Raw genomic sequence first — 134,277 nt, forward strand, 5'->3', positions numbered from 1 at the left:
AGAGGGACTCGTTGAGCCGACTCATAAACCTGGTTGACTCAATGTGACTCGCAATGACTTGGCTGAGTCACCTTGTGAAGCATCATTTAAAAAAAAAAAAAAAATACTAAGGTGAAGGGAGAGATTTGAACACCAAGCCTCTCCTAAGAGAACCAACTTTTTAATCAGGTGCACAAAACGTGATGTTAGTTCCTTCTGCTGTTTTACATCTTTTACCGTATGGTAAATATTTATTAAATATCCTTAAATGTTTTAATTTTATTATTAATAGCCAGTTGAGTCATGTAAAGACTCAGTTGAGCCATCGAGTGGACCCGGACCAAGTTGAGTTTTTGGTTTTTTTTTAAACTTCGGTTTAAATGTGTTATGTAGCCACATTCAACTAGTAGTGGCTCGGTGTGGACTGTCACCCTGATTATTCAGTGAGCAATCATGACCTTTGATCAAGGGTGGTGAACACACACACCCCTCTTGCTCGAGGCATGGACGCCAGATGTGACTTTGATAAGATGTGGGCCACATGAAAAAGTGCTCTCACAATGTCAGGCTGCACCATGGACCGGGGTGATTTTCTGGTTTGTTTCAAGCCATTGTGGGTTTGGGACTCGTGCTAGCTCCGGGCATTCCTCTCCATTGTTTTACACCATTTTTCTGAATCGGAAATAACCAGCCTCCCCTCATTGTACCATAAATCTCAGGTACTGAAGGCTATTGAATTAAAGATTGTATTTTAGTAATTCGGAGGTGGATGGCTGATTAGCAACCTATCTACAATTCAGAGTTTACTGCTTAAGTCTCAAATGGCATACATTTCACCTCTCCCTAACATAGCCTGTCATTATCTCTCTAATGAAATCTTGCTGGAATTGTTCATATCCAGCATGAGTCTTTCGATTTTGAATTTGTTCATTTGCACTGAGTTGTACCTGTCTTCTCTTTTGACAATTTGAGTTGTACTTATTTGGGTCTCTCTCCTTCCTATTAGCTTCTCTTTCTAACTGTGGCCATCTCGTCTTACTGCATGTTGCCGCACCTATTCTATCTCATGCTTGTATGAATGGTACAAGTGTCTAGAATCTAGAATCCAATGATAGTAAAGCATTTGGAAAATGGTCACCTGCAAGACATTCTGCACGAGTATCCAAACCATCCAGCTTGTGTGCTCCAATGTGGATAAAGTGTTTCCCCAAAATCATCCTGATAAAGCAATCCTAACCAACCAAATGATGGCCATCAAATAAATGATTAATGGCCAAATAGCACGTCATCCAAATTACAAGGTAAAAAATCAAATGGGTAACATGATATAGATGTGAATTGCCTACATGACTTAATATGTCACAATAAAAAAGCACACTATATATATGACACACATCATATATGCATGTGTGCGTATAAGATGTGAAGCCTATAAAACAATTTTATTATTTGCCACAATCACTTTGAGAGCCATAGTTAATGTGCCCTTTTCACTGCAGATCATGCACACCACATGGCACCTTTTTCATTAGGCCACCTTGGAATTACAAGAATCTCCAATGCTACAAATAATGCCAAGCGTACGGTTGAAGAATCTATTATAGTAGTCTAGCCCCACCAATGAGCAACCAACGATCAGCACACCATGACAGCCCCAAACAACAAGTCCCGCAGACAAGACATCAGTTTTGGTTATGGTGGACCCTCGTCTTCAGCCAACATGCTTGTTTATAGATGAAGACATCCAGGTCCTGCCAAAGCAAAACTATCACACCCAGTCAACATGTTTGTATAGACGAAGACATCCAAGTCCTGCCAAAGCAAAGCTATCACACCCAGACTATCAACGTGCGTACTTCCATCCCCCCATGCAACGTGGCCCTTCTAACAGTAAATGAAACCCCATCAGATATGGTGGGCCACCACATGGATAAGCCAATGCTATATACGCCTGGCAAGTGTACAATAATTGGAGTCCATCCAAGCCGTAGATCAGCTACCACCTCAATCAGCTCTCCCAAGGCCAAATCCAATACCAAAGCAATAAAACACGCATAATTGCACCGACTACAAGCAGCCACGTGCACGCACAGCAACAGTAATCAAGTTCATGCATCAGGTGGGCCTCAACATGAATGGGGCAGCATCGAAATTGCACCAACTAGGTGATCTTAGCATAGGGAATTGACAACCAAGTTCCCAAACTACCTACCTCTACTTGCTGTCAGTTTCCAGTCTCTGAAGAAACTTGATATTTCTCAGTGCAGACTTGTGCAGAACTGCAAAAGTGGGTTTATAGACAAGAGAAGAAATCAGGATTTACAAGAACAGTTCTCTTCCAGGAACTGATCTTTTTTACATTTGGATAGGAAGAGCTAAGAGAAAATAACCGGAACAAACATTTCAGCTAATTGCCAGTGGCTGCTGCTTCACTAATCTTTTCTTCACCGCCTCGATAGCTTCCTGCCTCCTCTTTGATATCTCCTCCATTGCTCGCTGATATTGCAAGTCGATCAGCTCCAACTCCCGTCGCAGCTCATCACTGTCTTCCACTTCAGCCAAAACCAGAGAGGAAGCATTGCTTGGGATGCTGGAAAGGGTTTGCAAATCATTGCTATTGTTGCTGATAGCCATGCCTTTCTGATCAAGGCATGCTCCAGTTCCAACTCCAGAGAGAGTTCCTCTGTTCTCTCCTTTCATCTCGCATTCATTGTAATCCATGTAATCTGTCCTAGAACACAACTTACAGCTTTCTGCAGTAGAGATAGCAGAAAGGAATGATAGTTCAGAAACCTGATCGTCTGGAGTGGCCATGATGTGGGGATCATAATCGCCATGAGACATAACGTCATCGGGCTTTGCGTAGATGGCAGCTTCACAGATTGGCTGAATGGAGTCTTCAACTGAACTACAGTCGAGGCAAGGTGGGGGACTTGATATGTCGGCAGCTTCTAAAACGTTCTGTAAAGACCCAACTGAGCTTCTTCCGTATTCAAGCTGAGAGCTCTTCAGTGAGACTTTTGGAGATTGGGTTCCATGCAGAGCAACAAGATGATCGATACGGACACAGGGTTTCCACCCTTGTATTAAGTTTGTCAGCAGTAAGTCGATCAATTCAGCTATGAACATTACATTCTGATCGGCAAGTTCGAGCTGCTCAACCATTTCACTTGCAACTGAAAGAGCGGTATCGCTATGAAGATAAAATAAGAAATGGATGTTCCTTGCATGATCTGCATGTATGCACAAAAAAAGGAAAATTAAAAGACACTCGGCACAAAAGGAAAGTTATAATGGGTAAATAATCTTAAATCTCGATGAGAAACACGTGGATGAAGAATTTGGTTACCATGTTGACTTGCAATACGTAGAACAAGCGATATCGAGTTTTCATCATTCCTCGCCCCTTTTAACCTGAACTCGTCTTCTTTCTTCAATGTCCGAACCTCCACACTCAACAAGTGGGGCCCACCACCACCAGAATTCTTAATTACTGTGATGACAGGAGGCCCATAGACAGCAGTATCGATATCCATAGAGTGGGGTATCTGCTTCGCACTTGAAGGCTCCTCAGAGAGAACACAACGGTCTCCAAAGGCGCCCGTTTTGGGTGTAACAATATCAGGTAAAGGAAATGGATGATTTATGGCCAATCCATTGACACCATTTATTTGGAGAAAAGGGTCCTTCAAAAGCTCCTTTGCAGGCAATCTTTGAGCAGCTGGGGCTAGACATTTCTCGATTAAAATCTTCACTTCTGGATCCTTTACCTTACCAAGGGCAGCAGGCTTTATACCCTGGAAAGGCAGACAAATATCAGGCCATCAAAAGACTTAAGTAGAACAAAATAAACTAATAAATAAAGGGCTATTGTTCACTGAATGACTTACAGACGAAACCTTCCTGTATATTTGAGCTGGATTTTGACATTCGCTATAAGGGTATTCGAAAGTCACCATCTCTAGCATGCACATTCCAAACGAGTATATATCAGCCAACTCATTGTATTCCTCCTCATAGAGTTCAGGTGCCATAAACTCAGGGGTGCCTACACAATGCAACTTTCATCAATACTTGCTTATTGACAAGACCCATATAGGGATAAAATTATGCTTACACTTCTGCACCTCCCAAAAAATGAGGACATGTTAAAGAAAGATATGCTAGTGTAAAGGCATGTTAATAAGGATTAAAATCTCGGTTTTCCACAACAGATTGTCACACCTAAAAAACAAGCATTTCCCAATACGAACTGATATGAGTCTCAATAAAACGGACAATTTAAGGGTGTCAATGAATCAGGCTAGCTTGTCAGGTATTCAGGCCTGGCGTATCATGGAGACTAAGACTCCTCGGCCACTCACAAGTGGGGTCTAAGAAGTTCAAGCATGATTAGTAAGTAGGCTGGACTTGACTCAAGCTCACCAGTCCATCAAGTTATGATGATGGGGAGGGCGATGATGATGGTAATGACAATGATGTACATTAGTCACGCTTATGAATTACACAGCGCTACTATGGAGGCAGAAATTGCATGTTGGGCTTGGGCTTGACAAACTGTTACTCAGGTTGGGCTCAGACCTTCTAATATTGGGTTGAGCAGACACTAATCAGGCTCAGGCTCAGGCTCGGTGTGTTGACAGCTCTAAAAACAACGTGGCCACTGAATGATACACATGTGGTATTTTTTAGTACCAACAGTCTATAGTGTGATGCATATTGAAATCCCTTTTTAAGGAACATGTATTGGATAAAAGGATAGTTGAGGCAAGTTGATGATGATGATGACAGCGACTATATTGGATCAAATGATTCTTAATCACTGATGCAAGATGTGGGTGCAGATGTACCATTACATACCAATCCGGCATGCATTTGCACAAATAGATTGGCCGAATGCAACTATCTAAATACCACACAACATAAACAATCAGAGAAGCTGAAGAAAGAAAAATACCAATCACGCTTCGGGCATTAGCCTGTTGCATAACAGTTGCCAGCCCAAGGTCACCAATCTTGACCTCTCCATGGTTCCCATTGATGAATATGTTATCACATTTCAGGTCCCTATGTATGATCGGCGGATTGTGGCCATGAAGGTAGCTCAACCCCAACAAAATCTGCCTCGCCCATCCCTTCACAGCCTTCAGGTCGACCTTCTTGTGCTTCTTACGATACCTAAAATGAACCAAAGGCAACCTTTCACTAATCATCCACAATGCTAACCTCGCAGTATCAAAAAATAAGAAAGGCCACAAACTTACTGTCTAAGCGAGCCTGACGTGAACAATTCGGTGATGATATTTATAGTCTTGTTTTGATCATCAATCCATGAATTATAGAACTTCACAATCTGCTCGTGCTTCAAAGACTTCAACAGGTGCACTTCCGAGTACAGCCTTTCCAAGTCTTGTGACGACTGTAACACATCATCGATCTGAACTTGGTTCCAAGCAACTTCTATTCCATCAACTTCATCAAATGCCCTATAACTATATAAAGGAAACAAAAGTTTTAGGAAAAAAAAAAAAAACCCAAACCCAAACCCAAACCCAAATAATAAATCATTAGAAAAATAGAGGGGAAAAAAGAATACACTGTCTTGAAAGCGCCTTTGCCCAATATTTCTTTATACTGTTTTAGACACAGAATCGATGGGATTAAGAGGAGATCTCAAGCAAAGAACGGATTGGTGAATTCAGAAGAACGAAGAGACTCACGCGGATGTATCGACGGGTGGGATCGATTTCGAGGACGTCAGGGTCTGGCGGCTCGCTCTGAGAGGAGCTGTCCTCAGCAGCGCCGGCGCAACCGGCGGGGCCGTCGTTCCCGCTCCAATTCATCGATTTTGGGAGAGGCAGCGAGGGCCAAATTGCAGCAAAGACAATTGCAGGATTTGTTCAAATCCACAGACAAAAACCTAGCGAAAGAGAAAACCCTAGCCAAAAAGAAAACCCTAGTTTCAAAGGAAATGGAGAGAAAAGGAGAAGCTTCCTTCTGAGCAGATAAATAGATAGAGAAAAGGAACCCTAACCCTAATCAAGCGGCGCCGGAGAAGGCCGGAGGTGATACGTGTCGGCCTCTGGTTGAATGCGCGTTCTTCCAGCGGTGCTGCAGCGCCTCTCTCTCTCTCTCTCTCTCTCTCTCCCTGTTCTGCTCTGGCGATTTCTTTCTTTGGAGGGAAAGTGGCAGCTCTGCTACTGTTATTTATAGGTATCTCTCGAAGCAGTGACTTGTTTTCCTTTTATATTCTATCTCTATCCTGCATTTTTAGGACTGGCAATCCTCCTGTCCACCATCCGTCGCTCCGTGGACCCACATGCTCGGATGATCGAGACCGTCCATCCTTCGATAGCTACTTGTTTCTGATGCTGCCAACTAATCAAACTGAAAGAAGGATTCTAAATTACCCATTAACGGTTTTGAATGTGAAATGTTAGCAATTATCTCATTAACGGCCTGTACTCATTTTTAGCTGAACCCTGTTCGCAACTTGCATCGGTATGCAGGGAGCGTACCTACCGCCACGTGGGTATAATTTTCATGTAATCCAATCCGTTCATCAGGTACCCCGCCTCTCTTTCACTTTCGACAAAAGAAATCATGAAGATTCAAAACTCAGATAGGCCACAACATGGGAATGTTTTCGGAATGGAACTACCACAATTGGTTGTGTAGGGCCCACTGGGACGTCTACATTTCATCCAATCCGTTCATCTCAACTTGCCTCATCAGGATGAAAGCATTCTTCAAAAAATGACGCTATTGCAAAAATCAGGTGCACCATAACAAGTAAATTAATAAATATTAGATATAATTTCCAATGGTGTGGCTCATCTAAGTCTTTAATCAGCCTAATTTTTGGGATTGAGAATAAAAATTGGGTTTTGTGCCATATGGACGGGATGGATCTCATGATCGTACAGTCATTCCCCTCACGGAAGCGGTAGGCGCGCACCCCGCGAGCCTAGGCAAGTAACGCAAGATGCGGATTACTACGCTTGAGTTGTTTTTTCGCATCCACCGTACGACCGAGATGATGAACGGTTGTGATGGTTTTGTCCCCTACTAATGTGGGCCCTATGACCAGCCTATTGTGGATGAGTCTGAACTGCAACTCATGGAAAGGTAAATGCTGCTGAAAATAACGTGTGGTGGGTGAGAAACACGCCTCCCGCAATTAAGCAGAATCCTTTCATATTTAGTACCTAATTAAGGGAGTGGATCTGGGACCCCTTTAGGCACCAATTTTCGTGCGTCCATTTAATTTATGCACACATGTGGCATATGAACGAGATCGAAGCCGTTCATTTGGTGTTTACAGTAGTGGATGGGCCTTAATCCGAAAACTAAAATCTTTGGATGATAGTATCTCATTTAATAGATGGCTTACAAATGAACATTGTGAGACGAATCCAGGAACGGCTCACATTCAGTGAAAAAAGGTTCATTCGTTAAATGTTTAAGGCAATCTAGTCATAGAAAATCTTGGTCATGGAACAATCAACGGCGGAAAACGCAGGATTACTGGCTCGGATCATCATATACATGTGCCACGTGTATGGCAGACAATATGGAGGTACGGAAAATCCTTGCCAGCGGAGGCATGGAATCCGCTCCCTGTAGTTAATAGGAAGTTTTCCGTTTGGTGCCTTGCGCTGTGACTCGACTAGTGGATTGTGACTCGACGTGCATGACCGGTGAGTGGGCCTCACCATGTATTGGCCGAGGTAGATACTTTGTCTGATCGGACGGTTAAGACCACCAGATCATGACCTAGAAATGGGTGGTTGATATGAATATTGACAGTGGTCAGTAATGAATGGGAGAAGTCTAGTGATCGAAAGGGTAGAATTGTCTATTCGCTGTGCAGTTTGTGGTCCACCAGGTGTTCGACCAACTGAATGGCTGTTGTGCCGCATGTCCAATTTAAGTGGCAACGGCTGGATCCACTACAAAGCCATGTGTGGGCCCCACATTGATGTGTGCATGACATTTCATTCGTTCATCTAAGTATTCAAGTGCGCCTCCTCATGTTCTTCTTGGCGCCCAAAAATCAGGCCGGTCCAAAGCTTGGGTGGGCTGCATAATGTAAAATCATGTAGCGTGGCCCGCCTGAGTTTTGGAACAGAATCTTTTGAATGGATTGGATGGAAAGTGTAAAGCATGATGGCACAACTTAATCCGAAAGATTTTCCATGTTGAGAATCCCCATCCCAGCTGTTATATGCTGTATGGTCCACCCGATTTTGGCTCTGGCGTTATTTTCAGGCGCCAAAAGAGAAATGAGGTGGTCCGTGGACTGATTGGATGTCATGTAAACATTAAGACGGGTGATGACATTACAGACTCGTCATGAATTGTTCACTTCAATTGGACACTTCATAATCTGGACCGTTCATTTCCATGATTTCGGCAGTGGATTGGTCATATCACAGAGCAGCGATGATCAGTCAACAAAGTAGCAACGAGGTATGCTCGTCCCGTGATGCATTTTGGGTTATGGCTAACCGGTGATGTGCCCCACTGGAAGGATGGTTTAGATCAAGACTCACGTGTTAGACCAGCGGCATCAATTTTCTCAGAATATTAACGGGTTAGAATAATTCCCCAGAGATTCGAGGCGGATTCTTAAAAGGTCAAATGGATTCAAATTCACCGGTGATTCCTTTGATACCGCGCTCGGTACTGGTAGAAACTTTGTGGGCCATCATGATTTATTTATTTTACCCACGCGATGTATTCATTTTGCGAGCTCAAAATATGAGATAGATACAAATCTCAAGTGGACCACATCACATAAAGCTATCGGGATTAGATGCCTGGGTTGAAAACTTCTTGTGGGCCACAAGTTTTGTATCATGCTTAAAATTTTTTTTTTTAAAAATTAAATTCTAATTTTCTCCTTCATCTAGGTTCATACGACTTTAAAAACATATCAATGTTAAACAAGCATTGTGGCGGGCCCTGAGAAGGTTTCAACAGTGGGCATCACCATCTGCAGTACTTCAGCTTTTGATACGCTCATTTGTTGAAGGCGGATTAGCTAATATCCGGTAGTATCTTAGTGGGTGTTGCTCTAACATTTGTAGCCCAACTTTAAGTATTTGTTGTATATCTATGCCTTCGTATGTTTTTCCATCTCATTTTAGAAAATGATCTAAAACCTTTAAAAGATCCGAATCTCATGTGGACCTTACCAGTAGAAAAAGCTATGAATAACTATTAAAAGCTTTTGTGGCCTATAAAAGTTTTCGATCAAGCTGATCCTTGTATTTTGCTTTCATCCAGGTATTATTGACATTATCAACATGCTGGATGGCAAGTAAAATTAAGAAAACCTTGCAATGGGCCATTTAGAATTTTAAATGGTAACTCAATCACCACTTTTTCCTGTGGTGTGGTCCACTTATTAATATTTGGATATACTTAATTTTTGTGATCATGTCCTAAAATGGATTGGAGAAACGGTTGGACGGTGTGGATATACAACACATCATCAAGGTAGGCCCAATGATAAGTGTAGCACCCATTAAGCTGTTACCCGGGTAACACCTAATCCGCTCCCCATTTTTGGTCTAGTAGCCTAAAATGAGCTTAAAAAATGAATGTACGGCATAGAAATAATGTGGCTATATCTTTTGATACATCATCGGCTATCTATTCATTTCAATGGTCTGGCCCACTTGATGAGTGGATCGGCCTGATTTGACATTTGCAAGCCCCGATGTCCTACAACACCCCAGCTCTTTCGAGACAGCATGTTGTTTGTGTAACATCCAGTCCGTCCATCTGGCGCGCCTTGGAGGGAATCCCTGCGATCAAAACCTGGTCTGATCCACTATTCAGGCGGGCCATGTCAACAATTGGGAGGGGACACGGACACCAGCCATAGGTTTGTGTGGGGACCCCCATGGCGTGTATAATCCATCCAAGTCGTTCATCAGGTGCGCCTCAACGAGATGAAAGGGCAGTCGTCGATTGAAGCCGTGAACTTAAGCAGTTTTAGGAGCGAGTTTACATTGTTCACTATGACCTGGCCCACCTGAGTTTTGGATTGGGTTGATTTTTGCTCGAGGGGGCGCACCTGATGGACGGAGAGGATGCAAACCACAGAATGTGGTGGGTTCCACAGAGCTCAGTATTATACCCGATGCGTCAATAGGTGGTACATGATTTCGGTCCCTCGGCCATCGTTAGTATCTCCCCTGTACAAGTGGCAAATGAAGTGATCGGAACCGTTGATTTTGTGGGCCATACCAGTGCATGGGCTTCTAGCCTAAAATTGGTGTAATTGCACGATCCTGCCATTTGATAGCGGTGAACTTCTCCGGGCACGTAAATGTAAACGGCCGAAACGATGACTACATTGCGGATTTAGCGTACGTACAAACACAGCTATCTGATTGGTAACTATCAACGAACGAAATCGGTTGCTAAGATCGCCTGATTAGTGCTACTTTTGGGTATGGTTGTCCACGGCCCATGTTTTGGGCAGTCTGGATTGAAATGCATGTGTGAGCAGGACTCGTGTTGAAGAGTACTTGTAGCAGACCTGTGGATGAGGCACACGTCAGAGAGTGATCCAAGCCACTCGACAAGTTGGTTGGTCCACCTGTAAGATGACACCTCATGCGTAATGCAGATCATTGGTCATTTTTTTTTCTTAACGTCCATTTTCTCACACGTGTGGCTTGGGCTGATTTTAGACCAGGGCACGTCACCATCCACTGCCCTCCGCCTGATGAATAGACCGGATCTTGCACACGTGTGCCATGCAGGAAGCTCATGGAGCCACGTATTACTCGAGATTATTAGGTCCTTGCTATTGGGCCTTTAAGTTCGCAGCATGCTGGAGCCCCTTGTCTCTGTAGATGCTAGGCCTACGGTTGGGTAAATCTCAAACCGTTGATCTGATCACCTCTATCTGTGACTTTATACGCATTAGATCCTGATCACGTATGCGTGACTTTGCTTTATCTTCCACTTACGAATGCCCCATGTTTTAACGCGTGCAAAATTCTCATTCTAGACATCATAAAAGAATAGTATTAGCATTTAATGTATTCGGTGCATGGTTAAGGACGAGATTAAGTCTTTTCTCGACAGAGCTTCTTCATGCATAAGAAGCCGAAAAAATCTTTAAAAATAAAGGATAAAAAACAATATTATCGATAAAAAAGTGTTACTTTCAATGTATATAATCTGCTTATATAAGTAAAATAAATCCCTATTCACTATGTTAACTCAAGATAGAAATTAGTGTTTTGAGTAGCGCCATTAATGGAATGGGGCCTAACTATGCCACTATATAATATTGGCAAATAATGTAAATCCCTTATAGCGTACGTTCATACCCAAAGTCATAGCATATGCTATGTGTCACAGTGCATGTGACGTATGTTACAGCTTTTTTTTTAAATTTTTTTTCTATAAATGGTAAATATATTTTTTATTTTTTAAAGTAGTTATATTTCGTATTTGTACTTAATACTCTTAACATGCAGAATTTTAATTTATTTTCATATATGTGACTTGTGGTTTTAATTAGATATTATTAATTATAATTTACTTAAAATGTTATTGATGTAATAATAATTTAATTTGGTTTCTATATGTGAATTGGCTTTTGATAAATGATGATTAATAACTTCTTTGAATATGTTTATACTTGAAAAAATAAATAATTTTTTAAACATTTTTATATTTTATAATTTTTTACTATTTTTTATTACTTTTTATTTTTATATTTAAAAATAAAAATATTGTGTAGTTTATGCTATGTTATTTATGTTACACATTACATAGGGTTGAACACCATACAACACGCTGCGACTATTTAAAATAATAATAGAACATTTCCCCAAATAATAAAATCTACCAAAAAGAGTAAAATGACATTCAATTTTACAAAAACTCATAAATAACTCTTAAATATTTAAGATAAGGATTTTTGATGTAGAGAGGGTCATGGACAGTTACATGGCCAAGATGGATCAGAAAAAGGCCCGGTCGACGACTGAAGTGATACAGATCGTCGGACCTTAAATCAGGCATATCTCGCAATCTAAAATGAGTTATCAGACATAAAATATATGATTTTGGGGTTGAACGAGTTACTTTAGCCAACTAACCATGCTATGTCAGGTTACCCAAGTCGAATTTGCGAAATACCACTAAATCGATGGTCATTTCCTTAATTTAATTCCATTTTTACTATAAGCCATGTAAGGGCTATAGGCTTCCATCAACCACATGGCAGATCTCTTGGCGGAAACCCTAGGTCAATTTCGTGTTCCTGGTTTTGATCGCAGGATAGTACTGGCAGTGCATCCAAAGGTCATTCGTGAACAAGGGGGATCCAGCAAGGAGGAGATCGACGACATAATTTTTCAACACCCCAGACAAGGCAACAATTGAGTAGATCGAACAGATCTGGAATTCAAGATGCTGGTTAATATTCCTAGCTTCAATGACCAACTATACATTGGGCATTTCCTCGATTGACCTTTTGAAGTTGAGCGATTCTTCGACTATATAAACATCCCTAAAACAAAGAAAGTCAAACTTGTGGCCTACAAGTTGAAGGGCGGAGCTTCAGCTTGGTGGGAACAACTACAACTCGCACGAACCAGGCAAATGAAAGCACCAATATACACATGGCAACGGATGAAGTAACTACTACGTACTCGATTCCTCCCTACCAATTACGATCAGGTATTATTCCAACAATACTAAAATTGTCGACATGGTAGTTGATCGGTGAGAGAATACGCAAAAGAATTTTATCGCCTGGCGGCAGGTAACGATTTGGTTGAGATTGAATCACAGCAAGTCGTCCGATTCAATGGTGGATTGTGTACAACGATCCAGGATCGGGTCCAGATACAGTCCGTCTGAACGATGAATGATGCAATCAAGTTGGCTACATGGATGAAAGCGCAACTTGAATGTTCTAATACACAGACTTATCCTACCTAAAGGTCGCTGCGGCAGGTCCGCCTTAGGGAGCTCCACAGCTCAAGGGGAATGAGCCCATAGGAGCACGTGCTCAACCTCCTATGTCTGAGAGCTGAGATCAGGGAAGTGGGCAAGCTAGACCTCAAAGGGACATATCGACTGCTGTTGGTCTAAGTAGAATCTCGAACCCTTATACTCGGACAAGGCCCGACTACTGCTATCGCTGTGGCCAACCAGGCTACCTATTAAATACTTGTACCCAGCGAAAAGTGACGAACCTCACTATCAATAATGGTAGTGCTGATAATGCCTATGAAGATCCAAATGTTGAAGAACAAGAGCACACAACTGAGGACAAGGCAGATGATTCAGGTTGGGTTCCGCAAGATCGTCGCTCTTCGTAAGGCGGCTATTATATACAGCAAGAAAAGAAGTGCATTCACAGTGGCATAACATCTTTCAAACTAGGTGTAAGGTGAATCAAAAGGTTTGTGATATGATCATTGATAGTGAGAGTAATGAGAACATCGCCTCTAAAGTCATGGTGGAAAAATTACAATTGAAAACGGAGCGTCATCCCTCCCCATATACAATCGATTGGATCAAGAAAGTCAGAGAAACAAAGGTAACTAAATAGTGCATCATATCCTTTTCAATTGGTAAACATTATAAGGATGAAGTAGTATGCGATGTGGTTGACATGAAAGCATGTTACATACTACTCGGTTAACCCTAGCAATCTGACCGTGACGCCACTCATAAGGGGCGAGATAACATATATATTTTCGTCAAGCACGGTCGAAAGACCATATTGGCCCCTATGGATCTAGAGGGACTACCTGAAAGTTTTAAAGTGGAGGGCCGTTTTCTCTTAACCATACGAGACTTCGTGAAAGAATCCAAAGAAACATGACAGGCTTATGCATTAATTGTAGAAGGGAAAGAACTCGAGTCTACCATCATCCCTAAAAAACTAAGTTGTTACATGAATTCAAAGAAATTTGGCTCGATGACCTTTTCGATAGGTTACCCCTCATGCGGGATATCTAACACTATATCAACTTTGTCCCTAGGTCCAGTTTACCTAATCGTCCTCACTATCTGATGAGTCCGAATGAGTGCGAGATTCTGCAGGAGCAAGTGGAGGAACTGATCTATAAAGGTCTTATTCGAGAAAGCATGAGCCCATGTGCTGTACCAGCTCTATTAACTCTAAAGAAAGATGAAAGTTGGTGCATGTGTGTTGACAGTTAGGTCATTAACAAAATTACCATAAAATAGATATTTTCCATACCACGGCTGAACGATATGTTGGACATGCTCGAATGCGTGAAATTATTCTCTAAGTTAGATTTGAGAAGCGGCTACCATCAGATTCGAATACGGCCGAGTGATGAGTGGAATATGACCTTTAAGTCCAATGAAGGATTGTACGAATAGATGATCATGCCCTTCGGTCTTTCGAATGCGCCTAGCACATTTATGAGATTGATGAACCAAGTTCTGAAACCTTTCATTGGGCGGTTCATTGTGGTTTATTTCAATGATATTTTGATATACGGTCAAGACGAAACCATTCATATGGAACACCTCAAGAAGGTTCTTTAAGTGCTTGCTGAAAATAAATTGTGTCTCAATTTAAAAAAGCGCAGCTTCATGAGTGATAGCCCGTTGTTTCTAGGTTTTGTCGTAACATCCACGGGCATTTGGGTGGATGAGGAGAAGATGAAGGCAATTAGAGAGTGGCCGGTTCCCACAAATATTCACGAAGTGTGAAGTTTTTATGGACTAGCGACATTCTATCGTCGATTCATAAAAAATTTTAGTACCATTGTGTCACCAATCACAAATTACATGAAAGAAGGACAGTTTCAGTGGACTGACAAAGCCAACAGGATGCCGAAATTAAACGTAGGTTATCTACGACCCCGGTTCTTGTATTTTCCAAATTCGACAAACTATTTGAAGTTGAATGTGATGCCTCATATGTTGGGATTGGGGGAGTTTTGTCTCAAGAAGGTAAGCTGATAGCCTTTACAGTAAGAAACTTAGCGATGCACGCAAGAAGTGGTCTACATATAAGATCGAATTGTACGCAGTGGTCCATGCACTGCGATACTGGCGACATTATTTGATTAAAAGAGAATTCACACTTTGCACAGACTATCAAGTTTTCAAATTCATTAATAGTCAGGCTATATTAACCGTGTGTATGCTAGATGGATCTCGTTTTTGCAGGAATTCACGTTCATGCTAAAACATACGTCTGAGCAACAAAACAAAGTAGCTGATGTACTAAGTCATCGTGCAACTTTGTTAGTCACTATGGGCAATAAGGTTGTCAGGTTCAAGCGCCTTAAGGACATATATGCCGACGACGATGACTTCAAGGACGCATGAGTTAGATGTCAAGAAGGTTACCCCAGCGACTTACATATGCAAGATAGGTTCCTTTTCAAGGGGAACAGACTGTGCATCCCCAAAAGGTCGTTAAGGGAGCAGATAATCCAAGAGCTACATGGAGGTGATCTCAGTGGACACCTTAGGCAAGACAAGATGCGAGCTATTGTAGAAGAGCAGTATTACTGGCCACAATTGGTACGTGATGTGGGAAAGACAATCTAACATTGTTATATTTGTCAGACCTCCAAGGGACAATCTCATAATACGGGCCTCTGCACCCCGTTACCCTTGTCTGATGGCCCTTGGGAGGATTTATTTATGGACTTCATGCTTGGTCTCTCACAATCACAACGCGGCATGGATTTGGTGTTTGTGGTAGTAGATCGTTTCTCCAAGATGACACACTTTATTCCATACAAAAAGACTCTCAATGCAACACACTTGGCGAATCTATTCTTCAGAGAAGTCGTGCGGCTACATGGGGTTCCCAAGACTATTATTTCTAATCGTGACACAAAGTTCATTAGCCACTTTTGGCGAACTTTGTGCACTCGATTCAATTCACGACTTTAGTTCAGCAACACCTACCACCCAAAAACTGAAGGGCAAACCGAGGTTGTGAATCGCACGTTGGGAAACCTCCTTTGATGTATTTCATGAGAAAAACCGAAGCAGTGGGATTTAGCCTTGTCTTAAGCGGAGTTTACATTTAACAATATAGTGAACTGGTCAACAGGGAAATCCCCGTTCCAGGTTATTTACGGACAAATACTTCGCCACATACTTGACTTTGTCTCTCTGCCCAAGCTCCCTGGCATGAGCATTGTAGCAGAACATATGGCAGACATGATCATGAGCATTTATGCGGAGGTATAGACTAAACTACATGCCTTAAACGAAAAGTACAAAGAGCAAGCGAATAAGCATCGACAACAAAAAATGTTCGAGGTGGGCGACCAAGTAATGTTCTATTTGCGCAAAGAAAGATTTTCGACCGAAACGTACAACAAGTTGAAAAATAAAAAGATTGGACCGGTACCAATCATTCGAAAGATCAATGACAACGCTTACGTTGTTGATCTTTTAGATGACATGACGATCTCACGGACTTTCAACGTCGCGGATCTGACCGAGTATCATGAACCAGGGTGAGACGAGAACTCGAGGACGAGTTCTTTTGAAGTGGAGGAGATTGATGTAGAGAGGGTCGCGGACAGTTACATGGCCAAGATGGATCAAAAAAGGCCCAGTTGACGACAGAAGTGATCTGGACCATCGGACCTTAAATTAGGTGTATCTCGCAATCTGGAATGAGTTATCAGACGTAAAATATATGATTTTGGGGTAGAACGAGCTACTTTAACGAACCAACCCCACTATGCCGGGTTGCCCAAGCCAGATTTGTAAAATACCACTAGATCGACGGTCGTTTCCTTATTTTAATTCTGTTTTTACTATAAATAATAAGTTTTAGTTTGATTATAACTCTTCTCCCGTTGGGCTTTAGGAGTTGTGTCCAACGTGAAAAGAGCTTAGAAAAATTAGGAGAGCAGCTTGGTGAAGCCAAATAGGACACTTACTATTTTTGGCCGAAAACCTTGTGTACTAGTAGACATCACAACCATCTATAAATAGTAAGTTTACTATTTATAGTAAGCTGCGAATTCTAGGAGTATTAGTTGTAGTTTGATTTCGATTTCTTTTTCATTGCTTGGTATCCCTATTTAAAGGGTTGTGAACTCGTTTTTATTATTCATCAATTAATTTTGAATTTTATAGAATTTATTTTCTATTTTGCTTGCTTTCCTTCTCGTGAATTTGAGAAGTCTCTGTGAGAAGTCCAGAGAAGTTCCATGGATTCGGAACAATTATCCTCTTGAGGAAGATGGTGCTCAATCTCACATCTTTTCCTGTGTCAATTTTGGACTGTAGTTGTACTTTTTAAACCCTAACAATAGTAAAAAATGGAACTCATTAAAAAATAGTAAGTTTTGAACTAAAAATACGATTTGAACCCATATGATGAACATTTCTTTTAAAATTTTATTGGTGAAAACCAACTTTACCAATTTCTATATTAAAGAGCCCCTGGGTAGCTTTTCAATAACATATATTGTGTAAAACGAACAACAAGTCACAATCTTTAGGCTCAGGTTTTAGTTTTCCAACTCGTTTCTTTCAATCCGGACCATGCATGAAGTCACTTGCCACCTATTCTACATCATCATCTTTGCCACCAATATTTGAAGGTTCTTACTCATGCGTTGGACTCACAAGAGTTTCAACATGAGGTCATGGGTTCCGGTACCCACTGTGGTGAAAAACTACGTGGAGTGTGAATGCATGTAAAAAAGGAAAGAAAAAGAGCAGCCAATATTTGATAGTTGGTAACAACAAATGCATAAATACAGTAATCTCTTGTCTAATGATTTGGATCAAAGTTGATGCAAGTATTGACATCTTTACGCTCCTTTCTTTTTTACTTATTAACTAATTTTGGGGAAAAAGTATTGTGATGTCGAGTTGTGTGGGCCCCACAACGATCTATGTCGGATATCCACCCCATCAATCAGATGCACCCTTCTATGGTGGGCCATGAGCCTAAAACTCAAGCCAATCCATCACTTGGATGGGCCAAATCACATACAACAGTTTAAAGTGGATACTCACCCATTGAAACCTCATGATAATTTATAGGGCCCACTGAGATGTGGTTTAGACATCCAGTTCATCCATTGTGTGTGTCCCACTTGGATGAGGGGTCACACTAAGTTTCAACCATATCCAAAACTTAGGTGGGCCCCATCAAGTGTTGAGTTCAGTATATGACCGATTTTTGGTATATCCCATCACCTAGAGGGGGCCCACCAAATGCATGGTGTCAATGTCCAAATTATGGTGGAGCCCACAGAGCTCAACCTCATGAGAGGCTTCCCATGAGGTCGATCTCATAGTTCCGTTTCCCCTAAGTTTGTGAATATAAAAGGATGTGACATCCAACTACCACTAGAGATCAAGAGTGATAAAAATTTCATTGGATCATTCTCCTAATTCTATTCATTCGACTTGTCACTTACTCATGTTTTGTTGATTCTCTGTCTCCCACTTATATGCCATGCCCACTAACTATACTGGTACAGTATAAATCCAGCAGTCAAACTCCTGTGCTCGTACCTCTTCCTAACATTCTCTCTCCCCATTGACAACATTGTCACCAAGGACAACATATACGCCCCTAACCAGCAACTGAGTAAACCATTTCTACTGCCGCCCATACCACCATATGTTGGGAAAGGGCAGACAATGACCAAGAACACTGATATCCAAGGGGTTGCCCTGCTACAAAGCCGACAATAGCTTTTCTTTTTTATGATTATGCTTGCATGACTTTCACTTGTTTCAAAGATGCTTGAAAGTGGAATCAATGGAGATGATGGAGTCTCAAAATGAGGCATGCGGCATGATTGATTTACTTGTGAAAGCACTTTCCTTTCTATTGTGGGGAAAGCTGAATTGGTCCTTCACACGGAAAATGCAAGTTTTCTATAAGTGATATGCCTCCAAGCTGAGGAAGTTTTCCTGAGCTAGGGTGACCAAGGCCCGAGCAGAAGGGCCATCGTCATGAGATGAGTAGTTCCTTTAGTTCAGAGACGAGTCGTCGAGCTGAGGTCAGAGGACAAAGCTTGGTAGGAGAGGACTCGCCTCGCCAGAAATGTCTACAACACGGGTAAGGAACCTGCAAGGAAGGAGCATAATGGGATATGGATGTCCGAAGCCTTCTCCCACACCTTATACATACGACCACAAATTCTGAACTAGGGAGAAAAAAGAAGAGAGGTATTGCATCTAAGATCTAATATACTTGCGATAATCTTCTACAAACCTGACTTAGGCATCGAAAGGTCCATAGTCGGACATCGGCAATCCCGCTGCTCACATTTTTTTTTAGTTTTTGCAAATCTATCGGAGGACAATAACGAGGCCACAAGCCATCTTGGCTCTACATCAACCTCATCTGTTGACCAAATTCTGACAACATCAATTTCATTGTGGACTGAAGCTTTAGTTGGGTCAAGAATTTTTGTATTTTTGAGAGCAAGTATGTAATCAGAATAGCCAAACCTCAGATACCTGAGGAGCACAATTCATTAATTAGAATTCCAGTCTATGCAAGTAATTACTGTCCAATTAGAATTTCTTCATTTCAAATAGAAGCGTGTATTTCTTTTGTAGGTTAAGGTTGCTAGCCATTTCACCACACGTACTAAATGGCAGATTCTATGTATCTGGAGATAGATCTGCACTGCCCAATCATTGGATCACCTCCTGTATGAGCCCGATCGTATAAGTTCATAGCCACCCGAAGAAGCACTTGTTTAGATGGCTGAGAAACGACTTGCAACAGTGGTCAAGAAAGAACTCCATTTTGTTCTGATTTTTGGACACTGCCCCTCCAAAAGAAGGTATATCCATTGGATGGTTTGATTCATCATCATGATGCCAATCCAAATAAGACATCAGCCTTTAAATTCCACATTCTACTTGGGGGTGGGAACGGGCCCAGTTTAAGCCTGACCAAACCAGACTTGCGTACAAGGCTTAATGCTTGAACCTGGCTAAGATTGTCTAAATAGCTGATCTACGCGTGGATGGCAATAGATATACTAATCATTACAAAGAAATTTGGTCAGAGGACCCAAGTAAGGATAGTGCAGCCTAGGAATCTAATTCAATAATGCAACATGCTTCTCTACAAGGTTATTATTATTGTTTTGTCCTTTGTATCATTTTCTTTTGTACTCCTTTTTGTTTTTTGTTTTAAAATTTTTTTATCATTAATGTTGTACTTATCCACGACCTTTTATAAATATGAATAAGATTTAAATCCTCCACTCGTTAAGATTGAGTGGAATAGATCAGTATAAACGTGAAACTAGAGTTTTTTTATTTTATTTTATTTTAAATGCTCAGCTATCCTTTTGAGTTGTAAGTTGTTCTGCTTAAGCTATTTGAAAGCTATGTATGCCTCAAGTAATTTATCTTGATTTCTACTTGTCCAAAAGATAAGTCTGTCGGGTAAATGGTATATTTATCAGCCAAAATGTATTAAAAAAAAGATTTTTTTTAAAAATATCATATAGGTAATTTTTAAATCTTTTCTATTGATCTCACTTTTTTCTTTCTCCCTTTTCAATTTTATTTTAAAAAAAAATATTTTTCACTAAAATTTCTTATAATCTTCACTTATTTTTGTGGAGTCCACCTTTAATATACATTGTCGATCACATGGGGCCAACCTTTGATGCGGACCATTCATTATGTTGGGCCCACTTTAATCTTGTCTTCAAGGTGAACCATGCATTGTGTGGGACTTACCTTTAATATAATATTGACCATCCACCTTATAAGGCCCGATGTGGGCATCCATCATGCAAGGCTCGCCTTGGATGTAAGCCATTCATCACAAGGGATTGACCTCATAATGTGGACCATCCGTTACACGGGGCCCACCTTGATTGGGTCATCCTGTACGTGGGGCCACCATCAATGTTAATAGTATATCATGTGTAACCCACCTTCAATGTTCACCGCCCATCATTGTAGAGCCCAACTTTGATGTGGACTGTCCATTGTCTGGGCCCCACTTTGCAATGGGTTGTCTATCAATGGGGGCCCACCTTGGATGTGGATTGTTCATCATTAGGGGCTGTCCACATATGTGGGGCCCACCTTGATGTGGGTTATCCATCATGTGGAGCCCACCTTCAATGTCCACTGCCCATCATGTGGAGCTCACCTTTGATGTGAATTGTCCATCCTATGGATCTACCTTCAAAGTGGGTTGCCCATTACATTGATTAGCTTTGGATGTGGGCCATTCATCATTAAGAGCTAACCTTTGATGTGGACAATCCATTAGGCAGGACCACCTTGATATGGGTCATCCATCATATAGGGCGCACCTTTAATGTGGATTGTCTGTTGTGTGGGCCTAGCCTTCATGTGGAAGCAGAGTCACCTTTGATATAGACCATCCATCACTCAAAGAGATGAGACAGAGTGAGAGAGAGAGAGAGGGAGTGTAAAAAGTAAATAATAAAAAATCAAATTATTATTTCTACTTACATAAGTAAGCTTAGGCTAATAAGCCATTTTAAAGGTGATTATAAGATTAAATTTTATTTTTTTGAAAAAAATGAACTTATTTACCGCCATAGCAAAAAACAAAAAGCTACTTAGGAGAAACAATCCCTTATATTTCCATGATCACTTCTCTTGCTTCTTCCACTTCATCCGTAGTGGCTTCCTCCGATGTCCCCATTCCCAATGCCCCCAATTTCCCCTAATTCCATTTTCTTCGATGTCACTCATCTTGCATAATCCAATTGGACAACAGCTTTTATTGCGGCACACTCAATTTCTCACGATCCTCCGGACTCATGACGTGATTGGCTATGTTAATAGTAGCTATCAGTACATTCCTGAAAATTTTGAAGATGACAATGGCAAACTCTCCACTACCGTCAATCCTAACTACATTCAGTGGCATAAACAAGATTTGTTTCTGCCTACATCCACTAAGGGATACATTCATGATTTTTACATGCATGATCCGTCAATGAAAGGGTTCTACATTTTTGGATGATTTGGATAGTTTTAGATTGGTGCCACGTCTTAGAGCATGAGTTGCCATCATTAAAAAAAAAATGCAACATAACAGAGGAGCCTAAGCCTATCTTCTTTTGAACTCATTTGAAGTGAGAAAATGGAGGGACACGTTGGAGTGATAATAAATTCCTTTGATATACATTGATACACCACACTTTGATAGCTTAAGCTTTTAGAGTAAATAATTATTTGACATGGCATCAAAGTGGAAAGTCTAATGTTTGAATCTTAAGAGCAGTAAATATGCCTCCATAATATATTATTTTCCCACGAGGGTGAGAAAAAAAAAAGGTCCAATTATTTTTGTTTTTGCTTATAAATCATTTAGTTGTAAATGATTTACAACATTTGTCCCCATCTTATTTGTAGACAAAAAGTTTGGGTTTCATTTACACTTTTAACGTAATGGCTATAAATGAAATATTTGGCAAGCAAAATAGGTTGTAAATGATTTACACCAACTTGAACCATTTATAGGCACCGAAACGACCCCTTTGATTTATGGACTTGTTTGGTTGCCCAATAATTCATTCCCTCCATCTTATTTTTAGGCAAGATGTTATAGTTTTGCCCAAATTTTTAGTTCCCAAGTAAAAGTTGAGAATGTCAAAATTGACCTGAGAGTGTAAGCTAAACTTTATTTTTACTGGATCTTTAACCAAGGATGAACTATGTGTAGAGCTTGACACGAATTGAGTTAGCTTAGTCAGCTTGCTTGACTTGGATCGATATTGGGTTCGGGCTAAGTTGAGCTGATTTTTGGAGCTTGAAAATTTTTGAAGCTAAGTCCAAGCTTGCTCAAGCTCAACTCAACTCGGCTCGGACCCTGACTCGAACTCGACTCAGTGAGTTGGTCACTTGCTCTCCTCTCTGATTGTCCATCGAAAGCACGAGCTTGAACTCAGCTCTAGTTTGAGTTGCTAACCAAATCGAGTCAAGACTAAGCCATCTCAGTCGCTTGTGGTCACAACCCCGGTGAGTCGCTCAAAATATGCTTGATGCAACATCCTACTTATAACTAACTGAGCACCATGAGAGACACCGTGGATCTCATCCACACCAACCATCAAGTGCATTGCATCATGTTCACCTTGGAAACCAAAAATTAGATCCCTACAAAACTTAGGGAGGCTATCTCATGAGTCAAAGTTAGGATGGGGTGCCCATTGTTGGTTGTGTACGGGCCATCCATCGTGGTTTATATGCCATCCAATCCATTCATGTGACTCTTTTCACAAGGACGAAGGTACTCTCCAAAACTCATCAAATTTCAAGACAAGGACGAAGGTACTCTCCAAAACTCATCAAATTTCAAGACTGGGTGGACCGTACCACGTGAATTTAGAAGTTTTAGGCAGATTTTATACTCTTCATGGATTAGTGTAATGTTCACGGATCAAGGCCTAAGATGTGTTGGTGCACTCACATCGTCCATCCTTGGTAATGAATAATCATGTTCTCATACGCATGGTTGTCCCACGTGGCCCATGAATAGGCCAATAAGAACAACAAGAAAAGAACAGTCCGGATTAAGGGTGGGCATGGGCTGTCCAATTTCCAAGTTGGGCTTGGGCTTTACATGTACATGATATCTTCTAAAAAAATATCATTCTAATCTTCGACTAAGCTACCGATCAATCTTGAATGTATGGTCAGTTTTCTTTAAAATGTCTGCTACTTTGTGCATGCGTGGTCAAATGGACCTGCCTTCGTGGCATTATAAGCACATGTCACACAAGGATGTGATCGAAAAGGTTTACTCCGTTCTTTCAAAAATTGAATAGGCAATGGACCAAAATCACAAAATTTGGATGATTCTAGATAGGGCTGAAAGTTGTACGGGTTCAACCCGACCAACCTGTGATTGACCCGGCATTGGGCTGGGCTTGGGCTTAATGTATCGGGTTCAGTTTTAGGCTTAGGCCATTCAAACACTAACCTAATAAAACTTGGGTTGGGCTCCGGTTGAAGTCTCAGGCTGCCCGGCCCAACCCAACTCAAACCTAATGGATGTATAAGTTATAAATTATAATGGAATGTATATCATCTTTGTTGAAGGCACAAAAAAGTCCGGTGCCATTGGCACTCATTGGCCCATGTCATTTTCGATGACTCGAGCTAACAAAATACGCTAGATTTTTCTATCCCAAATAGATTGTGTGCTATACAACACAAGTAGTTGTCCTATATTTTAGCTTCTCGTCTAGAAAAAATGAAAATTTTATGATAAATAATTATATATGTAATTAATTAAATCATAGGTATAAAAAATAGACATATTAAAATCTAACAGGCTAATGTAATAAAGAAAATATTAGTATGTATTACCCGAGACTACTTGGATCGGGCTTGAGTCGAAAATTCTCAACCCAACAATTCTCAACCCAAGGTGGGTTGGGTTGAGAATTCCTAACGGAATCTGAGCCCTATTTCTAGCCCTCTACCTAGTGGCATATATATGGACGAATCAAAAAACCAGCAGTGGCTTTCTTTAAATGAAGAAAGATCTATATGTTAGATTATATGTTAAATGGTCGCGAGAGGCCTTAGGAAATAAAATTTTAGTAATGGGCAATCGACTGCTGAGACCACAGGATATATGGTTTGGATATGTAGTGCAACGCATCAGTTGCCTGGATTATTGAATCTTGGAACGGACGTCCCAGAATTGAAAACCCTGAGTATAACGTGAAAAATGATATGAAAAATTGGATGAAGGGTGTGGATAAAAGCAATGCATAACGGAGGTCCCTCAGAGCCCAGCCTGTACCGAGCTCGGAACAGGTGGCCGTAGTACCTAATCCCGTCGTTCGAGGAGTGATGTATCTGTACATCTAAAGCGTCTATCCCTTTTCTCATATTATTTTAGGGTATAACTACAACATGAGGTAGATCCAATGATCAAAATGAACCACACCACATATGACTCTCGCATTTAATGCTTTATGTATTTTACCGTAACCAAGCTTATTATTTGGTGTGGTCCACTTGATCTGCCTCATTTCTGTGTTAATGCCTTAAAATAATCTGAAAAAAAGGATAGACGGTTTGGATGGGCCCCCCACAGAACTGCCCGTTCAGAGCTAGGGACGGGCGGAGGTAGTACGCAATCCGCGTCCGCCGTTCGAGGGAAGCGGAGCTAGGAAACGGATTGGCTACTCCCTCTGCCACCAGCGAATGGCTGGTGGTCGGTGCTATGTGGGCCCCACCATGATGTACGTGTTTCATCCATGCCGTTTATCTAGTTTTCTAGATCATTTTATGGTATGAGACCAAAAAAGAGTTACATCAAAATCTCAAATAGGCCACGTTACAGGAAACAGTGTTGAATGAGCGTAGACTATTAAAAACCTTTCGGGGGTCCATGAAAGTTTTGGATCAAACTGATATATATTTTTTTACCTTCATCTGTGCCTATATGACCTAATCAACAGATTGGATGTCAAATAAACAGTACAATGTGCATTAGGAGGATTTTAATGGTGGATATCCAATAAATATTGTTTTCCTGTGGTGTAGTCCACCTGAGATCTATACCCGTCTAAATTTTGGCTTAAAGGCCTAAAATTATATTTAAAAATATATGAACGGAATGGATAAAACACATACATCATAGTGGGGTCACAGAGCACTGACCATGAGCCACGGGGTCGGTGGCAGGGAGAGTAGCCAATCCGTTTCCGATTAGCTACTGACACGTTGAGTAGCGAGACTTGCAACTCATGTAACGTCACCAAGTTATGTGGCCCCACCGTGATGTATATTTTGTATCCACACCGTCCATTTATTTGGAAATATCATTTTATGGCAGGAGACAAAGAATTAGTCAGATCCAAAGCTCGAGTGGATCCCACCACAAAAAACAATGGGAAGAGTGACGCCCACCATTAAAAAATTCCAAAGCCACAAATGTTTTAGATCAAGTTGATATTTGTGTTTTTCCTTCTTTCATGTCTGCGTTAACTTATGAACAGGTTAGATCTCAGATAAATATCATGATGAACCTTAGGAAGGTCTCAATGGTGGGCGTCACTCTCCCCACTGTTTTCTATGGTGAGTTTCACTCCAGCTTTAGATCTGTCTCATTCTTTGAATCATACCTTAAAATGATCTATCCAAATGCATGGACGGTGTGGATAAATACATACACCATAGTGGGGCCCACAGAACTTGGTGACGTCACTTCAGTAGCGAGTCCCGCTACTCTACTGAGACGCGGATTTCCAGCTAAATCATTTCGCAGAAAGTTCCTGCGTTGGGATCTCATGTGGGCATAATGTAATGTTTGTAAGAAATCCATCCCCTTCATCCGTTTTGTGAGTTCATTTTAGAGCATGATTCTAAAAAAGTAATTGGATCTAATGCTCAAGTGAGCCGAAAACATGAGAATTAAACATTCACACTTGAAATATTCGTGGGCCACGGAAGTTTTGAATCATATTGATATCTGTGTTTCCAGTACATCCCGTAAGAATGACGTTATGAATGGTACGGATGACATGTAAACATCATTGTCTACCGAGGGAAGTTTCAACTGTAGGAATTTCCCTACCTACATTTTCCTTTAGAACGGTACACTTTAGTATTGGATCCGGCTCCTTTTAGGCGTAATGTGCTAAAATGAACTCGAAAAACGGATGGACGTGTTGGATTTCTTACAAAAATCACAGTGGGCCCCACCGGTTCGCAGGCAGGAACTTCTTTCGCAGGAAATCCGCGTCTGTCGTTCCAGCATCCCTTTTACACGTGTAGACGTACTATTGGCACTCAACCACCGGCCTATAAAAGGACTCTCCTCCTCTCCTATAAATACCCTTTTCTGTTCCTATATTGCTACAGGAGCTTCTTTCTTTTGTTTTGAGATTTTCTTCTCTCTTCAGATTATCGATCGCTGCAAGAGCTTCTTTCTTTTGTTTTGAGATTTTCTTCTCTCTTCACATTACATATTCAAGGTAAGGTATGTTATTTTCCTGAGCGCGATTTCGACATCCTGATTGCTAATTATTCGATCTCTGTAGACGTTACGTTGTTGTACTAATTTTGGTTTTTCTCGTTCGATCTCTCTCTCTCTCTCTCTCTCTCTCTCTCTCTCTCTCTCTCTCTATATATATATATATATATATATATATATATATATATATATATGGTACATATCTAGGAATTTTTTATGCAAGGTCCTTTTTGCTTTGGATTTCTTGAGATTGTTTGAGAAGCCATCTATCATGCTTTGCATTTTTCGCTATCTAGTATCTGTTCTACGGTTTTTTCACAGAATCTTTTTCTTTTAAGGTTTTCTAGTCATCGTTTGAGGTCTTTGACAAGGGTTATCTTAATACGTTTTGTTTTTAGGTTATGGATTTGCGATTTGTGGCAATTGTTGCTATCTGGATCAGATCTAGGGTTTATTTGTTAAATCCTTTTGTGTTATGGATGTTTTGCGATTGCTTATGGTCCCTCTTGACATGTATTTCATGTGATAATATGAGGTTTCTGTATATGTTATCTTAGTACGGTTTTTGTTTTGCACTTTCTGGACAAAATTTAGGGTTTCTTTGCAAAATCTCTTTTCTTGTTGATTTCTTGTTGTCAGTTCAGGTTTCTCTCTTAATCTTAATAAGACAACACACACACACACATATTATGAGCACCTTTGTACACGTGTCATGGGCACGGAATCTGAATGGTCCAGGTGATGCGGCACCCCTTGAAACTCTATGGGCCCAATTTTCAGCCTGATCCAGAACTCTGGTGGGCCATAGCAAAGAGAAATGCCAAAGCAAGGGAGGAAACTGTTTCCTTTTGCCATGGCCCACCAGAGATTTGTATCGGGCTGAAAGTTGGGCTCGTGGGGTTTCAAGTTGGACCATTCAGATTCCGTGCCCATGACACGTGTGCAAAAGTGCTCACCGGTGCTCAATTAAGAAGGTGTGCAAGTGAGCATCTCTCTCTCTCTCTCTCTCTCTCTCTCTCTCTATATATATATATATATATATATATATATATATATATAGGCTTTCTTGCAATACGGTCTTGTTTTAATCTTTTCAGTTGTTTACATCTTATGCTCATAGTTGCTTTCAGCTGTTTACATTTATGCTTGTGGTTTAATCACCTACACTTGCATCAAATCCACAATCACAATCAATCCTAACACCTCAAATGATAACTCATATGAGAAATAGAACCATCTGATTTGATTTGTTCTCAAAAGCCATGAGATGATCATTTAAGGGTGATCCTTTTTGTTGACGGATGCTCTTATTACACTCGTAGTATTGTGGGTAGATTAGAGTAGTCATGGCATATTAGTTACCATGTGAGGTGTTATGATTGTGGGTAGATTAGATTAGTTAAGTTGCTTTAGTTCTGCTAGTTCTAAATATCACTTGAGTAAATTTTTATTAACAAATGAGCAATATTTATGAGTTTTGATCTACTTGGAGGGTATTCATTTTCCCTTTAGTAACCAATGATTCCTTCAATCTTTGGCAACTAGCAAAATGAATCCAACCAAAATAGGTAACTCGTCTAATCTACTCAAGATCACACCCAATACATTAACTCATGTGCCATATATCATGTTCATAATAGGGCTTATCCAAAATCATAACATCTAATTCCCATCCACCTTTTTTTTTTTTGGGGGGGGGGGGGGGGTTTATCAAACAGCCGCACAAAAGGCACACGACAAACAAAACAAAAAGTTACTGGCCCAAAAGAGCCGTCCAAATCCTTATAACTAGACGCCCATTCTAAAACCTAAGAAACCGCTGAATGATCAATCTGGCCTTCTGAATCAGATTTGTTTTCAAGATAGGACACCAACAAGGAGGAAATAGAGGCCGATATAACCCAAGAACAGTTAAGAGTCAAAGGGAGTCCCAAAATTTCCTCACAAAATGACAGTGCAAAAAAAGATCATCCACTGATTCTACATCTTGCTTATGCGTAATGCAAATATTCAGAAGCACCATTCCTTTCTTTCGAAGATAATCCACCGTAAACACCCTATTTTTGCTCATCAATGACACAAAAGCTGCCACTTTAGGAGGTGCTCCATATTTCCAAAAGCAAAAAGTTGTGACTAGAGGGCAAAGGAGAAGTGATAATGAGGGAATGCAAGGAGCATACTGAAAATTTGCTCGATTTTGATCATTTTCAGACCTCCTAGTCCACCTCTGTCTCCTTGAGCATCTTAAGGACTCTCGAGAAGAGAGATAAAACATCTCCACTTCCTCATTAGAGAGGCCTCTACGACAAGGAGGCGCCCACACTGTCATCTCTGGACCTAGAAAAACATCTAGCAACCGGAATGGTTCTTGTTTGGTGCTAGATTCAGGAACCATCATCTACCACAAAAGGAACTCCTTTAAAACTTTGGAACCATTGAAACTATCTCTTTCCACACCCCTGAACCCTTGTAGTATCTTGAAGAAGTCTTTAATCCATCAATCCTTGGTCCAATACCATATTTTGAGACCAACACCTCTCTCCAAAGACTATTGGCCTCATAAGCGAACCACCATAGCTACTTCCACAAGAGAGCTTGGTTCATATACCCCAAAACCTGCATGCCCAGCCCCTTCTTCCGACAACAGCTTACCTTAGCATTTCAAGCTTGTCCAACACCAATTTGGGGCATTTAAACATTGGCATAAAGTGGCATATTAGAAAAAGCTGCTTTTATTAATTGACCTCCTAAGGATAGGTGCTTGCTCTTCTAAGAAAAGAGTTTTCTCTCAATTCTTCCTACAATTGGGGTACCAGAGATGTCTAGCTAGCTTACCAATTTAAAGAGGCAACCCCAAATACGAGGAAGGAAACGATCCATCACCTCATTCAAACAAAGCTGTGATCCAACCAACCCCCTCCCAAGACATATGGATACTGGACATTTTACTCTTCAAGGTATTCACTTTTAAATTGGAAACAACTTCAAAGCATGTGATAATTTTCCACAATTTTTCAACCATTTAATCCTCCACTTTGCAAAAGAGAGTGGTGTTATCTTCAAACTGAAGAAGCATAACCAAAGGATTCGACTCTGGCAATTTGAATCCTTGGATTAGCCCCGTGTCCTAACCTTTTAACAACATCCTACTGAGAACCTCAGATATCTCCCCGAACAAGAAAGATATGGGGATTGCCTTGACGTACACCTCTAGAAAGCCTTGAAGTAATCTTTAGGTGACTCATTAACCAGTACGGAAAAAGGGCAAAGCTTCAGGCATTTTACTTCATCCAAAATATGCATTTCCTTCCACAGCCTATTCGACTCAACATATAATCTAGGAAAAACCCCAATCCACATGATCGTATGCCTCTTTGTTGTCTAACTTGCGAACCACCCCAGCTTTACCTTCTTTAAATTTGGAGTTGACACATTCATGAGCTAGCAAAACTCAGTCCAGAATTTCACGGCCTGCCACAAACTCATTTTGATTCTTTGAAATTATAGATTCAAGAACATCTTGGAATCCAGAAGCTAAAAACTTCGAGAGGATTTTGTATGGACCCTCCTAAAGGCATTAGGCCTAAAATCTTTCAAATTTTCTGCACCTTTGATTTTAGGAATAATCGCAATGAATGAAGTTCCCAACTCCTTAGACAACCTTACCCTTTCGAAGAATTCTTTCACGAATGCAACCACATCACATTTAACCTCGTTCCAAAGGACCCGAAGAAAGGCTGGACACCCTCTCCCATCAGCAACTTCTTGAAAAACTAAACAATGGAAGAACATATTCGGTCCTTTTCAGTCACCTTCCACCAACAAACTACTAACCCTGATATTTCTTGCTCTATCACTGGCCATGTTGTGAAAGAACTATGCTTTCTTGTACCCTTCTTGGAGCCAAGTCATGTGAGATCTCTGTCTCTACTTGATCTCCTCTTCCTTAACGCTTTTCGCATATTCCAAGGACAGGTCTGATCTTCTTTTTTATCTCATTTGGCTAACAGCTGGCCACCGTCTTTAATATCGAAATTGTGAATTTTTCATAGAATCAAATCAGATTCTTCCTTCTTATTATCTCATTGGCTGACAGCTGGCCACCCTCTTTAATATCAAAATTGTGAATTTCTGATAGAATCAAATCAGATTCTTCCTCCTAGCATCATTTTCCCAAGCATTAAGTTTCCCTTTGAGCAATCTGAGCTTTTTGCTTAAAATGAATCCTGCAAAACCCTCCACTTCGAAGGACGCCCACCAATACCTAACAGTCTTGTGGAAGCCTTCCACTTCTAACCAGGTCAATTCAAAACAGAATAATGGCCTTGGGCCCCAATTCTCTTCCTTTGCGTCGTGAAGGATAGGTTATGATCTGATAGCAACCATGCTGTACCCCCCTGCTTGGATATTGAAACTCTTTCAACCCAATCCCCACTGAGACATTTTTTAAAAAAAATAAAAAAATCTGAGACATCGCCGGGGCTGCCTGACCAGTATACCAGGTATAAAGGGCCCCCTCCAATGGCAGGTCCAACATATCATGCTGCTGAACCCAACTGGAGAATCTCCTCATGCTAGCCACAATCCCATGGCTTTCAGTCTTTCGAATGAAAACCGAGTGGCGTTGATATCCCCTTCAACCCACCAGGGGTGGGGCCACTTGTCGCGAATGGTATTGAGCTCATCCCACATCATCAACTGTCTACGGGGGGCCTGGCATGGGCTGTAGACTGATGTGAAAACCCAAAAGAAAGAAGAAGCCTTGTCCTCAAGAAGAAAATATACTGAGAATGAACTCACCCATGAATCCACTGTGTGCCAATGAACCTTATTCCAGTTCCAGGTCACAACGATGCCCCCAGCTGATCCACATACATCCAGCCCTTCTGCTTCACACCCCAAATCGAGTCTAGCAGCTTATCATTGAACACTTGCAACTTCATTTCTTAGAGAGCAATCACCTGACAATTCCCATCTAACTAGTTTTCTATTTTTGAATCGTATTAGATATGGAGCATCATGCCTTATATTATCACTGCATGATACTTATGGCTGTCAAAGCATTCCTGGTCTCAACTTGATTTTTTACAGTCTTGGGATTTTGGACCAGTTTACAGGTCGGGTAGGTTTCTGTTAATTTTATCAGTAAATGAGGTTGGCTAAGCCACGCACGCGTAATAGAGCCTGTGTGTGGCTAAGCCACACATGCATAATGAGGTTGACTCAAGATTAGGCTTGAGCCCGACCTGGCTGGAAAACCAAGTTCCAAAGATCATCTAATGGGCACCTGGACTAGACGACCTGAATCTGAACAGCCCAGTTACGGGAATTGTGCCCCCCCAACACACACACACACACACACACACACACACACTTACACTGTTAATCCATTTTGCGAGATCATTTTAGGTCATGGGCCCAAAAATAAGGCAAATCCAAAGCTCAAGTGGGCCAACGCCACATATGTAGTGGAGATTGAATGCCTACCATTGGAAACTTCTTGGGGCCACTGAAGTTTTGGATCAAGCTGGTATTTGTTTTTTCCCTTCATCCAGGTCTGTTTTACCTTATGAACAGGTTGAATGGCAAATAAACATCATGGTGGGCCCTAGGAAGGTTTCAGCAGTGGATGTCACTGTCCCCATTGGTTTCTGTGATGTGGTCCACATGAGTTTTGGATCTAAATCATTTTCTGGCCCATGCCCTAAAATGGATTGATGGTGTGGATTTAACACATACATCATGGTGGAGTCCACAAAACTTTGTGACATCAACACATCATCAAGGTTGATGGTGTGTGGCACACGATGCAATCCGCTTTTGGTTTCCTGGCTTGGCCCATTTAGGTGGGCGCCACCGCAATATTGATGTGAAATCCACCCCAACCACCAAGTGTGTCATCTCATGTTAGGTCCAAGGCCCACATACCAGCCCTATTTGTGATTCAGGTGGACCATACTAAGGGAAATATTTTTGAGGGTGAGTGTTGTCTGTGCACTGTTTCCAAACCTACCATCTACCTGAATCACAGATGGAGCTGATTTTTCATCCGTAGGTCTTAAAGTTGGGTCACTGACGTACTGGTTGGAGTGGGTGGGTGTGTGGCTGAAAACACCATCACACATCCACCAAAGGACTTTGCCAAGGTGAAGGTTCCACTAAATATACACCATACACATTCGTGATCACACTAAAATCCATTTTCAGGAAGTCCACAAAACCTTGTGTTAAAAACATCATTGGTGAAAACAATTATGACTTAAGTCAAAGGCGCTAATGCGCAGGGCCTTCAAAAAAGCTCCCTCTTTATTCTGCTATAATTATATGTATTGGATTTACCTGTTAGAAGACTCAGTATCTTAAAGAGCCACCATTTCCATTTGTGTAAATTTAACTAAATTTTGAAGACAAACTTTCCATAGTTTTCTACTATGTGGGAAGGCAATGCTAATGAAACTTGTCACTGCCTAAGATTGTGAGGAGGAATGAAAATAAAAATCTTCCATCAAAATGCTACTTGCTATTAAGTTTCTTATAAATAAGTGTTGGTTCTGCTGATCCACTCATGCTTTGCTTTCATTTTTTTTCCCCCTCCTTTCTGCCTAGTCTCTCTTGTTTCTTCTTATTATTATTATTTTTCTTATTTTCTTATTTATTTTTTTCTTTTTCTTTTTTTTTTTTGCTCAGAACCTGATTTATTTTTTAGCACATTTGGAAACTCTCTAGCTATGATTCATTTTCTGAGATCTATTGAAAGAACTTGGGTTCCTCTACAGATGTTTGATGTTCTGCCTTTTATGGTATCATCACTATAACATGCCTGTGTGTGTACACACTTTATATACTGCACCACTCCATGCAGTTCCATATCGAAGTTCATCTTAGGCTTTTTTATTTTATTTTTGTTCTAATGTTTGATGTTTGGGCATGTATGCATGTTTGATTATTGGAAGTGTGAGAGTGCCTATTTGCCTATGTTTCTTGTGTATCATAGAGTTTGCACTCTATTCACAGTTTGATGTTGTTGTTGTTGTCGTCGTCTAACTGGGGACTTTGTTTTGCTTCCTTGGCTGTTTTTTATTTTTATTTTTTTTAGTTGTTAGAACTTATGAATAAGAATGATGAATTGCCCAGCCAATTCTTTGCTTCCTTGGTTGACTTCATTGAATAACTTTTGACTAGGAGCGAGCAACTAACAGTCATGAGAATTCCTTGCTCACTTTCTTTCCTTTTTGTTTGCAGATGCAGATCTTTGTTAAGACCCTCACTGGCAAGACCATCACTCTTGAGGTCGAGAGCTCTGATACTATCGACAATGTCAAGGCCAAGATCCAAGACAAGGAGGGCATTCCCCCAGACCAGCAGAGGCTCATCTTTGCTGGTAAGCAGCTGGAAGATGGTCGTACTTTGGCTGACTACAACATCCAAAAAGAATCCACCCTCCATCTGGTTCTCCGTCTGAGGGGTGGTATGCAGATTTTCGTTAAGACGCTCACTGGGAAGACCATCACCCTCGAAGTGGAGCCCAGTGACACCATTGAGAATGTCAAGGCAAAGATCCAAGACAAGGAAGGCATCCCTCCTGACCAGCAGAGGTTGATCTTTGCTGGGAAACAGCTGGAAGATGGACGCACCCTGTCTGACTACAACATCCAGAAAGAGTCCACCCTGCACCTGGTGCTCCGTCTCAGAGGTGGGATGCAGATCTTCGTGAAGACCCTGACCGGCAAGACCATCACCTTGGAGGTGGAGCCCAGTGACACTATTGACAATGTCAAGGCCAAGATCCAGGATAAAGAGGGCATCCCCCCTGACCAGCAGAGGCTGATCTTTGCCGGCAAGCAGCTAGAAGATGGCCGCACTCTCTCTGATTACAACATCCAGAAAGAGTCGACCCTGCACCTGGTCCTTCGCCTCAGAGGTGGCATGCAGATCTTTGTGAAGACCCTGACAGGCAAGACCATCACTCTGGAGGTCGAAAGCTCTGACACCATTGACAATGTCAAGGCCAAGATCCAAGACAAGGAGGGCATCCCACCTGACCAGCAGAGGCTCATTTTTGCTGGTAAGCAGCTCGAGGATGGCCGCACCCTGGCTGATTACAATATTCAGAAAGAATCTACCCTCCATCTGGTTCTGCGTCTGAGGGGTGGGATGCAGATCTTTGTGAAGACGCTAACTGGAAAAACTATCACACTTGAGGTTGAGAGCTCTGACACCATTGACAATGTCAAAGCCAAGATTCAGGACAAGGAAGGCATCCCACTGACCAGCAGAGGCTCATTTTTGCCGGAAAACAGCTCAAGGACAGCCGCACCTTGGCTGATTACAACATTCAGAAAGAATCTACCCTCCATCTGGTTCTCCGTCTGAGGGGTGGGATGCAGATCTTTGTGAAGACCCTCACAGGGAAAACTATCACACTCGAAGTTGAGAGCTCTGACACCATTGATAACGTCAAGTCCAAGATTCAGGACAAGGAGGGTATCCCGCCTGACCAGCAGAGGCTCATCTTTGCTGGAAAGCAGCTTGAGGACGGCCACACACTGGCTGATTACAACATTCAGAAGGAGTCCACCCTTCATCTGGTTCTCCGTCTCCGTGGTGGGATGCAAATTTTCGTGAAGACACTTACTGGCAAAACAATCACCTTGGAAGTGGAGAGCTCCGATACCATTGATAATGTCAAGGCCAAGATTCAGGACAAGGAGGGAATCCCGCCTGACCAGCAGAGGCTCATCTTTGCTGGGAAGCAGCTTGAGGATGGCAGGACACTGGCTGATTACAACATTCAGAAGGAGTCCACCCTTCACCTGGTTCTCCGTCTCCGCGGTGGCATGCAAATTTTTGTGAAGACCCTCACTGGGAAGACTATCACCCTTGAGGTGGAGAGCTCGGACACCATTGACAATGTGAAGGCCAAGATTCAGGATAAGGAGGGAATCCCACCTGACCAGCAGAGGCTTATCTTTGCTGGGAAGCAGCTCGAGGATGGTCGCACTCTGGCAGATTATAATATTCAGAAAGAATCCACGCTACACCTTGTCCTGCGCCTTCGTGGTGGTGATGATGAGTAGTTATGAAATGCTGCTGGTGCTTGTCGTAATAGGATTCAGTGTTTGTGCTTATGCTAGTCTGCTTTTGTGAACTCTTGGTTTTCGTGGTGTTTAATCTCTTTGGGTCTTTTTCAATGTTGTCTTTCTGTCAGTTGGCATGCATCGGATGTTGTTTGAGAATAGTGGTAAATAATATCTTGGTGTCCAAGACTAATTTTACTTTTACTAGTGTTCATCTGTTTCCTGCTGCCATATGGCTTTTTTATTATTTTCGAGTTCCTAATTGTTTCCTGAAGACTTAATATAATGTTCTATTGATGGCCATTCTGATTTTATGTGAATGCCTTATTGTGTGGCTGCTGGAGATGATATGTAATGCATGTGATGCGGTCTGTTAGAATTGAGTGTGTTGGCTTAGGTGACGTGTTTTTATTTTTTTTAAAAAAATCCTTCTGAGGTGTGGGATTATGAGTGAAATGGGTTCTCTATGTGGTTGGCGTGCATTTGGTTTAGGTTAGCCGAGGATGATCTGGTGGAGAGTTGCCCTGTAAACCCTGTGGTGTTGATTGTTCTTTGGTGCACCTGTTTGGATTTGGATAAAGGTACCTGTGGTTCATCTGTTTCGGTTAGAATTTTGAACCATGTTTGAAAGTATCATCTAACTGGCATGCATCGTCCATGCAACTTGGTAAGGTGTGGCAGCGAAGTTATCATTGCAGCTATTGAGGCTTGTTTTGTGTGGTACAGATGGGGTGGACGAAGATGGTTGGAAACCACCCGCTGCATCTGACAGAGATGGGGCCATGTAAAGGATGTTTGAAAGGGGCCATGCAAAGCATTGTGGACCTAGGAAGGTTTCAGTGGGCAACAATCATCATTGCCCCCTCTGTTTTCTGTGGTGTGGTCCAATTGAGGTTTGGATGGTGCTCTAAAATGATCTCGATGGACGGTGTGGCACATACATCATAGTGGGGTACATAGAACTTTGCCAGAAACTACATGCCATGCAGACAAAAACGTGGACAATATAGAGATTCTGCACGGCCGCTTGGACCTTCAAGGGCACTCTAGGTATTAGATATGCCAGCCTGTGGATACTTTTGGCCTGTCCTAGGTTATAAGTACCGTCTGCGTGACATCTTGTAAAAATAAGCCCAATCCAAAGTTTGTGTGGGCCACCCCCGGCAAAGAATGTTCATGCGGTATGGCCTCCCTTAGTTCTGGATTTTCAAAATGCGAATGATTAACGGTTTGGATAGCAGATTGCACAGCATGGGTGACCTGACTGTGGGGCCCACCGAGATGTTTGTGAGAAACACATTCTGTCCATCCATTTTGCTAGCTCATATTAACTGCTAAGACCCAAAAGTGAGGTAGATACAAAATCAAGTGGGCCACACCATAGGAAACAATGTGGATTGAGCATCTACCGTTGAAACATTCACGAGGCCACAGAAGTTTTGGATCAGACCTGGAAAGTTTGGATGGCATATAAACATCACGGTGGATCCCGCAAGATTTCAAGGTTAGGGTCTTATTTTTGGGCTTATATAATGGGTTGGGGATTTCTCACAAACAGCACAGTGGGCCATGTGTAGCCTCGAATGGCCGTAAAGAATGGTAGCTTTCTGTTGTGTGGACCACTTAGCTTTGGATACGCTTCAACTATGGTCACATGCCCTAAGATGAGCTGGAAAAACGGAAGGGAAGATAAAACACAGATCACGGTGGGGCCTACAAAATCCACACTACACCGTGGCGGCAGTTATTAGGACGCGGGTTATGCAGTGAGACTCATGACAAGTGTTTTATCCGCATGGTCCATCCGTTTTTTAAAGCTCATTTTAGGGCAGTGATGTTCATGACAAGGTCACACAGACTAATGAAGAATGGCAAACGTCCAATCCCCACTGCTTCCTGTGTTGAGGTCCACTTGAGCGTTGGATATGCTTTAATTTTGGGCTCATGCCTTAAGAGGGGCATAAAGGATGGACGGTGTGGATAAAACACAACCATCACGGTGGACCCCACAGTCCTTACTCGACGTAGCTAATCGGTGTCAGGTTCACCACGCAATCGGCGTACGAAAATGGGACATCCGTTTGTGCCACCGATCAGGTGGGACCGACATGAAGGGTCCACACATCAAGTGCCCCACACGAGCGATTTCACTATAGACTGATGTTCATGGGGATCCTGATGGTTGGTCCCAGTACTACACACGTACCCAGACGCAGATCGCTCTTGAGGTGGGACATCAGTCCAGGCTCGTGCGGGAAAATGGACGGTTAGAAAGCAAATCACCAACTGCTTATATCCACATACAAGTGTGGGTCCTTGTGAAAACACCTGCCAACCTTTCGGAAGTTGGTAGCCTAGATATCACGTGCGCAGTCCGAGTTGGCACGTCTGACTCAAGGAATCGCAGATTGGAAGTAAGATGCTTTTGCTTTTTTCGCGGTTCTTTTGCATTCTCAAAGAAACGAATTCGAATTCTGAGGACGAAAGACAAAACTACGGTATTAGATACCCCCATCTCCTCCTCCTCCTCCTCATCCTCTCTCTCTCTCTCTCTCTCTCTCTCTCTCTCTCTCTCCTCAATCGCTGGTATGTTCTCTGCTCAGTTTTTTGTTTTTGGTTTTCTCATTCCTTTCTTCGATATTTTCTCTTCTATTTTTCCATTTTATAGAAAAATCTACCACAAGCGATGCGATTTCCGTCGCATGCTCCCATATGTTATGCCTTTTCTTTAATTTCACAAACGCCTCGTTTGGATGCACAAACGAATTGGATTGCAAACGTCCAGTTTGATTGAGAAGAAATGAAAAGGAAAGAAGAAGCAAAATTAATGATTCTTCGTGGTATTCAAAATGAAGAAGTAATCTCAAATTGCACCTCTGTTTCTTTCGAGGACGACTCGTAAGGGACTCTATTGCAATTTGGAGTGATAGTAAAATCAGGACAAAAACTCGACTTGGCGTTTATTAATTAAATCAAATATTTATAATATTTATGAATTTTTGGAAGTAATTCAAGTATTTAGAAGACGCAAATAAGTTGCTTATGCCATGACGGATAGGGTGTTTGCTTTGAGAGTAGTGGTCACAGAGTCGATTTGCATGACTCAGTTCGAGTCTCTACGAGTTGAATTGAGTCAATTTGCTTTGAAAATAAAGGTCGCAGGGTCGATTTGCATGACTCAATTCAAGTTTATAGGAGTTGAATTGAGTTATTTTTTATGGAAGCTTATCGTAGCAGCATCTAAAAACTTAGCTTGGGTACTTGACTCGAAAAATTTGCTAAATTGATCATTGTGGATCAATATCCGGGTCAGGTGGGTGATTGAGTTTTCTTTAAATGGCTAGAACCCAATTGGGTACTTAAATCAAACCAGTGCTCAAAAACTTGCCAAATTGACTTGAGCTGGTCAGTAGTCGAGTCAACCGATCAAATACTCGACCTAGTTTCAAGTTGGCTTGGACTCAGGGTCCATTGATCTGAGTCTGAGTCGAGTGTCGTGTTTTTAAACCTTGCATTGGACGGAACCATGCCGCAGACATTCTTATTTGGCCATTGTTTGTAGTAGATTATGGAAAAAACTTGCAATATTCACCAACTTAAGCAAGACTTTTGCTCAATCCTCTACCTATCATCTCCATCGTGCATATGGTCCACTTTTAGGGTGATCAGAACCATAGTCTGGTGGACAACCATGCCAATTGAACAAACCCATCTGTCCAATCTGTCCACATTTTACCTGTTGTAATAGGATGCTCATATTTCTGGTACACTTTCCTCAACCTTCCATCTGTGGGCCACTGATTCAAACTAAGATAGTTCAATTGCCATTGATTTTGGGCTATGGTTTATATATTTGTGGCAGAAATGGAAGTGAGGGAGAGCAAAATGCTTGGTTTAGGATGGCAACTTGCTTTTTCATGAGTTGTAGCACAAAGTTCACTGCGTTGAGCCATTAGATCAGTTGGCGGTGTTCTCTGTCGCAACCTTGAACTCACAGGTTGTATCCCTGCTTATTTTCCAATAAGGAAAACCACATGATTTCTGCAGTTTCAGCCTTGGAGACTGGAAGAGGGACATATGCCTCCATCAAAGGGAAGTGTGAATGAATCAGTAGCAACAACAGGATCTGGAATTGGAAGTGATCATGGCCAATCCTTATCTAAGAAAGGAAAGGCTAATCCGCGCGATGTACCCATTGAAGAACATTTTCATTTTCCTGTAGTAGAAAAAAAGCAGTCTTCTTTGAGAAAGTTAAGCTTCAAATCTATGAGGAACTCACTGAAGAAGTTTGGAAGAAGTAAGGCAATGCAAAAGATTTATGGAGGCCCCCACAACCCAAGAGATGAACAGATGGTTCAGGATTTCCGCAATTTGCTTTTAAAAGAAGGTCAACTTCCTGAGAAACATGATGATTATCATACCCTTCTACGGTAAAGTTTGATCCTCCCTTCCCCCCACCCCCCCTTCTTTAAATAGCTATTTATTTCTTCATTTCAGCCTTTTCCTTTCTAAGCATGCGATGGACTTCTAGCTTGTGTAGTGATTGGAACAGACTAATCAAGATCTTACGGTTGGCAATCAACCGGGTCTGGCCAAGATCAGTGTTGGGCTGACCCCAAACCATTTAATTACTAGGCCTGATATTCAGGCTCAGCTCATTTAGTACTTGGACCTAACCATAAATGGGCCTTGACCTGGGCAATCCATTGATTAGGTGGTCCCCATCGAAATAAATTTAAAGCACCGTTGTTGGGGATCGAACCCAGTTGCCTGCCTGACGGGTGGAAAATACGCACCACTGTACCATTACAACCTTTAGTGTTGTTCTCACAAGAAAATTAGTGGTGTTGTATGCAATTCTCTGAACTATTTTTCTATCTAAAAACCAACAGTTTTCTTCGAATGAGGGCTTTCGACATGCAAAAAGCAAAGGATATGTATTTAAAGATGCTGAAGTGGCGTAGTGACTTCAACATTGATACAATTGATAAGGTGTGCCCCATACCAAGCTTTACAATGATTTCTGCACAAATGAGAGGTTCTAATGAAATTTCAGTTTGAAAATTGACATTATATGATCCTTCTCTTGTCTATCATGTTGTATCAAAGCTTCAAGGTGATTGTAATAGCTTTAGTATTTGTTGTGCCAAAAAAAAAGCCTATTGCAACCTTTTATGATCTTTTTCATGCTTGGTTTCTTGTGCAAGTTATTAGTTTTCATTGACATTGGAGATAAAAAAAAAAACTTTAATACTTTGGCAGAGTGATGGGTGATATTGATGAACTTAGAAATTACTTAGAAATTGCACACATGACATACAAGTAGTTAAATTAAACCATCCAAATTATGGTAAATGGTATAGATCCATGATGAACAAAAAATTAAGCCTACTTGATTATCCGACTGTCAGATTAGTGGACATTTATTAGATGGTTAAAAATGAAAAACATCGAATGGCCCGATCTCCACAAACAAGTGTCCATGCATTTGAGGTCAGGATTGTTCAACTAACCTGATCTTGGGATTGTGACTTGGCGACAGTTGGTTGCACAATCTAGTCGTTTTATTTGAGTTAATATATGCCACGTGTACAATATCTGAGTGCCTGCGTACCAAGCATCACACAACCTGAGTATCATATAACTCTTGAAATTATTCCTTGTCTTCTGGTTGATGAAATTGTGCACAAGTTGTGCTATCATACTCGTAGATTTCAGCTATTTATGTCCTGCTTCGTACGAATGAAGTATTTGGTTTACTTCCTATAATGGCGAAATCTATGCTGTTCTTGTATTTAATAGTATAGTTCCCTCTAACATTCCATGGTACTATTGTTTAAACTAGTTTGTATTTGGCATCATTTGATTAATCACACAAATATGAACCTTTTGCTACTATCAATTCCATTTCAATTCACTTCGAGAGTCATTCAGCAACACTGTCTTGCAGGATTTTATTTTTGATGAGTATGCAGATGTTAAGAAATTCTATCCACATGGATTTCATGAAGTTGATAGATATGGTAGGCCATTATACATTGAAAGGCTGGGGCTGCTAGATCTCAATTCGCTGCTGACTGTAACAACAATTGAACGTTTCCTGAAATATCACATCATCGAGCAAGAGAAAACATTATACTCAAGATATCCTGCATGTTCAGTTGCTGTGAAGAAGCATATAGCATCCACCACAGCTATCCTGGATGTGAAGGGATTGGTTGGTATCCATGGGGCAATTTTGTTTTTGTTGTATGAGTTTTCAGTGTTTTTGTATACAATTACATTGACATGTATCATGTGGTTGCCAGTTGGATGCTTCATTGAACTGAATTGCTTCATCAACTCATTATAGAGAAAAGAGCAAAGTGGGGATTGCTCCATTCTAATCATAGCGACAATCAAACTCCCAATCTCAACTCCACACATTTCAAGTTGTTGATGGTTATTGCAATCTGGGGCTCGTCCTTCATCATGAACGCAAGCAACATTTGGGCACTCGCTCTTTTTGAATTGAATGATTGTCGTTCATTTTGATTGACCATCCAAATGCAGCCTAGCCTTTCCAATATTGGGCATAAAACATCTTATAAGAGAAAGGTCACATTCCTTCTAGTACTTGAGCCAAACCAAAGATAATTTTACCAGTCCGAACTAATTTTGGTTTCATTGACAAATTCGGTCTTCTTCTGTAGGGTAGAAACAACTTCTCAAAGCCTGCTAGAGATCTTTTCATGGAAATTCAAAAGATCGATTCCAACTACTACCCTGAGGTATCTACAATACTGACAATTTGATTTCTCTTTACGTTTCTTTGGCAATTTTGAGTGTCTATTTTTTGTGGGTCAATATAAAAATATCCATACTATGTGTAGAAACAGCCGCTCTCTAGGATGGCACATTCTTTTGCAAAAGAAAAATTGAAATAAGAGATGATATCATCATATCTTCATAGGCTTGTCCCAGCTATTTGCTGTTGGCTTTACAAAATCCTGTTTTGCCAATCGTCCCTATCCGAGGCTCTATCCTCGGTAACTGAACAAGCCTTCATTCCTTCTCATTCTTAGTTGTATCCTTCACAGTCTTCCATTCACAACGCCAATTATATAGTGAAAATCCCTTTCCATGGAGTCGAAATTTATGAGAAGGTTCTCTTTCTCCAAATCAAACATCTGTCTGATGATTTGTGTAGTTTTGTTTAACGTGTTTTTTTTTCCTCATTCAAAATGAACATTCCTGTCTGATGATTCATCTATGTTTTTTGGTCACTGATAATCTCACAGACACTACATCAATTATTTATTGTCAATGCCGGATCTGGATTTAGGGCCTTGTGGCAAGTGCTAAAAGCTTTTCTGGAGCCACGGACAGTAGCTAAGATCCATGTAATGTTTCTTCTCCTCTGTTTCATCATTATCATTATGCTTTCTTTTGAGGGTAGGATGGGAATAGATGAGATCTCATCCTCTTTTCCTCTAACTGAACAGTTTTAAGTTTCTTGGCTTAATTTCAATGACTGCATTTTCAGGTGTTGGGAAGCACATATCAAAGCGAACTGGTCAAAGCTATTGATCCAAGGTATTGTATGCAGTACATATGTTCACTATGGAACTTTCAGATACATTTTAAATTCTCATGATTGGAATTCAATCACTTCTGCAGAAACTTGCCAAATTTTCTTGGTGGAACTTGCACATGTTCCGAATACGGAGGTTGCCTTTTGAAAGACAGAGGACCCTGGACTAATACAGAAATATTAGACCTTTTGCAGGTAAAAGTCTCGGTTCGTCGTAGATTTTTATTTTTAAATTTTTTATTAATAGTTTTAACTATTCTCCAGTTGCTGTGAACATGACACAAAATTTCTACCTACTTTTTGTGATCTTGATATTTCTGGGATGGGTGTTTGCTTTCTTTTCTACAGGCGGTTGTTGATAAAGAACCGACCTTAGGCATTGAAGAAACTAGTAATATGGCTTTTGATGAAGCTTTGGTACCTTGTGTTTTGAGACATCATCAGTTTTTCATAGCAATTTTTTGCTTAACTGTTATCTAGAGAGGTATTATATAATGCTCGATTGAATCAAACAGCAAATTTTCTTGGACCCAGCAATGGTAAAGGTGAAGATCAACTTTCAGCTATAGAAGCCATTTATCTGGTCGGATCTATATCATGGGAGGGATCATTCTTGCATATCTCCTCTGTCAGATGATCCTGGCCATCAGATGAAAAAGGACTTAAAACCAATGGTCCTGATTTAACAGGACCCAATTGGATCATTATCCTCATCCAATGAGGGAGCACTTTCGTATCTTCCATCCATCATGGGGCCTGCCACATGATTTTCCCAAAAGGTGGGCCCTATGTGTGAGATTGTTGGGCCAAGCAAATATGATCGGACATTGTATATTTCCTCATTTTTGAGAAGCTTTTGATCACATAAATTACCTTTGATCATCCTGCAACAGGTATTTGGTTTCTTTTTTCGCAGGAAGACTTTGACAGGGAACAGAAATTTGGGGGTGATGCAACCAGTAGTATGGTGCCTGATAGTGTAAACATCCATCTCTAACACTCATGGGTTTCTATCTTCGGCAAGATATTCTAATTGAAAAAAGGAGATGCACGAACATGGATCTATTTGATGTATAATGCTTTCTGTCAGAGTTCCAGAGTTTTGGTCACTGGATGGTTGCTTGGTTTCATGTTGTTATTCCTGATATGCTACCTAACTCGACATGCCTAATTAATGCAGAATTTCCAACATGTCTATGCTAGATTTTGGCAAGGACTAAAAAATATAGAACTTCCAACATGTCTGTGCTAGATTTTGGCAAGGATTAAAAAAAATATAGAACTTCCAACATGTCTGTGCTGGATTTTGGTAAGGATTAGAAAATATATAACTTCCAACATGTCTGTGCTGGATTTCAGTTAACATTAATTATGTATTACTGTTTACAAATAGCGTAGTACCAATAGGTAACAAGATGGGGGAGAGTAGACTTAGATTGTTTTGGTCATGTGCAACGGAGACCAAGAACTGCACCGGTTAGGAGTGAATTTGTACAAGCAAATGCTCTAAAGGGGCAAGGGCAAGGCCCAAAAGGACGTGGGTGGAGCTAGAGTTGGGCATCGAGTCGAGTCGGACCGAGTTAGGGCTGACTCGACTCAATCTGGTTTTGAAATAGGCCTCACCCGAACTCGATCCAACTCGATACCGAGTCCAGCATGCCTGACTCGATCTGAGTTCGGTCTGGCTTGGATTGATCCGGACTGAGTCTAATCCGTTCAGAAGTATCAAGTCGGGTCGAGTTGGCACCGAGTTGGATTGAGAGATGAGGGAGGGAGGGAGGGAGTGGAGAGGAGAGAGAGGAGGAGGAGGAGGAGGGTGATGGTGGTGGGTAGTTGCCGGGCTTGGAAGAGGGAGGGAGGGAGGGAGGAAGGGAGTAGAGGAGGGTGATGGTGGTGGGTGGTTGCTGGACTTGGAAGAGGAGGATGAGGGAGGGAGAGAGAAAGAGAGGTTGGGATCGGGTTGGGGTAGGGTTAGAGAGTCGGGTCGAGTCGGGTTTCAGATCAAGTCAAGTCTAACCGGATCGAGTTACTGGGTAACTCGAACTTGACTAGGTTTGAGTTCGGATTGGGCGATGCTTACTCGGTTCGGATCAACCCACCCATTCGGTTCAGGTCGAGTCGGATCGGACCGGGTCGAGTTCGCTGGATCGGGTCGTCCCACGCCCACCTCTAGGTGGAGGTAGTTAGAAAAACTTGATGACATAACTGAAGTTACGACCCTTGATAGAGTGGAATGACAGAAAAGGATTCATATAGCTGAACCCAATTAGTTTGGGAGAGGGCTTAGATGATGATGATGGTGTCTATTAACTAGAATGAGATGAAATTGTTTTTTGAAGTGGCAACCAAACAGAGCGTAAGACTTTAAGAATAACCATATTAAAAAGAAAAAGAAAAGAACTTCCATGTATCCCAATGCATGCAACAATGGAACGAAAAAAAATCATAAAATTCCTCCGTATGACCTCATGTGGCCAATACATTAGGGGTATAGCAAGTGATGTTCTTTATTTCTACGTAGTTGTCATTCATATACATTTGTCTTATATTCATGTCCTGGGATGTTTGTGGAAAACCCCGAATACAAATATTTCAATACATGAAAGGAATAGATCAAAGTTACAATTTCCTAATTAGCATTAGAGCTACGGACTACAGGAACAGATTTTCTTGAGAGTGAATAATTGGTTGCTTCATAACAGAACGATAACAAATACAATACTATAAGAAAACAATGGATAAAATCTGTTCGTATATACCACATCAGAAGACCACCCATCATTCTCCAAAAAGGATGTGAATCATGGATCGGTGTTTGCACTCATGACTTTCAGTTACCTTTGCTTTTGTGTTTCAATAATCCAATCTTTTGTTACTGAACAGTCCCTTATTTTGGAGAAAAAGGAAAAGATAAAAAAAAGTCATACATTTGATAAATTCGGTGGACTGTTCCTTTACCATTGGGAATTAGGAAAATATGCTGTGACAGGAGTCAGTTTTCATACCTTTTCTCTTTCAAAAATCAGTTTCCACATTAGTGAAGTAATGAAGAAGGCACACCCTTCTTTTGACAACCATGGAGATTTATCCAGGTCCCATTCAATCTAGGGTGTTTTTCTATATTTTCTTTAATTACAATATAGTCCGTATGTTATTGATGTGATCCTATACATTTACAGTATGTGTTTGATATTCTCTTCAATGAGGATATTTTGGCTCATGAGAGCAATTTTTCAGAACCCAAAGCAGGAAACAAAATTGAAACAATTTAATGCAGGGTGATGCATATAGTCCTGCACGCCAGACGTGGGATAAAGAGCATGGAGGCTTAGAGCAACATGCACAAACAGATTATGTTACCAATATTTTACCTCATAAAGTTCTAGCATTGGAAGTTGGATACAAAGAAATGAAGGCAGTGAGTAATTGGAAGATGTTTTTTTATTTCATCCTTGGCAGGAGCTAGCAGTTGAGAAACTAATCGATCACTTGGTTTTCATTGCAGATCTTGCAAAGACTTCTTGTGAAACAGGAAGACCTTGTGAGGCAAATACAACAGCTGAAGGAACTTGCTTTCCCGGTACATGCATCTTGTGCTATATTGATTCATGAGAAATGCTAAGGAGATTCCCGTTAAGGTAGATTGAAGAGGAGATTCACGGTTCACACGTCAACTTGGAACATGCATGAATGATCTGAGCCATTCGTTGGGTGGGTCCAATCATGAACATGTCTTGATGCAAATCATGCTGTTCCTCTTATCAGGTGAGGCACACATGTGACGATACACAAGTGGACATTAGAAAAAAAGATCAACGGTCTATATTCAAGTGCACGTGTGGTGGACCAGCACAACTCTTGGGCCATGGTATGGTCACATGGGGCCCACCTGCTGACTGGATCTCCTGTCAATCTGCTTTTGGTGATCTCCTCAATGTTTGTCTTGATTACTTGATGCATATCTGAAAACTTCTTATCTAATTTACCAAGTTCTGATAATTTCATCACAGAGGTGAACTCATCTTTTCAGATGACAGAGCAATTTATGGAGGTTAAAGTGCAATACAGGGATTCCATCGTTTGGCAGACATGAACTGGGTGAAGCATTTTTCTTGTAGCTTGGATTGGAGTCTTTTACTGATAGTAAATTGTTCTAGATTCAACTCATATAAAGTATCGTTTTCAATTTCAGCCAAAAATGTGTTGTTTGTGGCTTTGTGTGTCCATATCCACAATGTACCGAATTGAATTCTAAATTGTGGGAGTAATTTAGTCCAGAAAATGCAGAGTATGATGCAATAAAGTTATTTTTTCTTGGGTAATAAGACATCTCGCAAGTCCTGATGCATTGATCCCTTTGCCTTTTTTCTCTCTTCAAATCCCAATGAATGGAGTTCGTCTTGGCCATGAATATAGGGACTGATGACTTGTCCAAGTCAACTCGGAATTGGTCGAGTCCAATCCAGTTCAACACCAAGAATGATCATTGAAAATATGGGGTGACTCAGCCCAGTTTGGCAGAGTCATGACTCAGCACGGGACCAAACAAGTCAGTCCGTGTCCCTGAATCTTAAAACCTTGCATGAACCTGAAACATCTATGAACTAGGCCCATCTAATGGTTTCTTTGATTTTCAACAATGCCGACCCCATTAATTGGGATGAGGCTTGGATGATGATGATGATGATTTTCAAAAATGGAAACACCAGATGGCATGCAAAATACAAGACCATTGAATGGTCGAGTTTCTACTATTTGTAGCTTTTGTCATTTTCAAATCTAGCCAATGTTTTATAAATTTGGGTCTTTTTATATCTTATTAAATGTATCTGCATTTTAAATTCTTTGATATTCACATATCTACTCTCAATCTGTATAAACTGTACTACTTTTACCAGTTAATTGAAGCAGATCATAAGCTGATGTAAGTAGATCAGAAAAGACATCGAATTCGGTACCCCGTTGCAACTGCCACAAAGGCAGTTTGCCATTTCATGGTGTATCTGCTCATGATTTTCATCACAAACAATTCCATACAAGCACATGAACTATCACAGCAATGAAATTGCATCCACAAGGATAAGATAACATGATGAGGTAGACTGTAAACTATCATCGGGTGGCATTCGGTTTGCCTTTTACTCGACTTGAGATGACACTTTAGGACTTCAGGTGGGCCAGTTTCTATACCAACCAGCCCATGCAGAGACGAGCCCACTAATCCCCAACGTAACCGTATGGTTACACAGCGGATTGGGTTCGATGTCTGCCACTGCTATCACTAGATCAGCGACATTGGCAGCCACCGCCATCAACCTCATAATCCTGTCAGCCCTGATCTTCTTCACGGTTTCCATCCTCTCCGCAGCTTTCTCAGTCGAAGACTCCTCTACCAAGATGCACTTTTGGAGGTTCCTTTGTTCCAACAACCCCTCATTAATGATAATAAAGTCTGATATAAGGAAGAAAACATACCCAAGAGCCTCACCAAAGGCAGATATGAAGCTCATCTTCCTGGCTAGACCAGTGTCGATCACCCCAATTCTCGATAGCCACAGAAAATGGTCGAAGAAGAAGTAGACCATCTCGCCAGCATTGGCGAAAATGGCAAGGAAGCGGAAGAATGGGGTTGAGCCAGGATTCCGTCTGAGGGCATTGAAGCCTGTTAGGAACCGGCCGGATCGAAAAGCTTTGCGGCTGAGGCCTGAGGCCACCTCCCATTGCTTCGCTCTTTGGGCAGCTGCAGGATTGGTGGCTTCTATATGCCAGTGGACAAGCTTGGAAACATATTGGAAGGTCTTGACCAGCTTGTCTATGCCATCTCTCTTTGCTAGGAAGATGACTAGCTTGTCCACTGTGTCATTCATGGTTCTTGATAATGATGAGCTTGGTTTGCTATTATGGGAGATTTATATCAATGAAATTCATTTGCACCACAGAAATGGGTTCTGGATAGAGGCGTTACACAATGCTTGGCCAAAAAAATTCAACCGTCGGATTGCGTTTTCGGTCTCTACAAGTGGGCCGCGGTTCAATGATCCAAAACTGTTGATATGATAAGCCCATGCCATGGATGGACCTTATAACAGATTGGATATTCGTGGCCATAAAAACACCTTGCCCTTTTTTACATTCTATATGGACTGTTGCTCTGTTTTCTTTGTTAACCGTCTATTCCCTGGACACAGATCGAAGGGTTAGGACTTCCTGATATGGGAAATTTTCAGTGCATGGTCTATCCAAAGTGGGGCCAACCACAACAACAGTTTGGATCACTGAATGATGGTCCTTGCATGTGCAAACTGAAACTGTGGGCATATAGTTGAAAAAAAACTGGTGGAGCACCATATGTTACCTCTCTTCTGGATAATGGTCTGGTTATCCACTTCTGGTGAGAGAGGGAAGCCTTCAGTTTCTGTTACTGATAGGTTTGTCATGCACAAGGAGTGGTAGAGATGAAACCTTCTCTCATATAAGAATTACACAATGAATTACCACCATGCACTAGTCCTTGTTTGTTTGTTGGTTTTTAATTTTTCAGTGGCCCTGTCCAAAGGGGGCGGGCGGGAATACAACACATCTTTCAAAATGGGATTTTGAAATCTCTTTGAAATTTGTGTTGGGATTCTCCACAACAGTCTTTGGACTGTTTGGGACGGTTTGTGGTGCAAACCATGCACACAATCTCTTCACATAATCATGTAGGAAAATGATCACCTAGTGTTTGACTCTGTGGGACCAACGTTATCCCTGCATCAAATCCAACCCATCCATGATGTGTGCCCTTCGATGTTAGACCATACTCAAGTCGGCCACACCAATAGGAACAGTTGGGAGGGGACGGCCAACCTATAAAACCTTCCAAACTGTTTTGTGGAGCCGACCGTGTTGGGATGAAGGGAGACACCAAAAAAGGTAGGCCATTCCAAGACTCAGGTGAGCCATCCCAAATTAATTTAGGTGTTAGAAATGGTTTAAGTTCTCCCTCACGTGTGGCCCATTTGACTTTCTGATCGGGCTGATTTTTGAGATCCAAAGTGAACTTGAGGTGGTTTAACAGATGGATGGAACAGATGTCATGCACGCATCACAGCAGGCCCCACAGGTCGACACTACCGTGTATGGGATCAGGACACAATCATATATTGTGGATAAGATCCGGATTCTTCTGATTTGATTCTCTCCAGTCAAAAAAACGCGGAACATGAGCCACAAGATTTCCCACGCTGAGGGAAGTTCGTTGTTCCATGGCCACCACAGCATGCGTGCCATGATAACCATGGGTCGTTCACATGATGGCCCACCAAAGCAATGGCCCATATCTATGATGGGGCTTCCAGCTGGAACTCCCTGAAGCACCCACGTCAAAGTTAGTTATAATTCTCTACTAACTTCAATCCATTTTTGTACAGCAAGAAAACCACTTTTCACTTGAACGGTCTGAAATGTAATCTATTCATTCTATTCAATCCCAATCAAAGCTGTGAAATTGTATGCATCGACATATGGTTCAAAAGACACTGGCCCACTACAGGAATCATCAATCACAGAACCAAATATCACACCATCATCGGTTGGGAAACATCGTTTGAATCAATGGACTGAGTTAAAATACAGGTATGGCCCACCTAACACCCAGATCCATAGCTCAAGTGGTAGACTGAGTGAAAGATACCTCGTTTCAACATTGAGGTCTTGGCATCGATTCCCTAGTGGGGGTGGCTAACAGTGAAGTGTGATCTGACAGTGGGTGTACTAACAAGCTAACAAAAAAAAGAAGGTATGGCCCACCTAGTGAGGATCAGGCTGATTTTCAATAAGGGTGATCTTCATGGTGGGCCGGGCCTGTCGCTTTTATGGTAGTAATTTACAAAACAAGTGGCATGTTGGTGAGAAAGATGCTAGTGTACCACAAGCTGTGGTACCGTTGCCTGTTAGTAATCATTTTCTTCACCAGCAAGGTTTTAAAATAGAAGTCTAACATGAAACTTCATGTTAGCGTTTGAAATTAAATATATAACATTGTGAAAAATGCTCAAACACCAGTAGATGTAGTTCAACTAGTTTGTGTGAGGCCTAACATACTGATTGTACAACATCCAACCCGTGAAATCTGGTCAATCCAACTAGGTGGGACACAACACAGAAAATAATGAATCACCCAAAACTTCGAAAATAATAAAAATTAATTGAAAAAACATGGTATCTAAACACCAATTAAAGCTGTACAAAATAAATTAAGTTCATAGTTCCACTTGCACACTTGAGAGCAAAAGCTCTCCTCTTGGTCACTCCATGACCATTCTCCTACTCTCGGTAATCCTCTCAGACCTCCATTTTTGCAATTAGGATCAATGCATGTCGATTCCCGCCGAGGGATGATGGCATTGATCCAAATTTCACGAAGTATCTTTTTAGTTCTCGTCTGACATCTGTGTGCTTCAGTGTTTTTCATGTTCTCCAGCTTTTTTAGAAGTTTCATTCCTACAGACGTTGATGTTTGGCCACTAATCAGTATGATTCCCAGTACATAATTGGCTTCTAAATGGCCACAATCAGCAGCCTTTTTCAAAAGATCAACTCCGAATTCAATATGGACCTTAGAGAAGTACTCAATCTGATCGAACAAAAAAAAAAAAAACAATAAACTCATTATAGATACATATAACTAAAATTAATCTGATTACCAACTATAATAATATCAATTTATCATATAAATATACATGGTAGTTAGTCGAGTGATAAGTCTGCTTGATAGTGTAGCAGTATATTTCTGATTATCTCAGGGTTATGTATGACTGGTGTTGTAAATGTTTGACTGTTGGAATCAGTTTTTACTGTAGAGGAATCTCAACTAGCAAGCTAAGGAATCATTCTCAGGCTGGCTAGCTAAGATCCACTATCAAATATACTAAGTCCATCCGATCAGTTCAGTCATCTAATGGGCCACACATGAGCAGGAAAAAGAGGCAATGAGCCAAAATAACCAACTTTCCATATGACGTGACAGTATACCTGGCATGACATTAATATCAGCTTAATCAGAGACCTCTGTAGGCTCAGAAGGTTTTCAACGTAGGCATCCAATTCCCACGGTTTCCTGTAGCGTAGCCCACTTGAGACTGGTATCTGCCTTTCTCTCGTGCCCTCAAATAATAATGGAACATGGATGGACGGTGTGGATCTGACACATATATTACAATGGCCCGTGTTCAACACTTTCGGTTTTCTTCTCTCTTCCCGCACCTCATAGAAGCAACGGAATTCATTGACGGTTGAAATTTAGTGTGCACATCGTAACCTATTTCTAAGGTTCACACCTTCCATCCTTTTTTCATATAATTTTAAAGATATGAGCCTAAAAATAAGATAGATCTATAACTCAAATAGACTACACGGTAGGAAATAGTACGAGTTGGACGTAGTCTTGGGAACTTCTTGGGGCTGGACGCGGATTTCCTGTGAAAGGCTTTGGTGGGAATTTTTTGGGCTGGCATGTTAGGTTGACATGAGGTTTTTGAGAAATCCACTGTCCATCCCTTTTTCATGTTTATTTTAGGACAAGAAACTAAAATTCAGGTGAACCGAAAACTAAGGCGGCCATATGAGAGGAAAAAGTGAGGATACCATCCATGTTTCATTATTATCCAAAGGTGAAGCCTAGGAAGATTTTAACAGCAGGCAGCTCCTTTCCCAGTTTCACCTCTTGTGCAGCGCCTTGAGTTTTGGATCTGCTTGATTTTTGGTGTAATGTCATGGAATGATCAGGAAAACGGTTGGACGGAGTAGATTTCTCACAAACATCAGGTGGACCCTACCTAGCATCCCACACAGTAACTTCCTGCAAAAGGCTTTCCCATGTAATCCGAGTAGGTGATGTTTGTGTTTTCCCTTTATTCAGTTCTATGTGACCATGTGTGATCTTATGAACAGGTTAGATGGTAAACAAACCTCATGGTTAGCCCTAAGAAGGTTTCAACGAAAGTTTGTTCAATCTCCATTGTGGTCCAATTGAGCATTGAATATGCCTTATTTTTAGGCAGTTAATCTACAATGATTTGGAAAAATTGATGGATGGTCTGGATCTAACACATAAATCATGGTGGGCCCAAAGTGGCTGCACACGTTAAAAGTTGTACAGTGTAACATGCAAACTACTCATCAGAGAGAAAATTAGCGTGTTTTGTGAGCTCTTTTTTTAATGGCAATGACGTGTACCAATGAGAAGCGACTGTGCACGAATCGCTGTGCCTTCCACACAAACAGTCCACACTCGACATGTCTAAGGCACCGACCTGAATTTACGCTAAATCACGTATATGGATTGGGTCAATGTGGTCACCTGACCATAAAACGCATGCACGTGCCATGTGATGTTAGAGCATGATTCTGAAATTCTATACTCTCAAGAACCTAGCTTTCGCTGGGCTTTTGCATGAATGTGCGCATCATGTATATACGAATTAAAAATAGAAAAAGAAAAGAAAATTACCATCCCTCGCCTGAAAAGTGCATCTGGATTCCCACTGGCTTCGCACTGCTTTAAGAATGAGGAAGCTTGGGAAGATATTCTCCATTCAATTGTGAGCAGTGCTTCAATCGAAGCATGCCGAAATACATAATTATCTGTGGCAGCTTCATGCATATCCTTGCAACTAAGGAGATATTTAAAAAAAAAATCAAATCCAACGTCAGATATGTAATTATGAGAAAAAGTAAAATTACTACATAGATATATGTTTTTTTTTATTTAAAAAAAAAAAAAAACCAAGAAATAGTAGAAACATACAGCAACTTCATGTTAGAAAGATCAGATAATGAAGAAGCGGATACAGAAGCCACAATCTCCACAACTAGATCTTGTGGAAGTGATTTGAAGAATGAGCACTGTTGTTGCCTTCTTTTCATCACTTTGGAAAGACCCATCGAGAAAAGAGAGATAAAAAACGGTTTTCTTATGGAACTTTCGCAAGGATGCTGGGTAGGGCCCGCTCAAATGTTTTTGAGAAGTACACAGAATGAATTACCACCCTGCATTAGTCGTTTATATATATATATATAAACGCTCACCTGCGAACTACGTACTACATACAAACTTTTTTGAGAACTCATCATATCTGATGAGTCTCAAAATCTGAACAGTCCACATGAAGCAGAACCTCATGAAACCCCCTGATACGAAATTTTACTTTGATCCAAAACTTTGGTGGGCCATGAAAAATGCAAACAGTTTCTTTCCTTGATTTGAATTTCTCTTTTCTATAGCCCATCAGAACCTTAGATTAGGGTGAAACTTCACCCCTTAAGGTTTCATGGGATTCCGCATCTTATGGACCGTTCGGATTTGACACCCATGACACGTGTGTAAAGGTGTGTAGGTGAGCATGCCTCCCCTGTACAAGGATGCGGATTTCTGCCCAAAGCTTTCCCAGAAGTTCCTGCGCGAGGATTCTAGGTGCGGTCTATTGTGACGTTTGTTAGAAATCCAACCCGTCCATCCTTTTTTCGATCTCATATTAGGAAATGAGACGAAAAATGAGGTAGATCAAAAACTCGAATGGGCCACACAAGAGGAAACGGTGGGGAAAGGAATTCCTACCATTGAAACCTTCCTAGGTTTTATATGCCATCCAAACCGTTTATAAGGTAGTTTTAACTGGGATGGAGTGAAAAATACCAAAAACTTAGACCTATGCAAAACTTTTGTGGCCATATAAATATTTCAATGGTACTCTCGTGTGTCCATATAAACTTTTGTAGTCACTAAATCCCCACTGGTTACTCTCGTGTGCCCGTTTAAGTTTTGTATCCACCTTATTTTTGGTCGCATTCCCTATGATGAGATCGAAAAACGGATGGACGGATTGTATTTCTCACAAATGTCGCAGTGGGCCCTACCAGAATCCTTGCGTAGGAAATCCGTGTACCCAGTCCAAAGGAGGCGGATTGCGTCCTACCCCGCCCAGACGGTAATCAGAAGCTATGTGGGGCTTACCTTGATGTAAGTGTTTTATCCAAGCCGTTCATAGCTTTTCTCATATCATTTGAAGGTAGTTTAATAAAATTGAATTGGGTATACAGCTCCACTGGATCACACCAACGGAAGCTGCAGTGATAATCACACTCACTGTTGAAACCTTTCTAAGGACAACCGTGATGTTTTTTTTTACCATACAACCTATTCATAAGGTCATGTAGGTCATGTAGACCTGGATGAAGTGAAAAAACAAATATGCTTGATCTGAAACTTCTCCATCTCTCAAGAAGTTTTTAATAGTGAGCGTTCAATCCTCACTTGTGGCTCACGTTAAGACCTTTGCCTGCTAATTTTTTGGCTAATACATTAAAATGATCTTAGAAAAATAATGAACGGCATGGATAAAGCACTTACATCACGATGGGCCCCACAGAGCCGTGCCTGGACGGATTACCTTCCGGGCGGAGTAGAACGCAATCCGCATCCCTGTCCAAATGAAGCGGATTGGCTGGTGTACCGCACACCATCGATATGGCTGTTTTCTTCACGTCACCAAGTAATATGGGTTCCATCATTAGATATGTGCTACATCACAACCGTCCTTTCATTTGCCAAGCCGTCCTAAGGCTTGAACCGGACAATAAGACAGATCCAAAGATCAAGTGGATCGTATTGTTAAAAGCTGTAGGTATTGAACGTCTACATTGAAACCCTTTTAGGGCCTGTTTGGTTTTCCATGATACATGAAAATCATGGTAAATAAGTTATTATTACTTTTTCACCTTGATTGAAAATAGGAGAGTATATTTCACCTCGAAAATCAAAACAAAAGTGTTGACTTAAATATTTGAACCCCACCCTAATGTATATGGTATATCCACCGTCCATCTATTTTATTAGAACATTTTGGACGATGAACAGAAAAATGAGGTAGATCCAACCCTCAAATGGTCCACACGAAAGGAAACAGTACCCTTAATTCGTTCACCATTGAAAGTTATTTTCTTCACTAGGCCCACATTAAGGTTTTTTCATCATCTAACCCGTTCATAGGGTCACACGTACATGGATAAGGGGAAAACACATATATCAGCTTGATCCAAAACTTTTAAGGGACCTAAGAAGTTTTTAATGGTAGGTGTTTGATTCCTGTTATTTCCTGTGGTGTGGTCCACTTGACCTTTGGATCTACCTCATTTTTTTGCTCATGTCATTAATTTGGTTGGCATAACAAATGAGCGGTGTGGATAAGTAACATACATCACAATGGGCCCCACAGTGATGTCGTAAATTTCTCGATTTAAGTGTTAAAAAAGTAAGTTGTCACATCTGTATTGAGAAAGATGTGATAATTACCTAGGTAAATAATTATTACTCATTTAAATGGCAATTACACTTGAGCCAAAAAATCAAATTTACGTGAATGGGTAAATAATTATTACCCATTCACATAAGTTTGGACCATATTGTAAAAAGCTGTGGTAATTAAATGTCTACCATTGAAACCCTTTTGGGTTCATAGAAGTTTTGGATCATATGATATTTGTTTATCCTCTTTCATCCAAGTCTATTGTACCTGCCAATGTTTTATCGGTGAGAATCATTGTCCCGCTGCTATTTCTGGTATGGTCCACTTAAGCTTTGGATATGAATCATTTTTAGTATCTTGCTCTAAAATTATCTCATAAAATGGATGAACTGTGTGGATATAATAAACACATCATTTTGGGATTGATATAACTTTGATCTACTTTGAACCGTCCATGTAACCCGGCGCTCGAGTTGCTGCAACAGTCGTCTTCGCACTGTGCGTTTGAAGCCGATCCGCTTCGGACGCGGATTTACTGCTAAACCCTTTCCCATAAAGTTACTGCGTAATTATTCTGGCTGGGGCCCACTAACATGTTTTTAGGAAATCTAACCCATCCATCCGTTTTTAGAGATCAGTTTAGGACATTCAACCAAAACTAAAGTGGATCCAAAACTGAAGTGAGCCACATGAGAGGAAACTGTGGGTATTCAGTGAGAACCGTTGAAACATTCTTGTGGCCATAAAAGTTTTGTTTGAACCTAAATTTGGTGTATTTTCACTTTATCCTAGTGGTAATGACCTTATAAACGGTTCGAATGGTATATAAATATCAATGTGAGCCCATAAAATTTTCAACGGTAGGCATTTCTTTTCCCAATTTTGTGTTCCACTTAAGTTTTGCATTCACCTCGCATTTGGTCTCATTTGTGCTCCACCCCGCAACTTCCTGCGAGAGGCTTTACCAGGGAAATCCGGAGCGGGCGGGAATACAACACATCTTTCAGAATGGTATTTTGAACCATGCACACAATCTCTTCACCTAATCATGTAGGAAAATGATCATATAGTGTTTGACTCTGATCCCTGCATCAAATCCAACCCATCCATGATGTGTGCCCTTTAATGTTAGACCATACTCAAGTGGGCCATTCCAATGGGAACAGTTGGGAGGGGACGGCCAACCTATAAAACCTTCCAAACTGTTTCGTGGGGCTGACCGTGTTGGGATGAAGGGACACACCGGAAAAGTAGACCATTCCAAGACTCAGGTGGGCCATTCCAAATGAATTTAGGTGTTAGAGATGGTTTAGGTTCTCCCTCAGGTGTGGCCCACTCGAGTTTCTGATCGGGCTGATTTCTGAGATCAACGTGAACTTGAGGTGGTTTAACATATGGATGGAATAGATGTCATGCACGCATCCCAGCGGGCCCCACAGGTCCACACTACCGTGTATGGGATCAGGACACAATCGTATATTGTGTCTAAGATCCAGATCCTTCTGATTTGATTCTCCAGTAAAAAAAACGTGGAACATGACCCACAAGATTTCCAACGGTGAGGGAAGTTCGTGTTCCTTGGCCACTATAGCCTGCGTGCCTTGATAACCATGTCTCGATTCATGTGACAACAATGGCCCATATCTATGATGGTGCTTCCAGGAAGTCCCTGAAGCACCCACTCCACATTATCTTCAATTCAACGGTCTGAAATGTAATCTATTCAATCCCAATCAAAGCTGTGAAATTGTATGGCATCGACATATGGTTCGAAAGTAGTGGCCCACTACAGGAATCATCAATCACAGAACCAAATCACAACATCATCAGTTGGATCACATCGTTTGAATCAATGGATCACCGAGGTAACATACAGGTGGCCCACCTAGTGAGCAACAGGCTGATTTTCAATAAGGCCAAATCCACCGATCTGACAGTCTTAACATCTGATCTTTAGCATCTTGTATTGACGGTTAGGATCATTTACACAAAGTATCATTTTTTTTTTTTTTTTCAAATCCTAACCATCCAATCTATGGCTTAGAAAAAAAAAAGAAGAATGGCTAGAAATAATAATTCCACATTTAGGATGGATAGGATAATCTGATCCATGTGATTTGTGCATGATAAGAACTTATGAAGTGCTTTGGACCTAATGGACAACTCAGACTGATTGAGGCACCAAAACTTACAGTGCTACTATGAGAGCACTAGACCATTCTCATCATTGTTCATACAAGTCACATCAAAATGTGTGGAATAATTAATAAAATTATTGTATTTCATATGGGCGCTTGAAATTAAATATATAACATTCTCATTCAACTCTCAATTGCAATGCTAGTGTTAAAAAACAATAATAATAATAATAAAATTTAAAAAAATCCATTGAAACTGAAATAAACAGGAAAAATGCTCAAACACCAGTAGCTGTACGTTCAACTAGTTTGTGTGAGGCCTTATATAATGTTTGTACAACATCCAACCCGTCTAGTAAGGTAGTCCTACCTTGAAATCTGGTCAATCCAACTAGGTGGGCCACAACACAGAAAATAATGAATCACCCAAATTTTTGAAAAAATAAAAATAAAAATTTAACTGCAAAAAATGGCATCTAAACTCCAATCAAAACATTACAAAATAAATTAAGTTCATAGTTCCACTTGCATCCTTGAGAGCAAAAGCTCTCCTCTTGGTCACTCCATGACCATTCTCCCACCTTCGGCAATCCTCTCAAACCTCCATTTCTGCACTTAGGATCAATGCATGTTGATTCCTGCCGAGGGATGATGGTGTTGATCCAAATTTCACGAAGTATTTTTGTCGTTCTTGTGCGGCATCTGTCTATTCCACTGTTTTTCATATTCTCCATATTTTTTATCAGTTTCATTCTTTCGGACGATGATGTTTGGCCACTAATCAGTATGATTCCCAATACATAGTTGGCTTCTAAATTGCCTGAATCAGCAGCTCTTTTCAAAAGATCAACCCCGACTTGAATATGCACCTTAGAGAAATACTCGATCTGAGAAAAAAGAAAACAATAAACACATTGTAGATACATATAATTAAATTTAATCTGATTACCAATGATAATTAATATCAATTTATTTTATATATATATATGGTAGTCGGGTTATGTTTGACCGTTGGAACCAGTGTTTTTTTATTTTCTTCTGTGGAGGGATCTTAACTAGCGAGCTAAGGAATCACTCTCAGGCTGGCTAAGATTCACTATCAAATATACTAAGTCCATCAGATCAGTCCAGTCATCTAGTGGGTCACACATGAGCAGGAAAATGAGGCAACGATCCAAAATAACCGATTTAATTTCCATATGACGTGACAGTACATGAATGCGAATCCTCTCAGTTGAAGGGGAAATTCAGTGCCGTGGTTTCTCATTAGTACATGTGCCTTCTTTTTGGGCTGGTATTATACAATGATCTGAAAAAAATTGATGGACGGTGTGGATCTAACAGATAAGTCATGATGGGCTCGAACTGGTTGCACACGTTAAAAGTTGTACAGTGTAACGTGCACGTGTTTTGTGAGCTCGTTTTTCAATGGCAATGACGTGTACCAATCAGAAGCGACGGCTCAGGAAATCGCTGTGCCTCCAACACAGAAAATCCACCCTCGACATGTCGAAGGCACCAGCCTGATTTTTCGCTATCGCACGTATATGGATCAGAACTCGGATTGCGTACTGAGTAAACTCTGTTGGGCCCACTGTGAATTCACGTGGTTTATCCACGCCGTCCATTCGTTTTTCCAGATGTTGAACTCAAAATTGAAGTATAAAAAAAGCTCAAGTAGACCATACCACAAGAAACAGTGGAAGTATCGATTTCCACTGTTGAAACCTTTCTAAGGCCCCGGTGATGTTTATTTGTCATCCAAACTTATCATAAGATCACACGGACATGGATGAAGGGAAATCACAAATATCAGCTTGATCTAAAACTTCTGTAGGCCCCCAAGAGCTTTTCAACGGTAGACTTCAATTCACACCATTTCCGGTGGTGTGGTCTACTTGAGACTTTGATATGCTTAATATTTGGGTTAAAGCCATAAATTTATATGATAAAACAGATGGACGGAGTTGATACAATGCATGAATGACGGTGGGCCCCACAGTGTTTACTCACTACGCAATCCCCTTCCTATGGAGAAGGTCAATGTGGGCGCTGACCATAAAAAGCACGCACGCGCCATGTGCTGTTAGAGCATGATTATGAAATTCTATACTCTCAAGAACATAGTTTTGGCTGGGCTCTTGCATAAACGTGTGCAGCGGGTCTAAAGAAATTTAAAAGAGATAAAGAAAAGAAAATTACCATCCCTCGCCTGAAAAGTGCATCTGGATTCCCACTGGCTTCGCACTGCTTTAAGAATGAGGAAGCTTGGGAAGATCTCCATTCAATTCTGGGCAGTGCTTCAATCGAAGCGTGCCGAAATACATAATTATCTCTGGCAGCTTCATGCATATCCTTGCAACTGAGGAGATATTAAAAAAATCAAATCCAATGTCAGATATGTAATTATGAAAAAAGAAAAATTCATAGCATAGATGTATTGTTAAAAAAAAAAAAAAACAGTAGTAATAGAAACATACACCAACTTCATGTTAGAAAGATCAGATAATGAAGAAGCGGCTACAGAAGCCGCAATCTCCACAACTAGATCTTGTGGAAGTGATTCGAAGAATGAGCAGTGCTGTTGCTTTCTTTTCATCACCTTGGAAAGACCCATTGAGAAAATAGAGATAAAAAGAGGGAGATGAAAAGAGAGAGCTGACGATAGAATGTGTTAATAGAGATGAAGAGAGAGATGAAAAGAGAGAGCTGATGATAGAATGTATTAATAGAGATGAAAAGTGAGAGCTGACGATAGAATGTATTTATAGAGATGAAGATATAAAAACGCGTATGTCGAAGACGTGGGTTTTTTAAGTAATTAATAAGTTCATGTGCGTAGAAGCCCATACAAAGGAAGAGTTTCTCACGGGAACTTTCCTTTTCAAAACAGGAAACTAGCTACGAAGTAAACTTGAAAATAGAAATTGGTAGTTATATCAGTTGCATGGTTTCGCAGCTTTATCTGACATCTATCAGATTCTCAATTAGAAAGCTTGGGAGTGGATTCGGTGAGACCCCAGACTCACCGGACGCGGATTTGCTGCGAAAGCTTCTCGCAGAAGTTTCTGCGCAAGATGCTAGGTAGGGCTCACTGCGATGTTTTTGAGAAATCCACCCCGTTCATCCATTTTGTGAGCTCATTTCAGTAGATGCGACGAATTATTAGATGGATCCAACACTCAAGTGAGCCATAAGATAGGAAAGAGTGGGGAGTTAGTGAGCACCGTTGAAATAATTTTATGGGCATAAAAGTTTTTTTATCAGGTTATATTTTTGGTGTTTTCACTTCATCCCATTGGGAGTGACCTTGTAAACGGTTTGGATGACATATAATCATCAAGGTGGTTCTCAGGAAGGTTTCAAAGGAAAGAAATTTCCTTCCCCAATTTCCCCTCTCGCGTGACCTACTTGAGTTTGGGATCCACAAAATTTTTAGTCTTTGAGTGATGAAGTGATCTCGAACGGTTTGGATAGCATAAAAACATCATGGTTAGCTCCCGGAAGGTTTCAAAGGTGGACGATTTTGTTCCTACTGTTTTGTTGGTGTGGCCCACCTGAGTTTTGGATATGCATGTCCATTATAATACTACCTTGTTTTTTTCTTTCAAAACATATGGACGGAGTAGATTTGCCACCTACATCTTTTTGGACCTAACACAGCCCCGGGCACAGGTATATCTCAGTGCGGGTCGCAGCCACAGGCAATCCGTTCCCCTTTTCATAAGAGCGCGACTTGGCTGGGATGAGGGACGTGGGTTCGAACCTGACCGTAGGGCACACCTTATGTATAAATTGTATATCCATGCCGTCCATTGGTCTTCCCAGCCTTACTTTAGACCATGTTCATAAAAAAGAGTTATAATCAAATTTCAGGTATACCACCTCACAAGAAACAGTGGATAACCTTTGGTGGGCCACAAAATCTTTGGATAAACCTTATATTTGTTTTTTCCCTTTCATCCAGTGTGACTTTATTAACAGGTTGGATGTTCAACAAACATTACAGTGGTCCCTAGAAATTTTTTAATGATGGATGTTCAATGACACCTGTTTCCTATGGTGTGGTCCACCTGAAATTTGTATTTGCTTCGCTTTTTTGGATCATGCCCTAAAATAAACTGGGAAGACCAAATGGACGCCGTGGATATACAATTGATACATCGAGGTGGGCCCTACAGTAGAGTCGCACACTTGCAGCTCTGTTCATATGCATGCACTCAGATATTGTACACGTGGAGCATTTTAAGCCGTATAGATAATCTGCCCCTCTTTAGATGGGTACTAACTAGGAGCAATGTGCTAACTCCCAGTTGATATTCATTCAATGGACGGCCACTATATCAATGGTCAACGGTCCAGATTCAACATACAGACCTTTTTCTAGAGGCTAGGGATCTTTCAGTTAATCTGATTCTAGGTTTATCATCCAGCTACAGCCGGCCCCACGGTTTAGTCACTTTATTTTGAGATGAATTGTACCACGTATGCAATTTCTGAGTGTAAGAGCATGAATGTTCACACTCAGCAGGAGTATCAAACAACACGCGTTTTATTTTACCAAGCACCTGATTTGGAGAGAGATTTGGAAATTGCCTTTTTCTTTCTAAAGCCGGGTTTCTCTACGAACGGCGTGGGGCCCACAGTGATGGATGGCCAAGAAATCAGGCCTACAGAAAACGCAGGTGGATCATGTTCCAGGGATCAATTGGCTGAGAACGCGCACCATTAAAACCTTTCAGATTGTGTGTGGTCAAACTCAAGTGAGCCATATGCCACATGTTTTTAACGGTTTTAGGCACGATTTTACGTGGTGTGTCCCACCTGAGTTGTGGATCGGAAATATATTTCATTACCGAGAATAACATGTGAGGGAACACATGATGCACGGATTGGATGTAATGCATGTGCCCTGAACACCATGTTGTATAATTAGCTTACTCTCCGGAGGTTGTAAGGGACCCGATCTCTTTTCATTTTTTATTTATTTGGATAAGAACTCCGTCGCAATTAGTTTTTAACCGTTATAAATTAATGATGTCCATTAATCCCACGTGTACAGTTAGCCTGCCCATCTTACACGTGGTAAGATGGCACACTTGTGTCTACGAACATTGTCTAAATTTCTTTTAGAAGCCCGGCAAAATGGCTCGCCAGCCATTGGTTTTGTACATTTTATTCACTCTACGAATCAACCTGTTTGTCTGGAATTCGGCCATATGCTACGAGTATAAGATCCGTCAGCACACTAGAATTTATTAGGTATGATTCAAACTGAAACCACTGACACTCGGTGTCAAGATAGATTGGTCGAATAGTCAAAAGACCAATTGTTTATTCAGTCAACTATCAAGTGCGCTATCACGTGATTTGTAGAAGTTAGAAATATTCCCTTGATGAGTTCTTTTTTACCTTAAAAATAAAAAACTTTTAAATATGCAACCGTTATACAATTGAGTGGAAATAAGTCGAAGCTAGATGCATAAAAACAAAACTTACCATTAAAGCGAGATCACCAACCTAGCTAAGAGCAATGAAGTGCTTCATCAACCAGCGTATTGATGAACAAGCTAGGATTGGGTAATGCCGAAATTACAACCTATTGTCGACTTAGCATATGAGTGTAGGTGGACTATTCCCAAAGCTAAGGTTTTTCTTCAGATCCGACGTACAGGCACATATGAAAGTGAATTACAACTATTATCTCCCATTAAGTCAATTCAACTTAAGGCAATGGCAAATTGAGCTAATCTTATAGACTAAGGGTTCCACAGCTACTAACCAGTGGAGAAAGTTAAATGTCCTGGAAGACTAGATAAACTGCTTTGCGCTGATTTATAGACTTTCTGATGAAGTTGTGAAAATAACTGCTACCTAAATGTCAACTTCGCATTCTATCAACCATAAGATGACAATTTACCTCCATTTGATCGTACCCGTGCTTGCCGAATGCATTCTTATCCTGCCACTAGTCTTTCATACAAGCTTCAGTGCTAACATAGCCCTAATGGTTACAGACCCTTACTTACGAATCACGTGAAAGTCACAACCCCTAAAACTGCTAGATCTTGTCCAAACGCTCCCCCATGTTTCTCTATATTTGACTGAGATTGGAGAGAAATGTAAATGATGTTTTTTCCTTCCAACAATGCCTTTGTCGGTTCATTCCTTTTCAGGTTTTGGCCACAAATAAGGCATTATCGTATCACTACCAGAGCCTTTGTCTCAAAAATCTCCGCACCATATTTATTCAGTAATTAATGCTATGCGTACCGTGTATCTATGTACAAAACAATACACATGCATGGTCTAGATAGCGTGATGAGTGATATGAGGTTCAGAACTGACAAACAGTACACATGCATGGTCCATATAGCATGATTGACAGCATGGACGGTCCACATCTAATAAACAATCACATTTACTGCTAGCATATTTAATATCAAACGAATAGATCTAAAAGGGTTTATGCTCACATGTTTCTAAGATCATCAAATGACATGTGCATTCCCAGAAGTTACTATTGCTGAGATCATCTACAAATCCCCTTTGATATCATGTGTAGAGATCTGACACACATAACTGAGTACTTGTCGAGAACTCTAGCAATAAATATTTTGAATGATTTTGGCTTGATAGGCATAGCCTAGTTGGACCAATGACAGGACCATGCGTCAATCTATATCTTAGATCTCTTCCCAGAGAAACCCCCTCTCTAATTTTCTTCTTCTCAAGTATGCATACGTGGGTAAGAAAAACTTTTTAGAGTTCTCTATATACTATTAGTGATTGCTTAGATAAAAATAAGTTTGGAAAGAACTCTCATTTTACCTAAAAGACTAATAGGATTTGAAACTATTTTAGCTATAGGATAAGAGAGTGATTTATTAAGAATACAAATAATTAAAGTAAACACTCTTACATACATGCGTATGGTCAAATCGTAAGGAAGTAACTCTAAAACCATCTATACAATCATACATATTTTATGGCTGATGCATATGTTTTGTGTGATTTTGACATATGTTTTGTGTGGTTTACATATGTTTTGTGCGGTTTTTATTGAGTTAATCTCTTAGTTAAAGATGTAGTTATAAATTTTCTGTTGTAAAGTGATTGTTGCTTCGTATGAAAGTCATGAAGGCGAAGTTCTTAACTCTCTCTATAAAAAAAATCATATTTAATTTATATATTTTATGTTAGATTTATTAATGGAGACAAATATTTTTATATTCAATTAATTAATTTAACATTTTTTTTTTAATATCATAGGATGTATACACTAAAAATCTATAAAAAGTTATTGACATATGGGAGGAAATTGACACTCATGGAAAGAACATGCACTACAGGTACATATATATAACATACGCATACAATACGATGATCCTTAACTATCCTGCTGACGCTTTAGCCAGACCCATTTTGTGCATATCTTCAGCGAGGCCAACTATCTGGCTGACGCTTTGGCCCGGGTAGGTTCCGACTCCCCGTCCTCTTCTTCTTTCTCATCGCCGGCTGACATTTCACTTGAGGTCAAGGGGTTGCTATTCCTTGATAAGGTGGGGCTGGGTACTATTAGGGAGTGTTAGTTTTTCTCCTTCTGGTAGGAGGTTTTTGTAAGTAGTTTTTTTGTTCTCTCCTTTTTTGGGAGCTATGATAGGTTTGCCTAGTTCTTATTTCTTGGGCATACCCGAATGTATATTTTCAGGCAGATTGAAATGAAATCAAGGCCCTGGCGACCTTTTTCCAAATAAAAATAAAAGTAAAAAAAATACGATGATCCTTAACGAGTCTTATTACCATTTTAACTTAAATTTTAAAAGAATAAATTATAAAATTGTTTTAACTTGTAGCTTTTTCAAGTAATTAAGATCACTGGATATTTTTCATAATACATCTAAAATAAGATATATACAAGTGAAGTCTGGTTGGTATAAAGGCGGTATAAAGGCTAACCTGGAAATTTATTGGGCCATGCATGCCATACCAAAAGGTCACCCCACCCATAACCACCATTATTCTAAACACTGTTTTGTTTAGTAGTTTGATAGTGGACATGGACCAGCTTGAGACTATTTCATTATAGATAGCATGGGTTGTGCTGGGCTTTAGATTGGCCCCAAAAATCCAATTTGTCATTTTACGTTTAATTAGATTACTTTTAATTATTTATAGTGAGTTCATTTATTTTTCTTTTTCAAGAGTATAATGGTTCTCTAGGTCTCAAATCCAATTGCACCTCCTCTATCTTTTAAAGAGAGTTGGCTATATGGATCATTTTAAATACACGAATCATCTTAAATAAGGTGAAAGTAAAAAAAGATGGTTGAATCAATAAATGCTACATGAGATCCAAAAAGGTCCTCCGTGAAATGTGAATAAACAACATCATCCATTTGGAGAAATTCACATTCATCAATATAAAGTGTAAAAATGAACGGATGTGATTATTTCCAAATATTAAAGAGAGATGGTAGGTTGATCCATCCAAATATTCGAGCTTTTGTTCTGAAGCATTCAACTGGGATTATAAGTCCAATTAATTTTGCAAAGTTTTAAGGGGTGTTTAGATACAATTGCATGTAATTTTGTATTCATTTGCACATACAATTTTTTAAGGTTTGAATTAGTGACGCAGGGATAAACGTGATGAAGATAATTACTCCGAATCCACGGAGCTTCTCTGGACTCATCACAGAGACTTTTCGAATCCACGAGGAAAGAAATAAAAAAATAGAAATAAATTCTAATAAATTTGAAATTGATTAATTGATGAATAAAAACGAGTTCACAACCATTTAAATAGGGGTACCAAGCAATGGGAAAGAAATTAGAATTAAACTACAACTCAAACTCCTAGAATCCGCGACTTACTATAAATAGTAAACTTACTATTTATAGACGGTCGTGATGTCTACTAGTGCGCAAGGTTTTCGGCCAAAAATAGTAAGTGTTCTATTTGGCTTCACAAACTGTTCTCCTAATTATTCTAAGCTCTTTTCATGTTGGGCGCAATTCCTAAAGCCCGACGGATGAAGAGTTATTATCAAACTAAAACTTACTATTTATAGTAAAAATGAAATTAAAACAGGAAAACGACCGTCGATCCAGGGGTTTTTCACAATTCCGGGCTGCGCAACCCGGCGTAGCAGGGTTGGTTGGCTAAAGTAGTTCGTTCTACTCCAAAATCATATATTTTACGTCAGATAACTCATTCCGGATTGTGAGATACACCCGATCTAAGGTCCGATGGTCCGGATCACCTCTGTCGTCGACCAGGCCTTTTCTGATCCATCTTGGCCATGAAACTGTCCGTGACTAGCTCTACATCAATTAGAGTTTGGTATGCTATTTAACAACTTTAAAATTGAAAGTTAATTGAAAATGGAATGTATTTAATTTCAAGAGCTAAAATCACGTTGCAGACTTTTATGTGGACAACCTATGAGAAAGAATGAGCTAGGCTTTGGCTTGGCATACAACGAGCTCTCCTACACATGTGTGGTTTAGGAGACTAAATTAATTTGGTTGGTAGAATCATCAACACACACACACACACACACACACACACACACACACACATATATATATTAAGTATATTTGGTTCTAACTATTTTCTCCAGACCCAATGCAAATCTAACATGTCCATCTCATGTATCCAATTTAAACTTTATTAGACTCGATTTTTAAGTGAGATCAAAAGGTGAGACTCAAATTCAACCAAATTTCTTAATGGGTCCACATTATGTGATGGGATGCACGGTGAATAACCTTTATCTCAAAGATGACTTGGAATTGGAAGATCCTGTACATCCAATTAGTGGACTTTTTCACATAGAATATTGTGTTGGTTATTTTACTTTTCATAATTATTAATTTGAAGACCATTGATAGAATGGTCGGGATTGCCCATAGGGTGTAAAGACATAAAATATGGCATCTAAGTATTCAACTTCACAAATTGAGAACTTGACGAGTAGCACACCATAAAACTCATACAAATTACAAGCACCAACGTTGATGGCGCATAGCCTAAGAATCACATTTATTTTTGAACCATTCAACCAAGCATAAGAATATAACATCCATTTCGGAACCATTCCACCAAAGATCTTTAATGGTCTTTGGTTCCTTTTTCAATTCAAAATTAGATTGTGAATTATGAGATTGAAACCCATTTTCTAGTATGAAATTTTATGTATTTGGAAATTGTGAATTAAGCATCTTAATAAAAAAAAAAAAACAGTACGTCCAAGCAGCTACTTGATTGTTCCACCATAAAATTATAATTTCATTGTTACAAAACAATGATATTTTTTCTTAGGAACAGATGTAAACTCTTCCAACTAAGTAAGAATTAAATCCTTCCTAAAGAAGAAGGGGAAAAAAAAAAAAAACATTCCCAGTTAGTAGGTGCAGAAGTTTTTTAACGGTGGCTGTTTAATTACCATTGTTTCTGTGGTGTGGTCCAACCGAGATTTGGATCTACCCCATTTTAAGGTTAATGCCCTAAAATGATCTCATAAAATTAATGGATGGAGTGGATGAGACATATAGATTATTTTGGGCCCCTAGGGCTTTTCCAGTTTTTAATGGCGGGTGTTTAATTACCGCTGCTCATTTGGGGTGGTCCACCTAACATTTGGATCTACCTAATTTTTTGGATGATGCCCTAAAACGATCCCATAAAGTGGATGGACGGAGTGGATGAGACATATACATCATGGTGGGGCTTACAAGCCTTTTGCAGCACCTACCCGTGTTGAATTACGTACCTGAGATCATTTATTTGATGAGATTAATGGAGATGGAGGGAGTATTGGAAAAGAGTCCTTAATTACTAGCATTCTGATCCTTTGATTTTGTTACTTAGTTGCAAAGTGCTTCAACCTTTGATTGTGCTACTTTTATGGCTACCTAGGGGGCTGGCCCTATAGGACTAGGGCCAATGGAGACCTTTTTAGGGCCAACTAGGCCAGGGCTTAGGGACGAATATGCGGAGTGGGTACCACCACACCCGTACCTAGTTAGATACGGACGGTCCTGTCGGGGGCTCTGTGGTGCCCACCATGATGTATGTGTTTTATCCATGCCGTCTATCCATTTTGACAAATCATTTTAGTATGGTTGATCAGTTTCTCCGCCAACAAGGCTGTCCATGTTGTCCCCACCTTTTGGTGATCTCAACCGTTCATATGGTGGGCCTGGTCTTGGACGGGAGAAATCCCAGTAGTTTCTTCTGATTGGGCCACTGTTAAAAGTAGACGTTTGGATGTAATTTTACATTTGTGATCTGCCAACTGGATGATTATGATCATTTGGTGGGGGAGATATTAGGCCATGGCCCATCATGATGGCATGGACGGTTTAGATTACTAGCAGAAGGGCTCCAAGTTTACTATTGCTGATTCAAAGAAAAAACGGTCTTATTTTCGATGTGTTATTTTAGTTTTATTTCGAAGAAATATACAATGCTCAATCCAAACACGTCATCGGCCTGTTGGTTTTGAGTTAGCAGTTTGTGTTGGTGGGGGCCCGACCTATTGAAATTAGAGTATTATCCAATGTTCCGAATGAAATGGAAATTCTTTGGTGGAGGTGCTTTTGGCTCATTGCATGTACGTACCCTTCTTGGGGCCACCAGATGAACGGTTTGAATCACTCGGTAAATAACTCAAAAAAACTTTCACTATCAGTTTATTCAAGCTGTCCCACTGGGCCCCATTAAATGTGGGCCATTGGTTTTAACTGTCCATTTGGAAGCCACCCCATCTGCTAGCATCATCTGATACGGGAGATGGAGGTGGTATATCCCATGAGCCCCATCTAATCCCACACACACTTCTCTACTAGAACCTGCACAAGCATATGTGAGGATCTCAAAAATCAGTCTAGTCCCCTTATCAGGTGGCCCCATGTGTTCATGGATCAATGGTCATTCCCTTTTTAAGCCCATTTTTCATTGATGGAGGCCAGCCTGATGAGTAGAGGCTCCTGTTTTTAAGCCGGGTTATCTTCTTTTTTTTTTTTAATTGATACAGTAGTTAGAATTACTTTGTGGAGAAGTGATCTTAGCCAATCATCTAAGTTCATGTAGATTGGCCTTAGCCGAGAAATTACTCAAATTGGACTTCTGCCTATTGCACAGGGCCACTTCACTGCATTTTCAACCGTCAGTTGATGGTTAGGTTTGATCGATTGGAGCAATTTTTGGTGCTTTGGCCAAAATGTATGTTTTCTTGTGACTGCCGAGGTATTAGAGAGCTTTCACTTTGCTTTGTAGGCCCAATTATTGCAATAACAAAAGGGGTGTCTGAGCATAGATTGATTTGTTTCGGCAATTCTTTCCTTTTGTTTTAACGCCTTTTTTTTATCTTCTTTAATGGAAAATTTGATTATCATTTAGAAATAAAACAGGTATCGTTATCTTATTGTTTGTATATTATGTTGGGATTTGTGCTGCGGAATGACACGTATATGGATCTAGGATAGTAATCCAAGAGCACTAAACAAACACAAGAAGACATAAAGATTTAATGTGGAAAATCCTTTCAGAAAAAAACCACAGCATAAAGCAATAGAAATCCACTATGAAAACATAAATTACAAAGAGAGAAGACTTACCGATTCAAACAAAGCTTGAATCTCGCCCTTTCTACACCCTTTGAAAACCTAGAACTCCTTCTAGAAATCCTTTGAAATCCTTTAGAAAGCCTTAGTATGTTTTAGAAAGGCCTTAGAGACTCCTATTTATAGTTTAAGAAACTCCACTTTCGCACCGACTTGGAATAGTCTGGAAACCACCTCAAATTTACACAGTCTGCCTAACTTTCGGCTAGTTGAGTCATTCCCTCGACTGGTCAAGGATCTCAGACTCCAAAATTGAAGACATCTTTTTAACAATAATCTCCACCATGTCTTCAATCTTTAATCGTATAGTTTCTTGACCTCTTCTCTTATCTTTGCATCACATCATAGCTTCAATCTACGCTTCTCGTGCACACTCCGTCCTTCTTTTATGTCATCGCTAAGCCCAGAAAAGTTGCACAGAACTTAAACTTCTCTATAGGAACGACCTTAGTGAGCATGTTTACTGGATTCACGCTGGTGTGCATATTCTCTAGTGTTACACCTTCTTCCTCAAGCACCTATCGGATAAAGTGGTAAAGAACATCAATGTGTTTGGTATGAGAGTGATAAATGGAATTTTTAGCCAAATTTATAGCGTTTTCGCTGTCACAATTAACTGGCACAAATTCCTGCTGAAGCTTCAACTGATTTATCATGCCTCTCAACCAAACACCTTCCTTAAATGCTTTTGTCACTATCATATACTCTACTTTGGTCATGGAAAGAGCCACCACGGACTAAAGCTTTAATATTCAACTGATTGCTCCACCCGCTAATACAAATGAGTAACCTAAAGTTGACCTTTTGGAATCCACATTGCCTGCGTAATTAGAATCCATATACCCTACCAACTTTGTCTGTCTTCTCAAAAGTTAAGACGTAGTGTTTTGCACCTTGAATGTATCGAAGTAGCCATTTCACCGCTTCCCAATGATGCTTGCCGGGGTTTGACATGTATTTGCTCACAACACTGACTGTCTGTAAAATATCTGGTCTCATACAAACCATGACATACATTAAACTACCAACTACATTCGAATAAGGCACATGAGACATAACATGTTTTTCCTTATTTGATTTAGGACATTGTTTTAAGAAAAACTTGAAGTGAGCCGCGTGAGGAACGCTCACTGGTGTTGCCTTGTCCATCCTATACTTGATTAGTACTTTTTAAAGGTAATCTACCTATGATAACCAAAGTCTGCTCTTCTTCCTGTCTCTATGAATATCTATGCCAAAAACCTACTTTGCAGCACTCAGATCTTTCATCTCGAATGTCCCTAATAACTGAGTCTTCAGTACGTTGATTTCAGACATATCATGACTGGCGATCAACATATCATCAACATATAATACTAGGATGATGAATTTTTCATCACTTAGTGTTTTATAATAGACATAGTGATCGTATTCCCCCCGAGTAAATTTCTGACTCAATATGAAATAATTAAATTTTTTATACCACTGCCTAAGCAACTGTTTCAAGCCGTACAACGACCTCATTAACTTGCAAACTTTTTTCTCTTCCCCTTTAACTTCGTAGTACTCTGGTTGCTTCATGTAGATCTGCTCTTCCAACTCCCCGTACAAAAATGTTGTCTTGGCATCCATCTGTTCCAGGTCGAGAACGTATTGAGCAATTAACGCCAACACGAATCTAATAGACACCTGCTTAACCATCAAGGCGAGTATCTCTATGAACTTGATTCCATCTCTTTGAGCATAACCCTTCGCTACCAATCTTGCTTTATATTTATCATATTTTTTCTTAAATAACCACTCACATTAGATTGCTTTTCGACCCACTAGAAGCTCCACCAGCTCCCATGTGTGGTTTTTATGTAACAAGTCCATCTCATCGTCCATAGTCGCCTTCCACTTTTCTTCATCAGGTTCATCAAAAGTCTCTTGAATAGTAGACGAGTCCCCCTCATCTATAATAAGGGCATATGCAATATTAGAGTCACCCATGTACCTTTCCGGTAACCTGCGATCATGCGGTGAGTTTCTTCTCATAGGTGGCTGCTCCACCTGATCTTGTACCTTTGTCTGTGCATCTGTCTCTACTTAAGTATCATCCATGTCAATCTGGATATTTACAGTCAACCTTTCTAGTTCCTCTTGCTCTTTTTAATCATTCTTGTGGAATAGGGAGCTTTCATCGAATCTGACGTCATGAATAGTGATGACCTTGCGTGTGACATTGTCCTATAACCTGTAACCTTTCACACCAATATCATAGCCAACAAAAATATACTTTTTGACTCTATGATCTAACTCATCTCTTTTAACTGACGGTACATGAGAGTAAGTCTCACAACCAAATATGCGTAGATCTGAGTAGTCGATCTTATGACCACTTCATATTTTCTCTGGGATTTTACATTCAATTGCCATATAATGAGACCGGTTCACCAAATAGCAAGTCGTGCTAATGGTCTCAGTCCATAAGTTCTTACCTAACATAACATTACTTAACATGCATCGAGCCATCTACAAGAGAGGTCGATTAATTCGCTCAACCACACTGTTTTCTTCAGGCCTACAGTGCACTGTGTTATGCCTAATGATCCCTTCATCCTTGCAATATTCATTAAACTCAGTGGAAGTGAATTCTCCACCATTGTCAGTCCTTAAAACTTTTATTTTTCGACTTAACTGTTTTTCTACCATTGCCTTCCATTGTTTGAATATGGTGAAAACTTCGAATTTACGTTTCATGAAGTAAACCCAAACTTTCCTGAAGTAGTCATCAATGAATGAAACAAACTATGACAACCCCCAATGGAAACTTCTAGTGATGGCCCCCATACATCAGAGTGCACATAATCAAGTACTCCCTTATATATATGTTTTTCAGATTTAAAAGACAATCTATATTGTTTACCATATATACAATACTCGCATATATCTAAATCAGAATTTTTAAAAGCTGGAATCAAACATTGATAAAAAAGTAACTTTATGCTCCGCTCGCTCATGTGGCCCAGACGAGCATGCCACATGCGTAGAGACATGAAATTTGTAATAGTTGCTGCCGCTCCACCTGCAGAAGTGCTCCCGATCAACCTGTAAAGGTTTCCGTACCTTTACGCTCTCATAACCACGAGTGCCCTTTTTAAAACTTTAAAGACACTATCAATACCAGTGAACTTGCACCCTATAGCTTCGAGTGCACCAAGAGAAATTAAATTTTTCTTTATATGAGGAATTTGTTTGACATCAGTTAAGGTACGCTCTATCCCATCAAAAATCTTAATATTCACCATACCAATAGATACAACATTACAGGCATTGTCATTGCTCATAAAAACCTATCCACCATTGCATTCCTTGTAACTGGCGAACCAACTCTAATGAAGAGTTGGGTGATATGATGCTCCTATGTCAAATATCCAATCGTAATTATGATTGTAGTGTAAGTGACCAATCATGGAAACAGACAGAACATCATCACCACTTGTTTTTTAATCAGATGTGATAACATTGGCCTCCTTGGAAGAAGCCACTAAATTTTCTTTCTTCGCTTTAGGATTTTTACAATCATACTTCATGTGTCCAGACATCCCACAGTTCTAGCACTTTAATTTTTCTTCGCCCTTACCTTTGGATTTAGATCTAGGCCTTAAAGCTCCTGTATCTCACTTAGAATTTCTATCCCTCGTAATCAGTGTATCGGAAGATGTCTCCATGTCACCATTTAGCTTTCTCATGGCCTTCCCTTGAAAGGCTGAGACAACGGTGTCGACATTCAGGATTTTATTTGCGGTATATATTGTGTCTTCGAATGACTCATACAATGTAAAAGGAGAATTCAACAATATACATGCACGTTTCTCATCTTTAACCGCTTCCTCCATATCTAGCAATTTACACATCAATTTATTAAAGTTGTTGATGTGAGCCTCCATATCTCCACTCTTCGCCATCTTGAAGGTATAGCACTATAGCTTCAAGTGTAGGCTATTTTCAGAGGACTTCTTGGTATAGATGTTCTCTAACTTCGCCCACAAACTAGCCGCAGTTTTCTCCCTCAAAACATTATAGAGAACTTCATCCATGAGACATAAACGGATAGAAGCTAAAGCATTACCATCAAGGTTTTCTCATTCTTCATCTTTCATAGTAGATTTTCACTCCTCAAGATCCTTAGCTTCGCCTTACTTGGTTAATAGACCAATCATCTTAATATTTCATAACTCAATTATTTTTGCTTGAATACTTCTGATCAATATCAAGCTTGGTGTTTCCCATTATTGTTAATTCTTTAGATTCAGATCTGTGCCCTAATGATTTCTCTGATACCACTTGTTGAGATTTGTGCTGCGAAATCACACAAATATGGATCTATGATAGCAATCTAAGACCACCAAGCAAACACAAGAAGATACAAAGATTTAACGTAAAAAACCCTTTCAGAAAAAATCACGGCACAAAGTGATGAAAATCCACTATGAAAGCATAAATTACAAAGAGAGAAGACTTACCCGATTCAAACAAGCTTGAATCTCACCCTTTTTACACCCTTTGAAACCCTTTAGAAAGCCCTAGAATGTTTTAGAAAGATCCTATGAGCTCCTATTTATAATTTAGAAAACTTCACTTTCGCATCGACTTAGAATAGTTTGGAAACCGCCTCAAAGTTACGCAGTCTGGGTAACCTTCGACTGGTCGAAGCATCACTTCGATCAGTCGAAGGGACCTTCGACTAGTTCGACTAGTCGAGGATCTCAAACTCCAAAATTGGAGACATCTGTTTAACAACATATTACACCCCTAGTCAAGGTTTGAAATCATTTTGTTGCATGACGTATTGTTCACCACTGATACCATTATGTATTTCCCCATATTGAGTTATTTTGGTCCGATATAAAGCCGATACATTAAGATCTTTCATGAGGTACATTTTGGTATATGTATTAGTTTTGGATGGTACTAAAAACTTTGCCCCTAATTCTTTGTGGAATGTATTATGAGCTCCATGCTTATCTTTCTCATAAAACCAACAAAAGAGTGCATTTTGTTTGAAGTATTATTGAGGAAGTTGTTGGATTTGCTCTCTATGAGAAAAACAATTACTGAACTTGAAAACTGTAAAGTAAATGCGTGCACTAAAATTGGCAAAGAGAAAGCTGGTTACCTACAAAACAACAAGGAAAAAGCATGAGGAAATGTAAATGTCCTTGGAAGGAGGTGAATTTTTTTCTGTTTATATTCAATATATAGGTTTTAAAATATGCAAGTAATTCCGGGAGGTATTATACTATTTGGAGTCATCTATCCATATTGCACATTATTCCACTGCACCTAAAAGTTATTTCTTGAAAAAAAGTAGCTAGTTATACTAATGTCTTCGTAGAGCTCTTTTGACCCTACAAGTACCTCTACATGTATCATTCACGTGACATCACACGTTTCATTAAATTATAATGGCGAACAACTCTTTTAATGATTTCCCAACTACAGGAGATGATACAGGAGATCACCCGGTACCTGAGTCTAGTAGCACTCCTGTAGACAATATCTTATCCTAGATGTTGGGATAGCTAGGATCATTTCGGTCGGATCCCCATGATGGAGTTAAGTCTCATAACTTTCATAGTATAGGATACGAAATTCACAGTTTTAACAAATTGTAGAGGGAGATTGAGGAGTTGAGATGTCAGGTGAACGAGCAGGTAGAGCATATAATAGAAGAGCTACTGATGGAGCATGTGATTGAGCATTTGGAACAGCAGATTACAGAGCAGACTATAGCACGGATGAGCGACATTGTGTGCTCATTGACGATATCCCTAACTTCGGGCAATATCTTCAATTAGAGATCATCATATGTGAATTAACAGCTACATTTGCACAAGCTGTCTTATCATATAGAAACACACCGGAGGTTGAGGACTGCGGTTGTCGAGAAGAATAATTAATAGGTGGTTTCTTTCTTGTTATTTTTTCATAATTATATAGTGAAGCTCATACATAAGATTTTATTATTTTGTAATAATTTAATTAAAATATTATATTTAGTAAATTGTGTTTTTATAATTTGTTTTCTGTTTCGGTGAATGATTGGATTAAATGAATAAATGAATGATTATGCAGGTTGGACAATTAAACATGCACAATTTTATTTAAACAAATATTTTTAAAAAATTAAACACTTTTAACCTCAGTTTGTAATCGAGGCTAAAATATATTGTTAGCAATTGTGAATTAAAATTATAAAAATATTAAAGAAGTAATATAATTTATGATTGTATAGAAATCTTAGGCTACATAATACGTTATCTTTCTCTCTAATCTTAGGTTTTATCTGTGTGTAAAAAGGTAATAAAAATAAAATTTTCTAAACTGAAAATTAAAAGCAAGCAATTACCCAACTCATTTCTTTTAATGAAATATATTCAAATTCCAATACACATATATACTTTAGAGTCGTTGTATTGAAGAACAAAGTTTATCAGTAATTTATTTATAGAGTTGAAATATACTCGTGCAGTAAAGAAGTAATTTAAGAAGTTAAATTAATAATGACATGTCTCTAGATAAATTGTTAAGATTCTTCTTGAAATTATTGGAAGGAAATAAGAGTTAGGTGCGGGTAGTAGTTGCATTGAAATTGAAAGTTGGCAAGAAAAATAGAGTTAATTAGGGACAACAGAGGTATTTAAATGATTGGAAGTACTAAAGGAAGGTAAAATTAGGTAAATATAGAGACACGTGCCGAAGTGTTTTACCATTTTATTAGGGTTGGTAATGGGCTGGGCTTAGGTTCCTTTGGCCCGACTCTTGAACTGTTTGGGCCTAGCATACCAGGCTGGGCCTATTTAATTTTTTATTTTGCCCAACTCAAGCCCGGCCCATTGACAGCCCTATGCTCTAATAAAAAATGTAAGGGCTTGTTTGGTAGACACTAATATTGTGTTGGGGAGTCAGATTGGGAGTCCAGGGCCTCTTTTACTTATATAAAGCCATCATAATGTTGGAGATATCACTAATAAAAAGGACCATATACCATGCTACCAACCTAATCTGGTAACATTGTTTTATAAAATTGTGTAAAAAGGGAAATGGTCCAGTGGGCTAAGTTTCGTTGTACTACTACCATGCACATAGAACGATAGTCATTGGATTAAAAGCATAAATCCAATGACTATTAATAACAAGCATATATATAATGTAGTATTAATTAGTATTTAAATGTTAACACAAGTTTTTTCTTCTTTAATATCCTTAACATAGTTTGTGGACCAGGTAAGTCGACATGTACTGCTCAATAACCTGGTCACTAGGTTGAGAGAACTAGGTATGTATAGGAGTAGGGCATGATTTCTCGAGTCACATATCGACTATGGCCGAGTCCTGACAGGTCGGGTTACGGTTGACCGTTGAAGTTGTTGTTGGAGAGGCTTGTTAAATGTGCGTTCCCGTTACCAATTTTCTCGGGTTTATTCAGACATACCCGGTTTCTGGATTGTACCTCTGTCCATTTCCAATGTTCCCGGGTTCGCTCTATCACGCCTTGTTTTTGGATTGTAATCAAATATATTCAGTCTATCAGATCAGTCCAGTCATCAGGTGGGCCGCACATGGGCAGAAAAAGTGACAAGGAGCCAAAAGGAATTCCATGCAACAGGACAATATACCTCACATAACTATTTGACCGGCCTGATTTTTTGCTATGGCTACATATGGTTGATAAAGTGTTAAGGTGGATATACATGAAGCGCAGTCAAGTTGTTTAAGATACAGAAGGCAACCAATGATAATTAAAACAAAACCTTAGCCGATGAAAGGGAAGTAAGCGGCCGAGAGGTGTTTAGAAGTGAAATTGCCGTAAAGAGAAACATAACCAAAGAAGATTCTAAATAAGAGAAAAATCTTTTAAAAAAAGTTTATCAACTACTGTAATCGTCGTAATAATGAAAGAAAAATTTGTATAACTCTATAAATAATAGATGAAATTAATAGAGAAATGAGTTTCACACCAACCAAACTAAACAAACAAAACTATCAATTTATTTCCATTCATCCTAAGAGTAGCTATAATTTTTAGTGTAATCCAAGCCTACACTCATAAGCTGGATTTATTCTTTATCCAATACCATGCAGTTCTTTTAAGAGACATATTTTTGTTGCTGCTTCTAATGACTGATTGTGAGTTTTTCCTTTTACTTGATTTGCACTGGTATTTTAAAAGTCTGTTCTGATGGAAGGCACAAAGTAACTCATCTTCAAGAGGAAGAATCCTACAAGTTGACTATTGTCTAATCATTATCAAATTTTACAAGTGACTGAATAAGCAATTGATTTTCTCAAAAGCTAGTCATATGCATTCATATTAGATGTATCTAATTATTTTAGTGCATGATGTCAAAGTTGATCAATTTGAATCGAGCCACTATATCAATTTTGGCACACTTACATAATTGAAAACAAACCAAGCAGCCAACACAATCGACCCAATCTTTTAGGCTAGAGGATATATAAGAGGATCGATAGCGCACCTGATGGACAACTCAAATCATGAATAATTGGGCCATAGCAACACATGTTCTTCTGGTTAATAGGTGGACAGCGGCATGATGATATACACATGTTCGGGTTCTCTCCTCCCTTACAAGAATAATAGATCATCTAGATCGTTCATTGGCACAAATGGTTATGATGATGAAGCACCCATATGACAAGTTCTACATTGCTCCATGTGATATGTCCTACCTTAGTTTTTTTAAATATAAAAATGGTAGTTAAGATCACCTATGCTCATTAAAATGGGTGGGTAATTCTACCTCGAAAACCAATCTAAAAGGGTTGACTTAAATCTATGGAGCCCATCATAATGTATAAGATACATCTGCACTATCCATTTGTTTTATCCATACATTTTGGATCATGATCCAAAGAATGAGGTAGATCCAACGCTCAAATTAACATTTTGAAACATGAGCCAAAAAATGAGGTAGATCTCAAATTACCCACATGAATGGAAACAGTGGCCTTACTTCATCCGCTATTGAAAATTATATTTCCTTCAGAGGGCCCATATTGAGGTTTATTCATCATCTAACCCGTTCATAGGGTAACACATATATGGAATAGGGGAAAACACAAATATCATCTTGATCCACAACTTCTAGGCCCAAGAAATTTTTAATGGTAGGCATTTGGTTCCCACTGTTTCCTTTCCTGTGGTGTGGTCCACTTGATCTTTGTATCTATATGCTCATGCCCTAAATTCAGCTGGCATAATGAATGGGTAGTGTGGATAAGCCACACATCGTGGTGGGCCTCATCTTTATTTAACAATTTTTTTTGATTTAACTGTTAAAAAAATAAGCCGTCTATCCATTTACAAGATAATTACAGTTGAGCCAAAATATCAAACAGGCCCTTAGTTAAGACCCATCTAAACTGGGGCACCTATTTGGACAGTACAACGTATGTGTCATATGTGCCACGTGGACAATATACGACGGCATGCATATGGACCATCATAATTGCCAGAGTATCGGAAGTTTCTCTAAAATCGGAATCTGTCCAAGTCGGTCAAATCCACATGCATAAAATAGAAATAATTACCGAACTTCTATTTTCAGCTACCATCCTTCCCTGGTTTATTCAGTTCTTATATGGAAAGGAAAGGGCAAAGACGACGATCCTCCCGATTATGATGGTTCACATATATGTACTCAACATTGTACACGTAGCCATCTTTAAGCCAGATCTAACCGTTGAAATAATAGACCCCACTTTAAAAATGAACAACAAATAAATATAATGCTTAAAACTGCACTAAATAGCCGATTTTGGACATAAATATGGTTCAATAGTAAAATAGACAGCGTTCCAAATTTAACAAAACGTGTCAGTTAATCAGCGGTTGTGATGTCCCGATTAGTCCAATTTTCATAATTCAAGCAATCTAGTGTAGGTTACATTATTTGTACGGTTTAAATTTGATATATTATATTCTATGTGTACAATATTCAAGTGCATGTGTATAAACCATCTTACTTTGGTACAGAATTAAATGACAGAAGTTGTGGTTACAAATTGAGAATGGATTACCTAGGAGGCACGGCATTTTTCGTGCCTGCACATTGTTTTAGTGCACAAGTGGCACGTATGTATGATGATCTGAACCATACATCATGTGGGATCCTATTTAGACTGATGGATAATCAAAGGTTACTTTCAATTATACTTCCTATTCCATCTAATAAATTGGAATTTCAAGCTTAATAGAAACCGTTGATTTTTTTATTTTTTAATTTTGTCTTTAGTGTTAATTTATATTCCACCAAGTAAAAGGTTATGACTTTATAAACGTTTGATTTTCATGATGCCCCGAATCACCTTTGGAATCACGAAATGTGCGGTTTAGGTCTGATACATGTGTGCGATGTATTCAGAATGACACGGAGACAACGGAAAATTCCGTGCCTCTGTCGTAACCAACGTGGAAAAACACTTGGTACTTCGCGCTACGTAACTACCGGGGTTACTCTCACTAACTTGGGAGAAAATAGTTAACTTTCTTGAAATCCACACCGTCCATCACTTGATCCACACATTTTAACCTTTGAAGCCAAAAATAAGAATGATTCAATATCAGATGGGCCCAAGATAAAACTTTATACCAAAAAATTATAAATTCACGTGTTATGGTCTACCTGAGTTTTAGAGTATGATAATATTTAACTAATCCTTTCCTCCTAGTGATAAAGATCAGATTAATGGATTGGATGGCATATAAACACCATGGTGGTTCGTACACAAAACAAATGCTGTCCGTTCCATCTCAACCCTTTCCTGTGGTATAGATTACACGAGTTTTGGATGATTATTATTTTTAGCTTCAATGGTTAAAATTAGAAAGTGTAGTTGATGAACGGAATGGATCTTATGAAATTTTCATATACGTGGCTCTCTTTTTGGGAAAGTAACCCGGTGGCCACGTGGCGCGAGTTATCGCACCGCGGTCAAAGAAAACCGTGTCTCCACGTAAGCTATTTCAAACTTGGGAAGGATAACATGCCAATTCTAACTTGACAAGGATAACATGCTCTTTCCTATGTAAATTCCAAACCCATGTTCTTTTCTCTTCAAAATAATCTGTGAATACCGGTTTTGTTGTTGGAAAAATCCTCCTACCGGCTCTCTCTCTCATAATGAACCTTTGTAAGGTGATGAAAAGAAGGCAACAGCAGGTTCCAGTCATCAATTCACTTCCACAAGAGCTGGTTGTGGATATTATTGCTTCTGTTGCTGCTTCTTCATTATCTGATCTTTGTAATGTGAAATTAACGTACGTTTCTTTCTTTTCTTTTCTTTTTCTTTTTTTTCTTTTTTTCCTTTTTGGGGAGAGGGCCGTATATCTATATATACTCTGAGTTTTTCTTATTCATCATTATATATCCGATGTTGGATTTGATTGGTTTTCTTTTCTTTTTAATATCTCTTTAGTTGCAAGGAATTCCATGAAGCTGCAAGGGATGATTATGTTTTTCAGCGGGCGTCGATCGAAGCACTGCCCACAATCGAATGGAGAACATCTTCCCAAGCTTCCTTATTCTTAAAGCAATGCGAAGCTAGCGGGAATCCAGATGCTGTTTACAAGCGAGGGATGGTAAGTGTTTTTTCTTTTTCTTTTTCTTTTTCTTTTTCCTCTTAGACGTTCTACACACATACATACATGAGCCTAGCAAAACGTTACGTTATTATTGGGAGGGTAGGATTTTAGATTGCACGTGCATGCAACTTGCAGTCCGTTGGTGAGACGAACCACCTCACCTTACACGTGCCATTGCAGAACATCAGGATGGTTGAATTTTCACGTGGGGTGCAGTTCTACGCTAGTAGAATGTTGGTCTTTTTTTTATTCACATGTTCCTTTTTCCTGTGCATGTGTGGCCCACCTTATGACTGGACTGATCTGGTTTTGGTAACACGTGATGAGGCTAACCTGATGAACGTCCTGGTCTCCCGCCTTTTGGTTTAAAATACAAAATACAACTGGCGATCGACCCGGAATATTTCGTACAAACCCAAGCGCTGTGGGGCCCACTGTGATGTTTGGGTTATATCCAATCCGTCCATCCATTTGGCCAGCTCATTACAGTTTAGGAACCTAAGCACGAGGGACAGTGTTTTAGGCCCACTGACTAATTGGGCTGAACATGGGCATGTAACTCAATGAGGCCCATCCTAACCTGCCGTCTTAACTAGGGATGGCAATGGGGCGGGCCAGGCTAGGCCCGTCCAGCCGGGCATGATGACACTTAGGTCCAAGGCCTGAGCCCAGCCCATGCTTCCATGGGCCTATCACAACAAACCCAAGCTAATGTGTATGGGCCAGTGCCTGAAAAATGATAAGACCCTATTTCCCACTTGAATGTTCTGAATTATCCGTTGATCAAGTCGGCCACACGTATAAAAGAAATTCTCACCTGTAGGAACAAAATCACGGTCTACATTGAAGATGCATGTGATGCTTACTCAAGGATTATAGTAGCATATTTATAAGATATAAGACATACATGTGAAGTTAGGTAAGTCGGGGCTTAAAAAAAAGAAGAAGAAGAAGTCGGACTAAAATGACATGAATCTAGACTGGCTTGAAAATTTATTGGGCCATGCAAGCGCGAGCTAAAGCCTGTTCGAGCTCACCGGGTTGGTCAGGTCACATGGCCCATTGCCACCCTCATTCTAAACACTGCTTGACTGAGTATTTTGATGGTGGACAGGGACCGCATGAGACTATTCCTTAGCTCGTGGGCTGGGCTGTACTTTGTTTTGGATTGGCCGGACCAGGGCAATTTGCCACTCTAATCTACTCTATATTTAATTGGATTCTTTTTTTTTTCAATTATTTATAATGTTCTTTTTATTTTCTTTAATTTGTTAGATAGAGTATTTCTCTAGAGCCCACATCCAACTGGGCATCAATTTTTTGAAGAGAGCGGCAAATTCAGGCCATTTGGAATCGACATATGTGTTGGGAATTATTTTGTACAGTAATGAATCCTCACAAGAAGAAGGAATGGAACTCTTGAAAAAGGTGAAGAGTACCAATGATGGTGGGATTGATAAATGCCTGATGAGATCCATGAAGGTTCTACGGGAAATGTGGATTAACAATACCATTCCTTTGCCAGAATCAAAATGTGTTGATCCGACTTGTAGAAATAGAAGGATGCATGTTGTTCCCAATGTTATAGATCACTCATGGGGCAATCAATGCAAAGAGCCGAGTTTTTGTTCCCAAACATGCAACTGGGATCACGAGCTCAATAAATTTTGTAATTTTTTAAGAGGTGTTTAGTTACAACTGTATTGGTTTATACATATATAATGTTGTATTCGAGTTTTGTATGTTATTTGACAAATTCATAATTCAAAGTTGAAAGTTTATTGATAATGGAATGTATCTAATTTCAAGAGTTAAATAGAGTGCAAAATTTGCAGATTTCTATGTGGATGACATCTATAAAAGAAATAATGTGTTGGGCTGTGTATTTGGCCATCATTCCCATTCATCATGAATGTTTATTTCAAGATGTTTATGGGTCTTTATCATGTTTTGGAAATCATGTATTGGGTCTACCTTGATATATGTATTTTGTATCCATGCCGTCCATCCATTTTTCCAAATCATTTTAAGATTATTATCCCATAAATAAAGTTGATCCAATTATCAGGTGGATCATATCATAGGAAACAGTGGTAATCGAGCATTAATGGGCCACAAAATTTTGGATAAGCTTATATTTGTTTTTGTTTTTTTATTTTATTTTTTTCTCATCCAAGGTTATGTGACTTTATTAACAAATTGGATGGCAAACAAACACTATGGAAACATTAAATTGCGTTTAAAAAGTTTTTAATTGTAAGGAGTTCAATCACCACTGTTTCCTATGCCATGGTACACCTGATAATTGTATCTGCTTCATTTTCGGGATATATAATGCCCTAAAATCATATGGAAAAATGGCTAGACGGAACAATGTGGGCCTCATGGTAAGGGCGGCTTCATCTTGGTTGACGCTGCATCCTCACGTAAGTTTTTGAGTGCCAGCTTATCAAGCCTCGTACTCTGTCAGAGTATCAAACAACTTTCCTTTTGAGTGACCGCCACCTCAGAGAAAATACGAAAATACGAGTGTACTCGGTAATTAACTTGCCAAACAATGTACTACTTTTTATTTTTCTTTTTCTTCCGTACCAGTACTCACAATGGGATTTCACACAATGAGTACTCTAACCCGTGTACTTGTGTCCAAACTCTTGTGGAATCTGCCATTGAGTCATGAGTAAGGACTCAAACAAACTACTATTCACCTCAGCCAAGTGGAGAAAATATGCCCGACGTTCAATCACTCTAAAGTCATGCAAAACTAGGAACGGTGAAATAGATTTTGAACCTTTGGTCAATTTCTCTTAGACAGTTTATATGATATGGTCCACTAAATGATGCCTATCAACTCTGATTTTTTATTTTTTTTTCAAAGAATGTTGCTAGAATGCATCTCCACGTATTAAAATTTTCAAAGCATTTATACGGCCTCACTTGTACAGGGCGTATCTAACTAAAAATATTTTAAAATCTGAATATTTCAACCCTCCTTTAAATATGGATGGACTCTTCCATTTTTAATAGTCATCTTAGTGTTCTTATGAGTATCTCAATCCATGGTACGGCCCACCATATAAATTACTTGGTTCATTGAAAAGGACAACTTTATCCTAATAATTGGTGACTTCGTACAATAGAAATCAATGAAAAACCACCAAAAAACTTCCAAGTTCACATGAAGCGCCGGATCCTAATTTGGGGTCTCTAATTAAATCTTTATTCTAAGTCATGAGTTGATTCTAACCTAGGCTTAATCTAATCATTAGCATAACATACATCTAAGGTCCTCGTGAAAATCTAAAACCTAGGCTCTGATATCAATCTGTCACGCCCCGAAATTCGGTGCCCGAGTTGGCTAGGTTTGAACCCAAATTCCAGGACTGTGAGTTATACTTAAACAAAATATACATCGCAATCCACATTATTTTCAAGCATTTTCAATGCAATCAGAGCAACTAAAAAGGGTCAAAATAATTATCATTAAATAACATCCACAAATCAATTATCGAATATTTAGTTACATTGATATTCAAAAATAATTAATAACAACATATATTGATCTTTAATTAACTTCTAAATAAATAAGGGAAAAAGTTTTCAATCTTGGCCAACTAATTCTTCATATATAAACCCTGTAAAATAATATATATGGGTGTGAGCGCGACAGCTCGTAGGGTCACATCCTTTCCAAAATTGAAAATTCTACGTTAACACAAATATGATTAATTACGAGTATTGAGTCGTCATTTTATATGACAACAATAACAATTTATTTTTTTTATAACAACAAAATAAGACAATGCAATCATTTAAAATCCTTCTTGGTTCAATTCAGGGCAGAGCACCCGTACGTGCTGATTCTTTTAGGGAATGACCCTCGGCAGAGCACCGGTGTTGATCCTTTTAGGGAATGACCATTGGCAGAGCATTTGGTAAATAGACTTTTAGAGTAAATACCCAGGGCAAAGCACCCGTGTGTGTTGATCGTTTTAGGAAATTGCCTAGGGCAGAGCACCTGTGCCAATCCTTTCGGGAATGACCCTGAACAGAACACCCGTACCATGCTGATCCTTTCAGAAATTACCCTGGGCAGAGCACCCCATAAAAATAACATAATGGTCCTTTCAGAGCAGAGTACACATAATATAATTAAAAGCATTTAACAATAATCAAATGAATTTATTCCACATATTATAAATCAAATAAATGCATTCTACATCACGTAAAACCAAAATCAAATGATTTAAATCAGCAATACGAAATAAATAGTTAATGAAATGAAAGTATATAATAATGTAGTCTTTTCAATCAAGAAAATCACCTACCTGGTGTGTTGAGTGGAGGCTGAATGGCGTAGTTTGGACGTTGCAGATTGGAGATGGATCCAATGGACAGTCAAGATTTCCCGATTTATATGTTGGCTCAAAAACAGAAAGAGAAATGAGGAAAAATTGGAGAGGTTTTAATCTGCATGGATTGCATTGTGGAAGCCTTCCAAATCCCTTACTGCAATGGAAGCTAGGTGTCCAACGAGATGTTTGTGACAAATCCATTCCGTCCAGCTACTTTGTCGGGTCATAATAATACATTATTCTAAAGGTAAGGCAGATTTAGAATTTATGTGGGCCATAAGACTGGAAACAGTAGGGTTGAACATTTGCTATTAAAATCTTCTTGGGTTAATAGTGAGTGGTCTGGATTGTTTGGTGGGTTCCGTCGATGAAGAATGGTGGAAGAAGAAAGAGGAGAGTTTGAATGGGAGAGAAAATTGGAGAGAGAGGTTAGGTCGTGTGGTGACGTGCACTAGCACGTCACTGCATTGTTTTTTTTTCTTTTTTTTTAAATGACGGTGGGCCCTACAAAGAAGGCAATATAAATCCACTCCATCCATTATTTTTGCTCGATCATACTAGGGCATGGGCTCAAAAATGAGGTCAATCCGAAGTTCTAATGGGCCACAACATAAGAAATAGTGGGGAGTGAGATGACCACCATTAAAAGAAATGGGTTGTTACAAATAGACGTCCAGCACACGGAAGGTGACATACCATATCATAGTTTTGAGTTCGAAATTGTGAACTCCATCGCCAACCCATACCCACTCGCTGTCGAATACTCATCCCCCTGGCTGAACGGCTAGTTCTGAACTATAATACTGAATTCCATGAGAGAGGTTGGTAGCAAAGCAAGCTCATGCCAATGAGCAAAGACAGAGACTGAGATATCAACGACACCAAAAGATTAGGCCGCAAGGCCTAGAAAGAGGCAACCGTTCAAGTGTACACCCATCGAGTTTGTAAAATCCGGGACAATTTGTGGTGACACGATAACCTTTCTCGAGGATCACTTCCAGCGTCTCAAGCTGACAGAACACTCCAGCCAAGAGTCCATTTGTCCGCCAATACGATGGGACAAGATCCTTAGAGCTTCAGAAGCACACCCAATGCCAGGGGCAAAACCCCCGGACCCATCAAACGAAGCTAGGGGCACAAAAGCAGGGCCATCCACGGAGGACCCAGGACCAAAGGTGCCCATTACAAGACAAACAGATAAGAGCAGGGAGGCACCCATCCCCACCAATAGCTCAACAGCACAAGGGGCAAAAGCAGCCCCTCCATTCGATCGAAAAAGGAAAGTGGTCTTCCCTTGACTGGACAGACATCAGGATCCTACCATAGTGTGGACCTGAGGAGCCTGAAGAGCTTCAACTTCTGAGCGAAGAGATTGGGTCAGACACAGACTCTGAACCCGGTCCAGCGGACATCATGGTCATCGGGACGGATGACCCACAGGTACAAATGGATCAGGGCAACATGGTTGAAATAGGGAAAGAACCGAGCTGGTCGGCCATCCCCTTAACGATTGAATCAACCGATAAGCCATCCACGGATACCAGTCTTTTAAAAAAATATCAATGTAAATAGCAGTTGGCATCCCGAATCAGGATAGGATCAATCCTAGTTTGCAACACCGTCCTGTTCGGGATCCCTTGGTGACAAAAAAAAAATTTTAAAAAAAAACTTCTCAAAATATAAAAACAATAGATATTCAAAAAAATCACAAAAACATCAAATATTTCTCAAAATCACAAAACATCAGAAAATCTTCCAAAACAAAAAATAATAGAAAACTTCAATGTGCCAAGCATACCACACACAGCATTAGAGTTCGAGGTCGACTCTTATGATTTCGAACTCATGAGTTTGGATGAAGCCCCGGATGATACAGCTCTTGAACTTGAGGATTCCCTCAAAAGGTTTGAAACAAAGGCCAACGTTGTGGCAGATGATTTGGAAGTTGTGAACTTGGAATCACTGGAACTCCCTAGGGAAGTGCGCATCGGTAGATCACTGCCTCTGGAATACAAGCAGAGGATGATGGAATTCTTGAAGCCAAGGTTATCCAACTTTACTTTCTCTTATGAAGACATGTCAGGGCTCAATGAAGAATTGGTGGTACACCACTTGCCAACAAAGCCGGACATGAAGCCTGTCAAGCAAAAGTTCCGAAGAATGAAATCAGAATCAAGCAATACAATGCGGGATTCTTGGTAGTCTCCAACTACCCGGAATGGCTTGCAAATATCATACCAGTTCCAAAGAAGGACGGCAGATTCAGGATGTGCATCGACTTTAGGGACCTCAACAAAACAAGTCTTAAAGAGGATTTCCTTTTGCCTCACATCGATACACTGGTAGACAATACTGCTGGACACAAGATCTTCTCATTCATGGACGGCTTCTCTGGTTACAATCAGATCAAGATGGTCATCGAAGATCGTGAGAAGACATCTTTCATCACACTATGGGGAACTTTCTGCTATCGGCTTATGCCCTTCGAGCTGAAGAATGCGGGATCTACATATCAGCGAGCCATGATTGCCTTATTCCATGACATGATAAACAAGGAAATGGAAGTCTATGTGGACAACATGATCATCAAATCTCGCACGATCGAATGACATTTTGAAGACCTCAAGAAGTACTTCGACAGGCTAGAAAAGTTCAAGCTCTGCCTCAACCCGCAAAAGTGCGTCTTCGGCGCAATCGGAGGTAAATTGCTAGGCTTCATCATCAGCGAAGATGGCATCTGGGTGGACAAGATCAAGACCAAAGCAATCATCGAGATGCCGTGTAACACCTTATACCACTGGTACACGGGTGTTACCTTTTAAATCCACATCAACTTAAATCAGACTGGATTAATCAATTGGCTTGAACACGAAATATGCAGGATGGGGATTCTGGTCGAAATTAAGGCCATCCATCCAGGTCTCCAGGAGCCAGAACGCGCCCTACAACATTCAAGAGGGTGAGGTTATCTGAACACTCTAAATTGAAACCCCTATGTCAATGGATACTGTTATAACACACTTGTCGCCAACACTTGAGAGTTAGTTGATAACAAATTAAGCTTTCATCATAACCAGTACCTTATATTAACCATTCAAAACAAGTATCAGGCCCACCCGATCGACAAATCACATCATATGGGCCGATAATAGCCCAAAGAAGAGTGTAACGGCCCACCTGGGCCTCACCATTGGCCCAAAGTGGGCTAGGATCCCCGTGGAGTGTCCCCAAATGCGAATGGACGGAATGGATTTGTCATAGCCATCATGATGGGCAGGGAGTGCGTGTGCACTCCATGTACGTGCACAGGGCATACACAGGGACGTTGGGCTCGGTCAAATGAGCTCTGACCGAGCCTTATTCGAAATTAAGAGAAATAGGTTCCCTCCCGCCAAAACAGGGATTCGAACGACCGTCCTTTAAGCTCCTAGGTGGCCCACCATGGCCACTTTCCGAGAAATCTGAACCATCCAAACTCTATATTGGGCCTATACGATCAAAACCGTATAAGCTCCTAGGCCTTGATAAACGGACAGGAAAGTTCACCTACAACCGTTCAAAACGTTACGGGAGGCAAGTGTCCTCAAATCAAGACCATCCGGGACTGCACGATCTGCCGAGATCGCCCTGGCCTACCAACCTCATCCGTCCATCACCAGGGGAAGGCGGTGCTCCTTTCTTTCCGGAACTGGCCAGGCAAAGGTCTGCAAGAGGAAAGCAGAGAGAGAACTTTCCTCTCTGGGAAAGTCGGTGGCGGGTAAAATCTCGACCGTCCGCGGCAAGAACGATCACAGCCGTTCCTCTCTCTCTCTCTCTCCCTCTATATAAAGGGCATTGTGGACATGGAGATTGGCACGAAGGAAGAGAGAGAGAAAGAGAAAGAAAATGGAGAAGAAGATGAGAACCGTGTGGGTGCGTTGAGGCAAGTAAACCATCTTTTTATAGTTTCTGTTAAAGTGGACGAAGCATTTGTGAGGACCGGAGTCAAGCCAACTAATGGCTATGTTTTCGGTTTGAAACAGAGGTCGAAACCATGCCAGACTGTGACTGGTTTTCGGGCTGAAATCAGGCCTGTTTATGGAAGGGTGTTTAGACTGGGACCGTGCCTAGAAGCGGCTGTAGTTCGGTCAAGACCGAAGCACTGTTTGGAGCTGGGAATAGCTCTCAAACAAGGCTCACATGTGAGGTGAAATCCAGGCCTAGTTCGGGTCGGAATCCGGCCAAGTGATGGCTGTGATCCGGCCCCTCCATGACTGTGGGACGGGCTGAGCTTGGGTCCATGTTTCTGGTCTGGAACTAAGCCGAACAGTGGCTCTGTTTCGGGCTGAAAACCGGACCATTTGCAGCACTGTTTCGGGTCTAGGCCAAGCCAATTAATGGCTGAAGTCTGGGCCGGAAATATGGCAGGGAACGGACTCTGTTCGAGCTGAGGATCAAGTCCGAAAATGACCTGTATGTGTGGGTCAACAATTCTGTGGGTCCCACGCACTGTATGTGTTTCATCCATGCCGTCCAAAAGGTGGGCTGCACCCGGCATCGATTGGTGGGCCACATATGAGGCTCCCCACCTTGATGATTGGTGTTATCCAGGCCGTCCATCAAGAGACGTTACAACCAGGTCGTCCCTCAGTACACGTCCAAGTGCTGGACATTGTAAATATATATATATATATATATATACATGGTGGGACCCACCTGCCTTTAGCTTGGCTAGGGTCTGCTGACCCAGACCGTCCATCCACTTAATTGGTGGACCATGCGTATGGACCCCACCATGATGCATCTGTTATATCCCACCATCCAACATCAGGACGATGGGCCGGTAATCTCACCAGCGATATACTTGCTGTCTTAATCAGCAAATTCCGTGAGGGCCGTGTGACCCACCATCCAACATCAGGACGATGGGCCGGTAATCTCACCAGCGATATACTTGCTGTCTTAATCAGCAAATTCCGTGAGGGCCGTGTGACGTATGTGCTCATCCAAACCATCCATATGCCCGGACGTTAGCAAAATCTGAGGGTCCGATCATATGGGACCCGCCTCGATGAGAGCCAGACCATCATGATTTGGGTCATTCAACCGACCATTGGTGTTTAAAAACTTTAGAACTTACCGGTGAATGCAAGGGATTTCTCTAGGGATCTGTTCAAGTGACATGGAGGCGCTAGCTTCTCAAGGGAACTCGTCCTCCTCTTAAGCTTTCCATCCCTAACTAGACCAGAAATAGTAGTTTTATTAATTTTAATGGTTAGTTGGGCTAATGATAAATTGGGGGTGAGAATGGACTGCATCCGCTTGATCTATCTAATAAAATGATTCTCATGCTTACTATTGTTTAGGCTCTTGATCATATACTCTGAACAGCCTAATGAATAACCCAACCATTCATATCATATATCTTAGGTTAATCCAATTAATGTGAATTGGTAGAAATATATGTATTGTTCCTTATTCCTTTTTATATTATGATCTATGTTGCTATGACACACATATTAGTAAATCTCTCCATGGGAAGCCCGGTAGAAGGAGAGTCCGTGCTTGGGGTGTGACTAGACTAGTTGTGACATAAGTAGGCCCCTGACATGAGGTTTTGTTGATTGATCACATATTGGTGGGTACTACACACACTCTAAGATGGTAGTCTCATGGGCTGGGGATGGTAGTCATGGGATACTATGCCCGAGCCGTCGGCATACGCTGGGCCACGCACTCCCCGTAGTAACCGTGAGCTCATTTGAATCAGCTGGTTGTAATTGGACTAATAATGGGTTGGCAAATCATGCATGTATAGCACAGACCAGCATCTATTGCTGTCATACGTGACATACAGATTCATCTGACTAGATATTTTGCCCAGGGCACAAACCACCATCTATTGTTATCGTACATAGTTACCTGTTTAGATGTTTTACCCAGGGCATAGACCATCTGGATGTTTTACCTGAGTCAATGATTGCATGGGTGACGACCTCAGTGTTCGTCTGGATGTTTTACCCGGGACAATAATTTCATTCACGCATCTATGCATTTAATAAGACTACATCTATTGTGTTTTGGAATGTCTGAATGTTTTTATGTTATTCCTTGTCTAGGGCAGCAGTGTGTAATCTTGAGGAGAGATCACACTGGCCTGGCTACTCATTTATCAATGTTCAACCATACAGAGGACACAGGTACAGGAGCCGACGAGTACGCGGCAGATTTGGAGGCTGTGGCGGCCGAGGAGGAGCCTTATGACGAGGAGCCGCCTATTTTGGGTTGAACCAGTAGATTGGCCCCTTTATTTTATTTCAATTACCTTTGGAATTTTAAAAACTTGAGGTTTTGTAATTGGCCCCCAATTGAGGGGCTAGATCATTGTTCGTATGTTGGTTCAAATATATATTATGTTTCTTTTTCTCACTATTTGTACTTTGATTTACTCATTGATTTACTATTACCTTTAGTTAACTGTTAGGTTCTTGGAATTCAAGTCGTGTACTCGGGTTCTGAAAATCGGGGCGTTACATGCCACCACCCAGTACCGAAAAAGAGATTCGGGGTTTCCTCGGAAGGATCTAGTACATCAACCGATTCATCGCACAGCTCACGCCTATTTGTGAGCCCATATTCAAGCTTTTAGAGAAGAACTTGCCAACGGAATGGAATAATGACTGTCAAACGACTTTCAATAAAATCAAGAAGTATCTGCTAAACCCTCCTGTGCTCATGCTACCTACACCAGGTAGGCCACTACTGCTATACATTTCTGTCGCAGCAAAAGCAATCGGATGCATCCTCAGCCAACACGACGATACAAGAAGAAAGGAGCAAACGATCTACTATCTAAGCTGATGGTTCACAAGCTACGAAGCCAAATACTCCAGCTAGAGAAAACATGTCTCGCTCTGGTCTGGACGACACATGGCTATGACAATATATGATCGCTCATCTAATCATTCTGCTCGCTCGCATGGACCCATTAAAGTACTTATTCGAGAAACCAGCACTAACGAGCAGGATCGTGTGACAACTGCTGCTTTCCGAGTTCGACATCACATATGTCACTCAGAAAGCAATCAAGGGGCAAGCACTAGCCGAACATTTAGCAGCACACTCTCTACCTAATTATCTACCACTGAAGACCTTCTTCCCTGACGAGGACATCCTCCTAATCGAGGAAAAAGAAGAAAGAAAGGCAGGAGAGTGGACACTCTTTTTCGACGGAGCAGTGAACTTAAAATGGAGTGGAGTAAGAACAATACTGTACTCTCCCGACGATGTCTCAATCCCCATATTTAGGCGATTGGCATTCCGCTGCACCAACAACGTGGCTGAATATGAAGATGTATCACCGGTCTAAGAGAAGTCATTATTCTCAACGTAAAAAGATTGCGAGTCTTCGGAGGCTCACAACTCATCATCAATCAGACGAATGGCAACTGGAAGACTAAAGATGAAAAGTTGATCCATTATCACGTCTATCTGGAGAATCTGACCAAGGAATTAAAAGAGATCACATTCTCTTACATGCCCCGAGCCAATAACCAGTTTGCGGATGCTTTGGCTACCCTCGCTTCAATGTTGGAGATCCCGAAAGAAATTGCTAAATGGGAACTCACCGTCGAACTCCAGGAGGAACCCGCATTCTGCCTGCAGATCAACGAAGCCGAAACCTCCTCGAACGATCAACCGTGGTACACCGACATCAAGGAATAACTTGAGCATCAGAAGTATCCAGAAGGAGCAGCATCAACTGATCGTCGCACTATCTAACGGCTAGCGGCCAAGTTTACGATCACCGGGGGCATCCTCTACAAGCGATCCTTCAATCAAGTCCTTTTCTGTTGTGTGGATGAAACAGAAGTGGCTCAAATCATGTCAGAAATTCATGAAGGACTATGCGGCCTACATATAAATGGACATATAATGTCAAAGAAGATCCTATGGCTCGGCTATTATTAGCTAACAATGGAGACGGATTGCTGCAAACACATTAGGAAGTGCTTCAAGTGTCAGGAGCATGCGAACTAGATTCATGCACCTGCTTCTGAGCTAAACAATCTAACGACGCCATAGCCTTTCTCTATATGGGGACTTGACATCATCGGCAAAGTCAACTACAAAGCTTCAAACGGGCATGACTACATCCTTATGGCAGTAGATTATTTCACCAAGTGGATAGAGGCAGTATCCTACACCACCATCGCAGCATCCCATGTGATAAAGTTCATGAAAAACAATATCATCGGCCGGTACGGGATTCCTCAGGCCATCATTACAGACAACAAAACCCCGTTCGTCAATAAAAGAATGGGCGATTTCCTCAACAAATTCAAGATAAAGTGTCATCGTTCAAGCCCCTACCATCCTCAAATGAATGGTGGGGTCGAAGCTGCAAACAAGACTATCTTCCGTATACTAGAGAAAATGGTCAAATGTATCGAGATTGGTCAAAAATGCTCTCATACGCACTCTTGGCTTATTGGACGTCAGTATGGTCTACTACAGGTGCAACTCACGTACGAAATGGAAGCAGTATTGCCAGTCGAAATCGAGATCTCATCACTCCGAGTATTACTGGAAAGTGAAGTCAAGGAAGGCGAGTGGCAACAAGCAAAATACGATCAACTACATCTGGCAGACAAAAAGCGCATGCGTGCGCTAAGCCACTCGCAATGCTACAAAAGAAGAATTGCACGGGCCTACAACAAGAGGGTCTGAAAGAGGAGGTTCAAAGTCAGTGACATGGTCATGAAACGTATCATACCGCCGCATCTGCTAGATCCCAGAGGAAAGTTCAAACCCTCATGGGACGAACAGCTGATCATTCGGGAGGTACTCTCAGGAGGCACCCTCTGGCTCACCTGTTTGAGAGGAAAAGATCTTCCGGAGCCTATCAACGCCGACAACATGAAAATCTATCACGGGTAACCACACCTAACTTTGTCAATTGTTACAATCGCTAAGCTGAGATTAACGAAAATAAAAATAAAAAAATAAATCAGTACTCTGACAAAAAGAATGCAAAAAATTAAAAATAAAAAATAAAAAAGACAGAAACCTCAAAAAGAAGACAAAGAGGGAGAAGGAAATAAGGTCATCCTATATCCCCCAAATAATCCGACCAACATAAAACAACTTGTGATTGTAATCAAAGACAAAGACAGGAGGGTAATTAATCAGTCGGTTATGAAGGAAACCCCTCCGTCTCTCCCGGCACTTCAAAAAAAAAACATACCTAAGCAAAAAGGGCGAGTTGAAAACTCAAAAGGGCGGCTCCAGTAAAAACAGTGGGCATGTAGCGAAGTTGGTGAAAACCCGTAAGGGCACCAAGGGTAAAAAAAAAGTACAAGCTGTCAAGGAGCAGGCAAGAACAAAAGCCTAGGACAGTGAAAATTCAAAAGGACGCTACGGGCAAAAATGACTGGAAAGTCAGTCGTAGTGAAAACCTGAAAGGACGCTACGGGCAAGAACGGCAAGAAATAAAATAAAAAAATAAAAGTGTAGGTAAAGAAGAAGCCGAGGCAACGAGCGAAACGAAGAAATGCAAGGAAAGGAGCTATCCTGGATCAGAATTTTGTCAGACTCTACCCAAATCCAAAGGGCACGATCCCGAATGTGCACTCTCCGAGAACCGAGATCTTTAGAACACAACCTAGACCACTGAACACAACGTGGGTTGAGCCCAATATTCTGATCATAATCATCCAAAGCACAAATCCAAACACAAGCAAACAATGACAAATTTGGCACAAACAAAAATGTTCATTCCTTTAAAATATTTTTTTACAAGTACATTGTTTTCCTTCCTTTACAAGAACAAAAATAAAAACATGCATGCATATACAGGACCAGCAGCCAACAAAGTCAAGGATCACAAGGCAAGCCTCTATCCTATCCCTCATATATCATCAGCATCTGCCTAAGTCTCTCTACCTCCATGTGCAGGTAGAAGACTCTGTTTCTCTCTAAGTGACATGATACGATCATGCTCTCACCATATCGTCGCCCCACCGTTAGACGACGGGCCGTATCCTCGCAGGCAGGGCGAAACATTGAAAGCTTAGATATGAGATGGCCATGTGGGGCTAACAGGAATGACAGATTAACAGAAAGACTTAAAAGACAACCAGAAAGGTAACATCGGGCAACTAAAGTTCCATATATACGGAAGATTTGTACAACTGATGATACATGATCATATGATATAACTAAACTAATCATCGTCAGGTACATAATCATCCGTATCCTTCTGATAAAGCTGAAGCCCCAAAGGCCCACAAATTCAAAGCGCCAGAGGCCCACAAATTCAAAGCCCCAGAGGCCTACAAGTCAAAAGCCCACAAGGCCCACATGTCAAAAGCCCACCAAGCCATTGTCTAAAGGCCCATGGTTCAAGGCGCATGTTTTCAAGCCCATTTCCTAGGCCCACATATCCTAAGCAATGCCCACTTCACACGTCTAATTTCAATGCCCATGGTCCTAGGCCCACATGTCCAAATCAGGCCCATGTTCCCCAATCCATGATCTAGGGCCCACTTGAGAAATCTCATACATACATGGAACCAAAAATTAAGCTAAGGAATGTGATCCACTCCACAAATGATGGCCGGCCATTAAGATCCATACTGTTGGAAGATCCAAGTGGACCACGAATCATCCATCCAGGCCCACTATTTCATGATTTGGACCTCCCTCTTTAAAAAAAAAAACAGAGAGAGAAAAAGAAAAGAAAATACAATAAATCATGGTTAAAGCCTCATTAATTCATTAGTGGAGGCAGCACGACTGCTTAATATCTGTTTAAAATTCTACAATAAAAACTGAACGACAACGTCTACCCGCGAGATCGAACGGATGTTTTTCAAAAAATCCAAAAAAAGTAATACTTTTAAACAAAATCCCCAAGGAGTCCAGTTCCAAAGAGGATGGTTTTCAAACAAAAAATTTTTTCAAAAAACAATGCACATGGCATGCAGTACATTGAGGAATCTTTCATATTCTCCAGTTGCAGTCAGTGCAAACAATGAAAGAAGATTCGATCCCTTCCGGTTTCCCCGGGGGACGGTCAAATTCATATATGATACAAGTACGGTTGACCTGATATCCATATCTGGATAGTCGTACGAGACGAATGCAAGTAAAAATGATTTGATCCATCTCTGGGAAGAATAACCAAACTAAAAGTGATGACAATCCATTGTAACCAAAGTATAAGAATCAGTAGACTACATGGCAAACGATTACCCGCACATACCAAGTTCGGGATGTTTGGAAAGTTTGATTAAGTCCAAGTCGGCGTAGTGAGTTCTACGTAAGACTGCATCCACGCATAGGGCAACTAAACATTTTGACGATCAAACAGAACGAATACTCCTAGGGTGATTATGTAGCAAAGGAAACGACATATCCAAACAGTACGGGAATCCTCGTAAAGCCACATCGATGCGTAGAGGCCCTACTTCTCAGACTTACCCTCCAATGCTATTAACAATCTGACATGAAAGGATTGTGGTTGGTGACCCATAATGTCGTATCAATATGTAGGGACAATCACAACATTTTCCTCAAACCCTCATAATATGTGCGAGTCATCTCTTTTTCAAACAGTCGATTGACAATGATACAATGGCAGGCAACAGATTCGAACCACTACATTTTCTAACCAAAAGGGCGGGGTGTCCACTCGCTTTGGTGTTCGGTTGCTCGCAACCTTGGCCAAAGAGGGGCATCTTTAGACACCCCACCCAGGTTAATATCTTAAGAAAGTTAAGACAATCTGGGAACCATGATCATATCCTAAACCAAACCCTAACCCTAGCTTAAATCCTAATCCGAACTTCAAACCATCACTCAGGCCAAAGCGTACATACAAATCAGTACAAAACACACCCATTTGAGCATAAAAGCCCGAAAGAAGACTTCCGGACAATTAAGAGCACCAAACAAAGCCCACCGACTAAAGATCGGACCAAACCAAGTCGGCCGGTAATCGGACTACCACGGGCGGTAGTCAGACTGCCGCAGGCAGTAATCCGACTACCGTTCCAGAAATGGACAACTGTCTCCTCCGAGCAACAGTTATCCATCATCCCAAAGTCAACTTTCATATAGATTAACCCCTCTAACCTACCTTATTTGCCATTTTACTAACCTCTAAGAGCCAATGAGAGCACGCCACGTGGCATTCCTCTCTATTCAACTAATCATAAGCTGTCATGTCAGCTTTTACCCTTCATAAGCCCAACAATTACCGCATTGCCATCAGAAAAGGCTATAAATAGTCATCTCCTCTTCACATTTCACACAACAATTCTAAGAGAGAAAATTCTTCTCATTTCAAGGGAGAGAGGGAGCTCTCAAGCCTCCAAGATCAGATTTTTCAGCTACCCTTTGGCATTCTCCCAATCATTTCAACCCATAAGTCTAGCCCAAATTGATCATGGTGCAATCCATATCTTAACCTACTCAAGATTAAGCAAAAGATCTTTTCATTTTATGTACAAGCATTCATCATGACATCTATTCCCTTCTCATCCCCCTTGCTTTTCTAGATCTCTAGTGAACGTGTGTTCTGTAACTTTTTGTATGTCAGATCTTGTCGTACGTCAGATCTTGTCACATAAGAAATTTCTAGCGATCTAGTCCACTTTTCTTTACCTTTTTGCATAAGCATCATCACATTCGCCTTCTAGACACATCGTTGGACGTGTGTTTTGTGGCTTGCCAAAACTCAGATCTAACTGTATCAGAAATCGAAGTATGCCTAGTCCTACTTCGACCACATCATTCATCCATTGAGATTTTCTTACCACATCAAGTAGAGACCGTACATTCGTACGGGCAGAGAGGGTTCCTAACACCTTCCCTCTTTGTAACCAAGGTCCCTTACTAGGAATCACAGATCGCAGACCAGGAGTCAATCTAAGGTAGGAGAATCTTCAAATTTCTCCAACCTTACATATTCCGCGGGTTCTAACTGATTACGGAATTTTGAGATTAAGTGGCTAGTAACGACTCCAAACCAACAATCAAGGTTACATACCTCACAACATACAACACGCACAAAAAAAGAACTAAAGCAAAATCGTCAAAGAGCGTGGGCGCCGATCTCCCAGCGTTCACATAGTCTGACCTACTAACATATAAATGGGTCCATCACTACGAGGTATCAGTGCGTGGGCATTAATGCAACCAATTGGGTATGGTGTTGTAAGAGATTATGGTTACTTCATTTCATTATTTATGGAATTCATGGAAGGTGTGGTATTTAAAGTAATATTTATGATTTCAACATTGCATACATGGTATTCTTAAGATTCATGTTTTGATAAGAACTTTAAGTAAAGTATTTCATTATCTATACATATGATTTAATTCTAGAAATTTCATATTTGGGTTGGATAAAATCCCACGAGCTGTTATGCTCATACCTAATATAACAGTGTTTCAGGGTTCAGAGTTTAATCAAGACAAAGCGGAGCGAAGATCTAGCAATCGGCTTAGTTGTAGTTACATCTCTATTTGTATTTGGAAAAAAAAAAAAATGTGTAACAGAAATTCAGAAGTGAATCTAGACTGATAGTATTATACATTGTATTGGATGAACGTTTGTTTATCGTAATGATTTTTTTTTCATCAAATGCGATTGTGAATGTTTAATATTAAATCATGACCTAGGATTCGAAGTCGGGTTTGGCCAACTCAAGTACCAAATTTCGGGGCGTGACAATTTTGGTGCTTGAGGTCAAAGTTGATCAATTTGAATCGAGCCATTGTATCAATTTTGGCACGCTTGCATAATTGAAAACAAACCAAGCAGCCAACCCACTCGATCTTTTGGGCCAGAGGATATATAAGAGGGTAGTGCACTTAATGGACGGCTCAAATCATGAATAATTGGGCCATACCAACATGTGTTCTTCTGGTTCATAGGTGGGCAGCAGCCTGATGATATACACATGTTCAGGTTCTCTCCTCCCTCGCAAGAATAATAGGTCATCCAGACCGTTCATTGGCACAAATGGTTATGATGATGAAGCACCCATATGACAAGTTCTACATTGCTCCATGTGATACGTCCTACCTTAGTTTTTTTTATGTAAAAATGGTAGCTAAGATCCACTACACCCATTAAAATGCGTAGGTAACTCTACCTTGAAAATCGATCCAAAAGTTATAACTTAAATCTATGGAGCCCATCATAATGTATATGATATATCTGCACCGTCCATTTGTTTTATCAAAATATTTTGAAACACGAGACGAAAAATGAGGAAAATCCAACACTCAAATTAACATTTTGGAACATAAGCCAAAAAATGAGGTAGATCTCAAATTACCCACGAATTTTAAAAGTAATTTCCTTCGGTGGGCCTACAGTGAGGTTTATTCATCATCTAACCCATCCATAGGGTAACACAGGTATGGAACAGGGTAAAACACAAATATCAGCTTGATCCTCACAACTTCTAGGGCCCCAATAAATTTTTAATGGTAGGCATTTGGTTCCCACTGTTTCCTATGGTGTGGTCCACGAGCTTTGTATCTATATCATTTTTAGACTCATGCATAATGAATGGGTAGTGTGGATAAGCCACACATCGTGGTGGGCCTCATCTTTATTTCACAAAATTTTTTGATTTAAGTGTTAAAAAAAATAAGCCGTGTTTCCATTTACAAGATAATTAGAGTTGAGCCTAAATATCAAACAGGCCCTTGGTTAAGACCAATCTAAACTGGGGCACCTATTTGGGCAGTACAACGTATGTGTCATATGTGCCACGTGGACAATATGCGACGGCATGCATATGGACCATCATAATTGCCAGAGTATCGAAAGTTTCTCTAAACTCGGAAACTGTCCAGGTCGGTCTAATCCACATGCATAAAATAGAAATAATTACCGAACTGCTATTTTCAGCTACCCACCTTCCTTTGTATATTCAGTTCTGATATGGAAAGGAAAGGGCAAGGACGGATCCTCCCGATTATGATGGTTCACATATATGTACTCAGCGTTGTACGCCTATCCATCTTGAAGTTAGATCTAACCGTTGAAATAATAGACCCCACTTTGAAAATGAACAAAAAATAAATATAAGCTTAAAACTGCACTAAATAGCCGATTTTGGACATAAATATGGTTAAATAATAAAATAGACAGCGTTCCAAATTTAACAAAACGTGTCAGTTAATCAGCTGTTGTGATCTCTCGATCAATCCAAATTTCATAATTCAAGCTATCTAGTGTAGGTTACATTACTTGTACGGTTTAAATTTGATATATTATGTTCTATGTGTACAATATTCAAGCGCATGTGTATAAACCATCGTACTTTAGTACAGAATTAAATGACAGAAGTTATGGTTACAAATTGAGAACGTATTACCTGGGACGCACCGCATTTTTCGTGCCTTTAGATTGTTTTTGTGCATAAGTGGCACGTATGTATGATGATCTGAACCATACATCATGTGGGATCCTTTTTAGATTGATGGATAACCAAAGGTTTCTTTCAATTATACTTTCTATTACATCTAATAAATTGGAATTTTCAAGCTTAATAGAAACCGTTGATTTTTTATTTTTAAATTTGCCTTTAGGGTTAATTTATATTCCACCAAGTAAAAGGTTATGACTGTATAAACGTGTGATGTTCATGATGCCCCAAATCACCTTTGGAATCACGAAATGTGCGGTTTAAATCTGATACATGTGTGCGATGTATTCAGAATGAATACGGATCCTCTGTTTGCGTCAAGCAGCAAAATTGTGGGGAACGGATTGGCTACGCCCCGTGACACCAGCCAATGGCTGGTGGTCGGTGCTCTGTGGGCTCCACCATAATGTATTAGTTTCATCCATTCTGTGCATCTATTTTTTCGGATCATTTTACATTATGGGGCCAAAAATAAAATATATTCCAATCTCAAGTGGACCACATTATAGGAAACAGTATTGAATGAGTGTCAACCATTAAAAACATTTTGGGGACCATAGAAGCTTTGGATCAAGCTGATTTTTGTTTTTTCCATTCATCTGGGACTGTATGACCTAATAAACAGATTGGATATCAAATAAACAGTACAGTGGGCCTTAGGAGTATTTTAATGGTGGATATCCAATCACTATTGTTTTCATGTGGTGTGGACCACCTGAGATTTATACACTTCTAATTTCTAACCCCAAATCTAAAATAATATTAAAAAATGGATGAACGGAACGGATGAAATAAATTCATCATGGTAGGGTCCACAGAGCACCGACCATCAGCCACGAGGCTGGTGGCAGGGGGAGTAGCCAATCCGTTTCCAAAATTATGGTTGTTGCAATCCAATTCGACCGTGAGCGTGTAATGAATGCATCCCTGACTGAGATAGACCAATCACTGTACAGCCAAGGACGAAAAAAGTGGGAAAGTCGGGGCGCGGATTAGCTAATGACAGGTTGAGGACGTCACCAAGTTCCGTGGGCCCCACATGATACATGATGTATGTTTTGTATCCACACCTTCCATCCATTCGGATAGATCATTTTAGGGCAATATCCAAAAAATAAGTTAAATCCAATGCTCCAGTGGACCCAGCACAGAAAACAGTGGGGACAGTAACGCCTACCATTAAAAACTTCAAAAGGTCACAAAAGTTTTAGATCAAGCTGATATTTGTCTTTTCCCTTATTTTATGCATTTTTTAACCTTTGAACAGGTTGGATTCCAAATAAACATTATGGTGAGCCTTAGGATAGTTTCAACGGTGGGAATCACTCTCCCTGCTGTTTTCTGTGGTGGGTTCCACTACAGATTTTTTTCTGCCTCATTCTTTAGCTCATGACTTAAAACTATATCTCAAAATGAATGGACGGTGTGGATATAACACATACGTCATAGTGGGGCCCACAGAACTTGGTGACGTCAGTTCAGTAGCCGACTCGCCACTCAACCTGTAAGTATCTAATCCGCTTCCGGAAAGTCGTGGTTTCTGGCAAACAGAGGATCCGGACACCTTCTGAATGACACGGAGGCAACGGAAAAGTCCGTGCTCTGTCGTAACTCCTAACCGACGTGGTAAAAACACTTGGTACTTCGCGCTAGGTAACTATCGGGGTTACTCTCACTAACGTGGGAGAATATACTTAACTTCAATGAAATCCAAGCCGTCCATCACTTGATCTACATTATTTTAACCTTTGAACCCAAAAATTAGAATGATTAAACACTCAAACTGACCTAAGAAAAAACTTTATACCAAAAAAATATAAATTCACGTGTTAAGGTATACCTGAGTTTTAGAGTATGGTAATATTTAATTATTGCTTTCTTCCTAGTGATATAGATCAGATTAATGGATTGGATGGCATATATACACCACGGTGGTTCCTACACAAAACAGATGGTGTGCATTCCATCTCAACCCTTTCCTGTAGTATAGATTACATGAGTTTTGGATTATTATGATTTTTATCTTCAATGGTTAAAATTATAAAGAGTAGTTGATGAACAGAATGGATCTTATGAAATTTTCATACACATTGCTCTCTTTTTGGGAAATAACCCGGTGGCCACGAGGCGCGAGTTATCGCACCGCGGTCAAAGGAAACCGTGTCTCGACGCAAACTATTTCTAACTTGGGAAGGATAACATACTAATTCTAACTTATAAGGATAACATACTCTTTCCTATATAAATTCCAAACTCATGTTCTTTTCTCTTCAAAATAATCTGTGAATACTGGTTCTGTTGTTGGAAAAATCCTCCTACCGGCTCTCTCTCTCTCACACGATGAACCTTTGCAAGGTGATGAAAAGAAGGCAACAGCAGGGTCCACTCATCAATTCACTTCCACAAGAGCTGATTGTGGATATTATTGCTTCTGTTGCTGCTTCTTCATTATCTGATCTTTGTAATGTGAAATTGACGTACGTTTCTTTCTTTTCTTTTCGTTTTCTTTTTTTTTTTTTCTTTTTGGGGAGAGGGCCGTATATCTATACTCTTGAGTTTTTCTTATTCATCGTTATATATCCGATGTTGGATTTGATTGGTTTTCCTTTCTTTTTAATCTCTCTTTAGTTGCAAGGAATTCCATGAAGCGGCAACAGATAATCATGTTTTTCAGCAGGCGTCGATCGAAGCACTGCCCACAATCGAATGGAGAACATCTTCCCAAGCTTCCTTATTCTTAAAGCAATGCGAAGCTAGCGGGAATCCAGATGCTGTTTACAAGCGAGGGATGGTAAGTGCTTTTTTTTTTTTCTTTCCCATTAGACGTCCTATACGCATAGTTATTATTGTAAGGGTAGGATTTTAGATCCTGCTCTAATATTAGATTGCATGTGCATGCAACTTACAGTCCGTTGGTGAGACCAACCACCTCACCATACACGTGCCATTGCAAAACATCAGGATGGTTGGATTTTCACGTGGGGTGCAGTTCTACGCTAGTAGAATGTTGGTCTTTTTTTCCTCACATGTTCCTTTTTCCTGTGCATGTGTAGCTCACCTGATGACCAGACTGATCTGGTTTTTTGGTAACACGTGATGAGGCTAACCTGATGAACGTCCTGGTCTCCCGCCTTTTGGTTTAAAATACAAAATACAACTAGCGACCCGGAATATTTCCTACAAACCCAAGCGCTGTGGGGCCCACTCTGATGTTTGGGTTATATCCAATCCGTCCATCCATTTGGCCAGCTCATTACAGGGCAGGAACCCAAGCACGAGGGAAAGTGTTTTAGGCCCACTGACTAATTGGGCTGAACATGGGCATGTAACTCAATGCGCCCCATCCCAACCTGCCGTCTTAACTAGGGATGGTAATGGGGCAGGCCAGGCTAGGCCGGCCCAGCCGGGCAGCCTGACACTTAGGTCCAAGGCCCGAGCCCAGCCCATGCTGCCATGGGCCTATCACAACAAACCCAAGCTAATTTGTCTGGGCCAGTGCCTGAAAATTGATAAGACCCTATTTCCTACTTGAATGTTCCGAATTATCCGTTGATCAAGTGGGCCACACGTGTAAAAGAAATTCTCACTTGGAGGAACAAAATCACAGTCTACATTCAAGATGCATGTGATGCTTACTCAAGGATTATAGTAGCATATTTATAAGATATAAGACATACATGTGAAGTCACGTAAGTTGGGGCTAAAAAAAAAAAAAAGTCGATCGGGAGTAAAATGACATGAGTCAAGACTGGCTTGAAATTTTATTGGGCCATGCAAGGGCGAACTAAAGCCGGTCCGTTACCGGGTTGATCAGGTCACATGGCCCATTGCCACCCTTATTCTAAACACTGCTTGGCTGAGTATTTTGATGGTGGACATGGACCAGCACGAGACAATATTCCTTAGATCGTGGGCTGAGCTGGGCTTTGTTTTGGATTGGCCGGACCAGGGCAATTTGCCACTCAAGTCTACTCTATATTTAATTGGATTCTATTTTTTTAATTATTTATAATTATTTTTTTATTTTCTTTTGGCAGATAGAGTATTTCTCTAGAGCCCACATCCAACTGGGCATCAATTTTTTGAAGAGAGCGGCAAATTCAGGACATATGCAATCAACATACGTGTTGGGAATTATTTTGTACAGTAACAAATCCTCACAAGAAGAAGGAATGGAATTCTTGAAAAAGGTGAAGAGTACCAATGATGGTGGGATTGATAAATGCCTGATGAGATCCATGAAGGTTCTACGCGAAATGTGGATAAACAATACCATACCTATGCCAGAATCAACATGTGTTGATCCAACTTGTAGAAATGGAAGGATGCGGGTTGTTCCTGTTATTCCTGTTAGAGAGTACTCATGGGGCAATCAATTCAAAGAGCCCAGTTTTTGTTCCCAAACATGCAACTGGCATCATGAGCTCAATAAATTTTGCACTTTTTTAAGAGGTGTTTAGTTACAACTGATTCGGTTTACACACATATATAATGATTGTATTTGAGTTTTGTATGTTATTTGACAACTTCACATTCGAAAGTTGAAAGTTGATTGATAATAGAACGTATCTAATTTCAAGAGTTAAGATAGAGTGCAAAATTTCTTACTACCGCAGATTTTTATCTGGATGACATATAAGAAACAATGTGTTGGGCTTTGTATTTGGCCCATCATGACTATTCATCTTGAACGTTTATTTCAAGATGTTTATGCAGGAACGGTCTTTATCATGTTTTGGAAATCATGTATCGGGCCGAACTTGGATATATGTATTTTGTATCCACTCTGTCCATCCATTTTTCTAAACCATTTTAGATCGTTATACCATAAATGAAGTAGATCCAATTATCAGGTGGATCATACCATAGGTAACAGTGGTAATTGACCATTAATGGGCTACAAAATTTTGGATCAAGTTGATATTTGTTTTTGGTTTTTTGTTTTTTTTTTTCTCATAGAGTATTATGTGACATTATCAAAAGATTCGATGGCAAATAAACACCATGTAAAACATTAAGGTACGTTTAAGAAGTTATTAATGGTAGGAAGTTCAATCACCAGTACTGTTTCCTATGGTATGGTACACCTAATAATTGTTATCTGTTTCATTTTTGGGATATATAATGCCCTAAAATCATATGGGAAAATGGCTAGACGGAATACATATATCAATGTGAGCCTCATGGTAAGAGTCGCACCATCTCATGTGAATCCGCATCCCCACTAGAGGTGTACACGAGTCGAACCGGGTCGAGCTTAGCACAGCTCAACTCAGCTTGGCCACTAGCTGACCCTAGCTTGAACTCGGCTCGGCTCGGCTCAGTCCTTGAGTCTGACTGGCCAGCTCGACTCAGTTCAGTCAGTAGCTCAGGCCAATTCAAGCCATGTTCGAGCCAATATCGAACAGTGCGGGAGTGCACTTTCAATTTCTTTCTATATGTAAAACAACAGCAATTGTTTATAGATATTTCATCAGACACCTTGACATCAGTTGACACGTCAACTTGAGTCATTTCATCAAACACTGGGTGAGCAACATCAATATCAAAGTAATCAAGTCACCGAACTGGTTCGTTTCGAGTTGGGGTTCGATCCAAGTTGAGTCGAGCCCGGGCAAGCTCGAACTCAGTTCAAAATTTTTTCGAGCTCAAAAAATCAGCTCGAACTCCGTTTCGAACCAAGTCAAATCAAGCTTTTTCGAGTCCAGTCGAGTCGAGCTAACTTGGTTTGTGTACAGCCCTAATCCTCACCTAAATTTTTGAATGCCTGCTTATCAAGTGTTGTACTCTGTCAGAGTATCAAACAACTTCCCTTTTGAGTGACCGCCACCTCATAGAAAATACAAATGTACTCAGTGACTTGCCAAACAAAGTACTAAATACCCATGATCTTGTGTTGAAAGTCCTGTGAATCTACCATTGAGTCATGAGTAAGGACTCAAACAAAATACTGTTCACCTCAACCCAGTGGGGAAAATATGGGCGACATTCAATCACTCAAAGTCTCATGCAAAACTAAGACCGGTGAAATAGAATTTGAACCTTTGCTCAATTTTTCTTAGACAGTTTATATGATATGGTCCACTAAATGATGCGTATCAACTCTTATTTTTATTTTTATTTTTAAAGAATGTTGCTAGAATGCATCTCCAAGTATTAAAAATTTCAAAGCATTTATACGGTCTCACTTGTATAGGGAGTATAGCTAAAAATATTTTAAAATCTGAATATTTCAACCCTCCTTTACATATGGATGAACTCTTCCATTTTTTAATAGTCAACGGTTGAGATATTTCAATCTTAATGTTCTTCTGAGTATCTCAATCCATGGTATGGCCCACCATATAAATGATTTGGGTCATTGAAAAGGACAATTTTATTCTAATAATTGGTAGGTTCATACAATAGAAATTAAACAATGAACAACCACCTAAAAACTTCTATGTTCACATGAAGGGCCCAGTATCCCGTGTATGGAATTTGTAAGTAATTTCTAATGGTGACAATGGATTCGGTAGCCTGCCTCGGCTATCTTGATCGAGCTTGGATTACTTGCTTGGTTCGTGGTCAAGCTTAGGTCTCACATGGATGGCACAGTTGATTTTTGGATCGAGCTTACACTCAGGTCATTTTCGCCTGACCTTGCCCAACTTGGCCTGATCCAACTTTATATTTACAGTTGTTGTCCTACAAATATGCCATGCCGATCCTCAATTAGGGCAACAACGATTTATCCCATAAATGCCAAGAGCAACAACGTTAAGAGTATTGAAGCAACACTCCCTATGTTGGCAAAGAAAACTGTCCTTTACCGGCGGTCAAAACCGCCGCAAAGACCAATAAAACCGCCGGTAAATCCTTTGCCTGCAGTTATATAACTGCCGGTAAAGCCTCAGTCGGTAAAGGCTTTACCGACGGCCAGGACCTTTACTGATAGTTGTGCTGGACGCCGCTAAATCGTCAGCTTTTGCTCACGACCAGAAAACTGGTCAAAAGCTACGGATAAAATCCGTAGCTAAAGATGAGTACCCCGCCATACAACCGTACCCATTGTGCAAACCTTTCTCATTAAAAAAAAAAAAGAAGAAGTGAAATTGAAGACAAGTTTCTGGCAGAAATGTACAAGAAACACAAATTGCAAAACAAATTTAATGGATTCACTTACCGAAGGAGTAAAGCCATTAAATGGATTTTTCCCTGCTTTTGAATCTGCTAACAGATTCCTCGCATTTCGAATATATGATGCCAAACCACCTAGATAGCTTGAATTAAGCCGAGTTACCTATAGAAAAGAGCCACTTGACATCAATAAGCAGATATGTGAAGAGTATAAACAATCTTGCTGACAGGTACAAAGCAATGTAGGTTTCCAGAAACCCATCAAAATCTTCGAATATATGATGCCAAACCACCTAGATAGCTTGAATTAAGCCGAGTTACCTATAGAAAAGAGCTACTTGACATCAATAAGCAGATATGTGAAGAGTATTAACAATCTTGCTGACAGGTACAAAGCAATGTAGGTTTCCAGAAACCCATCAAAATCAGTTTGGTCTTCTACTAGAAATATGTGGTCAGCAAGGCTTCCAAAGATAAATTTCAAAATAATCATAATAATAAGAAAAATAAATGTTTGAGTGAGGAAAATGGAAGGTTAAAAGTTGAAACCGATGCTACACTTTTGCTGTTGGACTTGGAAATCAACAGAGACCATTTAATATTTCTAGGATACAGCAGCTGAGTTGTAAAAATAAACTGAGAATGCATGGAATATAAGGTTCTTGTACTCGTAAGAACCAAAATAATAATAACAAAATAATAATAAAAATAAGTGCCATGAAAATGAACCTGATCAAAGAAACTTTTCTTTTCTTCATCATCAACACCTTGTTCAGGCCAATGTACAAAAAGATGACTTTGTCCCTCCGCCAACAACATTTTTGCAAGCTCAATCTGGCAATCAACAATCAAGATAATGAAGGCAATGAGATTGTTATCAAAGTAGAACTTTTGACAATCTGGCCTTGATAGACCATCTTAAAGTCACCATTGAAAACTTGGTTGGATCATCATCCTCCGCCACAAGTAACCAGTGAGAATTTTGATATAAAGATAACATGAAGTGGGCCACCATTCATTCATCAATCTCACCGTTTGTTCCAATATACCTGAAAAGTGTTGAGAAAAGAGACGAGCCCTTGAGAAGAGATTGAGCAAGATCTCAATGTTGAATTAGCTCTTTTATTTCTTTCTACATCTGCACAACAAAAGGTCAAGTCATCTATGTTTAGGCCATAGAAACTTTGGCTCTCTAAATGCCAAACAATTTTGAATCCAAAAATCAAAAATTGGATTTGGGTTTTGAATTTCTGCAGTTGAGGCCCTAGGAATTTAAAACCCCAAAATGAAAGTTACCGTTTTCTAGCATTGGAGAGCCAAATTCAAAGAAACAAAACAACCAAATGCCATTTCAAAGTCATCTTCCAGAAAGAAAGAAAAAAAGGAAAAGAAAAGAAAAATCCACTTGAGTTCTTTGGAATCCGTACCATAAAGCTTGAGTTGTGTTTCAAGATCACGGATCCCACCCGAATAACCTCCACTACTGCCATCGGGCTGTTTATCAATCAACTGCCTCCTTTTCTTGGTCATCGTTTCTTCAACAATTCAACTCAACAAACATAAAAATACTATCAAACAGATCCCAAACCAATTTCCAAAGAAACCCAACTTCAATTCAATGAAATTGTCAATGAAAACAGAGAATTCTGCATGAAAAAAAAAAATAAACACTAAAAAATAAACCTTTTTCTATGGCACTCTTGCTTTGCACTAAGGCCTCATTTCTTTTGGTAAGCTTCCACGTCAAATTAATGTGTATGATAACCATCAATCATTTTTCAGCAATGATCAACGTCAAATGTCTACTTTACACACACAACACAATTAGATAATGATATTCAGACAATCACTGTAAGAGTATCTTCAATTACAGCTACAAGACCATTTGTGTCTAGGTCCCATAAAGTGAGAACATCTTCTGTAGCATGTGTCAGTGAAATTGCGGTGAATTGTGATAATGTTTTCTTGGAAAACGGTTCTCTTACCTTTTGACAAAGAGGATCTGAAAAAAATGGGTATGATTTGAGGAAACAAATAGAAAACTACTAGAGTTCTATGGCAAAGATGTTCCTGACAGTGTAAGAGGGAGTAGAAAAATATATACAACTTCCTTATTTTGTCTCCAGAAAAGAATAATGTGAAGGAAAAAACATGGGTTGGATTGCTTCTCTTGGTTTTGTATCTCGAGTCTTTCACTTGTCTCAACTTAACTTACCATTGCATAAGCTTAGCTTTGCAGGTTGTGTTCATAAAAAGAAAAAAGAATAAAAGGAACCAATGCCAAACATGATTAGATGGAGTAAACTGAAATGAACATAACAAGGAACTAGATTCAGTAAGCACTGAGTTTTCAACAGATGGCTTGAAGATGGATAAAACAATGAGCCAGGGCCACATAATGCAGCTCATTACAATGTACATAGGACATACTGAATCTATCCTACTGAAGTTTGAAAGGGCAATCACCATATCATCAGTGCAAGACCAATGAGAAAACAATAGAGATTGGACATTGGAATAAAAATATGCCCATCCTCTTTTAGAACAACTAAAGAACCAAGATGGCATGGCAGTTGGAACAGTTATTTTAGCCTAATGCTGATTGTCTACAACCAATCATAGGTAGTCAGCCTTTAACAGTGTCAAAGGTAGTCAGCCTAATGCTGCAAAAGAATTTGGTCAGCTCCCAGCTGAGCATGACAGAGAAAATACTCATCAATGTATTAACAGTAAGGTTCTAAAAGGCAATTATACGAGTGAAGCACTCAACTGCTGCAAGGGAATGGAAGCTTTTGAGTTCTTCCAGGTTATTCCGTAGATACAGATGCTCTAAATATCAATCTTATGGTAAAAGATGATTACAAACTTGTAAAAAAAAGTTCCACATGAATTTATATCTGAAAGAATGAAAGAAAGACGACTTTTAGTTATCATGAAACACAATGGAACCACATGTTCCTACTTCCAGCATTCTGAAAACTTCCACATGATTTCATTAAGAAAATTTTAGATTTAACCAAGAGTTGAAAAAAAGGAAGGAAAAAAAAAAATCAATTTAGTCACAATTCAGTCGAGACTTGTTTAAGATTCAGTCCACTTGACTAGTCAAAACTAATAAAACTTGAAAAAAGAAAACTCGATGAAACTCGACAAAACTTGAATCTGCTCGCAATGTCTCAAAAACAAGAAAACCTAAATAGGAAATAGAGATTAAAACATTACAAAGAACAACAACCTCACTTAGAACCATAGATTTTCTATCAACTGTTTCATGTTTTATTTCTTCATTATCCAAACATCTCTTCCACTCCATGAAAAATTCTACTATCACCCAAATAGAGAACACTGAGTGAACTACTATACTGACAACTAGTAGTATCAAATCCATGGAAGCTTATGAGCATGCAAGAACCCAGTTTAAAGTAAGAGAAGACTGCACCAATATAATCAAGAGGGCAATCAATACAGTACAAACGTTCCATAATTTCAAGAAAAGTAGGATGATCATAGAGTACAATATCAATTCAAGTTCTTCAGATATGAAAGATGCACATGCCATTTTGAAGAAATTCCAGAAAGATTAATGATTAAAAAAAAAAACATTATACATCTATACCCACAACCATACACTCAAAACTATGTTGTGCTAGATTTCAAAAAGGCAAAAGACATTACATAATTTCTTAACGAAATGCACACTTGGAATAGTATCTCACCTGGTAATGCAAGTCCCTAAAGAAAGGGAACAAATACTCAAAAAAAAAAAAAAAAAAAAAAAAGCAAAACATGAGAATAATATTGTCAGAATATAGGATTGGACTCTGAATTTATTTACATCAACAGTGATGAAAACAAGTTCAGCAGTTAATCCTCCGCTTGAGCATTAGTATAATCATTTTGCAAAACATGAGAATGGCCATGTGATTGGTGCCCATGGATTGACTTACATTTCTCATTTATTTTTGGAAAGCATTACACACTGCACATCTGGTGTAAATTTAGGCATATGCAATTACAAACAAAAGAGAAGTGCAATTAGAAAAACCTCTGGCTGCAATTCTACACATTCAGCAAAATCAGCATCTGCAACCAACTCCTCTGCATTCTGAGGTCGTAGTCTTACAGCCACTCGAACTCTTCCAAGAACTGTCCCAAGCATCCAAAGAAAAGAAAAGAAAATTCAGAATTGATCATAATTAAATTTTTTTTAAGAAAAAAATCCAGACTACAAAACAGATGCTAATGAGACACACCCATTTTCCAGGCAGGTCAACCAATTAGCCTTCTAAGGAACATAGAGAAAAGATACACACAACAATCTTTTCTTCTTCTTTTTTTTTCCTTCTTTTTATCAAGAATCCTGACAATATGATGAGATATAACAAGAGATTTTTATTAAGAGATAATCGAGGAGGAAGTAATTCCAAAATAGAGCATCATGGATACCACCTTCATTAACAGTAACATCTGCAGTAGATCCATTTCAGTTTATGGTTTTTAATGGTGTAAACAATATACAAATTTTATGGCATGGGCCAAAAGATGAACTATATACAAATTTCAGGTGGACCACAACATACAAAACAGTGGTGGAAGACCATTATAAGCATTTTTATTTTTATTTTTGTGGGTCACAAAAGTTTTGGATCTAATTTTATCAAAACAGGTTAGATACTAGCAGATGGCAAGTCAAAAATGATAGTGTTGGAAATATGTAAATACCCATGAAAATGCTGGACAAAAGGAAAGAGTAACATGGCCATAAAGATATCTACACAAAGAAAGCTTCAAATTGATTAATTTAAAAATAGAAAATGATATTTGCATAATGTTTACTACAAACAAACAATATCAACTCACCTAAGGCCCTGTTTGGTAGACACCTAAAAAATGATCAATAAGACTACTGATTTCAAAACTAAATCATCCCAAAATTGAAGAAGAAACTGATTGCATAGTAAAGTGAAGCAGCAACAGATTTGGATGCAGGCGTGGGGTAGCGTCTATTAATGTAAAAAAGTATAAATAGGTAGGAAGCAGGAGCGGGAGTGACAATCTGATGTGTGATTAGATGCGGGAGCAACACCTAGTTAGAAGCTGTGTTGTCAAATCGCATAAGTCTTCTATGATGAAAAGCATCAAATTGAAACATAAGCAAGCAGCTTCATCATTCTGAATGTGTTTCCACTGCAGATAATACTTTGCTCTGCTGTGAAGCTCTTTTGCAGGGCAAAGAAGGGTACAACCATCGGAGAGGTATTTTCCCATCTTGATTGAAGTATCCAGCACCTATCTTCAAATTCAAAATATAAAAGCTGATCTTCTGATATGTTATCTGGGTGCAGCTGAATAAATCCTATTCTGACATCTGTAAGACTGCACTAGTTCCCCAGGCTAGCATGTTGGAATTCTCAAACATGTGCAGAGTGCTTAGTGACCAGGTCCTTGATTTTGTTTCAGTCAATTCAGATTCTTAGCATTTAATTTTTATTTTTAAAAAAAAAAAAACTAATAAACAGTCCCATCTGATTCATAGTGCAGGGGCTTCTCAAACTTGGTGGGATGATATCAAATGCTTAGGAATGTGCATTAGTGGGATAAGTGCCATAGTTTGCATGAATTTCGGGCCAATTTGGGATTCTGTCAAGCTAATAAAATCATTAGATGGGTTGAGACAACACTCTTACTAAAGAATGATCTGTTACAAGCTCCAGGAGAATGATCTGTTACAAGTCAGGAGTAAGCTAAGTATCTAAGCATATCCATGACACTAGCAAACAATAAAAGATTGCATATTGATTAGAAATTAAAATATATATATATATATATTATAAAAAAAAAGCTATAAAGATTACAGCTAATCAATGAAAAAATAAACTTAAAAATTTTCAGCTATAGCAAAGAGAACAATGTGAATAGGAAGTTACAGTGTGTTACATGTGTTGCAGTTTACCTTTTGCTGGGTGAAACAGTAGGCACTACCTTTCCGTAGCTTCAAAATTGAAATTAATGGTTTGAATCCCACAGTTTCCTTTAGTAAAATCTGCATTGCACAAATTGTTTTAAGTAATCACCACAAAAGCATATTGGGACTAGGCATCTTTAAAAGCCACAAACCTGGTCGGATGCATTGTTACAGAGAAGATTGTTCAATAATTCAAGACAATCCTGTTTAGAAACAAAATATCAGTGGATGCCATCAGTACCCATCAATATGCTCAAAGAATTCTGCGCTAGGGTTTCCAGACAACTGTTTGGAAACAAAAAGATATTTGCATAATGTTTATTGGCAATGCTTTTGTCTCTAAGTTTGATACGGTATGGTATGGAGTGCAATTTTATCTTAGGTATACTCTGCTGCTAGCATGAAGGGAGTGTAGCATGTGCCATGCTGGGCCTGATTTGGCCTCAACTGGGAGACTCATTGAGTCAAGTCAATGGCTCAGTCAACGCGACATGACTGGAACTGAGTCACTCCCCTTCTGAATGGGGATTTTACCAAAAACAAATATGTGCAAGTGGGATTTGAACCCCTAGCATCCGTGGAGGTAAGCTATGCCCTTAATCAGTGAGGTTAGTATTGTTATCGGTTTTGAGTTATGTTCTATATTACTTAATTGAACTATTTTAAGAAAAAGAGTTAAAAGGGTCAGGTACAGTCTTCTATTCAACCCAACCTGTTTGAACATTGAATTGAGTTATCGGGTTTTTTAACTATGTACACAGTGCTACATGCAGTGTTGCTGTTGGTTTTGAGTTATGTTCTATATTACTAAGCTTGTGAACATTTTTCTTTTATATCTAGCTTGTAATGCTAAAACATAGATGTCGTTATGCATACAGAAGCACCTGGCCTCAACTGCATCCGTTGTGTGAAGAGTGATGAGGATATTTCATCTAGGATGCCACTAAATGGATGGGCCACAGCACGAAAATACCATGACAATGCAAATCCCTAATTCGGGATTCGACAATGCAAATCCCTATTTCGGGATTCGACAATGCAAATCCCTAATCAGGTATTCTAGAAAGCAACAGCAAGAAGGGAAAAGGTTTACATCATACCTAAGAATCGGAGACTCACGAGCAGCAGAAGGCCGAACTGCAGCAGAGGGCCGATGAGATAGAGAGAGAGAGAGAGATAGGGATAGAGAGAGTGAGAGGGAGAGGGAGAGGGAGAGGGAGCGGAGAGGGAGAGCGAGATGGAGAGGCAGAGAGAGGGAGGGAGAGGGAGAGCTTGAGGGACTCGAGAGGGAGAATCGGCGCACAGCTGGAGATGAGGGGGCGGAAATGAAGTTAGGTTTTTTTTTTTCCTTCTTCTTTATAGAACCCTTTACCCGCAGTTGTTAAAATCGGCCGCTAGCAAACGGTAGCCCCATCAGTCGGCTAAGCTACACTTTCTTGTAGTGGCGATACTCCTAGACCGGTAATGTGTTAGTTACAGGGTGGCCAGCTGGCATCTGAGAAGAGAATAGGGTCAGAGAAAAGGACGGAGGTGGCATGTTGGTGTTTGAGAAAACAATGAGGGAGAAAGGTGCAGCGGTGGGTGGTGTGGGCAGCAAGCTGAAATTAGCATGGTGCAGTGACAGGTGATTCAGGTGGAGCAAGTTACGGCAAGGCATCGAGTTAGAGTGTTAGGGAAGGTCATCAGGTCAAGGTGTCAGGGTAGGGCGAGAGGTGGCTAACATGGAGGAAAGGGGAAGAAGAAGAAGAAGAAGAAGAAGAGAGAGAGAGAGAGAGAGAGAGAGAGAGAGAGAGAGACCATGTTTTAGGGGTTTAAGATCTTCATCATTATTTATATATGGAAAACAATGCCCTAATGGCTTGATGGGGTAGGCCCTATAAGTAAACCAAAATGGCCCACGGTCTTATACCACACTAACAAATAGATCCAGACTCATTACAATAACACATGTCGAGACTTCAATGACACAAGCCGTTCATTTAATAGGACTCCCTTCGATACAAAATACTTTAAAAAAAAAAAAAAAAACCTTCAATTGAATATTTCAATTCATTGATTAGACCAAAGTTACGGTGGGTGTTCATTTTCAATGTAAAAGAGCCAAATTATCAAATGATCAGACTAAGTTAATTGAAAGCTTTCATTTGTTATCTTCCACAATACAAAGTGAGACTTGCAATATAAATTATTTAAAACATTGAAAAATGATCAAGATTCAAAGGCTTAAGTCCCGATATATTGTATTAAATTACATCAGAATGTGTTCCAGCAAACCTCTCTCGTCTTTCAAGGATTTGCTTAATCCATTCTCGTCTTCATTTTATTAAATTATGCCACATGATGATTCATGGTCTACAGGACCAAAGATATACCATCCAAATTGTCGTCCGCAAGGCTCCCATCATTATTATTATTAGGTGGCCCATGAGTTGTTGAAGTTTTGAGATTTGGCCATGGCCACCGTGGCCCGCCATCGGTAGCCCATGGTGTATAGATTGCCTTTCTCTAGAATTTTGGATGGCCCTTATAAGTCCGATCCAACATGATTTGTCCCTATACTGGCTGAACTTGTGCCTCACACATGCTAATCTAGATCCTTCATCCAGTAGGTCCTGTTGTGGAGTTGTCAATGGGTCATATTTGGGAGTCAGATTTGAATATAGGTCTTGCCAACTCCAAGTCTAATTCCTGAAGACTTGGACCTAGATTGGATCGGGTTTGAATACCCGTCTTAGGTCTTTGGATCTAGGATTCGAGTTGGGTTTAAGACAGATAAGAGCATTTACATGGTTGGGCCAACATGATGGATGGATTAGATCACATGCACATGTGCCATTTTGACATATACACACTACACCAAAATCATGGATTTGGAACAGCTAGGGATTTGGTTTAAGAACAACCTAAAACAGTTCTAAATTTAGATCGGTTTTAAACCGTTCTAAATGTGAAAATAAAACAGTTTTGTCTAAAAAAGAAGAGAAAAAGAAAAGGAGGGATGCTATTCTTTAGCTTTTCTTTCTCTTTCATCCGATCCCTTTTTAACGCCCACACCCTCTCTCTCTCTCTCTCTCTCTCTCTCTCTCTCTCTCTCTCTCTCTCTCCATATTGAATCGACTCAGAAAGAGTGAAATCGATCTGATTCCATCCCTGAGAGGAGTCGTTCATGGAGTTCCTTGACTGAGGGATGGAACCAAAGGAGATACAGAAGCTAGAAGGCCACACTGATAGGATTTGGGGGCTAGCATGGAATCCGGTGACGGGAGCTGTTGGGATTCCGTCGATGGTGCATCTTGCAGCGACGATAAGATAGTCAGAATCTACTAGCATAATCTCTCCGCATGAAATCAAAAAATACTGTTCCCAAAAATTAAGGATTTATAATTGGGCCAAAAATTGAAAATTTGCGACAGTTTTCAACCATCCCTAATTTTTTGTGACGCCCTACTTCTAAAAAGGTTTTCAACCGTCCCTAATTTTCGGGTGAAAACCGTTCCTAAATAGGAGTTTTGGTGTGGTGACGCCATGTGTAAATAGCCTCTCTTACTTCCATGTAGACTAACCAAAACTCATTTCTCTTTTAAGAATAATCTATATATATATATATACACACACACACACACCCACACACACTAAAGCTAAAACTATATATATAGTCCCTATATAGACCCATTAATTTTTAATTGGGTCCAAAAGGAAAGTCTCGTACTTAATCCAGTTTCTTAACGGGTCTAATGAATGGGATCCAAACCTGTTAAATCGGGTTAAGTCTGTTAGTAACCTAATCTCCCATTGCCCACTGACGACTTAATGTTGTGCCCTATGATAACACGTAAAACTAGAGATTTTTTAAGAATTCTCCTCAAGTGTTTGTATATTGATCTAGTCCAAAAAGAATTTATTTATAGAAATGTACAACCTATCAATCTTGATATACATGAAATAAAAGTAAATTATAATATTACAATCTATATATATAACTTAACTATTAGTGTACTCATGAAATATAGGGTTGGAGGCTGGAGCCAAGTACTAATGTGCTCATACAAATTTAATCATCTTTAGGTATTGTGAGTCCAAGTCTTGTCCCAAAAGCAGAACCAATCTAATTCAGGTATTATCAATTTAGTTTTGGGTTGGGTGTAGATCAAATGAGAAACATTTATATGGTTGAGCTCTGAATGTATGGATTTAGCCACACACATTTGTACTCCTTCAGTGCACATGTTGGTAAGGTTTCAAAAAGACAATAGAAGCATATACTTATCAAGAACTCAAATTTTAATTAGATAAATGGATCCCCATCTAAATGCCATCAAACCTAAAAACATAAATATAAACCGTCTACAAATACTATGGATCAATGCCATAAAACATATATTGTTGTTGATGCCAATCTTCCTACTATGAAGTCTCTCCTTATCTATACCAAATGAGAAGTAAAGAAGACCTCCTACACACCTCTACACCAGGGCAGGGACACAATGATAACTATTCACGGGGTAGATCCCACATGTGTGAACATGTGGTTAAAATGGAAGAAGGAGATGAGTTCTAATTCTCTCTCTCTCTCTCTCTCTCTCTCTCTCTCTCTCTCTCTCTCTAATATCTTTAGGCCAAGGGGGTGAGGATATTTAATTCTCTCTCTCACCTTTTCAAAAATATAATTAATATATAAGGAAACGAGTTAAGGTTCAAGGGAGAGACCAAGTATGGTTCTCCTCCACAAACTTAGTATGCCCTAATTCATTTAAAGTATATGATCCTGCTTATCAATGTACCTATGTTGAACTAATCCTCTATTCTCACTGGCACCATTCTTGGCCCAATATCCCAAGCAAGTCTTAGAGATAGAATAACAAATCTTATTTGTATGCTCACCAAGATTAATTTAAAATATATCAATGGCTAAAAACTAAATATCAATGGATGAAGAACCAACAATTAATCATTAAGGGTGCATTTGGATGATAAGTTTCTTATGCCTCAAGTAGCTTATCCTAGTTTCTATTTAATCAGTAGATAAGCATGTTTGGTAATTATGTTTTACAAAACACTTTGTCCAAAAGGCACATTTGGCTAAGAAACATCCAATCTAGCAATGCCATGACAATGAGGCCCACCTTAATTTATGTGTTATATATCTACTCCATTCATGCATTTTGCTACCTCATTTTAAGGTATTGGCCCAAAAAATGGGCCAAATCCAAATCTCAAGTGGACACACCATAGGAAATAGTGATCATTGAACTCCCATGATTAAAAACTTCCTAGGGCCCATCATAATTTTTATTTGCCATCCAACCTATTGATAAGGTCTCATAGACCAGGATGAAGGGAAAACACAAATATCAACATAATCCAAAACTTTTGTTGCCGCCCAAGAAGAATGGCAGGCATTTAATCATCATGTTTCTTATGGTGTGGTCCAACTGAGATTTGGATCTGCTTCATTTTTGGGCTCATGCCCTAAAATGAGCTGAAAAAATGGATGGACAACATGGATATACAACACAAACGTCAAAGCGGGTCCTCATTCATTCATTTTACCATATCATGTTAGGAGGTGGGCCAAAAAATGAGGGAGATCCAATGCTTAAGTGGACCATATTGAAGGAAACAATTGAGATTAAATGACCACCATTGAAATCTTTCCGAGGCCCATTGTGATGATTATATGCTATCCAAACTGGTCATAATTAAGATCACTCCTGCCTGTAAGATCATATGAAGAAACAGGTGGACGGGTGGATATTTTTGAAAAATGTGGGCCTCATGACTATTTTAACGGTGGACATTCAATACCACAATTTCAAGTAGTGTGACCCATTTGAGTATTGGATTTACCTCCTATTTGGGCCCACAACCTAAATTTGGCCAATGAAAATGGTGTACAGGGTGGTTTCTCAAAAGCATTATGTTGGGACACTTTAATTTTTTAGGCTCCTCCATTTTAATTTAATTTGAGGTTTAATAATATTTTTTCAGGCTTTATGGCCAACTTGAGTTTTAGATCTTCACTATATGTGGATACACCAGTTAAAATAAGCCAGAAAATTTGATAGATGTAATGGATTTTTCATAAACATCATGGTGGGCCACACAACAATGGGCGCGATTTCAACAATGGGTGTTCAATACCATTGCTGCAAGTTGTTCGGCCCACTTGAGCGTTAGATCTACTTTATATTTAGGCTCATCCCCTAAGAAGATATGAATAAAATAGTCAATAGGGTGGATTTCTCAAAAATATTGGAACGTCGTCCATTCATCAAGCTTTGGGTCATGCATGCCCAATGACTTGGATGCATTGACAAGCTAAGAAAACACTTGATGGACAATCTAAATCACAAGATTAGTCCAAAATATGTCCTTGGGAAAACAGGTGGATCCCAATGTCAAACCGTGTGAGCCACAACCAAACCATAATGCATGCACCCAACACCACCCACATGTCGACCACCAATGTAACCTCATAAAGTGAGCTAATTACATATTACTAGAACTTTAAACACTTCATACGTCATCAACTCTAAGGATTAGATTTGTCAATGCTAATGCATTCATAAGCCAATTTAGTCCATCTATGGTATCTCCAGTTTAAAGACTTGAACTGATTCACCAATCCAAATGCCCCACAAGTCTACTAGAAGTCCGTTCCCATGACAAGCATTCCTATGCAAGGTATGATAACAACACACTGACTTGTCATTATGCCCAATGGAGGAGACTTGTCATTGGTCCCCTCATGTAGGATGACCAAATTAAGAATAAATATCATTAAGTTCGTGTTACATTCTAAATTTTCGTTATTTTAAATTTTCAAAAACTCTTGAAAACTTTCGATATGACTAGCCTACGTGCTGCTTATTGGCCATTGACGTTCAAAGTGAGCCTATATACGGGTGGTACCAGTAAAGAACCGCATAAATCCGATTAATCAAACGTAAGAAATCAACGAATCCAACTAATCACTTAAACACCGAGTTTAGCCACATAATTTAGTCACATGGGGCCCAAATCTATCTCACCTATTACTGACTAATCGAGACAACCATAACTAAATAAAGACCTACCAAAAGTCGAGACAATTAGGAGTCAAATCTTAATTAACAAACCAAATTAACCCACTTATCCTTTTAGCCTAAGAACCAGCAGCTTAAGGTGAGTATAATCAAATCGCCATTTCTGCTAGTTGTAAATAGGTCACATTATGAGCTTAGCCAATCCAAACCCTAATAATTACACACAATAAATCTTAATACCCAATTCATTCCAGAAATACCCTAATTATCCAAATAAGATCTAGACCGCTCATTAGTGGGCCACTAAACCCGATGCTATAGAAATATGTTCGTCTTAGTGGGATTAACGTCCATCGCTAGACATCGAGCCTAGATCACATCTCGAATCATTCAACTTACACTCGCAAGATGAGTGCTTGAGTTGTGCGAATACCTTATATAAAAATCTGAAACTTAAGTGAAATAAGTCAATTGCTCTTTTGCAAAATTGTAACTTTCAGACTGTCAGTTCATGGCCCAATTCAAGGTACCGACTAAAGATATTTCTCCATACATATCCGTATAGTCACGGCTCCGATTAATCTAAGTTAGGGCCTTCCGGGTTAATCGACAAGCCCGATCATCAAATGGTTGTGTCCAAATATAAATCGCCTATTGGGACACTTATCTTATGTCTTAGATTGACTCTTACACCTCTCAATAGGTCTCATTGGTTGGGAATAACCCCCTCCAGGGTTAATATAATGAATAAAGGGCCATTGGGGTCATTTGTACAATATCTGACACTATATAAAGTCCTCATTTGAGCACCCCCTCCCCATACGAATTTGCATTTGCCTAAGGAGAGAGAGAGAGAGAGAAAAGAAGAGAAGAAGAGTGAGAGTAGGAGTGGGAAGGTTTTAGTGTTTCCCTTCATCGGTTTCCTCCAATCAAAGCCCTAGCCTCGATCATTTTTCTTCGTTAAATCCACCTCATTCGCAATTGAAAGATAAGAAACAAACCTACTTTTCAACCTAAGTTTTTATAGGATAAATTGCATGGATCTCACATATTTCTTTGTGTTTATATAAGAATTTATGATTTTTTCCAAATCTCTAACTCTAGGAGCACCGTGAGTCAAGCGGATCGTCACAAGGTGCGGACCACTATCCCTAGGTTACTTTTTATTGACCCTTGAGGGTCTCAATTAATGATCTTTTGTAGTAAATGTTTTATTGATTGTTGGCGTGTCCAAATTCTGAGTTTGATTGCAACATGTGTGGTTAGTTCTTTATTGATGTTCACATGTTTGATAAAATGTCTAAGTGATTGAAAGTGTTGATCTATTGATGCTCATATGCTTGATGGAATGCGTAGGTAGATGTGTGGTTTTATTGATGCTCAAATGTTTGATAAAAATGCCTAAGTACATGTGTGGTTCTATCGATGCTCACATGTTTGATAAATTGCTTAAGTGGTTGGATTGTGCTAATGATGCTCACATATTTGATGAGGTACCTAAGTGACTATATTGTTAAATCCATGCTATGACGACATGATGAATCGTTAGGTGGTAGTGATGCTTAGGTTACTTACAACATTGGGAAAGTCGGCTAACCGCCCGAACTAAGGGGTGGCCTGAGTTAGGTCGGCCACCCTAGGCTTATTTGATCGACCTAGGTTGAACACGGACGACCGACAATAGCTAGACTACACAGGTTGCTTGCACCTAATGCCGGTTGCGTCGGGGTTCTCTCGGGTCAATCAAATTAGTCCACTAGTCGTTTGATCATGTGTGTTCATAATGTATGACACGACCAAATCGAATCTATGATACCTCCTTCCCAATGAATGAGTCGATTCATAACTGTTAGTGCGATACAATCCCACTAAGACTCATGAGCCGGGCATAGTGGTATGGGATAATATATCCGAGCTGTCGGCCTACGCTTGGGTGATGAGTCTCTCCGTAGTGACCAATGAGCACTAATGAAGGTGATAGATCATTGTTCGAACAACCCCCGTCAAATTACTTAACCGATGGTTCCGTGTCAGAGTACCGTTCAAACGACCCAGGCGTAAATAGAATTAGGTGACGAGCCATTTCCTTTATGTGTTTTGGTTTTATATAACAAGACCGCACCTCGAAACTGAGTGATCATACTCGGTATTGAGTGACGACTCATACCAAGTTGATCCTCATACATTTGGGTATCATGTCATACATTTAGAATTGTTGATTCGTGATATAAACAGGTAATACCTAAATTTGGATCAAGGGACACTGGTGAGGAACCGCTACGAGCCATGTGATCTGGATAAGAACTAGTGATATGACGTCGGTATCCTAGCTTCTCCGATATGTTGGATGAATGGAACTTAATAATTACTCGGCTAACATACACATCAATTGCATTACATTAGCTAAGATGTGCCGATTTGGCGTTGGAGTCGCGTAATGAGAGTGTTGGTATATGTAAAATAAGCATTGAAGTCGCTTGTGATGGAGTGTTGTTTGGAAAGAGCATGCATCATATCATATTTTCATGTGCGTATTTAATAAAAGTATTTAAGAATTGTTTGATGTCTTGTTATTAATTAACTGTGCTGGCTGCGTTAATAACATATGTAACTTAGAACTAATAGAACTACTAAGTTAGTTACTCACTCCCACTTGGGATAGTATTTTAAAAGACTAACCAGGCATGTTATTAATACATGTACCTGTGAGACTTCAGATGGGTAGGCTTATATCAGCTAGTGTCACTTCCGTCATGTTTTGGAAGATTGGGCAAAAACTGAAAACTTTACACTTTAATCATCTTGGGTATGTTTATTATGGTTTGTATAATTCCCATTTTAGGCGATCACCACTATTGGAATTGTATTTTTACTGTTAGCCCTATATTTCTGGTTTTTGTTATCTCTACCTCGTTTTGGATCCACTAAATTAAATTACGCTACTCTGATTGCTAGTATGTGAAATAAATGTGAATCTGAACAAGGTCGTACGTGCGTTTTCATTTGGTTAACACCCGAAAATTCAGGATCGGAGTCTATGTACTCGGGTGTCTATTCTCAAGGCGTTACAGTTCATCCCACAACTTATTAGGTGGTTATGGCCAAACAAGATACTACTATTCATGGCCCACAACTCTGCCTTAGCCCATGGCCGTTATATCCAATCTTAAGTTTCTAATGACTACAGGAGGAATCCATCTCATATATATATTATGTTAGATCAAGTTCCACACACATTAATGGGGCAAATGAATGAATTATGCTAAGATGAAATTAAGTTATATAACATAAAATTTAATTTTTCTAATACGCGTGGTGTTACATGTTTACCTAGGGAAATGAAGGGAAACCGTGCAACTGTGTGCTACATGCAGAGAGAAAATGAGAGTTGTGGCATACTAACCTATAAAAAACTCAAATCATATGATTAATCCATATGAATCCTCGTTTAGATATATCTAACTTTGTAAAAAAAGAAAACTAAAAATCTTCTTAGGTTTTTCGAAACCCATTGGAATGCAATTTTTTTTCAAAAACTCAAACCATGTGATTAATCCATATGGATCATAGTTTAGATATATCCAACTTTATAGAAAAAAAAAAAAAACTAAAAATGTTACCGTTAGAATTTATTTGATTAAAGCTACTGAGAAATATTCGTTTTTGCTAATGTCGAACTTTCAATTTAAAAAGTCTCTTCCAAATCTATGCCAAATGAATATGTGAAAGCCTACATGTCAACCTTAAAAATAGAAGAGAGGACACATGATTTGTCTACACAAGTGGACCCACACGTGTGGAACATGCGATGAAAGGAAGAGGAGACATCGAGCCGAGATTACATCTTAAATCATTCAACTTGCACTCACAAGGTGAGTGCTTGAGTTGTGCGAATACCTTATATAAAAATTTGAAACTTAAGTGAAATAAGTTAATTGCTCTTTTGCAAAATTGTAACTTTCAGACTGTCAGTTCATGGCCCAATTCAAGGTACCGACTAAAGATATTTCTCCATACATATCCGTATAGTCACGGCTCCGATTAATCTAAGTTAGGGCCTTCCCGGTTAATCGGCAAGCCCGATCATCAAATGGTTGTGTCCAAATATAAATCGCATATTGGGACACTTATCATATGTCTTAGATTGACTCTTACACCTCCCAACAGGTCCCATTGGTTGGGAATAACTCCCTCTAAGGTTAATATAATGAATAAAGAGCCATTGGGGTCATTTGTACAATATCTGGCACTATATAAAATCCTCATTTGAGCACCCCCTCCCCATACGAATTTGCATTTGCCTAAGGAGAGAGAGAGAGAGAGAGAGAGAGAGAGAGAGAGAGAAAAGAAGAGAAGAAGAGTGAGAGTAAGAGTGGGAAGGTTTTAGTGTTTCTCTTCATCGGTTTCCTCCAATCAAAGCCCTAGAATCGATCATTTTCCTTCGTCAAATCCACCTCATTCGCAATTAAAAGATAAGAAACAAACCTACTTCCCAACCTAAGTTTTTATAGGATAAATTGCATGGATCTCACGTATTTCTTTGTATTTATATAAGAATTTATGATTTTTCCCAAATCTCTAACCTTAAGAGCGCCGTGAGTCAAGCGGATCGTCACAAGGTGCGGGCCACTATCCCTAGGTTACTTTTTATCGACCCTTGAGGGTCTCAATTAATGATCTTTTGTAATGAATGTTTTATTGATTGTTAGCATGTCCAAATTCTGAGTTTGATTGCAACATGTGTGGTTAGTCCTTTATTGATGTTCACATGTTTGATAAAATGTCTAAGTGATTGAAAGTGTTGATCTATTAATGCTCACATGCTTGATGGAATGCGTAGGTAGATATGTGGTTTTATTGATGCTCAAATGTTTGATAAAAATGCCCCAAGTACATGTGTGGTTCTATCGATGCTCACATGTTTGATAAATTGCTTAAGTGATTGTATTGTGCTAATGATGCTCATATATTTGACGAGGTACCTAAGTGACTATATTGTTAAATCCATGATATGATGACATGATGAATTGTTAGGTGGTAGTGATGCTTAAGTTATTTACAACGTTGGGAAAGTCGGCTAACCGCCCGAACTAAGGGGTGGCCCGAGTTAGGTCGGCCAACCTAGGCATGTTTGATCGACCTGGGTTGAACACGGACGACCGATAGTAGATGGACTACACAGGTTGCTTGCACCTAATGCCAGTTGCGTTGGGGTTCTCTCGGGTCAATCAAATTAGTCCACTAGTCGTCTAATCATATATGTTCATAATGTATGACATGACCAAATCGAATCTATGATACCCCGTTCCTAATGGATGAGTCGATTCATAACTGTTAGTGCGATATGATCCCACTAAGACTCATGAGCTGAGCATAGTGGTATGGGATACTATATCCGAGCTGTCGGCCTACGCTTGGGTGACGAGTCTCCCCGTAGTGACCAGTGAGCATTAATGGAGGTGATAAATCATTGTTCGAACAACCCCCGTCAAATTACTTAGCCGATGGTTCCGTATCAGAGTACCGTTCAAACGACCCGGGTGTAAATAGAATTAGGTGACGAGCCATTTCCTTTATGTGTTTTGGTTTTATATAACAAGACCGCACCTCAAAACTGAGTGATCATACTCGGTATTGAGTGACGACTCATACCAAGTTGATCCTCATACTTTTGGATATCATGTCATACATTTAGAGTTGTTGATTCGTGATATAAACAGGTAATACCTAAATTTGGATCAAGGGACACTGGTGAGGAGCCGCTACGAGCCACGTGATCTGGATAAGAACTAGTGATATAACGTTGGTATCCTAGCTTCACCAATATGTTGGATGAATGGAACTTAATAATTACTCGGCTAACATACACATCAATTGCATTGCATTGCATTAGATAAGATGTAGCGATTTGGCGTTGGAGTCGCGTAACGAGGGAGTGTTGGCATATATAAAATAAGCATTGAAGTCGCTTATGATGGAGTGTTGTTTGGAAAGAGCATGCATCATATTATATCTTTATGTGCGTATTTAACAAAAGTATTTAAGAATTGTTTGATGTCTTGTTATTAATTAACTGTGCTAGCTGCGTTAATAACATATGTAACTTAGAACTAATGCAACTACTAAGTTAGTTACTCACTCCCACTTGGGATAGTATTTTAAAATACTAACCAGGCATATTATTAATACAGGTACCTGCGAGACTTCAGATGGGTAGGCTTATATCAGCTAGTGTCACCTCCGTCATGTTTTGGAAGATTGGGCAAAAACTGAAAACTTTATACTTTAATCGTCTTGGGTATGTTTATTATGGTTTGTATAATTTCCATTTCGGGCGATCACCACTATTGGAATTGTATTTTTACTGTTAGCCCTATATTTCTGATTTTTGTTATCTCTATCTCGTTTTGGATCCACTAAATTAAATTACGCTACTCCGATTGCTAGTATGTGAAATAAATGTGAATCTGAACAAGGTCGCACGTGCATTTTCATTTAGTTAACATCCGAAAACTCAGGATTGGAGTCTATGTACTCGGGTGTCGATTCTCGAGGCGTTATAGTTCACCCCACAACTTATTAGGTGGTTATGGCCAAACAAGATACTAATATTCATGGCCCACAACTCTGCATTAGCCCATGGCCGTTATATCCAATCTTAAGTTTCTAATGACTACAGGAGGAATCCATCTCATACATATATTATGTTAGATCAAGTTCCACACACATTAATGGGGCAAATGAATGAATTATGCTAAGATGAAATTAAGTTATATAACATAAAATTTAATTTTTCTAATACGCGTGGTGTTACATGTTTACCTAGGGAAATGAAGGGAAACCGTGCAACTGTGTGCTACATGCAGAGAGAAAATGAGAGTTGTGGCATACTGACCTATAAAAAACTCAAATCATATGATTAATCCATATGAATCCTTGTTTAGATATATCTAACTTTGTAAAAAAAGAAAACTAAAAATCTTCTTAGGTTTTTCGAAACCCATTGGAATGCAATGTTTTTCAAAACTCATTAGAATGCAATTTTTTTTCAAAAACTCAAACCATGTGATTAATCCATATGGATCATAGTTTAGATATATCCAACTTTATAGAAAAAAAAAACTAAAAATGTTACCGTTAGAATTTATTTGATTAAAGCTACTGAGAAATAATCGTTTTTACTAATGTCGAACTTTCAATTTAAAAAGTCTCTTCCAAATCTATGCCAAATGAATATGTGAAAGCCTACATGTCAACCTTAAAAATAGAAGAGAGGACAGATGATTTGTCTGCACAAGTGGACCCACACGTGTGGAACATGCGATGAAAGGAAGGGGAGACATCTCTCTCTCTCTCTCTCTATAAGTGATGTCTAAGGGAGCATCCAAGATTCTCTCTCTAATAAGGTCTCTCCATCTGTGATAGAATCTATTGGTGGTGAGGAGCTAGGGTTTTGGTAAGACATCAGCTATGGTACTATGCCACCTTACATTCTTCCATATTTTCTCACTATGTTATAAAATCCGTGATCTTGCCCTATTCCATCCTCGTATATTTAATCAAATCCTTTCACTCTCATTGTTATCCACTAAATATCCAATGCCTATGCAATTTAAGTAGTGGATCCCTAGATCTGAACCATCCTAGTATCATTAAATGTGATTAAAAAAATTTTAATAGTTAAAACAAAAGCTTAACAATTAAAAATATTTGTAAAGCCTTTTAAGTGCCAATCCCAATGAGAAATCACTTAATGAACATTCGATCTCTTAAATCTAAGCCATAGATAGATACCTAAGAAAATCAGTGGATCCTTCATTGGCCCATGTGAGTCTCAATGGACCTTGATGGACGTATCTAACTACACCCATTATTGTTGGTTATAAGATGACCTCATAAAATGAGCCAAAGCACGTACATGAAATCAAGGCCTCGGGCCTTCACGTGTCCTCAAGTCCAAGGACTAGTAATATCAAGTGCATCCTTAAGTCAATCACAATCCATCAATGATGGGCCTTTTGGCCTAGAGACATTGATCTTGATCCACTAATGCAAGTGCTTGACAAGTCTAATGCCAAGAGTATGTATCCATGTGGCACACTTATACTCTTATGTTGGCCGGGCAAAGGCACATCGACTCATCGTCATGCTCGGTGGTAGAGACCTTGCATCTTGACTCATCATCAATCCTTTTACAAATAACGACTACATCTATCATTATAATGATGACAACAACCACTAGTTTGTCCTACATCCTGCCGATAGTCATGGCATAATATGGTGTTGAGACCTATGGACTATAATTTTTCTCTAGTCAATGACTATCATATCTAATCTCAAGTATTCAATGATAATTAGATAAATCCCTTTCATTTAACTTATGTTCATATATATTTTAAAGAACTTTCATATATTAATTATGGCATACTGACTTGTTAATCTAAGACTCACGATCATGACAATTTAAGGCCAAACATCAATATTACATCCGCATCATTGATGGAAAAGGCCCACATTTGTTTTTCAGGGCATAAGTCTAATAGGATATTGAGTGGGAGACTCATCCTCACTTTTTTGTAATATCGTAGCTCACTCAGGTTTTAAATATATCATGGTTTTATATTGACATCCTACTAAGGGTGCACACAAAACCAGTAGTAGAACCGGTAAACCGGACTGGAACTGACCAAACTGCACAATTTGATTTGGTTTTGAAGTGCATTTGTTTTGATTCTAGTTCCAGTTCCAAAAATCAAAGAACCAGTTAATTTGGTTCAGTTTTCGATTTGGGATTTTGCATAACCAAACTGGACAGTGAATCGGTTTGCACCGTTTGCACCCCATAACCAAACCCTGGAACCAAACCTGGAACCTGACCCCTTGGTCAATAAATATTTATATTTTATATTTTAAAACATAGAAAACTATAACATTCATCAAATAGATCACAACACGAATGGGCATTGGTAACAAAATTATTTTGGGAACACAAAAGGATCGTAAGATAAAAACAAACCATGACAAGATTACTCTCTACAAAAATTTTCAGTAGAGGAGCATGGGCTAGATTATTTAAAAAAAAAAAATGATGTAATTAGGCTGAATTATAAAAAGCCCATAACCGTAGAACTGAACAGGATTCGAACTGATTTTTATGATCTGCTTCCAATTTGGTTATGGGGTGCAAACGGTCCGGTTCCGATTCTAGTTTTCCTGTCGAAATGATTTGGTTCTGATTTCACCTTATAATCAGACCAAACCGAACCGTGTGCACCCCTACATCCTACCATGAACTGACATAAACAAATGTAGAGACTGTTAACATTACAATGGACCCCACGAAGCGTTTATTTCACTGGCTCCAAAGTTAGTCTGTCGTTTGCGGTTTGCGGGCTATGAAAGGAGAGGGAAGATGGCTACTTGCATCAATGACTAAAAATAACATAGCATCAGTTGAGGGCCAGCCACATCCAACTTCTCATTTAAAATAAAAAATAAAATAGGCGAGACGCTATTCATATATATTAGAGATAGCTTTAGCAAGCTTTATTACTTTCGTCCAATCATTGATATATACATTGGATATAGTACTGCTCTTAAAATTAACCGATGGAACATTGCATGATTTTATCAGGGTCTTAGATCCTACCACAACGAAGTCAGCCTGATTTTATGTGCCGTAGGTTTTCAATCGAACCTGAGCCCTACACGGTCCGAAATGTTGGACCCCCTAACCCAAGCTGATTTCCAATGGTACGAAAAGATGGACCGAACTCGGTTAAATCCGGCCGTGTTCCTCACCCGCAGGTCTTTGTACCCATTGATAGCCGAATCCAGTGCTCAGAGACCGTCAAAGACATCCAAAAGGACGGTTGGAAACAGTCCACTTTTCGAGACAGTTTTATGTGTGTACGGTTAAGATCTTTATGGTAGGTGAGACCTATGGAAAACGACGGTTGGGATTACCACGTTGTGGGGAAGGGAGCCGTCTAGGACGCAGGACGAACAAGTTGCAAAACAGAAAATAATACGAACTTCAAAACCTATCCCATTGTTTTCCACCATCATTTGTATCAAGTCCCAGATCCCTGATCATTGATTCCTTCCACGTGGCTTATCCACGGTGGGATCCACTAGATAAACGTTCTCGGACACATGTGGCACGGAACCATAGGAGTACCAAAAGGCACGTGATACTCTCAGGCCTGCCTGGCAACCATGCCCACGAGGCTCGGAAGGAATGGGAAAGGCAGACTATGGGCCCCGCCATAAGGGAAAAAACTTTAAATACTCTGCCGCTATTAACGGATGATACTCAGGCAGTTAGAAATCACATGGATACTGAGTACGTGGAATTACAAAGTAACTCAAATTAAACCGTCCAAATCATGAGTACTTGTTTAAATGTATTATGAATAAAAAATTAAGACCATCTGATTACCTGACCATCTGATTGATGGACCTTTAAAAAAAATGCAAAGGTCCTATTTCAACTTACGAGTATACATAAATCAGATGTTAGGATTGTTCGAGCAACTTAATCCTGAGAGTATGATATGGAGGGGGTGAGACTCAATTTTAACCGGTTTGATGTATGCACTTAGTGCCTGCGTATCAAGCATCGTGGGATTTCGGAGTATCAAATAACCACTTTTGCGCACTTCGAACTGCGCAGCTGTCTTTTCCCTCCGCACTTTCTAAAACGAGGAGCTGCGGGACACGTAACCCGCACCTTTTATCAGTGTACGCGCAGTTTTAGTTCCAAGAAGAGTGGCTATGGTTCTAAAATCCAGACCAATGGTCTACTGGATCTCACTGTCAACGAAATGCAGACTTTGATGGTACGATCGTAATCTCTCAGTTTCTGGCCTAAAGACTCCAGGAAGACGTTAACAAGATAAATGCATCAGCCGTCCGCTTTCAATTGAAAAGGTCCTAATAGCAATCGCTAGGATCTTTTAATCTGCGATATTTTCAGATCTATCTTTATCCATGGTGAGACGCAAGAGTCCAATGGTTTGGATTACTGAATGATGGGTTCAAATTGTCTGAAAGAAGAAACCCGCGTATATTACACAAAG

The 134,277-nt window shown here is 39.9% G+C and overlaps 8 protein-coding genes and 1 pseudogene across 10 annotated transcripts; 4 read left to right on the forward strand and 5 right to left on the reverse strand.

Moving 5' to 3' along the window:
* Positions 1 to 2,216: 2,216 nt before the first annotated feature.
* Positions 2,217 to 6,228, reverse strand: LOC131232438 (probable serine/threonine-protein kinase WNK6). Its single transcript, XM_058228664.1, has 8 exons — positions 6,014 to 6,228; positions 5,700 to 5,917; positions 5,576 to 5,613; positions 5,244 to 5,471; positions 4,937 to 5,157; positions 3,870 to 4,027; positions 3,329 to 3,776; positions 2,217 to 3,212 (listed from the first exon to the last, which is right to left on the reverse strand). The coding sequence occupies exons 2-8, from the start codon at positions 5,820 to 5,822 to the stop codon at positions 2,383 to 2,385; spliced, it is 2,046 nt and encodes a 681-aa protein (XP_058084647.1). The 5' UTR covers positions 5,823 to 5,917; positions 6,014 to 6,228; the 3' UTR covers positions 2,217 to 2,382.
* Positions 6,229 to 26,825: 20,597 nt separating this feature from the next.
* Positions 26,826 to 36,243, forward strand: LOC131233214 (polyubiquitin-like; annotated as a pseudogene).
* Positions 36,244 to 39,287: 3,044 nt separating this feature from the next.
* Positions 39,288 to 48,364, forward strand: LOC131233215 (phosphatidylinositol/phosphatidylcholine transfer protein SFH11-like). 3 transcript variants are annotated; one of them, XM_058229857.1, is made up of 12 exons: positions 39,292 to 40,469; positions 40,932 to 41,031; positions 41,990 to 42,256; positions 42,732 to 42,809; positions 43,320 to 43,421; positions 43,565 to 43,614; positions 43,699 to 43,807; positions 43,961 to 44,029; positions 44,529 to 44,591; positions 46,890 to 47,030; positions 47,118 to 47,192; positions 47,623 to 48,364. In XM_058229857.1, exons 1-12 carry the CDS (start codon positions 40,117 to 40,119, stop codon positions 47,626 to 47,628), a joined length of 1,413 nt encoding a protein of 470 aa, XP_058085840.1. In that variant the 5' UTR covers positions 39,292 to 40,116; the 3' UTR covers positions 47,629 to 48,364. The 3 variants fall into 3 exon arrangements, 2 of the variants coding, with proteins under 2 accessions (XP_058085839.1, XP_058085840.1); XR_009165130.1 differs by lacking the exon at positions 47,623 to 48,364 and having other exon boundaries at positions 39,288 to 40,469; positions 44,506 to 44,591; positions 47,118 to 47,183; XM_058229856.1 differs by having other exon boundaries at positions 39,291 to 40,469; positions 47,118 to 48,364.
* Positions 48,365 to 48,514: 150 nt separating this feature from the next.
* Positions 48,515 to 49,646, reverse strand: LOC131233216 (peroxisomal membrane protein 11B). Its single transcript, XM_058229858.1, has one exon. It carries the CDS (start codon positions 49,477 to 49,479, stop codon positions 48,781 to 48,783), a length of 699 nt encoding a protein of 232 aa, XP_058085841.1. The 5' UTR covers positions 49,480 to 49,646; the 3' UTR covers positions 48,515 to 48,780.
* A 2,172-nt stretch (positions 49,647 to 51,818) lies between these two features.
* On the reverse strand, positions 51,819 to 54,538 carry LOC131232276 (putative F-box protein At1g67623). Its single transcript, XM_058228517.1, has 3 exons — positions 54,402 to 54,538; positions 54,105 to 54,267; positions 51,819 to 52,229 (listed from the first exon to the last, which is right to left on the reverse strand). Exons 1-3 carry the CDS (start codon positions 54,536 to 54,538, stop codon positions 51,819 to 51,821), a joined length of 711 nt encoding a protein of 236 aa, XP_058084500.1.
* A 4,974-nt stretch (positions 54,539 to 59,512) lies between these two features.
* On the reverse strand, positions 59,513 to 61,653 carry LOC131232277 (putative F-box protein At1g67623). The gene is made up of 3 exons (XM_058228518.1): positions 61,517 to 61,653; positions 61,239 to 61,398; positions 59,513 to 59,923 (listed from the first exon to the last, which is right to left on the reverse strand). The coding sequence occupies exons 1-3, from the start codon at positions 61,651 to 61,653 to the stop codon at positions 59,513 to 59,515; spliced, it is 708 nt and encodes a 235-aa protein (XP_058084501.1).
* Positions 61,654 to 82,725: 21,072 nt separating this feature from the next.
* LOC131233620 (F-box protein At2g35280-like) lies at positions 82,726 to 85,135 on the forward strand. The gene is made up of 3 exons (XM_058230401.1): positions 82,726 to 82,977; positions 83,136 to 83,298; positions 84,577 to 85,135. The coding sequence occupies exons 1-3, from the start codon at positions 82,841 to 82,843 to the stop codon at positions 84,991 to 84,993; spliced, it is 717 nt and encodes a 238-aa protein (XP_058086384.1). The 5' UTR covers positions 82,726 to 82,840; the 3' UTR covers positions 84,994 to 85,135.
* Positions 85,136 to 105,349: 20,214 nt separating this feature from the next.
* Positions 105,350 to 107,673, forward strand: LOC131233619 (F-box protein At2g35280-like). The gene is made up of 3 exons (XM_058230400.1): positions 105,350 to 105,564; positions 105,716 to 105,878; positions 107,125 to 107,673. Exons 1-3 carry the CDS (start codon positions 105,428 to 105,430, stop codon positions 107,545 to 107,547), a joined length of 723 nt encoding a protein of 240 aa, XP_058086383.1. The 5' UTR covers positions 105,350 to 105,427; the 3' UTR covers positions 107,548 to 107,673.
* A 2,197-nt stretch (positions 107,674 to 109,870) lies between these two features.
* LOC131232278 (uncharacterized) lies at positions 109,871 to 112,003 on the reverse strand. Its single transcript, XM_058228519.1, has 6 exons — positions 111,890 to 112,003; positions 111,634 to 111,741; positions 111,256 to 111,344; positions 110,936 to 111,040; positions 110,148 to 110,369; positions 109,871 to 109,951 (listed from the first exon to the last, which is right to left on the reverse strand). Exons 1-6 carry the CDS (start codon positions 111,972 to 111,974, stop codon positions 109,871 to 109,873), a joined length of 690 nt encoding a protein of 229 aa, XP_058084502.1. The 5' UTR covers positions 111,975 to 112,003.
* Between the last annotated feature and the right edge of the window lie 22,274 nt (positions 112,004 to 134,277).

This window comes from Magnolia sinica, chromosome 18 (genome assembly GCF_029962835.1).
Source record: "Magnolia sinica isolate HGM2019 chromosome 18, MsV1, whole genome shotgun sequence".
NCBI lineage: Eukaryota > Viridiplantae > Streptophyta > Magnoliopsida > Magnoliales > Magnoliaceae > Magnolia > Magnolia sinica.

Coding starts and splice junctions, on each gene's coding strand:
- LOC131232278 (XM_058228519.1), bottom strand. CDS start 111,974: ATGGTTATCATACACATTAATTTGACGTGGAAGCTTACCAAAAGAAAT. Junction 111,345..111,633: donor AACACAACTCAAGCTTTATG/GTACGGATTCCA, acceptor TTTGTTGTGCAG/ATGTAGAAAGAAATAAAAGA. Junction 109,952..110,147: donor TTTTTTTTTTAATGAGAAAG/GTTTGCACAATG, acceptor ATATAACTGCAG/GCAAAGGATTTACCGGCGGT.
- LOC131233619 (XM_058230400.1), top strand. CDS start 105,428: ATGAACCTTTGCAAGGTGATGAAAAGAAGGCAACAGCAGGGTCCACTC. Junction 105,565..105,715: donor CTTTGTAATGTGAAATTGAC/GTACGTTTCTTT, acceptor ATCTCTCTTTAG/TTGCAAGGAATTCCATGAAG. Junction 105,879..107,124: donor CTGTTTACAAGCGAGGGATG/GTAAGTGCTTTT, acceptor TTCTTTTGGCAG/ATAGAGTATTTCTCTAGAGC.
- LOC131232277 (XM_058228518.1), bottom strand. CDS start 61,653: ATGGGTCTTTCCAAGGTGATGAAAAGAAAGCAACAGCACTGCTCATTC. Junction 61,399..61,516: donor CTTTCTAACATGAAGTTGGT/GTATGTTTCTAT, acceptor ATATCTCCTCAG/TTGCAAGGATATGCATGAAG. Junction 59,924..61,238: donor CACTTTTCAGGCGAGGGATG/GTAATTTTCTTT, acceptor CTTTTTTCTCAG/ATCGAGTATTTCTCTAAGGT.
- LOC131233620 (XM_058230401.1), top strand. CDS start 82,841: ATGAACCTTTGTAAGGTGATGAAAAGAAGGCAACAGCAGGTTCCAGTC. Junction 82,978..83,135: donor CTTTGTAATGTGAAATTAAC/GTACGTTTCTTT, acceptor ATATCTCTTTAG/TTGCAAGGAATTCCATGAAG. Junction 83,299..84,576: donor CTGTTTACAAGCGAGGGATG/GTAAGTGTTTTT, acceptor TTAATTTGTTAG/ATAGAGTATTTCTCTAGAGC.
- LOC131232276 (XM_058228517.1), bottom strand. CDS start 54,538: ATGGGTCTTTCCAAAGTGATGAAAAGAAGGCAACAACAGTGCTCATTC. Junction 54,268..54,401: donor CTTTCTAACATGAAGTTGCT/GTATGTTTCTAC, acceptor ATATCTCCTTAG/TTGCAAGGATATGCATGAAG. Junction 52,230..54,104: donor CACTTTTCAGGCGAGGGATG/GTAATTTTCTTT, acceptor TTGTTCGATCAG/ATTGAGTACTTCTCTAAGGT.
- LOC131233215 (XM_058229856.1), top strand. CDS start 40,117: ATGCCTCCATCAAAGGGAAGTGTGAATGAATCAGTAGCAACAACAGGA. Junction 43,615..43,698: donor GTCAAAGCTATTGATCCAAG/GTATTGTATGCA, acceptor TCACTTCTGCAG/AAACTTGCCAAATTTTCTTG. Junction 44,592..46,889: donor GTAGTATGGTGCCTGATAGT/GTAAACATCCAT, acceptor AATTTAATGCAG/GGTGATGCATATAGTCCTGC.
- LOC131233216 (XM_058229858.1), bottom strand. CDS start 49,479: ATGAATGACACAGTGGACAAGCTAGTCATCTTCCTAGCAAAGAGAGAT.
- LOC131232438 (XM_058228664.1), bottom strand. CDS start 5,822: ATGAATTGGAGCGGGAACGACGGCCCCGCCGGTTGCGCCGGCGCTGCT. Junction 5,614..5,699: donor CCACCCGTCGATACATCCGC/GTGAGTCTCTTC, acceptor TGTCTAAAACAG/TATAAAGAAATATTGGGCAA. Junction 4,028..4,936: donor TAATGCCCGAAGCGTGATTG/GTATTTTTCTTT, acceptor TGCATTGTGTAG/GCACCCCTGAGTTTATGGCA.